Consider the following 127720-nt stretch of genomic DNA (forward strand, 5'->3'; position numbering starts at 1 on the left):
ACATTTCCCATGGGAGGCCCAGGGGAGGCTCCTGGGAGGGAACATCTGATAGGGCTTTGAAGGATGGGAAGGGACAGTGTGTTTGATAGTATGTCTGGTATTTCCGCTGCAAACATTTTCACCACATAACTAATTGGCCTTAAGGCAATGTCGCTGTAAAAGATGAAATAATGAAAACCAAAAGAGGGGCATTAAAGAGGACATAATGAAACATGAGAAATGAATAACAAAATTCAAAAGACTTTACGGCCAAATGCAAAAATATTGAGTACATTTCAAATGTGTGTCAATTTATGGCAATACTGCACAGATAATTGATTTTATTTTGTAAGTTGTACCTGAGCAATTGTCTTTCAAGTCTTTTGTTTATAGTATTTTAGAGATGCTTTGCTTTTGGCTCATCTCCCCATTCAGCTTTGCACTTTTTCTTTCTCTCTAAAATTTCTTCCATCCTTAAGAGGGGCTTCAGCTTCCAAATACATATTTGCACCTGAGTTTAGTATCGAGTTGGGAAAACTGTTTTTGGCAGGTTGTCACATGTCTACTGATAGACGTTCCAAAGTTCTATGAAAGGTGTAGGTTCAACTCTGTGCCTTCAAATCACTGAAGGATTTGCAAACTGATATGTTATCATTTTCTGGTACACTATGTGCTCTGGCATACTGTCTTACTTCACACTTCCAGTAACTTTTATCAACATATTTTCTATCAAGTTCACATATGTAGTTGTTACCATCCTCTATTTAAGACTGGCACGTCTACTCATCACTGTACAAACCATCATGAGGGCTGAGATTGATGGAATATAAAAATGAGAGTTCTATGTCAGTGGAGAAATGAAACCAAACTGTCAACCAATTGAAAGCAGACTGTCAAACCAAACTGTCATCCAGTTATTTTATCTTTTACAGCAAAATTGTCTCATGACCAATTAGTTACGCAGTGAAAATGCTTGTGGAAATGTTGTCTATGCAAAGATGCTTGAGGCGTGAGTCCCAGGAGCCCTTTGATAAATACCGTGTGCCTCCTGGACGTGGCTCTTCCCCTGTGGTGTCTCCTGAAATGCTCAGAACCAGCCCAGGGAGGGAGGTGCTGCTATCAATGCCATTCTACATATGGGCAAAGTGAGGCAGAGAGAGGGCAAGAAACTTACTCAGAGTCACACAGCTGGCAAGGCTGACTCCAGGGCTGGACTCTGAACCCCTCTGCTTCACTCCTTTTCACATTGTAAAGGGTTTTATAGGCACATCTCGTTTTATGGCACTTCGCTTTACTGTGCTTCATGGATATTGCGTTTATAACAAACTGAAGGTTTGTGGTCACCCTGTGAGCAAGTCTGTCGGCACCATTTTTTCCAACAGCATTTGCTCACTTCGTGTCTCTGTCACATTTTGGTAATTATCACAATATTTCAAGTGTTTTTAAAGTTTATTTATTTATTTATTCTTGGCTGCGTTGGGTCTTCATTGCTGCGCGCGGGCTTTCTCTAGTGGTGGCGAGCGGGGGCCACTCTTCGTTGCCGTGCATGGGCTTCTCATTGTGGTGGCTTCTCTTGTTGTGGAGCACGGGCTCTAGGCGCGCAGGCTTCAGTAGTTGTGGCTTGTGGGCTCAGTAATTGTGGCTCGTGGGCTCTAGAGCACAGGCTCAGTAGTTGTGGCACACAGGCTTAGTTTCTCTGTATCATTTGAGATCTTCCTGGACTAGGGCTTGAACCCGTGTTCCCCTGCGTTGGCAGGCGGATTCTTAACCACTGTGCCACCAGGGAAGTCCCCAAACCTTTATTATTATTATATTTGTTATGGTGATCTGTGCTCCGTGATCTTTGATGTTACTTCTTTGACTCACTGAAGGCTCGGATGATGATTAGCATTTCTTAGCAATAAAATAATTTTAAATTAAGGTATGTACATTGTTTTTTTAGACATAATGCCATTGCATACTGAATAGACTACAATATCGTGTAAACATAACGTCTATATGCACTGGGAGATCAAAAAATATATATTCGTGTGACTCACTTTATTGGGATATTCGCTTTATTGCAGTGGTCTGGAACTGAACCTGCGGTCTCTCCGGGGTGTGCCCGTATAGGACAGAAAGAGTGCATTCTGGGAAGACAGGTTAATTTATGTTTGTCTCTAGCTCCCTAACCAAGTGATGAGATTCTTGGGGGCAGAGACATATTCATCTTGGTAACCCCATCAGCCAGCATCATGCCTGCTACTTTATAGAGCTTTATGGGAGGAAGGAAAGAAGGAAGGGAGGGGGGAAGGGAGGAGATTTTGACCAGCAGAAATTCAGGGAGGCCATTCCAGGTAATGGAAACAAAATGGGCAAATGCTCGAGGAGCATGTGACAGCTGGGTGAACAGGACGTCAGTGTGTTACGAAGTCTGGTGTTTGTGAATGGACAGTGTGGCATTCACTGACCAGCCATTCCAGCCTTCTTCCAACAAGCCTTCCACAGGCAGCAGTGGGGCCAGAGGCAGCAGCTCCCTTGGTGACCCAGTTCTGCTGTGTAGCTTAGGAATCTTTTCTGGAAGTTGGTCTCAGAGCCCTTTCCTGCAGCTTTCCCAGTGGTTCTGAAAGTATCTGTGATAAATGATCTGTTGCCGTTTTTTAAAACTTTCCTGTGTGTTCTACTGTGCTTGACTATTACACAGCTGGTGTCATGCAACTCAGAATACCCACGCGGGTCTCTCCTGTCTTCAGAGAGATGTGCCCATCAAGCACTTTGGTGAATGTCAAGGCAAGGCCAAGTTGATGCAGATGTGCCTGAACACTTACTATCAAGTGACTGGATCAGGGCGGCCAGTAACAAGGGGACCTGACACCCAGCTTTGCCAACAGTGCCATCCAGTACTTGATGGTGACCAAGTGACTCAAACCTATCTTCTGTCTTGGAAAGTCTGAATGGGACACAGAAGCCGTGAGGAAGCAGAGTTCAGAATTAAGCTGAAGCCATATGTAAGCAGAAGGATGGAACAGGCAGAGGCCTTGAGGAAACAGAAACCATTGCAGGTCAGGGGAGGGTAGGAAGAAACCAGGAGAGTAAGCAGCTGACCTGAGAATGGTGAGTGTCAGAGTTGATATTGGGGCACTACAGCTGCCGGTGCCCAGAGAAAATTCCAGGCCCCCTCCTGTTTGATGAGCAGCTGGCTCAGTTCCTGTAGAGCCTGATAATAATCCCCACTGGGCTCTGAGATCATATGAATGTGTCTCTTCCCTACAGCCCTGACTCAGGGGTGGGGAGGATTTTTAGCCCGGTTCCCTGGAAAACAGAATCTAAGGGTACAGCTTGCATATGACTGTGTTATTAGGGTTGCAAGCCCAAGGCAGCAAGAGTGAGGGCAGAGGGCGAGAGAAGCAGGGAAGGAAGGGGAACACGTACGATATGTTGCATACAGAGCTGGCCATGCATTGCTGCAAACACAACTGGTTCCCCAGTCACCAAAGAGGCTGCACAGAGCCTCTTTATCTCTAAATAGTTAGGGAGGAAAGGGGCAGACAATTGAAGGGATGTCTCCTTCCCATCTCCTGCCCCTCATCTGTCAAAGTATGCCCACGGGGCGCTAACTGACCACACTTCCCCACTGTGTCGTGGGGCTGCTAGAGCAGCCAGGGTCTCTGTGGGTCTAGCCCAGTCTGAGCACCTGCGGGCAGTCTCTCCTTCTCAGTCGGCTCCATGCAAAGGAAGTCCTTGGTCAGTGGCTGTGACAGGAACCGGCTCTTTCCAACTGCAAGAATGGAGTGAGTCGTGGCTAGGGCTGCTCTGGGCAAGAAGCAAGGCCGAGGCGCGCATACGCAGATGGGGCTGAATGGATCTGGGGAAACTGGGTCTGGTAAGAAGGTTCCCTGGGGGGAGTGTCTGCTAAGCTGATTTTGGAGGATGAATTGATTATTGCCTGATAAAGGGATTGAGAAAGCCGACTGTGCAGAAGTCCCTTCATGTATGGAATCCTGGAGAAATGAAAGCATGGTTTCAATTCCAGTAAGTCTGAAGTTTGGGGCTTAGGAGAAAAATGCTGAGAGGTGAGACTGGAGAGCTGGTCACAGCCTCGTGTACCAGGCCATCTGGTTAAAATGCTCTTGGTTATGGTTCACAGAAGACCCCCCAGTTCAGCTGATTTAATTGACAAGGACATGTTACAACCTCACAAACTGAAAGTCTGGAGGTGAGTGGCTCCAGGCTTGCTTAGTTTAATGACTCAACCATGCCATCAGATTCCTTCCATCTTTCTGCTCTACCATCTACAGACTAGCTCTCCTCCTGGTTACAGAATGACTGCCACAGTTCCAAGCAGCACATTCAGACACAGTAACATCCATCAGAAGATGGACCTAACACCCTGCCTGGTACTTTATAGAGGTGGTTATCTCCCTGGGATCTCTATTTTAGAACAAGGAGATATTTCACAGAAATTCCCCAGCAGAACTTTTGGCAATTTTCATGGCCTAGAATTGCATCTTGTCCAGGCCCAAACCAGTCACTGGCAAGAGAAATGGATCGCCCTGATTGGTTTATATTAATGAGGATTTACCTCTGAGCGAGGGATACAGTCACCTTTGTTAAGAGTTGATACTTGCATAAATCTGGGGTTCTTTTAATAAGGAAGAAGGGGACTAGGTGATGGGTAGATGTGTTAATTAGGATAGCAGTCCTGCTGTTGTTACAGAAACCTGAAATTACAGCGCCTGAAACAAAATAGCAGTTTGTGTCTCATGAAACAGTCACAGAGTCAGGAGCCCAGGCTCCCTCCAACTCGATCCACCATGCCTAGGTGGTGCCCTGACAGTTGATACTGCAAGATGGTGTACCAGCCCCCGCATTCCAGCCCATGGAATGGAGTAAAAGGACAAAGAAAGGGCGTTCTCTTCCTTTTAAGAGCATGACATAAAATTGCACATTCTGCTTCTGCGCATTACATTGGCCAGGACTTAGTCACGTGTGTGATATTGTGACTTATAATAAAAAATATATATTTGGTCTTCATCCCTGTTCCTGGCACAGAGCTCCTAAAACCCTGGGAATTTCCTAAGTGATGAGAGCAGCAAAGGTGTCTTGTTTTGTTAGGGAGGTGACTTTTGGAAGCACCTGAGGGTGGGAGCTTGTTGCTAGAACCAACCTCATGATTAGAGGGTTGGAACTTTCGGTCCCACCCCCCGACCTCCAGGGAGAGGAGACGGGCTGGGGATTGGATTCGACCACCAATGGCCAATGATTTAATCAATCGTGTCTGTGTAATGAGGTCTCCGTAAAAACCCAAAATGATGGGGTTCGGAGAATTTCCAGTTGATGAACACATGGAGGTGCCGAGAGCGTGGAGCTCTTGGAGAGGGCATGGAAGCTCCGTGCTCTGTCCCACACACATGGCCCTGTGCATCCCTTGCATCCAGCTGTCCCTGAGTTATAGCCTTTTACAGTAAACTGATTCTAGTGCGTGAAACGTTTCCCTGAGTTCTGTGAGTCGCTCTAGCAAATTAATGGAACCCAAGGTGGGGATGGGGGTTGTTGGAACCTCTGATCTATAGCTGGTTAGTCAGAAACACAGGTGACAACCTGGACTTGCAATTGGCATCTGAATGGGGGACGTGGTGAGGAAACTGAGTCCTTAACCCGTGGGATACGGCACTATCTCCAGGCAGATAATGTCAGAATTGAGTTGAATTGTAGGACACCCAGCTGGTGCCTGAAAATTGCTTGGAGGTATGGGAAAAAAACTCTCCACACATTGAAATTGGTCCCAGCATTGTACATGGCCACATATAACAGCAAAGGAGGCTGGGAAATGTAGTCGTTATCCTAGATAGCAAGCATCCTGCTAAAAATAAGTGCTTTATTACTATGGAAAAGAAAGAGAATAAATGGTAGGAGGCAGTCATCAGCCTTTGCCATAGCAGGCAAACAACAGTATCTGCTCTATGGGCTCCATCCTAATTGTGATTCATTATTCGTGTGGTTACTAATTACATGTTTGTATTTCTAAATATATCCTGAGGGGTTTTTTTGTGAGCAGGTGCTACATCTGTCCAGCGCATGCTCAGTGCTAATTATTAAATGACTGACTGAATTTAAAAAAACGGAATCTATTTCAGGAGTCCAGCGTAATAGTCCCATACTGATAAAGAGCGTTTCACTAGAAAATGTTCTTTCCCGGTCTCCATTTTCACAGCCACTGTTTATAAAAGAGTCATGAATAATGAAACCGACATCCGTCAAAGGGAAGCTTCCGTCTGGCAGAGATGAAGGGCTAGGAGAGAGCTAATGAATCTGTAATGCAATCTGGTGCCAATAAAATGGTGCGATATTAAATTCAAGGCCGTGGGATTTACATTATAAATCCAACACAATTAGAGAGTAAGAACCCGATCTCCCACCTGCTCCGTTCCTCTAGTTTGAGTCATTTTATGGACACAGGCTTCCCACGGACATTGCCTGGTGACGTCATGGTGAGAATTTTGACAGTCTTTACATTTCTGGCTAGAGGGCCAGCGGGGCCAAAGAGACTCAGAACTGAGTGGAACATAAAATCCCCGCGTTCAGAAGGCACAAAGTTAATGTGCCCCTCATCCCTGCCTCCTGCTGTTAGAGCTGGTGATAAGGGTCAGCCTCTCCTGAGCGTTCACCACTCAGCAGGCAATGTTCTAAGCAGGCACTTTACAAGAGGTAAGCCATTCGGCCCTCACCACACAGAACAGCCTTATGAGGGAGGTCTATCTTTACCCACTGTGTAACTGGGGAAACTGAGGCCTAGACGCAGGATACGTGCTTTGCGTGAGGTCTGAGCGCCGGAAAGTGGCGGAGCTGTGATTCAAACCCATGCTTTCTGTGCTGATGTTTTTAACCACGACACAAACTGCCTGTAGTCAGTTCTTTCCAAATGGGCATCTGGTGATGTTTTCCAGGGTCTGGGGCAACAGAGCAAAATAAGACACGTGAAAGGCATTTTTCATAAAGCTCAATTCACAGTGGGAGTTTCGTCTCGCAGGGTAGGGACATTTCAAAGTCAGCACATAGCAAAACAAAATCTAAGTTAGTTCAAATTACCCATGATAGATCGGCATAGGGGTTCGGATCACACATTTGTCAAAACTCATTGAGTGGTGCACTCCAAACTCAGGCATTTCACTGTATCTAAATTTTACCTCAGAAAAATCACAAACACATATTGGATTCTAATGAGTGATATGCATGCTGAAGTGTAAGGCCTCAGCAATTGCCTTTGAAATGTATCAGAAAGTAAGATGGACTGATTGATGGATGGAGAGAGGGATGGCTGAACAGACAGACAAGAGAGAAAGCAGGCAAGTTAAACATTAATGGTAGAATTTAAGAGATGGGTATATTGATGTTCTCTGTACAATTCTTTCGGTTTCTCTGTATATTTGAAAATCTTTTTTTTGAGGAGCACAGGCTCCGGACGCGCAGGCTCAGCAGCCATGGCTCACGGGCCCAGCCGCTCCGCGGCATGTGGGATCCTTCAGGACCGGGGCACGAACCCGCGTACCCTGCATCGGCAGGCAGACTCTCAACCACTGTACCGCCAGGGAAGTCCCAATGGCATATCTTTAAAATGAGACCTTACTTAGCTCTAATTATGGTTCTTGAGACAAGAGCTTTTTCAAAATGTGAGTTGCTTTGTTTACTTTTTTGATGAAATTGAGGAGCAGTATTGCCTAGTGGTCGAGAGCACTGGTTCTAGAGTAGTACAGACCTTGTTTTAAATTCTGGCTCCAAAGCATACAAACTCTGTGCCTTTGGGTTAGCCAGGAAGTAATGCATGTAAAGGTGTTAATTAGATGATGCTTGAATATAGCAAGCAACTCAGTAAGTGTTAGTACTTATTAAGGATCACAATTTTTTTTTTAATTTACTTTATTTATTTATGTATTTTTGTGTGTGGTACGTGGGGCTCTCACCACTGTGGCCTCTCCCTTTGCGGAGCACAGGCTCCGGACGCGCAGGCTCTGCGGCCATGGCTCATGGGCCCAGCCGCTCGGCGGCATGTGGGATCCTCCAGAACCGGGGCACGAACCCATGTCCCCTGCATCAGCAGGCGGACTCTCAACCACTGTGCCACCAGGGAAGCCCGAAAAACGTTTGTAATATAATGTTGAGAGAAAACAAATACCTTTGAAAATCTTTTAGGAAGTTGCTATCGTGGAAACTGATATTCTGTCTCCCATTGGCCATCACAGTCAAAGTATTCTCCAGCATTGAAACCAAAGTTTCAGCAGTTGAGCCCCTGATGAAGGAGTTGGTTTGAGTTCATGGGCCAAATTGTAGGAATAATATGTATCTTTAGCCACCCAGCTTGAAGTAAAGTGATGAACGAGATTGTCCATGCTATTTAAAGAACTCTCTCCCACACCCCAAAGCATGTTTATGTAGCTGTGAACTAAAATTCATATTTTATGGCAAGACAAGAAAAATTTAAACATAAAAAATTGTTCTCTGCCCTTTTGGCCTCCTCTCTCCCCTCTACTGTGCGTTGTTTATCTGCATTAGGCATCAACCAAACCTCCCCATTGGTAGAAATACCTGTTCAGCCATACAGAGCAGCATTCTCCCAGCATCAACAAGACAATTCCTTAGGAGATAACATTCCTTCTTAATCTTGTAAGGGGTCATGATGACCCAAGACCCACTATTCTGCTACTGCTAAATTGTGAAACTGTCAATAATATGCCATTTGAGGTACAGCTCTCTGTCTCAAAAACTTATATAATTGTGCTTTGACCTCTAACCAAGGGAACAGTTCTCAGAGCTTTTTGAGAGGCTGTTCCCAGGTTATAATCTTCAATTTGGTTCAAATAAAATTTTCCATTTCTTTCTTAGAACGACTGATTACATTTTTTCATCAACAACTTAAACTTACGTATGATACGGTTCTAATATAGTCATTTAAAAAGTTTGTCCTTTAAGGGTACGTCCTTCCACTCTGTTGCATGTTAAAGTAGCCATTTTCTTCTAAGGAGAAATTGATAGTAATGATATTCATGGGAAGGTGGTTTCTTTCTTTTTTAAAAAATAAATTTATTTATTTTATTTATTGATTTTTGGCTGTGTTGAGTCTTCGTTGCTGCATACGGGCTTTCCCTGGTTGCAGTTAGCAGGGGCTCCTCTTTGTTTTGGTGCACGGACTCCTCACTGCGGTGGCTTCTTTTGTTGTGGAGCACGGGATTCAATAGTTGTGGCACACGGGCTCAGTAGTTGTGGCGCACGGGCTCAGTTGCTCCACGGCATGTGGGATTTTCCCGGACCAGGGCTCGAACCCGTGTCCCCTGCGTTGGCAGGACGGATCCTTAGCCACTGCACCACCAGGGAAGCCCACGGTTTCTTTCTTTAAGTGCTAACAGAAAAATGAAAAGTTGGCAATCCTAGGCCACTCGAATGTGGGCAGGGCTCTTATCTGCTTCATGCCCCATTATTTCCCCAATGCCTGGCACTAGAGTCACTCACTGAATAAATATTTGTTGAATTCATTTTACAGGCCTGTGAAATCTGAAGGGTTGGGGAGAAGAAAAGCCTGCACCAAGATGCAAGTAGTCAGTACTGAACCCATGGGCTGCTCTGTGGTCGGCCCCATACAGACATCTTGTGATCATCTGTCTGAGGACATTGTCATCAAGGCATTCCAACCGGCAAGAGCAGAATGGTAGCCTGGCCAGGATGCCCCAGTGTAACACACACTCCGTACATTTCACTTGGAATGTCTTTCCCACAAGGAGAGAAAGCATTGCTCTGTGATGCGCCTCGAAAGCCAAGAGAACCCTGTGTGTTTTGACACCCAAAGGAGGGTCACTGGGGATTTGCATCTCTGTTAGATGAGGAGGAAAAGAGACTCCGAAAAGAAACACAGCAGAGAGGAGCCTGGGACTGCCAAGACTGCAGGAATTTTCAAAACAAGGTGCTAAGGGTGTTGTAACATACTAATGTAATGATGAGCGGATCTGGTGGAAACATCTGACCTGGAAAAGGTGCCTGGTTTTGAATATTGGTCACTTTTTTGGTGGTATCTTAATCTCTTCATGGGGATCCAAATCTCTACCATTTACAGTTTTCCTATGAGTGGAACAGAGAAGCCCCATCCCTAAACCGAACCCCACCATGTTTAGAATTTGGCCATTCGTACCTCTAAGGTGGTTCAAAAGAAAGTATTGGGTTGGCCCCAAAATTTGTTCGGGTTTTTCTGTTGACGTCTTACAGAAAACCCCAAATGAACTTTTCTGGCCAACCCAATACTTAGAAACGAAGTTAGAATATATGGCAATGGATGGAAACTGTTAAGGTCTGGAATACAGTCGGAGCACTTTTAATTTACGTGACTTTTGCAGGGGACCCGCCCGTCTACCCTTGAGTCTGGAGCACATGCCTCCCTCTCGGTGAGTGTAAGACAGAAGCTGGAAATCTGCTGTCCCCTCACCCTATCCCATTCCCACCTGCTGGGGGCAACTTTTTTTTTTTTTTTTTTTTTTTTTTTTTTTTTTTTGCGGGCCTCTCACTGTTGTGGCCTCTCCCATTGCGGAGCACAGTCTCCGGACGCCCAGGCTCAGCGGCCATGGCTCTCGGGCCCAGCCGCTCAGCGGCATGTGGGATCTTCCCGGACCGGGGCACGAACCCGTGTCCCCTGCATCGGCAGGCGGATTCTCAACCACTGCGCCACCGGGGAAGCCCCGGCAACTTATATTTAAAGCTTGCTATGTCCCTTCAACATGGTCCCAAGAAACAACCCCTTACAGTGCTCAACCAGAGAAATACAGTGATGGGTTCCAGCCTTGGAAAAAATAAGCTAGGTGTATGGAGGCAGAACCATGCTATGTATTCCAGGAATTTAAGAAACTATTTCAAGGGTATCTTTGCCAATTCGTGCGTTTCGCCACCTCTGCTGATGTTGGACCCTCTCCAACGACATCCCCACGCTGTAAAGGATGGAGAGCATGTTGCCCACTTTCTCTGAAACTGTAATAACTCTCGTCCTTTGGGGCATTTTGGTCAATTGCAACTTGGAATGCTCTCACTCCAGGGTCTTTCTTCATCTGACCCGTGTGAACCCATCGCAGATGTAGATGTGATTTCTAAGTCTCTGAGGGCCGGTATCTCCAATGATCTCCGGAGCAGCCTGCCCAAACCTCTTGCCTGGCTCAGCCTGACGGTGCTGGGGTAAAAGGATGCCCCTGCTGTCAGGCCCTCACCTGCCACACTGGGCTGCCCCAAGCCTGGACAGCACCTAGCATCTAAGGCACATTGCAGAAAACTAGACTCTTCTGAAGGGGCCGTGTGAAGATGGGTGAGCCAAGAACTGCAGAACCTTCCTTCATCCTGTGCTTAGCATGCTGGTCACCCATGCAGGCAAGCAGTGAACACCGTGGTTGGCCTCCAGATAAAGGTAACTCTTGGAGTTAATGAATGACTGAATTGCTGTATTGGGACAGGTGAACTTTTTTTTTTTCACATCTTTATTGGAGTATAATTGCTTTACAATGGTGTGTTAGTTTCTGCTTTATAACAAAGTGAATCATCTATACATACACATATATCCCCATATCTCTTCCCTCTTGTGTCTCCCTCCCACCCTCCCTACCCCACCCCTCTAGGTAGTCACAAAGCACTGAGCTGATATCCCTGTGCCATATGGCTGCTTCCCGCTAGCTATCTATTTTATATTTTGTAGTGTATTATGTCGATGCTACTCTCTCACTTCGTCCCACCTTCCCCTTCCCCGCCGTGTCCTCAAGTCTGTTCTCTACGTCTGTGTCTTTATTCCTGCCCTGACAGTAGGTTCATCAGTACCGTTTTTTTTTTTTTTAATTCCATATATGTGCGTTAGCATACAGTGTTTGTTTTTCTCTTTCTGACTTACTTCACTCTGTATGACAGACTCTAGGTCCATCCACCTCACTACAAATAACTCAGTTTCATTTCTCTTTATGGCTAACAGTCCACTGTATATGTGTGCCACATCTTCTTTATCCATTCATCTGTCAATGGACATTTAGGTTGCTTCCATGTCCTGGCTATTGTAAATAGAGCTGCAATGAACATTTTGGTACATGACTCTTTTTGAATTATGATTTTCTCAGGGTATAGGCCCAGTAGTGGAATTGCTGGGTCATATGATAGTTCTATTTTTAGTTTTTTAAGGAACCTCCATACTGCTCTCCATAGTGGCTGTATCAGTTTACATTCCCACCAACAGTGCAGGAGGGTTCCCTTTTTTCCACACCCTCTCCAGCATTTATTGTTTCTAGATTTTTTGATGGTGGCCATTCTGACTGGTGTGAAGTGATACCTCATTTGCATTTCTCTAATGATTAGTGATGTTGAGCATCTTTTCATGTGTTTGTCTGCCTTCTTGATCTTGGAGTAATTTCTTCACATCTATCCCATTTAAAGCAGAAATCTAAACTGTGAACTTCCTGGGGGCAGAGATTGTCTTAGTCAAATTGATTGACTGATTCATTCATTCATTCATTCACAGATATGTATCAAGCACCCACAATGGATCATATGCTGTGCTAATGCTAGGACTACAGTAATAACAGGAGAGACAAGACCCATTGTCTTGGGTAGGCTAAAGGGTGGTGGAGCTTGGAGACAAGGAAACAGGTAATTACTGTGCAATGTGTAGGGGCTTTGGTATAGGACACATGGGACATACAAGAACCCATAGAAGGGAATTCAGATAGAGGATGGGAGATCAGAGAAGGTCTCCTAGAGAAAATGGAGTCTGCCTAAGACTTGAAGCCATTCACTAAAAGCATCAATTAAGGTTGATACCTTTTGGCTGCTATTAAGAGATACCAAAAATAACAATGGCTTAAACATGATAAGAGTTTCAGGTCAGGAGGTGGGCAGTCCAGAAATGGTGTGGTGGTATCATGGTCACCAGGGATCTGGAACTTTTCTATCTTTCTGGGCTGCCATCCTTAGCATAGGGCTTTCATGCTCAATAATGCCTCATGGTCCACAACAGCTGCTGGAGTTCCAGCCATCACGTCCACATCCCAGGCAGGAAGCAAGAGTTAGGGACAGGCAAAAAGAGCCAGTTCCAGCTGTCTGCTCCATTCCTAAGGGGCTTTCCTGGAAGTCTCACCTAAGAACTTCTTTTTATATTTCATTGACCTGACCATAGTCCCCCTGGGCACATCCAGTTGCATTGTAGAGGCAGACAACATCCTCTGCATTGTGCCCAACGTGGAGACAGTGGCATCAGGTAAGTGATGATGGTGGCCACTACTCGAGAGGTGGTGATGGCAATGCAGAGAAAATGGAATGGTTTTGAGTTTGTAAAAACCTGATAAAACTTCCAAATAATCTCCAGCTTTGCTCAAGTCTACTTAGAAATCAATACCAAATGCAGAGTCTCTTTTACAAAGTGATTTATTCCTTGCCTCATCTCTGTTCAGCCAGAACACAAAGAATGAAATGGGGAAGAGGAAGAAAAGGCTTCTTGCCATTGGATTCTTGCCATGGAGAACAGACAACCCCCCACCCCCTCACCCAAGATGACTTAACAGTCTGAGCGCCTCCCCTGGGCATCCAGGGGTGGATTATCATGATGCTCTATGGAACTCCAAGGAGGTGAGGGTAGTCCACACTGTCCCTTCTTCGTGTGGCTTTCTTTCTTTTTTAAAAAATAAATTTATTTTATTTATTTATTTTTGGCTTCATTGGGTCTTCGTTGCTGCGCATGGCCTTTCTCTAGTTGCGGCGAGCGGGGGCTACTCTTCGTCGCGGTGCGCAGGCTTCTCATTGCGGTGGCTTTTTCTGTTGAGGAGCTCGGGGTCTAGGCTCGTGGGCTTCAGTAGTTGTGGCACACGGGCTCAGTAGTTGTGGCGCACAGGCTTAGTTGCTCCGCAGCATGTGGGATCTTCCCGGACCACGGCTTGAACACGTGTCCCCTGCGTTGGTGGGCGGATTCTTAACTACTGTGCCACCAGGGAAGCCCCTTCGTGTGGCTTTCTTAAGGTCCCCTTCCCTCAGATGGGAATAAAGTATGAGGTATGAAGTGGCTCTCAGGACGACGGACTCTCAGCCTTAGCTGCCACCCAGGACGGGTGTCTTTTTCTCTCTGTCTGAAGAGGTCCTCTCTCCCCCTCCCATCTTTCCTATACTTTAGGCCGGGCTTTAATTGATGGCATTAAATTGAAAAATTGCAGATAATTTTCCTTTGGACAATATCTCATCCCCCCAACAAACACTTAACACAGTTAGTAACATCCTTATCACCTTAAGTAGCTTTTGGAATTGCAAAATTTGCTTTATGACCCTTTACTTTGATCAATACCAATAACTCTCTATTTCTTAATTTCACAGACAGTAACTCTTCAAATACCTCAAATATTTCCACGGTCCTCCTGAACCTTAAGTGAAATCATTACTAAATGTTGTGGCTCTTAAAGGGTGGGGGATGGTGATTTCACTGAGAGCCCTTTCTCTGCCAAGGAAATGGAGTTGAGAGAAATTCGAGGAGATGAAATTATAGATCTTAAGAATTATTCCGTGTTGAGGGTGAGGCTAAAGAGAGAGGCAAGGATGGACTTGGCCTCTAGTTTAGGCAACTGGTAGATCTTTTAATCTCCCACAACTGGCACTTTATCTGGCCCAGGGCAGATGTTAAATAAGTATTTGTGAAGGAAAAAGACTCCCCAAACCAGTCACTTCCTTGATTTGATTCCCTTATTTCTGTCCTACATTCTGATTGTTTTCTTAGTCATTCAGCCTGAAACTCACCATTGACTCGTCTTTCTTTTAGGTTCTGTATTAGTCAGGGTTCTCCAGAGAAGCAGAACCGAGAGGAAGTGTAGAGAGAAAAGAAGAGACCCATGTGATGAGGGAGGCTGACAAGGGCCAGGATCTGCAGTCAGCAAGTCAGAGGCCTGGGAGAGCAGATGGTTTGGTTCCCGTGTAGAAGTCGGTGGCTTCAGACCCAAGAAGCTCCAGTGTTTCGAGTCCAAAGGCAGGAAAACGTTGTTGTCTCAGCTCAGCAACCAGGCAGGAGGAGTTTTCACTCAGGAGAGTCAGACTTTTGTTCTATTCAGGCCTTCAGCTGATTGGATGAGGCTCACCCACCTTGGGGAGGGCACCTGCTTCACTCAGTCCACGGATTCAAATGTTAATCTCAACAAACAACACCCTCACAGAAACCCCCAGAATCATGTTTGACCAAATGTCTGGGCACCCCAAGACCCAATCAAGTGGACACATAAAATTGACCAGCAGGAGTCCTTTCCGATTAGCCAACAAGTCCAGCTCTTTTTCTGGAGAGGAGCTTTCTATGCAGTCGGTATCCTGGCAGGAGAGAGAGGGACACGCGGTAGGGGGTAACGGAAGGGGGGTGAATGATGAGATTCTTCAGAACTCAAGATGGTGAAGCTCCAGGGACCTGGGAAAGTCAGAAGCGCCAGGCACTGCTCAAAGCACTGGACACATACTACCTTTAAAAACCTCCATGGTTTAATTCACATACCATAGAATTCAGATATAAAGTGTACAATTCAATGGCTTTTGGTATATTCACAGTTGTGCAACTATCCCCATGGTCAGTTTTAGAACATTTTCATTACCCCCCCATCCTCCCAGCCCCAGGCAATCACTAATCTACCCTCTGTCTCTATAGATGTGCCTATTCTGGACATCTCATGTAACTGGGTCATACGTTATGTGGCCTTTGCGATCGGCTCCTTCCACTTGGCTTATTATTTTCGGGTTCATCCATGACACCCCTGGTGCCATCTTTTTACAAATGGGAAAATTAAGGCACAGAGAGGTTAGGTAACACCTGGTAAGTGGCAGAGCAAGAATTCAGACCCAGGTGGTGTAGACCATCTTGTTATGCTGCCTGTCATCCCAGAGTCCCCATCCAGGTCGTCATCCAACATCAGGGGAGGCTACAGTAATGTCCCCCCTGGTCTCAGCCTTCCAGCCCATCTGGAACCCACTGCCCCACTTGCATCCACTCGTCTTGTCCCATCACGACTTCCTGGGCTCAGGGGATATCAGGCCTTTTGATCTGCCCGACATCTGTTCTCCCTTCTGGTAAGAGGACTCTGGCTTCCTTTGGGGGAACCACCTTACCCCACTCTTGACCCAAGTGGCTTGGGTGGAGTTGTCCCCTCTCCACCCACTTCAGGAGCAACCATGTAACCAGGCCTGGCCAATGAAATTAGCCTCAATCCTCCAGGCCAGGGTGAGGGCGAGGAATGTGATCCGATTGGAGGAAAATGAAGCTAGAGGTGGGGGAGGGCTGTATTTTGGATTCTGGGAAAACAACATTTTCTCTTTCTTCTGCAGAAGCTAGAGGAAAAGACCCTCATCCTTCTTTTGGATGGAGGAATGTTAGGAGGTGATGTATGGAAATGCTGCATAACAATAATTATGTGGCCATACTTGAAGAGGGCCTTGGGGGCCACCATGAGCCTAATATCAACCCTGTGGAAAGCAAAGAGAGGAGAGAGAGAAGCCAAGTGTTTGGTTTGAGCTCCTGGATCAAACCATACCTGAAGAACACCCTATGGATTTTTCATTTAGCAGAACTAACTACTTCCTATTAAAGCAAAGGTGAGATGTTGCGTTGTGTCTCTTCTAAATAATATAAAAAGAGGAGTGTGAATTTCATGTCCTAAAATTCCTTTATTCCACAGTACTTAGAATAATATGCTACCTTAAAGCACCCAGATAACCGAGATAATTATTCTTTTTAATGCCCATGTTGTCTAATTTAAGCACACATACAGGAAGTAAGTGCAACAGGTGGCATCTCCACGCAATTTTTGTTTGTTTGTTTCAATAAAGCCAGTTGGAAGTTAGGCATGGAAAATACCGCACAAAGGCTGCTCACCCAGCAGTACAGGGAGCACTGCTGTTCACAGCTGTTCCCACCTGCTGAAGACAACTTGGTCTGGTCATGGCACTGAATGGGCTGGGGAGAAAACTGGAACTACAAGTCACATCTTAGCAGAAGGCAGTGCAGGAGAAGTGCTACAGCATGGAAATCTTAAATCAGCCCAGAAAAATAGGATGTAAAGCAGGGGGAAAGCATGCATTTGGAGGCAGGTTTAAAATAAAGTCCTTGTGGAATTATACTGTTGATTCTTAACCATGGCTGCACATCAGAGCCCCTGTATGAGTTTTAAAATTATATTCATACCTTAGGCCCAGCCCAGAAGCTTCTGCTTCACTAGGACTGGGTGGAGCAGGGGCATTTGTAGATTTTTTTTTTTAATCTCAAGAGTTTATTCAGATGTGCATGCCCAGTTAAGAACTCCAGGATTAAGAAGTAGGAACTTCTGTATAACCTTGGAAATGCTGAGGTTAACAAAAAAAAAAAAAAAAAAAAAAAAGGAAGAAAGCATCATGAAAAGAAATTCTCAACAAAACACAGCAGCAATGAATACAAAGCATTTCAAAGGACGAGTAGAGACATGGTCATGTGTTAAATGTTTGCCAGGCTTTGGGGTGCAGATGGACAAGAGGACTGAAGGGCACTCACAAGGTTGACCCTCCCTCCCCACTTCATACTTACGTCCAGAAGTTTCTAGGTGTGCTCATATTGAGATCAGGAGGATCGTTTGTTACTACTTGTAATTACTTTTGCTTCATTCTATGAGTCCACGTGATTTTTTTTTTAGCGTAGGTTAGTTTATCAAACGTTGGCTGAGGGCCTGCTAAGCTCCAGGTATGGGGACAGCCCTTGACTTTGAGAAGCTCGCTGCCAGCTTGGAGAGATGGTAGGAAAGCAGGTAATGACGGGATGCAATACAAATGCAAGAAGCTGAAGGATGGGGGATGGGAGATGCGGTGTGGGATGACTTCCCCTATGAGCTGGGGGTTTAGAAGGGCAAATAACCTTCATCAGGCAAAACGCTGAGCACGTGGGTGGGAGGAAGGCGTGTGTCCGGGGAGCAACACGACCTAATGAATAAATATTCAGTGAGACGCCTTGGACACTGCTTGACGCTTGAAGCCGGTTTCATCGTGTGGCATCCCTGGAGGGAGACGTATCGACCTCCCCGGTGTTTTCCTCTCCCTTTTCTGAAAAAGAAATTTCATCCTCCCAGGTAAGGACGCCAAAGTCAGTGGGCCCGCGCAGACAGGAGCAGCCAGGCGAGGCCGCCGCATCTCGCAGTGTGTGAACGAGACGTTCCACTCCCGTCCTAAGGTGGAGATCAGGAGGCCGGATTATCAGCACTCCTAGCCAGGACCTGGCCTCGCCCGCTGGGCGTGTCCCCGTGACGTCGGGCAGGGCCTGGCGGGTCGGCGGCCGGCCGCGGACTCGGAACGCCGGCGCGAGGGCGCCCTCTGGTGATGGCGGCGGGTGGGCGCCGGGAAGCCCGAGACCTTCCTCGCCCTTGGCGCGCCCGGGAGCAGATCTACCTATACGATCCGCATCAAAGGCCCGTGGGGTTCAGTCACAGCCCTGCCGGGCTGCTGTTTCGGGAGCGGGAGTGGGAGGAAGCACGTCCCCGAAGGCAGAAGGAGCCTTTTAAACCTTTGAAAACATATTCAGTGGAAAAGTGCTTTGTGCTCCTGCAGAGCCAGAGAGAGAGATTTTGAGGAAACGTTTCTTTTGTTCCTCGCGGTTGGGAAAGGTCACGTTTTCTTCTCCTCAAATCACCCGGATCAAGAGACCTTAAGGAGGCCCAGGGGTGACGGTCCAGAGCTTTTATTATATGGTCAAAGAAGTCTGGGATCTCCAGAAAGGTGAAAGACCCCAAGGGGTCCCTCCTCTGGAAATTCCATAGAGACTGTGTTCAGAGGTGGTCCCTGAAGCATTAGAGGTCCCCCAGTTCTGTGTTAATAACCCCAAATGCCCACCGCTGGGGGTCGAGAGTACGTAAGAGGCGGAGGGGCTTCGTGGTTAAGTTCCAGCCTCTCCAGCACCTAGCGTTTCCTCCTCTGCGGCGCGCGGGTCGGGAGAGCAGTGCTGGGTGGGGCGGTGTGGGAGCCGCCGGGTGCAGCTGTAGGACAGTGCCGGTGGGCCTGTGGGTAGCGCTGGCGCAGGGCCGCGTGCTGGAGGTGGATCCGCAGTCACTGACTTGGAAAGGTGGCCAATACCGGTCACGAAGTGGAAAACGCACGTGTCAGAGCAAGATGCCCAGTATTACTCCGTTTGGGGAACAATACAACCCCCAAACTGTATGCGTATGGATAGACTTTTTGAGTCCGGAAATGAACAGTGACTATTAATAGTGGTTACTTTTAGGGAATAAGTTTGAAAGGGGTGCTTTTTTTTCTTTTTCTTTTTAATGTACACGCAGTTTATACTGTTGGTTTTGGGAGTTTTTTGTTTGTTTTTAGTTTATATTGTTTTTGAGGCAAGTGCTACTTTTGGAAGTGAGGGGAAAAAGGGAATGTGGCAGATTGCTAATAGTTAAACACAGGGTAAAGCAAGTGGTAACAGTTTCCTGGTAATCAACAAACAGGGAGATTTGCTTATCACTGTAAATACCCTTTAACTCTTGGAATATTTCACCAGGTGCATACAACCACTATTTATTACAAAAAGAGTTTTAATTTTTTTTAAAAAACAGGGCAATTTAACCTTGTATTTAGCCCAACAAAAATTCACTGAGTGTCAGGCACTTTGCTAATAAGCCCTAAAGATAAGGAAATGGCTAAGTGGTCTCTACCTTCCTGGAGTTCATGGTCTAGTTCGGTGCTTCTCAAACTGTAATGTGCTTCCAAATCACCTGGAAGTGTTGTGTATTGGTTATTTCTGTATAACAAATCACCTCAAAGCCCAGCAGCTGAAAACAATGAACATTTATCATCTAACCTAGTTGCTGAGAGTCAGGAGCTCAGGAGTGACTCAGCTGGGCGGGTCTGGCTCCGGGTCTTCATGAGGTTGCAGGCTGGATGTTGGCTGCAGTTATGTCATCTGAAGCCTTGACCAAGGCTGAGGATTCACTTCCGAGATGTTGTGCAACATGATTGCTGGCAGGGGGCCTCAGTTCTTGGCCATGTGACTCTCTCCACATATTAACTGCTTGAGTGTTCTTACCACATGACAACTCTGGCTTCCCCAAGAGGGAGGGATCCTAGAGAGAAAGGTCTTTTATGACTTAGCTGCCTGGGAGGTTGCACTCCACCATCTCTGCCTCTAGATTTGTTTATAACAAACCACTTTAAAACCACTGCGATTGGTCTGTGGGCCACTTCTTTTTTAAAATTTAATTTATTTTTGGCTGCGTTGGGCCTTTGTTGCTGCACGTGGGCTTTCTCTGGTTGCAACAAGCCGGGGCTGCTCTTTGTTGCGGTGCACGGGCTTCTCATTGCAGTGGCCTCTCTTGTTGCGGAGCACGGGCTCTAGGTGCATGGGCTTCAGTAGTTGTGGCACACGGGCTCAGTAGTTGTGGCTCCTGGGCTCTAGAGCGCAGGCTCGGTAGCTGTGGCGCACGGGCTTCGTTGCTCTGCGGCATGTGGGATCTTCCCGGACCAGGGCTCAAACCCATGTCCCCTGCATTGGCAGGTGGATTCTTAACCACTGCGTCACCAGGGAAGCCCTGTGGACCACTTCTGAGTAGAGAGGGAATCAAAAACATACAAAGAACTATAGCTCAGATCACATCTTTGGAATTGCACTGCTTGCATGAATAATATCCTTTGTCATCTTGGCATGATCTTTGGATGGTGTCCAATTTTAAAATCACATTTCCTCTGAAAGGTCAGAGCAGTAAAGTAAGAGAAAGACAAGATAACCTTGTTAATACACGAGGACAAGCTGTAATGGAATTAAAAACAATCAAAGGGGGATTCAGAAAATCTCTCTGGCCTTGTTCTAGAAGATTTCAGAAGCATAAAACATCAGCCATCAATTCTGAAGGGGATGCCAAGCAAAGAGCAGCAAATCTGGGCTTTTAATAAGGGTTGAACAAAGTCCCTTCATAGGACTAAGACTCCTGACTGCAATACTTACAAAATGAGCTTTGATACAGGAAGGCAAGAAACAGCACCAGCACCTCAGAAGATCAAGGCTTCCACATGCTCTGCTGGCTTGAAGGCTGTATGTTAAAGAAATTGTTTCCCCATTCAACAGCCTGGACTGAATTTCCTTTCAAATATAGCATGAAACTACAAATCCTGTATTTTTTTATTGCTATGATTCATACCATAAAATTCACCATTTAAAAGCCTACGTTTCAGTGGTTTTTAGTATATTCACAGGTCCATCACCACCATCTAATTCTAGAACATTCATCACCCCAAAAAGAAACCCGAAATCCATTAGCAGTTCCTCCCCATTCCCATCTCTTGCAGTCCTAGGCCACCACTAGTTTATTTTCTGTCTCTGGATTTGCCTGTTCTGGGCATTTCATATAAATGGACTCATACAATATATGGCCTTTTGTGTCCAGCTCCCTTCACTTAGCATGTTTTAAAAAAATTATTACTGTAAAATATACATAACATTTACTGTCTTACCATTTTCATGTGTAGAGTTCAGTGGCATTAAGCACATTCACATTGTTGCATAACTATGGCCACCATCCATCTCCAGAACTATTTTCATCTTCCATACTGAAACTTTGCAACCAAACATCATGTTTTTAAGGTTCCTCAATGTTACAGCATGTATCAGTACTCTCTTCCTTCTTATGGATGAATAATATACCATTGTATGGATACACCCCATTTAGTTTATTGATTCATCAGCTAATGGACATTTGGGTTGTTTCTACTTTCTGGCTATTATGAACAATGTTACTATGAATATTCATGTACCATTACCTATTTGAACACGTTTTCATTTCTTTTGAGTTTATACCTAGGAGAGGAGTTAACTGTACTATGGTAATTCTATGTATCACTGTCTGAGGAAATGCTGGACTGTTTTCCAGAGGGGCTGCACCATTTTACATTCCCATCAGCAGTGTATGAGAGCTCCAATTTCTCCACATCCTCACCAACACTTGTTACTTTCCATCTTTTTGACTGTAGCCATCCTAGTGGGTGTAAAGTGGTATCTCATTGTGGTTTTCTGTAATGATGTTGAGCATTTTTTTCAAACGCTTATTGGCCATCTGTGTATCTTCTTTGGAGACATGTCCATTTGCCTATTTTTAATTAGGCAATTTGTCTTACTGTTGAGTTGTAAGAGTTCTTTATATATTCTAGATACAAATCCCTTATCAGATATATGATTTGCAAATATCCTCTCCTGTTCTGTTGGTGGTCTTCTCACTTTCATGATAGTGTTCTTCCAAAAACAAAAGTTTTTATTTTGATGAAGTCCAGTTTATTTTTTCCTTTCATTGCCTGTGCTTTTGGTGTCATATCTAGAGAACTGTTGCCTAATCCAAGGTCACAAAGATTTACCCTTATGTTTTCATTTAAGAGCTTTAGAGGTCCATTTTGAGTTAATTTTTCTATATGCTGTGAAGTACAGCTCTAAATTCATTCTTTTGCATGTGGATTCACATGCAAAAATCCAGCCTCTAATTTTTAAATCAGCAGCAAGAAACGTAGAGAATGGCCTTCCTTTGGTTTCCTGGTAGCATTTTCCCCTAACCCCTGGCCCCACCACCCCGCTGAAAGATTTTGTTTTACAGCAAAACAATTTGTACAGACCAGGGGGCCAGGGGCCCAGCTCAGCATCTTCTCAATAAATCTCCACTGAATTTTGCTGACATGCACACAGGAGTAGTTCTGAATTACTAGTTATCTAAAAATGACTTCTAGGGCTTCCCTGGTGGCGCAGTGGTTGAGAATCCGCCTGCCGATGCAGGAGACACGGGTTCGTGCCCTGGTCCGGGAAGATCCCACATGCCACGGAGCAACTAAGCCCGTGAGCCATGGCCGCTAGGCCTGCGCGTCCGGAGCCTGTGCTCCGCAACGGGAGAGGCCACAACAGTGAGAGGCCCGCATACCACAAAAAAAAAAAAAAAAAGACTTCTAGTAAGGGAGAGCAATTTCTTCATTCAATCCCATCAACAACTAGTTATCGAGTGCCCGTTATGTGTCAGTGATCAAAACAGAGATTTCTGCCCTACAGAGCTTACATTCTTGCGGGGAGAAAGAGACAAGAAACATAGGAAGTACATATATCATATGCTAGAAGGCAGGAAGTGCTGTCGGGGGGGGGGTGCAGAGCAGAGCAAGGGGGATGAGGCACGTGGCGGGGTGGGATCTGCAATTTTGAAAAAGGGGTCCTTTCAAAAGTGACATCTGAACAAAATCTTAGGAGCTAGTGAGGGATCTGCCCACGCAGATATCTGGGGGAAAGGATTCCAGGCAGAGGGAAGAGCCATTGCAAAGGCCACAAGGCAGAAGCATGCCTTGGCATTTCAAGGAATAGGAAGGGGGCCGGCGTGACTAGGGCAGATTGAGGAAGGGAAGTGGTCACAGAAGGCCAGATCACGTAGGTCTTGGAAACCATTTTAGGGACTGTGACTTTTATTCTGTGGTAACTGGGGAAAGCCACTGGGAGGTTCTAAGCTGAGCAGTATTGTGATCTGACTTACGGTTTAAAGGGTCATTCCGGCTGCTGGGTTGAGAATGGATTGTGCGAGGACAAGGGTACGCAGGAAGAACAGTTAGAATGCTTCTAAAATAATCTAGGTAAGGGATGGGGTTGGGGGGACCTGAGTGGCAGCAGTTGAGACAGTGAAGAGGATTTGGTAGAACCTGGAGAATGTCCTGGTTGATGGGACTGTAATAGAGGCAGGTGTCAAAGGTGACGGTAGAGCTTTTGGCCTGAGGACCAGAAGGATGGAGTTGCCATTCCCTGTGATGGGGGGGCCCCTGGGGAAGCAGGACTGTGGGAGGGGAGGCAGGGAGCTCAGCTTGGGGCGTGTGGAGCTTGGGATTCTCCTGACTTCCAAGTGGAGAGATCTTGTGGGCAGATGGATATCTGAAAATGAGAAACCTGGACTGGAGATACAACTGTGAAGGAGTCAGCCACAGGCAGGATGAGAAACCAAGAAAAAGATGATGGACAGAACAGGGCCGGGGACCACACTCTGGGAACCTCTGGCACTGAGATCCAGAGGAGAAGAGGAACAGCCATGGAGGCCATTTTCCTACCAGTTTGGTAGCTACTTAAGTACGTTTTGTCCCTCCCTCCCTTTAAATGGGTACCTACTATGTACCAGGAACCAGAAAAAGATGTTTAACCCTCAATAAACTCATAGTCTTTACAGGAAAGACATAAAATGCACATTTATAAAATAACGGAGATACAGGCAATAACTGAGTAGGAAACTTGGCTTTTCAGTTGTTAACCAGCTACACTAACTATACTCCAGACATCTGTTTGTAACCTAGCACAAGAGTTGGGAATTCAGTTGTCTTCAACCCTTCTCTCCCATGTTTAATTATTATCAGAAGACTGATTCACTTGATCCCATAAGATTAAATTCCTGTTCGGTTTAGGAAAAAACAGAGGTTGTAGGGGACTAATCCACACTATCCCGGTGTCACAGTCCTTCAAAACAGGACCCATTGCGGTGAGTCGGCCCATCACAAGGTACTGATTAAACACAGGGCGCTGGGTGGGAGGCAAAGACCTAGTGACGTGATTCTTCGCCACGAGAAGCTGACAATCTAGCCCAGGGGTCCCCAGCCCTGACCCACCCCAGAATCGCCTGGGAGCTTTCGAAACCATTCTGATCCTGGGCCCCACCCTAATTCAGTCAGAATTTTTTCTTCACAACCTGAAAAATTCTAAAATGCTCTTCAGGACATTCTAGTGTGCAGCCAGAGAAAAGAATACCACTGATCTAGGTTTTTTCATAAATTATTTAACAATTTGCAAATCATAAAAGATTTCAACAAAGTATGAAAATTATAGTCCGTTTTGGCCCATTCTTTTGGGAACAGACCTAAAGGAAATGATTATAATTCAGCTTTACAAATAATCCGCAATTTAGTATATTCTCTGATGGAAGTAACCTGCCCTAAACCCACAATTCACAATAAAAACAATGTCAGTCAGTCTTCCGCATACCTGATGGGCTCAGCAGTCTTGCTTGGTCAATCTTAAACATCATCGTGTTTTAAATTACCTTGTGTTACCAGTAAACTCATTTTTTTTTCTCTTGAAGATTTCTGTTACTTTCTTAATGATTCATTCTTAATGCTTTAGGAAAAAATTAACTACAGACCAAACAAGGACCAGCTTCATTTGCTGTAATCTAAACGCACCTGGTGAACTGTCAGCCTTATGGCCATAAAGCAGCACAGAGAAAAATCAACACTGGAGAATTTTATTAACAAAAAAACCTCTCTCAGTTTATTAACAAATTCACAGAACGGTAACTGTACGTTTCCTTTTCTGCCATTGTCACTTGTTAAATTACTATCATCGTTTATACACAAGGAAAAGTGGACATACTTTACAGTCTTTCTGATAAATATATTGCCACGCTGCATCCAGCCTGGATAACTCTCTTCAGAACAGCGTACGCTGGAGCCTGTTAAAAACAACAACAATAAGCAAACCAAAGAAACCTGCTCTACGTTCACCTTCAGTTGTAAGGTACAGGCCTGGCATGGCAGGGTTGGGACTTCTCTGGATAAGTAATAAGATCTAAGAAACAATTTATTTTAATTGGGGGGAAAAAAAGCCTATTCAAAAGATTGGAATGCCTCTGCTGCAGCCAAAACGTTTGACCCAACCGGTTTCTCACCCGAAAGGGAGGAAGTGCTGGGTAAAAGGATAAGGAAGAGAAGCAAGAAATAAGATTCCCAGTTGGGAGCAAGGCATTTGCTGGCTTTCTGTCAAGCAATGTATTGGTTCTCTTTGCCTGACAGCCACTTTGTATCTTTCTGGGAACAGAAACCTTCCCATCCCCCATCCTTCCAAATCAGGTGCCACCACAAGCAAACAGTAAAGGGGGGTCCCCACCAGTTCTGCGTCATGTTCGAGGCCTATGTCATGGTGCTCAAGCTCTTCATCCCGAAATTTCCTTATCACCTGATTAAGGAAAAAGAAATGGAAGCAAGTCAGCCTACCAGCTCCCTGCTGTTCTGACTTATTTTGGAGGCTAAAGCCTCACAGTATCATCTAAGACACAAGTAGGCAAACTTTTCCTACAAAGGGCCAGAGTCAGTACTTCAAGCTTTTGGGGCTGGGCTGTAAGGTCCCTGTCCCAACAACTCAACTCTTCCATCGTAGAGGGGACAACAACCACGGACATGTAGACAGATGGGTGCAGCTGTGTTCCAACAAAACTTTAGTTACAGAAACAGGTGGTTGGCCACTGACTTAGCTTCAAAAAAAATTAAACAGTTCCCTTATTTGCTGTAGAAACTTTCTGAGGATATTTATTTATTTATTTATTATTCTGAGGATATTCATTTATTTAATCTGAAGGGTTTGTACTCATGGCATTTGCTCAGAATCTATCAATGATCCTCAAGCAGAGAGAATACAGGTCTGGGCTCAGGAAACACGGGTTTCAGTCCTAGCTCTGCCCAAGCACGTGACAGGGCACACGGCTTCAGCTGCCTCAGTTTGCTTGCTTTTAAAATGAGGTGCTGCCCTAGGTTTCTGAGGCATAGCTATTCCCTAACACTCTATTTTGTTCCTCTTCCCAAACTGCCTATGTGCCCTTCCCCACCTAGCAGCCCCTTCCAGAGCACAGTCAAATACCTGAAGAAGCTCTTCATATTTTTCAGGCTCCTTCTCCATCAGCATCCTGATCTGGTTGTTGTAGTGGTGTGCTATGGACTCTTCCACGGCAACTGTGCAGGCCATTGCGCCCTCCTTCCCAAGCAGGGCAGTTCCCGCACCTGGAATTGTCGGATCCAGAAGGCAAAGGATGGGGCTGATACCACTGGGGATGGAGATCAGCTGAGCTCGGGGTTTGTCACCTTGGCACCCTGGACTCTGGGGCTGGATAACTCCTTGCTGTGGGGGAATGTCCTGAACACTGCGGGCCGTTTAGCAGCATCCCTGGCCTTTACCCACCAGGTGCCAGTGGCATCCCCGGTTGTGACAACCAAAAATGTCTTCAGATGTTGCCCAGCATCCTCAGGAGCAACTTGCCACCCTTGAAAACCATGGTTTTAGGTGGCACCAGATCACACTGTTAAACCCTGAATCACATAGTAAGAATGTTCTTTTTTCAATGCTTTTTCTAACCTTCCGATTATGGCAGGACCGAGTCTTCACTGAGGGTGAGTGTGTTTTGGGCTCCTCTATACCACTGATTCCCCTCGCCACCCTTCTTTTTTTGGCCGTGCCTCGTGGCTTGCGGGATCTTAGTCCCCCGACCAGGGATTGAACCCAGGCAGTGAAAGCGCCGAGTCCTAATCACTGGACCGCCAGGGAATTCCCTGACTCTCCCTTTCTAAGAGTGAGCAGATCTCAGGTTTAGAACCTTCATCGGGGAACATCATCCGGCTACAACTGAATTGCTCTAGCTTTTTTCCTCTCTGTTGTATTTATTTTCACTGTACCTTCTATTTATAAAGGTACTGATTTTAAGATTCTATCTTAAATAAATGTAAGCAAAAAAAAAGTCAATTTAACTTCAGAAAAATATTAAGTAAATTAAAAGGTTGTAAGAGGACACAGCAAGAATTGTAGAAGTGGTTATTTAACGATTCAATCATCCCAGATCCCTAAGCTCACACAGGCTCTTCTGGACAGACACATACCCAGTGCAAAGCCCATCACATTCCAAAAGGGCATCAGAATGGTTGGCCGCACCCTGAATGCGACCATCAACTCATTGAACTTTTTCAAATGGTCCTTTTCTTGATCCCACATTTTCTGTAAGAAACATAAAAACAAAGACATGCAAGCATTCCACAGAGACCGCCTGCTATATACCAAGGAAACTTATGCCCTGTCCATGTGGGGTAAAGGAAGCAAAACGGAGAAAAGGATGAGAACTGCTATATCTCCCATTCCCCTTGAATCATCGAAGAAAAACCCTAAACATCAGACTACGGAGAAGAGAGTGACAGCAAACCAAGAGAAGCATCTGTTATCTTAATTCCAGACAAGTGGATCCCGAACCACGATGCCAGAAGAAGCTCCCCAGACCCACAATGCTCCTATTCAAGGACAAGAGTGCACACCCCAAATAAATGAGATGTTTAGCCCATTTCAAAATTAGAAGGGCAGAATATTACCTTTTATATAAGTTCCTCTCAGACAGCCAGAAATGTATCATTTACATAAAAGAAAAAAGGGAGAATGACTGTAAGAGCTAACACTTAAAAGAGTATGTCCTATAGCCAAGTACTGTCAAATAGCTTTACATACGTAATTAACCTAATCTGCACAACTGCTTTGTGAAGACAAACTATTATTATCCTCATTTTACAGATGAAGAAAGTGAGGCACAGAGAGGTTAAGTAATTTGCCCAAGGGCTCAGAGCAGGCAATTTAACATGTGCTAAGTGTCTATTACATGCCAGGCATGGTATTAGCTGCTCTACACCAGCTCATTTATTCTTCACCAAAACCTAATGAGGTGTTATCAGCTCATTTTGAAGATACAGAAATGGAGAGGTCATATGACTTCCCCCAGGTCACACCCGGAGAGAGCTGGAATGTGAACCTTGGTCTGTGTGACTATAAAGCGCAGGCCCATCTGTCTGCCTCTCAGTATAAAATATAAAATATCTCCACTGGCCTCCACTATGGGCGGGACCACAGCGTCTCACAACTGGCGCTTTTACTTAACGCTATGACTCTCAGCCCTTTTTTACTGCCCGCGCCTCCCCCCACCAAGACATTTTAATACTACAGATATACTGTATGTGTTTATGTACTAAATGTATGTGCTTGATAAAAAAAGAATAATATGCTTTTTACTCCTCCACCCCCACCCGCACAACCAATTCTTGCTTGCCTGGGGACAACAGTATCTCCCTTGAGAAGGCATGACCCAATGTGATTCATTGCTCAGAGATAAAGAGGCGCCCACCTGAATGACTGGCCCGATGCTCGATCGACCCAGGACGGCCATCTGCCCTGCGTAGATGCGGTTCGCTCCATATTCACCTGCATGATCCACCCGGATTATTCGATCCACAGCTGCACGACTGATATTGTCTAAGGTCATTCCCGAACTGCAAAATCTGACACTGATTCTTCTTCCATAAGCTGCAATGCAAGTGTTTATTCTCCATTACTCTCGGGTAAAACTGAGATGCTTCCTTCATAGACAGAAGAAAGAGGCACCTTAGAGCAAAGGTCACAAATAAGCTCCCCAGAGGTTGGGTACGCCCACAGGTGTATTCTGTTTCACCTGCAATGGTTTTTGTTTTGTTTTTTAGAGTAAATTAGTTACCAGTATTTAAAACATAGAAGATGTTAACTAAAGATCTGGACTCTGGCTTCAATCGAAGTGTATAATGATCTAGAAATACCAATCCTGTCTTCTCACCAGGCAGTTAACATGGTAGCTGCCTCTAGATGGGCATGGTTCTCCAGTTCACCCACTCATCCCGCCCTGCTCCCTTCCCAACCCGGGCTGCACAGAACCCCTAGGGAGCTCTCAGAAGCATGGATGCTCCTCCCCAGTTGATCTCTGGGAGGGGGACACTGATGTTTTTTAAAAGTTCTGTGCACAAATCCTCTCTGCAGCCAAGGTTACGAACCATAGATTTAATTTCTCTTAAAAATATCTGCAACCGTGGGCATCTGACTTTGAGAATTTAGCCTTAGAGCTTAGGTTTCATTTCATTATGGTACTTAATTCAACTGAACTCTTCTTGCTTTCAAAATGTAAATTCTTCAAGATAGATTAGATTTTGTCTTTTAAAAAAATCTCCAAACAGTAACACCTTGACTGTAATCTCTGAGGCTTACAATAGGGCATTCCCAAAGTTCTCTCCCCTAAGAGAAGAGTTTGTAACATGTTTAGATGTATAAGGTGTTATCAACTCATTTTGTAGATATGGAAATAGAGACTCAGAGAGACCATTTAGTTTGGAATGTGAACTTTGACCTGTATTGATATCGTCTTGAGATGTGTTTCAAGGCTCTTATGTATGACTACTGTGTTTAATAGATACTTCTTTTCATTTAACTTGAACACCCACACAATGTGCAGAAAGTTTCATTTTGGATACAGCTATAGTTTGTTTGTTTTTCCATTAAAAAAGGCTTGAGGGCTTCCCTGGTGGCGCAGTGGTTGAGAGTCCGCCTGCTGATGCAGGCGACAGGGGTTTGTTCCCGGGTCTGGGAAGATCCCACATGCCGCAGAGCGGCCGGGGCCGTGAGCCGCTGAGCCCTGCGCGTCCGGAGCCACAGCAGTGACAGGCCCGCGTACGGGGTGGGGGTGGGGGGGGCCTCCTTGAGTGCTTTGGACACAGTGACTGGGTAGGCCTGATGAAATTTGAGGGGGTTCTGCATTTGAACTTTTCAGGCAGGGGATTTTAAATGACTAACTCTGAACAAAAGAGCAGTGGATATTTGGGGTCCGAAGCATGGTGACCCAGCTGTGATCCAGTCTTCCACATATAACCTGCTCCATCTCACTGAGCATATTTGACTCAAGAAACTGGATGGAGTCCAAGTTCTGCCAGGTGTAAGGTACCACTCAGTCAGATCTGTGCTATCAGACAGTGGGTCACTGTGGTCTGTGGCCATGTTTTTATGCGGAGAACAATTTGAGACATTTGACAAAGTCAAGGTAACCTGTCTCAAGTTTTTGCCTCCAAGTCCAAGGACTGGTGCTTCCATCGGTCTGGCCTCCTTATAGAAAGATGGGGCCCAATTAAAATTGAAAACGATGAGATGACTCTATTTTTTAAAGTAATCTTGTTTGCTTGTTCTTTTATTTTGTTAATCCCATCCAGAAATGTGTTAATGGGAAAGAACTTCAAAGACAACTCAATACTCTTTTTTTTTTGGCCACTCCCCATGGCTTGTGGGATCTTAGTTCCCCGACCAGGGATTAAACCCAGGCCCTCGGCAGTGAAAGCGCCAAGTCCTAACCATTGGACCACTGGGAAATCCCTCAATACTCATTTTTAAGAAACCACTTACTGAGAAATAGCAAGGGGCTGAGTGCATAGGATGAGGGTGAGTTCAAACACACAGCTGACTTCTGATGGGTAGAGTTATATTTCTATTAAAAACATACTTGAATTTTCCCTAGCACTGCAACACCCTTCCAGATTCAGGCACCTAATAAATGCTTTTTGGGAGTATGTGTGGAGGGTGGGGTATTGTAATATTTGCTATGTCTATCTTTTCATAATCTCTGCAAGGTCTCTTTAAAAAGTATGGGATGGGGCTTCCCTGGTGGCGCAGTGGTTGCGAGTCCGCCTGCCGATGCAGGGGACACGGGTTCGTGCCCCGGTCCGGGAAGATCCCACATGCCACGGAGCGGCTGGGCCTGTGAGCCATGGCCTCTGAGCCTGCGCGTCCGGAGCCTGTGCTCCGCAACGGGAGAGGCCACAACAGTGAGACGCCCGAATACGGCAAAAAAAAAAAAAAAAAAGTATGGGATGGATACTCTTGGATTGGAAAAATTAATATTATTTAAATGGCCAAACTACCCAGAACAATCTACAAACTTAATGTGATCCCTATCAAATTACCCATGACAATTTTCACAGAACTAGAACGAATAATCCTAAAATTTATATGGAACCATAAATGACCCAGAATTGCCAAAGCAATCCTGAGGAAGAAAAAGAACAAAGCTGGTGGCATAACCCTCCCAGACTTCAGACAATATTACAAGGCTACAGTAATCAAAACAGTGTGGTATCAGCACAAAAACAGACATATGGACCAATGGAATAAAGAGCCCAGAAATAAACCCACTCACCTATGGCCAATTAATCTTTGCCAATTAATATACAATGGAGAAAAGACAGTCTCTTCAGCAAGTGGTGTTGGGAAAGCTGGACAGCCAAATGTAAATCAATGCAGTTAGAACACACCCTCACACCATACACAAAAACCAACTCAAACTGGCTTAAAAACTTACATATTAAGACATGACACCATAAAACTCCTAGAAGAGAACACAGGCAAAACATTCTCAGACATAAATCACACCAATGTTTTCTTAGGTCAGTCTCCCAAGGCAATAGAAATAAAAACAAAAATAAACAATGGGACCTAATCAAACTTATAAGCTATTGCACAGCAAAGGAAACCATAAACAAAGTGAAAAGACAACCTGTGGACTGGGAGAAAATATTTGCAAATGATGCAAACAATAAGGTCTTAATTTCCAAAATACACAAACAGCTCATACAGCTCAATAACAAAAAAACAAACAACCCAATCAAAAAATGGGCGGAAGACTTAAACAGACATTTCTCCAAAGAAGACAAACAGATGGCCAACAGACACATGAAAAGATGCTCAACATTGCTAATTAGAAAAATGCAAATCAAAACTACAATGAGGTACCACCTTACACCTGTCAGAATGGTCATTAAAAAGTCTACAAATAACAAATGCTGGAGAGGGTGTGGAGAAAAGGGAACCCTCCTACACTGTTGGTGGGAATGTAAACTGGTGCAGCCACTATGGAGAACAATATGGAGGTTCCTCAAAAAACTAAAAACAGAGTTGCCATATGATCCAGCAATCCCACTCCTGGGCATATATCCAGACAAAACTCTAATTCGAAAAGATACATGCACCCCAATGTTCACAGCAGCACTATTTACAATAGCCAAGATATGGAAGCAACCTAAATGCCCATTGACATATGAATGGATAAAGAAGATGTGGTCTATCTACCTACACACACACACACACACACACACACACACACACACACACAGGAATACTCTTCAGCCATAAAAAAAGAGTGAAATAATACCATTTGTAGCAACATGGATGGACCTAGAGATTATCATACTAAGTGATGTAAGACAGAGAAAGACAAATACCATATGATATCACTTATATGTGGAATCTAAAATGGGAAATTATTAAGAAATTAACAAATGAACTTATTTAAGAAACAGACTCACAGATATAGAAAACAAACTTATGGTGACCAAAGGAGAAATGGGGTGGGGGAGGGATAAATTAGGAGTTTGGGATTAGCAGATACAAACTACTATATATAAAATAAACAACAAGGTCCTACTATATAGCACAAGGAACTATATTCAATATCCTGTAATAAACCATAATGGAAAAGGAAAAAAAAAAGTACAGTATGGATCACAGATGGGGCACAGAGCTAGAGCCAGAAAACACGTATCCTGTCTCTAACACAGACCTTAGACAATTCAGAACTGCCATTTCTTACATATAAAATTGGGAATGATCAGGTTATTTCCTTTTCAAGGGAAAACATGCAATAATAAACCTTTTTTACTGAGTTATCATGAAGGTAAATTGAGATACAGGAAGCAAAGTAACTCTTTAAATGAAAAAGAATGTTTCTTATTCTGGTATTGGCTCAACTAAGGAGCATTAAAAAGCATGTTCAACAGTCCTCCGAGTTTTGCCTGCATTGTCACACACTTTATTTATTTATTTATTTTTGTGGCACGCGGGCCTCTCACTGTTGTGGCGTCTTCCGTTGCGGAGCACAGGCTCCGGACGCGCAGGCCCAGCGGCCATGGCTCACGGGCCCAGCCGCTCTGCGGCATGTGGGATCTTCCCGGACCGGGGCACGAACCCGTGTTCCCTGCATCGGCAGGCGGATTCTCAACCACTGCGCCACCAGTGAAGCCCTATCACACACTTTAAAATAAAACTGAGAAATAATAAAATTGAGGCCCAGTGCTAGAAGCTCTCAAATGCATCATTTTATATTCATGTTTTCCCCAAATGTGAAACACATACCTATGGTGGTACCTAGATTTCATGTGGTTTATGGGAAGACCTTAAGTGGCTATGAACATGCATTAAATAACACCCATGTTTTTTAGCAAGAGTTATTCTCTTCCAATTTTTTTGTCTTCATCAAGGAGATGGTCTCAGTTTACAGCTGACACATCTTAAACATCTTCCTAACACTTGCTAACCTCCCTTTCTTACCATAAAGAAAGATGATCTTGGGTTTAAGCCTTGGTAGGCAACAGTATCTAGTACAATAACTTCTTGTTTTCAGCGTATTTATTTTTTATTACTTTTCTTGGGACAGGCGATACTGGTTTTCCGTTTACCATAAGGATCCAGTTTTCCGTGAAATTACTTAATTTTAAAAAGGGGGCACGGTTTAGGGGAAAAAAACCTTTAGTAATCAAAATACAAGTGGTATTGCTATAAGGCAAAAGTCGTGAAGGTGGTACACGAATGATACAACTTTGAGAAAATGACCTCACAATTTTCTGAGGCAGCTCGGATGAAATGCGGAAAGGAGGAGCCAGGATCCAAGCCCAAGTCTCCCTACTCCCAATTCGATGCTCTTTCCAATACCCTGGTGCCTCTCCAACTTGCAAATGCACACGAATCATTCGAAGGTCTTGTTAAAATACTGGCATAGCGATCCAGTAGGTCAGGGGATGGACCTGAGAATCCGCGTTTCTAACAAGCTCCGGGGTGAGGGGTGGAGGTGTCGGGGGTAAGCGGACGCTGCTGGTCATAGGACTACCTACGAGGCCCTGAGCAAAGGCTACGAGGAGGACACCCCCCACCCCCGGGACACTAAACTTTTAAGGTCGCCAACTGTCCTCAGTCCGGAACGCCGACCACACCTGCAGTGACGTCACGTAACAGGTGTGCAATTAGGTCATCCCCAATGCACCGACCCGGAACCGCCGCTCCCGACAGTTACTGCGTTAAACCACCCCACTTCCCGCTCGGCGGACCCGCGGCGCACTACTGGCCTAGCCCCGCTTTTCCAGCCGCTCAGTCGCGCTCCGTCGCAGCCCTGTGACGTATGAACGTCTCCCCCGTGACCTCTCCGACCCAAGCATTAGGAGAAAATTCCCTGGCTCGCGGGCACGGGGCAGGGCCACGGTCATGTTCCCCCTTTACCTGAGAGAGACCTCGGGGCGTCCTTGCGCAGCTGCCACAGACAGCAAGCCGCCACCGCGGCCCGGGCGCAGCTCATTGCCGCGGCAACAGAGGAACCACTCCTTGAACGGAGCAAACGTGCCCTCGGCGCAGACTGATGACGCACGGCCGACGTAAGGCAGATAAGACCCGCTCTTGCCTCGGTGGAAACGCCCTGGGCCACCTGCTTCCACTCGATTGGTTGGAAACGTCAAATAAAAAGAATCTATTGGATGGGATCACTATCAATCACTCAGGAGACCGACCGGGTAAAGGGTTGCCATGGAGATGAGAATGCTATATTGTTCTTTCAAAGATCCCGACGGGGTAAAGATTACTCACCCCAGTTCCTGGGAAAGAGGACCATGAAGGAATTGTTTACTGGCATAGCCATTGTATTTTATGCTTTACCAATATAGGAGATTTTTCTCTATTTGTAACCACTTTAAAATAGTAGAAATTACATTCTGAAATTCACCACATGGTCATTAGTGTTATCTCTAGGTATTGGGGTTGACATACGAAATTTCTTCCTACTCCTTTTCTCTATTTTTAGTTTTTCTACAGAGAACATTTATTATTGCTATTATTATTTCCACTTTACTGTTAGTGAGAACGTACATTGGCGCAAATTGGTTTCTTAAGGGGAGGGTTGGGAAAGGAAGATTTAGCAACATATTTCTTACTTTTAAGTCTATATCTAATCTGTCAATGTACACTCATCAATCGTAACAAATGGATCGCTCTGGTGGGGGAGTCGATGCATGTGTGGAGGCAGGCAGTATATGGGAAATCTCTGTACCTTCCTCAATTTTGCTGTGAACCTAAAACGGCTGTAAAAAAAAAGTCTTAAGAAAAAAAATTTGGACACTTTAAAAAATGCATATCCACTGATAACAACAATCCTACTTCTAGGGTTCTATGGAACAGAAATAATTTTTCGAATGTGTAATGTATATGAGGGCAAAAAATCAAAAGTGCATACCTGAAAGGCTGTAGAGCAAAACGTTTAATAATGGTAACTTCAAGGGCTTGGGATAGTGAGAAGGGGGCTTTCATTTTTTACTTTACACCCTTGGATTATACATCTTTATACATATATATGTATATATATATATATACTTCTTTATTGGAGTATAATTGTTTCACAATGCTGTGTTAGTTTCTGTTGTAAAACAAAGTGAATCAGCCATGTGCATACATATAATCCCCATATCCCCTCCCTCCCACCTTCCCTATTCCACCCCTCTAGGTCGTCGCAAAGCACTGAGCTGATGTCCCTGTGCTATGCGGCTGCTTCCCACTAGCTATCTTATGTCTGTAAGTGTATGTGTCGACGCTACTCTCACTTCATCCCAGCTTCCCCCTCCCCCAGCCCCCCGTCCTCAAGTCCATTCTCTATGTCTGCGTCTTTATTCCTGCCCTGCCACTAGGTTCATCATTACCATTTTAAAAATTCCATACATATGCGTTAGCATACGGTATTTGTTTTTCTTTCTAACTTACTTCACTCTGTATGACAGACTCTAGGTCCATCTACCTCACTACAAATAACTCAATTTTGTTTCTTTTTAAGGCTGAGTAATATATGTGCCACATCTTTATCCATTCATCTGTTGATGGACATTTAGATTACTTCCATGTCCTGGCTATTGTAAATAGTGCTGCAGTGAACATTGTGGTACATGACTCTTTTGGATTTATGGTTTTCTCAGGGTACATGCTCAATAGTGGGATTGCTAGGTCATATGGTAGTTCTATTTTCAGTTTTTTAAGGAACTGAGTGTAAATCTAGCTCTCAAAAGCCTTAAAATCTTGGCTGTAATCCCATTTCCAGGTCTCTGTCTCAAAAAAAAAAAAAAAAACGAAAAAATATTGACAAAGATTTGTGTGTCTCTCTTTTTTTTTTTTTTTGGCGATACGCGGGCCTCTCACTGTTGCGGCCTCTCCTGTCGCGGAGCACAGGCTCCGGACGCGCAGGCTCAGCGGCCATGGCTCAACGGGCCCAACCACTCGGCAGCATGTGGGATCTTCCCGGACCGGGGTTACGAACCGTGTCCCCTGCATCGGCAGGCGGATTCTCAACCACTGCGCCACCAGGGAAGCCCAGTGTGTCTCATTTATTATCAGGGACATTTGAAACAAAATGTTAAGCAGCAAGGGAATGTTAAAAAAAATTGTGGGAACTTCCCCGGCGGTCCAGTGCTAAGACTCTGCCTTCCAGTGCAGGAGGTGGGGGTGGATCCCTGGTCGGGGAACTAAGATCCCACATGGCCGTGGGGTGCTACCAAAAACTTAAAACAAAAAAAAATTGTGATCCATCTGTATGATGTTATGTAACCTACTGAAATGCTTATAAAGAACTTGGGGGCTTCGCTGGTGGCACAGTGGTTGAGAGTCTGCCTGCCGATGCAGAGGACACAGGTTCGTGCCCCGGTCCAAGAAGATCCCAAATGCCGCAGAGCGGCTGGGCCCGTGAGCCATGGCCGCTGAGCCTGCGCCTCTGGAGCCTGTGCTCCACAACAGGAGAGACCACAACAGTGAGAGGCCCGCGTACCGCAAAAAAAAAAAAAAAAAAAAAAAAAAGAACTTTGGATAAAATGAGAAAACACTTACGAAAAAGAAATGAGAATACCAATTTTTTTTCCTTCTCTTCTTTTCATCCTCCCTCCCTCACTCTGTTCTTTCTACCTTAAAGGGAATTTGTCGAGATTAACAGTGGATGTCCACAAATATTGCTCATACATGATGTTTACCTTTTTTTCTCTGCAGCTTTCAATGTTCCCTTTATTTTCTATAATAAGTATTTTTGTAATGAGAATACAAAATTTCATAAAGGCTTATTATTCCCTAATTCAATCCTCAAAAATAGAAGTGAATGTCTATATTATTTTTCCATTTTAAAGATAAGGGATCTTTATCTCACAGTGGTAAAGACACCTGTACAAAATTACACAATTAAGCAAGTACAAAGCCATTCTATGTCCGAAGCACATCCCATGCATTGGAAAGACAATACACCAAATGGAATTTACTAATAAAGCAACATCCTATATAAAGAAGACACATTCAGAAGTTCTATCTTCCTAGGGATCAGACCTTGCAGTGCCATCCCAGGAAATTAATTCCTTTCTTCTCCAACACTTACTCAAGTGGGTATCTACAATCAGATATGTAACTGCAGGAATTTACTTTGCTAACTTAAGAGTTAATGCAGACTAAAGACTTGCCAAACTGGATTCTTCTCTTTGCTGGAAATAGAGTATTTTGTGATTGTAAGAAAGTGCAAGGCCATCTTGATAAATAACAAGAACCTGAAGCCAATGGGATAGAACAGAGAAAAGAGAAATGTTTGCATGGACTTTCAAAATTCCAGCTCCGAGTACTTGTAATGAGGTGTGTGTGGGGTCCGGGGTAGCGACTGAAAACTAAGTATCCAGCACTGGTGAATGGTTATGAAAGTATACGCTGACACAATGGAAGAATACCATGTAGTCATTAAAAAGAATGAGTAGCTACTCTCCATATAAAGATCTTCAAGATGTTAGTAAGGAGAAAAAATGGAAAAGCTCATAAATAAATAAATATCACACATACAACTACAGACACATATCTGTTTGAATATATAATTTTCTGGGAGAATAAAATAAGCATTATTAGCAGTGTTTCCCTCTGGGAGGTGGGATGGGGAGTCCTGAAATAACTTTATGTCTTTTAAGTTTAAAACACACACACACACACACACATCCCTCCTTGGCTTAAAAGCAAGTCTTAAAAGCACTCATTTGATGATTTTCTACAATTAAGCACTTCTTTCTTCTCTCTGATTCTAGGAAAAGGTAAAGAGCAACTTTACAAACTGTTACAGCTTTCATGATCACTTGACTGCTAACAAGACGCCTCCAAGAATTCAAATACACACAATCACATTTTAAAACCTTCAAGACATAGTTTAATCAGTAGTTGTAATGCACATTTGTTAGCGAGAGCTGCACTTTAACAATTATACAGGCATCACCTGCAGTTATTAAAGTTATCAAAATATATAAAAACATTCAAGTAAGAAGTATGCAAATTAGCAGCATTTAACTAAAATGAATATTATTAGCATATTTCAGTATAATAATAGGGAAAGAAAACAGAGCTTCCATCACACACACACACACCACAGAAAACTTGACTGTTCTCAGAAGCATGGTGAAGGCAAGAATGTTATACATATAAATTCTCTAGGCAAAAATGCCAACAATTTAGAATTTTTTAAAAGTGAGGATGGACTGAACTTTCGTTTGCTCAAAATTCCATGATACTAGTTATTAGACTTAAAAATTCATAAACCTTAACAAGATAAGAAAAGCTTGAAAAGCTCATCAGTTTTATAGGTATAAAAATATCTTGTGTGTACAGGCTTCCCTGGTGGCAAGGGAATCCGCCTGCTGATGCAGGGTACATGGGTTCGTGCCCCGGTCCGGGAAGATCCCACATGCCGCGGAGTGGCTGGGCCCGTGAGCCATGGCCGCTGAGCCTGCGCGTCCAGAGCCTGTGCCCTGCGAGGGGAGAGGCCACAACAGTGAGAGGCCCGCGTACCACACACACACAAAAATCTTGTGTTAATACTACCTGTAGAAGAGAAGAAAAAAAATTGTTTGGCAAAGGGACAATTATACAGAAATATGTTAACTATGGTGAGCTTGTTTTGCTTCTCAGAGCAAGGAATCAATCATTTTTGAATAATGGGGGGAGGGTGGGAAACAGTCTTCACAGCAGCAGCTTTCTAAAACCTGCACCCACCTTTAAATTCCAGGCTACCTCCAGGAAAGGTTTAGAGCCAGTTGAAAGGAAGGAAAACAATAGAAGGAGGGCACAAACAGTCCGTTACAAAACTAGAGTACTTTGAAAAAGATTCTGAAGGTATTAGAATGAAAACTGCTTACATTAAAGCAGTTACATAGTCTAGGCTTATATTAAAAGGTTTAAAGCTATCAATTTCAGGTAAGCTTATGATGAGGTATTTATTGCATACGGTTTTTATGGTAACGGAAATCCGAAGAGATACTCTGCATGTTTTTGTAAAATAAAATTAAAAATTTTAAGCACAAGAGAAACAATAGCCCTTAAAAATATGAATATGTACATTTAAGACGCCAGCATTCAGTCTAGTTTGGTACCCTGGCACAGGCTGGTCTGATGCTGCAACTCACATGCCAAAACACTCAAAGACTCAACAGTCCTTTCCAGCCTGGCTCCGAACCATGAAGTGTCATTCAGAGACCTCAGTGCAGGAAGGGAAACGGCCTTTGGAAGACTGAGAGACAAACTTTGCCTCTCAATCTTGATAGCACTCTGCCAAGTCTCCAAACCCAGGGCTAGAGGGACGGAAGTTTTGTGGATATCCAGGCCCTTAAAGGCAGTTTGCCCTGCGTAACAAAGCTGTAGCAAAATGCCCAGGAAGCTACGAAATCCAGGTTGCCATCCTGCCGCTGGAGGGCTCAATCCAGGGTACACAGGGCCTTGCTTATTCACACAGCAGGAAGGGCTTTTCTCTCCTATAATATTATTCTCATATTACATATTATCATGTAGCTGAAATTACATAACCATCCTCTTCATGCTCCCACCATCTGGTCCAAACATCACAATTCAAGGGTTTCTCCACTTTAAAAAAATCGAGTCTCCATTTTAAGTCTACGGAACCATCCTAGAGAGTCACTACTTCTCAAGGAACACTTCTCAGCCTAAACCCCCAGAACCTGGCTCAAAAGAACTAACCCAGGCTCATGAATAGATGACCTCTACAATTAACTTTAAAAGACAATACAAATATGCTTGTAAAATGGTCTCTCCGCAATTTTGGCTGAAAAGCTTCAATGGCTTCAGTGTTTTGGTTGAGCCTGAGCTGCTAGGCCTCAGGCAAACCTACTTTTCTAAGTCCCTAAAGCATTAAACAGGGGCTGGGTTATGTAAACACAGGCACTGGAGCTGCACGTAAGGAGCCACTTTCAGGAAAGGCCCAAACTCCAGAAAATTATATTTAAAAATTTCTGCTAAAATCTCAGGTGGATGGTGTAGGTTGGCAGGTCACCAGGCCAGCCTGCAAACTGCACGCTGCAGCATCTCCCCGTCAGTCTAGCCGGTTCCTCATATCCCTCTGGGCTTCTGTTAGTTTCTGGATTAGATAACGCTTGTCACGACTTTCCTAAAAACACAGACAAGTTCAAGAGCACATTCAATATATTTGGAAACAAATATCATTATTTCGACCTAAGAAATTACCTATCAGACTTGGTAGGTAATAACCACTGGACCATGGCAATGGCCTCCAAATCGCCTCTCACTCTTCCTCCCTCCCCAGCCCCTGGTCCACAAAGCGGCCTTGTAAAACTGTTCCTTTAAAAATGAACATCAGGCTTTTACTTACCACCCTCCAATGGCTTCCCATCACACTCAGAATTAAACCCAAACTTCCCACCGGAGCCCTCAGGTGATGCCGTGACCCCAGCTATGCTGTGACTCTAGCATCGCCTTGCCTCTCCCCATCATCCTGCACCCTCCAGCCACACCGCCCTTCCCCCTGGGCCCAGGAGTGCCCGGCTCACTCCTCGATGTACCCTCTGCCTGTTACTCTCATGCCCAAGACCTCCCATAATTGGCTCCTTCTCATCATTCGAGTCTCAGCTCCACCGTCGCCGCCTCCAAAGAGGCCTTCCGTGGCCACCATCTCAGCAGCAGACGGTCCACCCGCCCCTCTAACTACCTCTCTGTATCATCTTCATACCAGTTATCACAACTGGAATTTATCTTTTTTCTTTAACTACTAAGCAGCCTGTCTCTCCTCTTCACCTGTGTATCCCAGCACAGTATGAGGATACAAATGTTGAGGGAACGGATGAGTCAGGGAATGAATGGAGCTGGAGGAGGCCGAGCCTGAAGGCAGGGTTCTGCGGGAGTGGTGATGGGAAATCCCACCTTCTCCCTGGGAAAAGCTTCCCATTCCTTTCAGTGTCCTGGGTAAATGTCCCAGCCTTGCCCCTGGGACCGGTGCTTCCTTACCAGGCACAGCTGCTCTCGAAGCTGGACAACCACCCGCTTGTGTGCTCCTGCGAGGGCGATGAGGTAGAACATAACGAGACTGCAACAAAAGGCAAGAGGTCACTAGGGGGTTGGTACCATCTCAAGGCCACTGGAAAACAACCCGACACACTTTGCCTGGAATGGTTTTACTTTTGTTAGTAAAAAAGAAAGAAAACCCTCATGTCTCCCAAGCAGAGGGCATGGGAAACAACCAGAGGTGTACATCTGCAACTAACACAACATTGTAAATCAACTATACTCCAATAAAAAGAAAAGAAAAAAACAAAAAAGAAACAGCCAGAGGGGTTTTGTTTGGCAGTGGCAGCAGAGACTGATTCCTGCCTTGCTCTCTAGAGTTAATATTAAAAGCTCCTGATGCTCCCCTTGCACACACACGAGAGGGGAGAGAGGAGGACATGGGCCAGAAGGTCAGCTCAGCACAGAAAGAACTGGCTGTGGATGATCATTGTGGAACCTCCCTGGCCTCAGTTTCCTCATCTATAAAATGGGGATAACAGAGGAAAATCCAGTGGTAACAAGCCTAAGATAATACAATTTTGAATAAAAGCAACTGGCAATTGGTTCCCGTTTTCTGTGCAGGGGAGGTGGCTGCCTGTCCAGTCTCCCCAGAGAGGGCTGAGGGTCACTGGAATCAGTGATGTCAGTCTTCTTTTCTGGAAGTCCTCATGGCCAAGGACAAGAATGACCCCCAAAGATGTGGAAGCCAGATCAGGTAACCACCACCAGATGGTGCCAGCCAAACCACAGCTGGGGTGAATCGATTAGGATGGAACCGCTGGACTCTGGGATCCTTGCAATTCCAGGCTAACTGGCTGCATTTTATTAATATCAAAGGTATCCTGCCTTTAACAGATGAATTTTTTAACCCCTTTCTTGCATTATGGTGGGGTTTTCCTCTACTAATATCTATATCGTAGGATAATTGTGATGATTGCATGAGTTAATACATGTAAGCTACAATCAATTCCAGTGATTTGTGGTAGTTCTTTTCTGTTCTATAGTCTCCAGGAACACTGAACCAGTGTGCTGAGGGGAAATACAGAATAGGTTCCTTTATGCCCCTGGTCACAACATCTTTGTCAACTGATCAATACTGTGTTTTACGTTTCTTGAGAGAGAAGGTTATTGATACATAACCCTGTTTCTGTTTCAAGACACCTTATTTAATACCACTGAACTCACAGCCAACAGCACCATGACATGTGCTTGAATGAAGCTTATCTAACACACATATTTTCTTCATAAACCCCATCCCAGCCTTCTTGCACTTAGGAACCCTGGACGGCACTTCAGCTCTACGCATCAACAGTGAAATCACCAACCAAAAACACAAAATGCAAGAAACATCGCACTAAATGGATCACAAAAAGGACACTTAAGTTACAGTCTGAGCTACGGTTTGAATATTTGTGTCCCCCTCAAATTCATATGTTGCGAAATCCTAATCCCAAGGTGATGGTATTAGAACGTGGGGCCTTTGGGAGGTGATTAGTTCATGAGGAGCCCTCACAAATGGGATTAGTCCCCTTATAAAAGGGACTCCAGAGAGCACCTAGTCCCTTCTGCCATATGAGAATACAAGAAGTCTGTAAGCCGGAAGAGGATCTTCACCCGACCATGCTGGCACTTTGATCTTGGACTTCCAGCCTCCAGAACAGTAAGAAATAAATTTCTGTTGTTTAGCCACCCAGTCTATGATATTTCACTATAGCAGCCCAAATGCACTGAGACATTGTGCATCAGGCAACTCAAATTTTTTGCTACTCTACACATGTCTACAAATCATCACCAAAAAAACCACCATTAGTACTGATTTTTGGGTTACAAAAATACTTTAGCTAGTAAGCACATTTGCAGTACAGAAAAAAAATACGGAATTTATGAATAATGAGAATGGGCTATAATTAGAACAATGCCTAGTACAAAGTAAGTCCTCAACAGATATTTGTGATTAGAATTACACTCAAAATGAATCACTGCACAAAAACCCTCGTTGCCCCTGCACCCAACACTTGTCATTTACCGAGCCTTCACTAAAGGCCAGGTCCTCTGCTAAGCGCTTCACCATGTGTCCTTCTTCTCACAGCCCTATGAGGTATGTGCCATTCTTATTCCCATTTTCCAGGTGAGGAAATCGAGGCTCAGAGAGGGTATGTGATGACCTGAGGCCACACAGCTTGTAAGTGGTAAAGCCAAGGTTCAAGTGCATGCTTCTAGTCTGGTGCTCTTCTCTCAGCCCAGTTATCAGTTCCTTTTCCAAAGAACAACTAATTTTGTGAATAATCAGTAATATAATAATAGGCAACATTTACTGGGTTATATTTTATAAGTCAGGCTTCTGGCTAAGTACAGATCCCCATTACAAGTGGGATCTCCCTGAACCTCCTCAGTGACCCTCTGAAAGAATTACTACTGGTATTATTTTGACATCTTAGAGAAAGGGCAGCTCAGAGAGGTTTGGTACCATATCAAGAGTCGCGGGTGAGCTCCATTTTCCAGCGGAGAGGAGCCCACCAGCCACAGTGGAAAATACCCGCAGAATCCAGGTGGTTCTCACTCACCAGATGATCATGAAGAAAGGCACTGCGAAGGCTTCCGACGTGATGCCATGGACCAGAGACTGCAGCGAGCTGGGGAAGGTGCTCACCGTCTTGGGGACCACCTCCCAGGTGGTGTTGAAGTTGGTGAAGGGCCCACAGGCTTTGGAGGAAGGGATGCTACCAGGACACAGAGCACGGGGCTCAGGGCCAGGCCTGCAGCACAGGCTGAGCATCCCTCCTCTGCGTACCCACAAAACTTTGTTAACAGTGACCCACGAGGATCCGCCCGACCCCATGGGCCTTCTGGAATATTCCAGTCAAAAATGCTTACCCTGAAATCTCATCAAGTCTCTAGACCTGACTTCCAGTTTATAGGAAATTCAGGACAGAAGGTCAAGTTTAAAAATAAGAGTTACCATATGATCCTGCAATCCCACTTCTTGGCATATACCTGGAGAAAACTCTAATTCAAAAAGATACATGCACACCCATGTTCATAGCAGTACTATTTACAGTAGCCAGGACATGGAAGCAATCTAAGTATACATCAACAGATGAATGGATAGGAAGATGTGTGTGTGTGTGTGTGTGTGTGTACACACACACACACACACACACACATACACACACACACATACAAAACACAATGGAATATTACTCAGCTGTAAAAAAGAATGAAATAATGCCATTTGCAGCAACATGGAAGGACCTAGAGATTATCATACTAAGTAAGCCAGACAGAGAAAGACAAATATCATATGATATTGCTTATATGTGGAATCTAAAAAAAAAGATACAAATGAACTTACTTACAAAACAGAAATAGACCCACAGACACAGAAAACTAACTTATGGTTACCAAAGGGGAAGGCCGGGAGGCAGAGATAAATTAGGAGTTTGGGATACATACTACTATATATAAAACAGATAACCAACAAGGACCTACTGTATAGCACAGGGAACTATACTCAATATTTTGTAATAACCTAAAAGGGAAAAGAATGTGAAAAAGAAAAAGCCATACATATACGGCTGAATCACTTTGCTGTACACCTGAAACTAACACAACATTGTAAATCAACTATACTTCAAAAAGAAAAAAGAACCTGTTAGTTGAAGATAGCCACTCTGGTGATATTTTAGAACAACAATAAATTGAGCACCAGAAATTTAAAAAAGAAGAAGGTCAAGTTAAATGACACTGTGAGAAAGCAATCAGACAACTCCAGAATGTGGGGAGTCTGCCCTTCAGTCTCTTAATTTAGTGGTGAGGAAACTGTATGAAGAATCAAAGACTAGGGAGACATCGCAACCAAAAGTAATGAGTAAAACTTGAAAGATCTTCATTTAAAAAATAAAGCTATAGGGCTTCCCTGGTGGCGCAGTGGTTGAGAGTCCGCCTGCCGATGCAGGGGACACGGGTTCGTGCCCCGGTCTGGGAAGATCCCACGTGCCGTGGAGTGGCTGGGCCCGTGAGCCATGGCCGCTGAGCCTGCGCGTCCGGAGCCTGTGCTCCGCAATGGGAGAGGCCACAACAGTGAGAGGCCCGCCTAGCACCAAAAAAAAAATAAAATAATAAAATAAAATAAAGCTATAAAAGACTATCTTGGGACTGGAGAAATTTGAAAATGGCAGGAATATGCTATTGGCATTAATTTTCTTAGGTGTGATAATGTTACTGTGAATATATAGAAGGGAGAATGTCCTTATTTTTAGGAACTGCACGTTCAAGTATTTAGGAATGAAATGTCATGATGCCTACAACCTAATTTCAAATGGTTCATCATCACACACACAAAAAACGTATGTATATACAGAGAGAAAACAAACGTAGCAGAATGTTAACAGCTGGGACAGCCAGGTAAAGGGTATATAAATTTTCATTGTTGCTTTTTTCAACTTTTCTATAGATTTAAAATTTTTCAAAATAAAAAGTAGGGAAAAATAAAATTACAATGGAAAAAATTAAATTAAGGCTTACAAGAATTGCCTACATTCTTATCATCAAGTTCTGTGTAGGAAGTTTTCCACTGCAGCTCTATTTTAGGGATAAAACTATATTCCTGGAAACAACCTAAATGTTGTTTAAGGAAATGGATGAACAATTTATGATCCATTCATACAACAGAATAAAGAACCACTGAGAGAGAGACAAACACATACAGATATGACTGTCTTAGACAGAAACTAAGTAGTTAGGAAATAGAATTGGAGAATGAACTTCCACCATATACTCGTTTATACTTTTTGAGTTCTGTTCCATGTGAATGTATTTCTTATTAAAAAAATCAAAGCTAAAAATTACTTTAAAAGAATGAGAGCTCTCTATGTGCTGGCCTGGAAAAGGGCACAATATAAACTGAAAAAAAAAAATTAAGCTGCCAACAGTATTATTCCATATCCATTAAAAATACATTTTTCTAAAAAAAAAAAAAAAAAAAAAAAAATACATTTTTCTGGCTTCCCTGGTGGCACTGTGGTTGAGAGTCCGCCTGCCGATGCAGGGGACGCGGGTTCGTGCCCCGGTCCGGGAAGATCCCACATGACATGGAGCGGCTGGGCCCGTGAGCCATGGCCGCTGAGCCTGCGCGTCTGGAGCCTGTGCTCCGCAACGGGAGAGGCCACGACAGCGAGAGGCCCGCGAACCGCAAAAAAAAAAAAAAAAAAAATTTTTCATAATAACCTTCTGGAAGGGTTCATAATATGTTAACAGTGGTTATTACCTCTTAGAGTAGCACTAAGAGGTGAGAATGGGGAGCAAAATTTTCTCTTTAATTTATACCCTTTTCTGTACTGCTTGAATTTTTCAATATATGTAACATACCACTATTACAATAAAAATATGTAGACTCAATTTAGTTTAAAAAATAATAAAACCTGAGAGAGGAATTCAAAGTTCTAGACTTTTCATTTAAAGATTAAGAAATGGAAAAAAAATAAGATAAAATAAAATAAAGATGAAGAAATGGAATTCCACGAGACTGTAAGTCAAGGGTTGGCAAACTATAGCCCACAGGCCAAATCTGGCCCACAGCCTATTTATTTTTTAAAATATGTATTTAGTTGCACCCGGTCTTTGCTGCCACACATGGGCTCCTTAGCTGAGACAAGCACGTGGGATGATCAGGTAGTTCCCTGACCAGGGATTGCACCTGGGCCCCCTGCATTGGGAGCGCAGTCTGACCCACTGCACCACCAGGGAAATCCCAAGCCTAATTTTTATAAATGAAGTTCTACTGGAACACAGTCATGCCTGTTAGTTTATATATCATCTATGGCTGCAACATAGATGATATATAAACAGTTGAGCTGAATAGTTGCTATAGAAACCATATGGCCCAGAAAACCTAAATCATTTACTCTCTTTCCAGCCTCCAGTATAAATGGTTAGAACACTAGGGAGAGGCATCACTGGGATTTGAACCCTCAACTTCCCATCCTCAGGACTGAGCATTTCTGCTTTTTCCAAATCCCACACTAGACACTACATTCCTTGTGCCATGTCTGAATTGTCTTTATACCCCTAGCAGCTAGCACAGTGCTTGGCAATAGAAGAAAATCCAAGTCTTCTCAATGACCATGTATTACCTTCATAATCAGAAACAATGAAACAATCCCAAAGGGGACCAGAAGAGAGATACTAGGAAAAAGGATCTGGGTAGAATAGAGCCAAATGACACTCAAACACAGTGAGAACCCTGCAAGCCCAAGTTCAGAAGTGACCCAAGATATTCCAGCATCCAGAGGGAGATTCTGAAACAAAGGTGGGCCTGGCGGAGCCAAGAGTGACTTACTGACCTCTGCGGGTGGAGCACTGTGAGGAAAGCCAATCAAGAATGCAATGAAGCCTTTAACATAAAAGACGGACATGTCAAGAAGGGAATGTTCTAGAAGACAAAGTCATATTTACCGTGCCATGCTGATTGTCAGAGGTATTATTGCCAAGCACAGCCCAATCAGCAACACCAACAGGAAGAAGAAATTAGAATTAGATGCTCTGAACTGCCTCGGAGAGGGTCTGCAGGTGTAAAGAAGACTTATCTAAGGGGAGAGGAAGAAAGAGGAAAAATTAAGAGCACAGCTTCCTTGAGGATAAATGAGCACAGTCATGTATTATAGAATGTAAATCGGTATAATCTTTCTAGAGGAGTCAGCAGTATAGACCAAAATTTAAAAAATGGGTCAAAAAATAAGTAGATGGTTATTTATAATAAATAAATAACATATTTATTATGTTAATAACAGGGAATAACTGAAAGCAACCTAAGTAGCTACCCAAGGGGTTCCTTAAAGGTTCAAGTGCATCTACACAATGGAAAACCACAGAGCCCTTAGAAAAGCTTTATATCCTACACGGCACTGTGAAATGAAAAGGGTAGATTCCAAAACGCTGTACTGTATGATCTTGTTTAAGTTTTTTTTAAGTATTTTTTAACATTTTACTGTAAATTTCTTTCTTTTTTTAGCTTTATGAGGTATAATTGACACATAAAATGGTAAGATACTTAAGAGCGTACAATGTGATGATTTGAAAGAATATGAAAAGTATTTATTCTCTACAGGGGTTTAAATATGTACTAAATATATACACACCACAACAGGAGGTACTTGCTCGAATTTTACAAGCATATGTATTTTTCCTATATATTAAAAATAAATATTTCCATTGAGGGAAAAAAGACGTGAAGGAGAAATCAGGTGGGGGTGGGGAGAGGGGTACAGTAACAGGCATCCAATTCCTCCTTAATATTCTAGAAAGCTACAGCCTCGGGAAGGGGCATCAAGCTCCTGTGACTGCAGCAACTGGAACATCTTGTGAGCCGAGGGCACTGAGCACCAGGGACACTTGGTGTCCTGTTAGGGTGTCTGGGGCAGGTGGCCAGTCCGACTGGGGTGTCAGAACTCAGTCCAGTGCCTGTGACCCATTCCATTACCCCTACGCTGTCTTTACGGGGCTACATGCTAGGAAACCACTGCCTAACATATTTTCTGGAAGAAGAACAAGTTCCTCTCAGCTTTCTCGCATCCATCTGTCCTTTGGTGACTTCAGCCAATTTAAGTTTCCAAATGAAAGCATCAGAACATTCTTCAAAGGTCAAAACACCCAGGTAGGAAGTATGACCCAATTCAAGGCCCTGCCTACTGGATTAAGAGCTTAGGCTCTGGAGTGAGGTAAACCTGGGTTCAAATTCCAGGAGTCATTTATAAGCTGTGTGAGCTTGGACCAGTTATTTAACCTCTCTAAACTTCAGCTTCCTAATTTATAAAATATGGTTACTAGCAGTGCCTACTCAAAGGGTGTGTGTAAGCATTACATGATAATCTACGTAAAGTGTTCAGCAGAGCAGAGGTACACAGTATTGTTATCACCTGTTATTATCGTTGTCATTGTTATTACTACTATTATTACTTCCATTTATGAATCCTCAGGGCTTGGCATAATAGGTGATCAATAATGTCAGGGGTTATTACCAGGGGCTACCTCTGGAAGAAGGGATGGAATACATATTTGTACTATTTAAATGTTTCATAGTGAGCATATATTGCCTCTACAATAAAGAAAAAGTTTGGGGCTTCCCTGGTGGTGCAGTGGTTGAGAATCCGCCTGCCGATGCAGGGGACACGGGTTCGTGCCCCGGTCTGGGAAGATCCCACATGCCGCAGAGCAGCTGGGCCCATGAGCCATGGCCACTGAGCCTGCGTGTCCGGAGCCTGGGCTCCGCAACGGGAGAGGCCACAGCAGTGAGAGGCCCATATACCGGGAAAAAAAAAAGGAAAAGTTTGGTTAATAAGCCCGGATAAGTTAGTCCTCTATAGAGCTACTTCACCCATTAAGCACTTAGTTAGGATACAATGCCTAGGGCCTGTGAGCTGTTTGAGGATCTACACAAATAATTGAGAACTGAAAATAAATGCACCAGATCCAAAATCCAAACAGAAAACTACAGAACTTTAGTTAATAAACCTTTTGTTAAACATCACCAAAATGAACCACTGTCAACTGATCGATCAACTGCAATGCAACTCTTAGTTACATACAAAAAATATTTAAATCACAGGAGCAAAATCATTCTTAACAAAACTCTCAAAATGATAAAAAGGAGAAAATCCAAAGTCTTTTTTCCAGAATAAAAATATGTATCAAATAAGGGATGCAATTTTTTTTTTTTTTTTTTTTTTTTTTTTTTTTTGCGGTACGCGGGCCTCTCACTGTTGTGGCCTCTCTCCCGTTGCGGAGCACAGGCTCTGGACGCGCAGGCTCAGCGGCCATGGCTCACGGGCCCAGCCACTCCGTGGCATGTGGGATCTTCCCGGACCGGGGCACGAACCCGTGTCCCCTGCGTCGGCAGGTGGACTCTCAACCACTGTGCCACCAGGGAAGCCCAAGGGATGCAATTTTGATACATCTAATGGGATGTGGGTGGGCTCCAAGCATGTGTGCCGAATGTCTTGCAAGGTCAAGGATGGTCTCAGTTACTGACCCCTCGACCCCACCTCTCCTTACCTCTTTCACGTAAAAGATGATAATTAACTTCAAGGTTGCAACTGCAGGAAGAAGGGGTGAGAAGAATGCTCCAATCCAGCAAATGGTTTGCCCATAAACGATCCCTAGAACGTTATCAGGGATAGCAAACTCCTGCTGTCCCCAGCACTGAAACAGCTTCCAAGAGGAACAGTAGGTCACCAGGATCCTGGAAACAAACAGGACCATTTATCAGCTGGACTGAAGTGTTTGCCAAGGCCACGGAACCACATCCACAAAATTAGGGCTGTTTCCACCCAAACTTCTTATGGAAACTGATTAGTCATATGTCTAGAAGATGCAGAATACAGTGAACTCTGCAGTCACCAACACCAGTGTCTCAGATCTACAGTTTATCAGCCAAATAATGTTAGATAAGGCTCATTTTTCTCATCTGGAATGTGAGGGGATTATAATACAGCCTACTTCACTGCGTTGTAGTTGACAGTCAATGACACGGGCAGTCTCTGTGCTCTAGTTTGCCACTCAATCCAAAACGTATTGAGCTATTGTGCATCTACACAGAAAACGGCTTATGAGGACCCTACCACCCTGCATGCTACTCCCTGGAATCCTAGAAGCTTTCTACAAAAACCCTAGGGCCAGGGGCCTGAGATAAACACACATAGTTGTTCACTGTAGCATTACCACATATTAGCAAAAATACTGGAAACAACCTAAACCCCCATCAGTAGGGGCTGCATCGATAAATCAGAAGCCATGGGTACAGTGGAATAACATACAGTCCTTAAAACGAGAGAGGAAAATCCACGTGCCTTGACAGGGAAAGTTGTTCATGGTAGTTTGTTTGTATGGGGGAGAAAAAGCAAGCTGCGGACCCATGTGGATGTACCATGATCCCATTTGTGGGGTAAAAAAGAACACTTCCAGCAAGACTGTGTGTTTACTTACACATGTATTTATGCATATGTGTGTTTTTATTTTTAAGGACTGCTGGATCTACCCCAAAGTGTTAACAATGGTCACCTCCGTGGAGTGGAGTGGGATTGGGAAGTAGGGGTAAGGTAACAAAAGACAACTCTCACTATACTCCGGATTTCTGTATTTATTTAAGTTTAAATATTAAAAAACTTTAATACGCACATATTCACATCATATTTGTGTAATTTTTTAAAAGGACAGTTTCTTTTTCAATGTTTACCTTTAAGGGCTTACTGGACTTCTGGCATATACCAGGAGAATTTGTACATGTGGGTAGAAAAGTCATTAAGTGAACAGGGTTTCACTTAAGGCTCAAGGAGATGCTGAGAATAATTTTTTTTTTTAATGACAGCATAGTAATGATAATCCTGATGGTGACAGTTAATGTTTTGTTGAGTTCTGTGGCATGGAGTGTTCTTAGTACTTTTATCTGCATTTTGTCATTTAATCCTCACAACAGTGCTATGAGGTGGGCACTGCTACTATTCCCATTTCACAGGTAGGAAAACAGGCACAGAGCTTAAATAACTTGCCCTCAGTCACACGTCTAGGAAGTGGCAGTGCTGGGTCTTGAACCCAGACTAGGAAATGGGTTATCCACTGCAGCCCGGGGGGGCTGGCAAGATGTCACCCCACGGCAGCCCCGTGGAAAGCAGTACCATTTCTGCTTCGTGCTGCCTTTCAATGGGGCACATCATGGACCGGGGGGGGAGGTGATGCCCTGGAGCTTTTTCAAAGTCACCAATGGCTGTCAGTGGTTCCCAGGATGTGGAATCATCCAGCACTTCGTGAAGAGCAGCTGTGATGGGAACCTGTGCTGGGGATGAGGGAAAGGGTGAGGGGGTAGGGGGAGATAAGAGGGGTACCCCTCACACTTACTTTCTAGGAAAATCCACAAAAAGTGTCACAGCCAAGATGATGATGAGGTCAAAGATCATCAGCTTGTACATTTCCTGCCCAACTTGGGTCTCCCAGCACTGAAACCCAGAGAGAAATGAGCCTGACTTGGAGCAGAAAAAGCCAGGTTCTCCCAATGCCATTTCCAGCCCCCGATCCTGCTGCCTCTGAGCTCCAGCACAGACTTTGGTTTTCAAGCCCTTAGAATTAGAAGTGCCTGGTGTGCCAGACTGTGCTACACAGCAAGAATAAGGAGCAACTGGGATTCAAACCCTTGGCTTCATGGGCTGTTCTCTCGACCCTGATGCTCCTACCCCCAAATGACCCACCGAGCAGGATGCCCATCCCCGCAGCCTCACCGGGTAGAGTTTCTGGTTGTAGCCACAGAGCTCACACGAGTAGTTATCGCAGGATGTAATCTTGGAGCCCAGAGTGAACACCAACACGCAGATGGTGGCCAGCCGCATAAAAACACACCTGCAGGGAAGAGGGTAGGAGAGAAGATGGGAAGAGGAGGGCTCAGGGCAGGCGGGCCCCTTGGAACAGGGCTGGGGTGCAGAGAAGCTGCCTTTCTTTTTTTTTTTTTTTTTTTTTTTTTTTTGTGATATGCGGGCCTCTCACTGTTGTGGCCTCTCCCGTTGTGGAGCACAGGCTCCGGACACGCAGGCTCAGCGGCCATGGCTCACGGGCCCAGCTGCTCCGCGGCATGTGGGATCTTCCCGGACCGGGGCACAAACCCGTGTCCCCTGCATCGGCAGGCGGATTCTCAACCACTGCGCCACCAGGGAAGCCCCGAGAAGCTGCCTTTCTTAACAGCAAACCTACAAATGGGCACAGAGTTTCTGTTTGGGGTGACGAGCAAGTTCTGGAACCAAACAGTGGCAATGGTGGCACAACACCGAGCATGTGAATTGTACACTTAAAAGTGACTAAGATGGTAAATTTCACGTTATATGTATTTTACCACAATATTTTTTAAATGGCAGAGAAAAAAACAGATCAGAAAGCTGAGAACTCCTGAATCCATGATGACGTAGTCACGCTGAGAACAATTCCCAGAAAGAACTAATTGAATCTTCTAAGTATCAGCTTTGAGAGATGGCTGATATACTGAGAAGTGAAAAAAATACACTACAGAGTTTCAAGTAGATACAATCCTATTTTTAAAAGAAAACAAAACGTGTGAACGTTGGCGTGAACAACAGGAACCGTGCGGATGAGGGCTGCTGGGGGAAAATGGATTCAAGAGAGGAGGGCGGAGGGCTAATTTTTTTTTTAAAACAAGATGCTTCATCTATTGTTTGGTTTGTAATAAAAAAAAAATAAATGATATAGAAACATTGAAAAGTGTGTGGGTAGGGGAGCTAACCCACACCATCCACCTGACACGCTGTGCCTCCCTCGGGGCGGACATGAGTACCCAGCACCACCGAAGAGGTTTCCATAACTAAAAACTGGAACGGAATCTAATAAAAAGTCTGAATCTACATTTGCGGAGGGATACAGGAAAACAAAAGACACCATGACCAAACAATGAACTAAATCCAAAGTAGAGAACACTGCATAGGACAAACACCTCAGCTTCTCCCACAAATCAATAGCATAATACAATGGGGGAATTCTTGAAAGAATAAAGGGGACTTAAGAGACGTAACAACCCAACACAGCATGCGGCCTTTCTTTGGATCTTGGTTTGAATAAAGCAAGCATAGAAAGCCCTCTGCGACTCCATCAGGGGACTGATTTAATTCTGTGAGGTGTGATGACGATTATGTTTAAAAAGAAAAGTTCTTGTCACTTAGAGATATACTGAGCTGTTTACAAGTGAAATGACATGTTGCCTGAGATATGCTGAAAATAATCCAGCAGAGTGGGGGGACCGCATGAAACAAGACTAGCAAAACGTTGGTAGATAGTTGAAACTAAGTGATGGGCACACATGAGGGTTCATTATACTGTCCTGTTTGAAAATTTCCAAAATAAAAAGATTTGTTTGAACAAAGATGCAAATGCCATCTGAGGCATTTGAGAAGCAGACAGAAAACATTCCAGTGTCACACAGTCCCCCCCTGGTCCTCCTTAACTCATGTGTGTTAATTTAACTCCTTGGGCCCAGCTTTACACCTCCCATTTCTTTATTTTTTATTTTATTTTTTTAGGAAACTGAATATTTGTTTAGTATGAGAAGAGACATTACAACAAATTATAAAGAGTCAGCGGTAGCCCGCTGCGGGCCTCTCAGGCCGGTGATTTGCCCACGCGCCTCCATGAGCTTGGCCCACGGCCTCTGACAGCGCCCACCCGAGCGCCCCGGGAGCCGGCGGGCAGCGGTCCTCGCCGGGGACCCTCCAGCGGGCCCAGGGGAACAAACGTGGCTCTAAATCCAGCACGTGCATATTGAAGCAAGTGAAAGGATTTAATATGAAGCACAGAAGCAGATAATGCCAAAAAGCAAGCAGTAGTTGGTACACATTTAGTGAGTGGGGCAGCATTTCCTCGCCCACTGTGCTGAGATGGCGGAAATCAGTCAAGCTCAGTATGAAAAGGAATACACCAAAGGTATTATTAGTCAGAGAATGAGGGTCTCGGAAAAATTAAAGGTAACACCACCAAATGCTGACCTGGAACAAGGATTCCAAGGAGTTTCAAATGTTAGTGTGATTATGCAGGTTCCAGAGAGAATTGTTGTAGCAGGAAATAATGAAGACATTCCATTTTCAAGACTAGCAGATCTTGACCTTATACAGTCAATTCCCTTCAAACCTCTGGCACTAAAAACACCACCTCGTGTGCTTATGCTAAGTGAAAGACCACTAGATTTTCTGGATTTAGAAAGACCTCCTCCAACCCTTCAAAATGAAGAAATCCATGCAGTTGGCAGGCTAAAAAGAGAGCACTCTATGAGTGAAAATGCTGTTCGCCAAAACGGACAGCTGGTCAGGACTGACTCCATGCATGGCATTTCAAATACAGATGCAACGATTGGAGGAACCTCAGATGACATGACTGTTGTAGATGCAGCTTCATTCAGATGAAAGACAATCAAACTAAACAGACGTCTACAACTTCTGGAAGAGGAGAACAAAGAACGTGCTAAAAGAGAAATGGTCATGTATTCAATTACTCTAGCATTCTGGCTGCTTAATAGCTGGCTCTGGTTTCACCGCTAGAGGTAACCCCAACTCCCAAAAATACTGTCTCAACAGCTGGAAATATAAAGAATTTGCAAACTTCTTTGTTTCTGTCTTTGCATTGTATGTCGTTTTACAGTCCACACCCTGAAAATGTATTTCTCCCAGAAAGGAGGTGGGGAAAGACTCATATTTGCAGAAGTAAAGGTATATTCTGTCACTTGACTGTATATAGTTTTAACCAGTTTTGCCATAACACCTACTTAAAATTCTCCCTTTGCATGCTTTGTGAATAGGATCTAGTTTGTTTCGGTTTTTTTTAAGGAATTTTTTTGCCTCATCAATCTGCACAGCTAATTCTATGAATGGGAGAGAAAAAAAGTGTATAGGAAATGGATTTAGAGAAGTGTCTGTAAAGGAAAAATAATACTTTATTTTGCCCTGTTTCTCAAACACTGTTAGATTAAACAGTTTAGTTAATAGACATTTTTGCATCCACATTTCAACATTAACACTACTGAAGTCATGGTCTGGTGTCAGATTTAATAAACTCAAGCCACCTCATGTTTCATGATCACCTTCAATAAAATAATTCCTAACATTTTCACCAGTTTATCTAAGATGTGGGCAAAATGTGCATTTTTATTTTTATTTTAGTTTTGCAGATGGTTTTCTGTAAAGTAAATGTTTACTAAATCCATGCGTGAATGATTTAAAAAACTACAGAATAAGGTACTAATGTAGTGTATTTAATAAACTGTCAACCAAAAAAGAAAGAGTCAATGGGAGCACACACAGTCGGTGACTGGGCCACATTTTTCTCAGCCCTCACTCCAGCGAAAGTCTCAGTTCCTGCAAGTTCCTACTGTAACTCTCCTCCCAAGGCCATGCATGGGCCTAGTGGGGTAGAAGTGTGAGGGAGTTAATGCCCCTGGGAGCCAGCCACCCTTAGGCAGGGGAGGACAAATACTTGTTGGAGGGCAAACAATCCTGCATAGGAAAAGTCTAAGATATTTTCCACGCAAACTCCCAGGGGTGTCCCATAGGACTGAGCCCCAGTTGCAACTCGCCAAAGAACATACCCTTTATAAGGTGCCTTCCCTTCTCTCTCTCACTTCCTCACTCTTCTGCTGGTATACACCTGTCTTTCTAACATCTTCAGAGCAACATTTCTTCCAAGGGCCCAACCCTATGCCCTCAGCTGTCGATGTGCTAATACATGAAAAAAATATAGACACTCAAGTCAAAGAGATTTCCCTGCATGTGCAAACTCTGATTCATTCATGGGGGTTGTCTGAAGGCTGAAGAGGATTCTTGGCTCAGCAGGGAAAGGTACCACAATGGATTAGCAATGTCTGCCGTGGGCAGGGGAGGGGACAAGTGGTGACTTGCTTGGCACGTCTAGGCATTACCTAAGGATTGTCAGCCGGATCTCAAAGCCTGGGGAATAATCCTCATAGTGGATGATCTTGGCAAAGATTATTGGGGTGATAAAATTGGCCAGCGTGATCACAATAGAAGGCAGGTACAATATCAAGAGGTTCTCTCCAAAAACCATCTTGTCAATTTCCTATGAAGATAACAAAACTGGTCAGGAGTATAGTAATTTGCATCACAAATGAACTGACCTTAAAAGAACTCAACTATATGTATGTCAAGTCATATGCTGAACACCTGAAACTTATACAGTATTGTATGTCAATTATATTTCATTAGAACTGTAAGGGAGAAAAAAACCCCAAACATGTTTAGCAAACAAAACAAGACATTTGTTTCATTCAACACGGCACCTAAAACTAAGCCATCTCCTTCCTTGGGTGTTCAAACAGAGGAACCATGATCTAGTACCATACTAGAAGAAAACTGAGCTCTACTGGAGTTATTAAGGTGAAATATAAAAAATCCATGTATTCTGTATCAATGGAAAATTTAAAGCATTTTCAAGGCTGTACTAATTGACTTGGAACAGTCATTCTCTCCTTCTTTCATAATAATAGACTATTTAGTCACATATATGACTATCTGAGATAAAACTAAATTTCCTAGGTAATTTGACTGTCTTCCTAGGTAAATGGCTCTCTGACTAAATTCTGGCCAAAGGGATATAAGAGGCAGTGTTAAGTGCAACCTTCAGGTCCTGCCCTTGAAGGGAAGAGGTGTGCTCTCATCTCCTTCACTTCCCTCCCATTGGCTAGAATGTGAATGTGGTGAGCTACCCGGTGCCATACAGAAGAACACCACATTCTAAGGATGGCAGAGCTACAAGATGGAAGGAACTTGGGCCCCTGATGATTGATTTCATGAAGCAGAGCCACTAGACCAACCTGGATTTTTATTTATTCTTTTTAAAATTTGTTTTGGCTGTGCTGCAGGACACGGGATCTTAATTCCCCAACCAGGGACTGAATCCGTGCCCTCCGCAGTGGAAGCGTGGAATCTCAACCACTGGACTGCCAGGGAAGTCCCCAACTTGGAATTTTAAAACCATTGTTATTTTAGGTAAACTGAGGCCCCAGATAGTAAGCTGTGCAGCTGGGGATTAAATCCAGGCAGTCTAGCCTGGATTTGAACATTGTAAACTCCAGGAGGAGGAGGTACCCCAAACACTCTATTTTGTTTGTTTGTTTTTTTGTTTTTTTTTTGCGGTATGCGGGCCTCTCACTGCTGTGGCCTCTCCCATTGCGGAGCACAGGCTCCGGACGCGCAGGCCTAGCGGCCATGGCTCACGGGCTTAGTTGCTCCGCGGCATGTGGGATCTTCCCGGACCAGGGCACGAACCCGTGTCTCCTGCATCGGCAGGCGGACTCTCAACCACTGCACCACGAGGGAAGCCCCAAACACTCTATTTTGGATGCTTTTTTTTTTTTCTATTGAAAGTGGAAACTAGTCACTCTGATTTTAGGTTCTCTGTCATATCAGCCAAACTTATATCCCCATATGTAAAACAGAATGATGATAGTATCTACCTGAGAGGTTTGCAATACACTTAGCATACATAACGTCCAATGGAACTAAAAGTTAAATTGACTTTCACCGAGCACTTACTTTTTTCATGTGTTCTTGAGAGAATATAGTCGCTCTATAGATTGCATAAAAGCATGCCGCTAAAACGGCCAGCACGATACAGTTCAAAAACAGTCTCAAAGAGTAAATCCGTATCGTTTCTTCTGAGGTCCTTTCTGCTATTTTCTGCCGTATTCTTTCTTCCTCCAGATCTGCCTGAGAACAAAAGAAAGCTCATTTGTGAGCTCTGGGATGAAGGGATATTTAGGGGTGGAAACTGTGACTCACCGTCATACTCTCCCTCTCCATCTTTAAAGTTTCCTCAATATTCATCTCCCCCAGGATACCCTCCTGGACCAAGCCCAACCAGTTTCCATGTCTCCTAAAGGCCTAAATGAAGGCATACCTTGTATTTAAGATTGAAATTAGACTCCACAATAAATGTGAAAACAGAACTATAACCTATTCAGGACATTACCTATATGTTACTATTATCTACATGTTATTTCTTTAAACAAATAATACACTTCATTTGATTCCTTCCATCTCACTTCATTAAGCTTTTGATATCGTCTCCTCCTTTTTTGCATAGGTTTGATCAAGATGCTATTTGTTACTCCTTTTCTCCTGATTAATTTGGAAATTCCACTTTTTCATATTCTCTCCACTCCTTATTATCCTTATTATCTCCACCTTATTATCACAGCATTCTTAGTCCTATTTCTCCTGGTTTAAGACATGTTTATGACAGGTTTTCATCAAGCAGAAAAATAACAGTACAAATCAACAAGGACCTACTGTATAGGACAGGGAACTCTACGCAATATTCTGTGATAACCTGTATGAGAAAAGAATCTAAAAATGAATGAATATATGTATAACTGAATCACTTTGCCACACCTGAAACTAACACAATATAGTAAATCAACTATACTCTAGTAAAATTTAAAAAAAAAGGAATAACAGTTTTCTTCAACTAGGATTAAAATAAGTTTTCTAAATTAAAACAAAAACAGGGGCTTCCGCGGTGGCGCAGTGGTTGAGAGTCCGCCTGACGATGCAGGGGACACGGGTTCGTGCCCAGGTCTGGGAAGATCCCACATGCCGCGGAGCGGCTGGGCCCGTGAGCCATGGCCGCTGAGCCTGCGCGTCCGGAGCCTGTGCTCCGCCACAGGAGAGGCCGCAACAGTGAGAGGCCCGCGTACCGCAAAAACAAAAACAAAAAATAGTACAAGGTGATGGGGGAGAAGGGAAGATACCACCTCTTTTCCCAGCTCCAGTTCACCAGCTTCATGCTTGGGGCTAAGGTGATCAACGCCAGGAAGTGGTTCTCTGCAAAAAGCTCTTGAAAACTACATAGGGCTACACAGCTAAGCACTGGGGACAGCCTGGACCCCCACCAGCTCCTTTGCAAGCTGTAACCCCGCCTCCCGCCAAGAGAACACTGAGGGGCACTCACTCGGAGCTCGTAGCGCAGGCTGCTGTGCTTCAGGTCCGCCATGCTGCGGTTGGTGATGCAGAAGTCCCAGCCCGCAAAGATCTTGTTGCAGTAACTCTGGAAGTGCTCCTCGCTCCGGATCAGATTACTTTTGAACCCTGCCACCGACCTGACCCCAAAACACGTTTATCACTCTTATAAGAACAACAAAATACAGGCCCATGGATATGCTTTGTCTAAAATTAAAAAGTTAACACACAGCTGCATCTTCCACCCATTTTGACATGCTTGGTCAAGTTTTGGATCGTTCTAAATATGTGGCAGCTAACCAGGCATCTCATTGTTGAAAATCACTTCCTTTCATCCGTTCAATGGCTTCTTTCACAGCTGGAATAAAATCCAAACTCTTTTAATACACCCTAGAGGTCCTGCATGACCGTGCATGGTGCCGTCTTTCCTCCCATAGGGCCACTCTGCTGTAATGACAAAGGCTTTTTCCTGTCTATAAACACACAAACCTCTCCTCCAGCCTCAGGGTGCTTGCACTTGCAGTTCCCTCTGTCATCTCCTCCTCCCATGGCTGCCTCCTTCTTATCCCTCAGGTTTCGCTCAAATATCCCCTCCACAGATTCCCCACCATCCCGTCTAAAGTTGGGACTCCTACTTCAAGTCAGTCTCTTTAATTTCCTTCACAGCAATCACCTAACCTCCAATCATCTCATTTATGTGTTTACTGCTTGTAGCCCCTTACCCTAAATTTTAAACTCCTTGAGGGCAGGTACCCTGGCTGTCTTCCCACCTTTATATTTGGAATGCCTGGATATAAATATGGCCACTAGACAACTGATGGATAAATGCATGAATAAATGACTTAAATAGTAAAATAACCAAATATTTAGCAAGCACCTGTTTTGGTCAGATGCCACTCTGTTGCACAAGTTCATAATCATTACTCATTCAAATGCTTTCCTGGGGCTTCCCTGGTGGCGCAGTGGTTGAGAATCCGCCTGCCGATGCAGGAGACACGGGTTCGTGCCCTGGTCCGGGAAGATCCCACATGCCGCGGAGCAACTAAGCCCGTGAGCCATGGCCGCTAGGCCTGCGCGTCCGGAGCCTGCGCTCCGCATCGGGAGAGGCCACAACAGTGAGAGGCCCACGTACCGCAAAAAAAATAAAAAATAAAAAAAAATAAAAACAAATGCTTTCCTGGAAAAAAATACACTCTGGCACTTGACATAAAAATGTCAAATGCACACACACACACAAAAAAAGTCAAATGCCACACACTCCGTAGACAAACCAGGGTATTTTTAGGATTTGCTACTGAGTTGTGAAGACAATAGAAATGAAAGGAATTAGAGCAATCAGTTGTTCTGGCAAAGGTTCACAGCAAAGAATTTACGTCAGAACCAGCTGGGGTGCTTTTCCAAAATGCAGACTCCCGGGTGATTTCATATCCTGAGATTTTTAATTCAGTCGGTCTCATGGGGGGGGGGCAAATATATGCTATTTATAAAGCTCCATGGTGATTCTGAGGTCCCAGCCCAATTGAACGGTCTGATTTAGACCAAACCTCCATTTTACAGGTGAGAAAGCTAAGATCTAGAGAAGGGAAAAAGTATTTCCCTAGATCCAAAGAGCTAGTGGCAGAACTGGGGCTAGTACAGTGATGATGACGATGATGATGATGATTTTAATTTAATAAATGTCTAAGTGCCAGGCCCAGTACCAAGTTCTTCACCTGCCTTGTTTCAGTTAATCCTCCCAAGAACCCTTCTAGGTGTGTGCATTTCACAGACAAAGAAAATGAGGTTCGACGAGGTGAAGCCACATTTGAACCTTGGTCTCTTGACCCCTAAGTCCACCCTCATTGCCACCCTGTAGCACTTCCTCCTCCCTGGGTAGGCCGCTCCCCATTACTTCACAGCCACCCTCCCTGCAGGCTTCCCCACAAAGCAGTCAAGGCCCGGAGGTGCAGGAGCTCAAGCAAGACCCGGAGGTGGCTTCACTGTTCAGCTGATAAAGCTTCTTCTTCAGGCCCCCTTCCAAGGCCCCAGGAGCGCCTCTAGCAATGTGTTCATACGGTCTTGTTTTGATGTTTTATCATTTACAAAAGATACTTTCATGTTCTTTGTCTTACAGAGGGCCCCTCCATACGGTCTACACTGCCGGTCCATAAAACTTGGATCTGCCCTTGCCATGAGCACACAACAGCAAAGCCAGAACCCCAATCAACCAACATTTCTTTACCAAGCATCTCTCGGCCCTCAAAATGAGCCACTGCTGCCCGTTTCTGTGGGGGATAGACACACACCAGTTCATTTTCATCTCATAGATTCTGACTCAGGATACGAGTGCCCCCCTGGGCTCTAGGGTTTTCTCTGTGGTGGTGAACACTGGTCTCCATGGAGGACAAACTCAGACGCCAAAACCCTGGTCTCTTCTACACCTGTGATACGGAGCTTCACAGCCCCATGGCTTATAGCACTGCCCAGCTCTCACAGGCACAATGAAGTGGGTAAGAGAGGTGCCCATCCAAGCATTCCCCTCGGGGCAGAGACAGTAAGCTGTCCATCAGGAATGGGTGGTTCTCCTTTCATAGTGTAGCGCTAGTGCTGGGAAGTGGCTGGCAGCCAAGGACATTTCCCAGCCTCCTTTTCAGTGAGCCGTGGTCACGTGACTAAGCTATAGCTGACGGAATGTGAGTGACGTTCACTCACATTCTCACGTTCTCAGGCTGAGCCCAGAACGTTTTCCCTTCCAGCCCTCAAGAGGAACATCTGAAAGCCACATGCTGATGATGGCTGAGCTTCAGTCAACTTGAGTCGCAGCGGGGCTGAGAAGGAGCCTTCCACACTAACCTGTGGCCCGCTAAGAACTTCATGGGAGAAAGATATACAACTTCTATTGTGTTGGGCCATTGTACTTTTGGGGGATAGTAGTTTGTTAAAGTAATTTAAAGTAATTAATATTCCTCACTTTTCTTGGGAATTGGCACCTCCCACTAAAATGCCTGTCTACCACGTGAAATGCCACGTTTGCATACGATCTTAACCCACTGGCCACAACTTAAGGGTCAGAATTGGGTATCTGAATGAAGCAGAGCCAGCAAGTCTCTTCAAAGGATTTCTGAGCCTGTGACCCTGGGAGTAGACATAAGGAAGCTGCCACCAGAAGAATCAGAGATGCAGGAGCCCTTGCTTTGGTTGTTCTGAATCCATTCCTATATCCTTGTCCTTCCTGTAATTTGGAGTTTCCTCCCTTCCTTGGTTCTCTCAGCCACTCAATTCCCCTTTAGCCCATTTAGTCAGAGTTGGGTTTCTGCCACTTGCAACCCAGTAGAGACCTGGTTAGCGTATATACCGGATCAAAGATAAGGTTGGTGGGACTTCCCTGGTGGTGCAGTGGTTAAGAATTCACCTGCCAATGCAGGAGACACAGGTTCGAGCCCTGGTCCGGGAAGATCCCACATGCTGTGGAGCAGCTGGGCCCGTGTGCCACAACTACTGAGCCTGTGGTCTAGAGTCCACGAGCCACAACTACTGAAGCCCACGTGCCACAACTACTGAAGCCCACACACCCAGAGCCCCTGCTCCACAACAGGAGAAGTCACCGCAATGGGAAGCTCACGCACTGCAACGAAGAGTAACCCCCGCTCGCCACAACTAGAGAAAGCCTGTGCGCAGCAATGAAGACCCAATGCAGGAAAATATAAATAAATAAATAAATAATAAATTTTTTTAAAAAGGGCTTAGGCTTGATAGGTTTTTTTAAAAAAAAAACACAGATAAGGTCGGCAGGATGGTACTGGCAAATGTGTTCACTGATGATTGACTGAAGACTCTGGGCTGCTACTCCAGCTCCCAGATGCTGCCTCCATCCTCCAGGTGTCCACAGCCTCCAACACACTCACAAACCTTTTTCCACAAAGCTCAGCTCTGCACTCTGCTCATCCTTTGGGCAATGGCTCTCGGAGTCCACGGACCTCCACAAGACTCCAGCCATCAAGAATAATTCAAAGAGAACACAATGACAAGATAAACTTTACCTTTTCACTATCCAAAGAAGGCTCAGGGCCAGGTAGGCAACTGTGCTTAACACATAAGCCAGAGGCAGATCATAGATGAAGTTCTGAAATTTCACCCCATCAATGGTGTAATGTCCATAAAAGAGGCAGGTACCCTCCAGGAAACCCTGAAACAAAGCCAAGGGCATGAGGTCAGATTAGTGAGTTGACTGCAGGGAACCAGGAAACCAGTCTCTGCCTCAAGAAACTCACATTGCAGTGTCACTGTTTATCCCTGAATTCCCCAGAGACTGGAAAAATTCCAGATTTGCAGCAACATGGATACAACTAGAGATTATCATGCTAAGTGAAGTCAGACAGAGAAAGATAAATACCATATGATATCACATATGTGACATCTAAAATATGACACAAATGAACCTATTTATGAAACAGAAATAGAATCGTGGACATAGAGAACAGACTGGTGGTTGTCAAGGAGCAGGTTGGGAGAGGGATGGAGTAGAAGGTTGGGTTATTACATATAGAATAGATAAACAACAAGGTCCTACTATATAGCACAGAGAACTATATTCAACATCCTATGAAAAACCATAATGGAAAAGAATATTAAAAAAGGGTGCATATATGTGTGTGTATATATATCTGAATCACTTTGCTCTACAGCAGTAATTAACACAACACTGTAAATCAACTATACTTCAATTTTAAAAAATTAATTAATTTAAAAAATAATTTAGACCAATTTAAAAAAAAGAAAAAGAAATCCAGAGATATATGGGGTGCTCAATTAGAGTTTGGGGAATAAAGCACAGATAAAGCCTGAGCATTAAAAATACACAGGGGTACAATCCAAAAATGAAATTAAGGAAAGAATTCCATGTGCAATAACAGCAAAAATAATAACATAATTAGGAACAGATTTTAAAAATGAAGTATAAGTATATAAATCTTATATTCTTAAAACTATAAAACATGTTTAAAAAATTAAAGAAGATCTAAATAATGGAAAAAGATCCCCTGTTCATGGATCAGGAGATCCAGGGCAACACTCCCCAAACTGATCCACAGAATCAACACATCCCTATCAGAATCCCGACTGGCTGCTTTGTAGTAAATGATAAGATAATCCTAATATTCATATGGAATTGCAAGGGTCTCAGAATAGCCGAAATAATCTTGAAGAAAACAAACAAAGTTGTAGGACTCACACATCCTAATTTCAAAACTTACTACAAAACAACAGTAATCAAGACAGTGTGGTACTAGCATAAGAATAGACATATAGATCTATGGAATAGAATTCAGTCCAAAAATGAACCCATACATCTATGGTCAACTGATTTTTGATAAGGGGAAAAAAGAGTCTTTTCAAGAAATGGTGCTGAGACAACTAGATAGCCACATGCAAAAAATAAAATAAAGTTGCGCCCCTACCTTAAACCTTTTAAAAATTTTAACTTAAAATGGATCAAAGGCCTAAACGTAAGAGCTAAAACTATAAAACTCTTAGAATAGGAAAGAGAGTTAAATTTGCATGACTTTGGATTTGGCAACGAATGCTTAGATATGACACCAAAAGCACAAGCAATAAAACAAAAAATAAATTGGACTTCATAAAAATTAAAAACTTTTGTGCTTCAAAGGACATTATCAAGAAAGTGAAAAGACAATCCAGACAATGGGAGAAATACGTGTAAATCATATACGTTATAAAGTACTTGTATCTAGAATATTTTTAAAAAACCCCTCATAACTCAACAATAAAAAGATAGATAGGGCTTCCCTGGTGGTACAGTGGTTAAGAATCTGCCTGCCAATGCAGGGGACACGGGTTCGAGCCCTGGTCCAGGAAGGTCCCATATAATGCAGAGCAACTAAGCCCGTGCACCACAACTACTGAGACTGCGCTCTAGAGCCCGCGAGCCACTACTACTGAAGCCCGTGTGCCTGGAGCCCATGCTCCACAACAAGAGAAGCCACCACAATGAGAAGCCAGTGCACCACAATGAAGAGTAGCCCTCGCTGGCCGCAACTAGAGAAAGCCTGCACACAGCAATGAAGACCCAACACAGCCAAAAATTTAAAAAATAAATTAAATAAACTAAAAAGAAAAGACTGATAATCCAATTAAAAATGTAAAAAGGATCCAAACAGACATTTATTCAAAGAAGATATACAAAAGGCCAATAAACGCATGAAAAGATGATCAACATCATTAGTCAGTAGAGAAATGCAAATGACAAAACCACAAAGAAATTCCACTGCACACAAACTAGGGTGGCTATAATAAAAAAGTCAGGAAATAGCAAGCGCTGACAAGGATGTGGAGACATCGGAAACCTTATGCACTGCTGGTGAGAATGTAAGTGGTACAGCCACTTTGGAAAAGTCTGGCAGTTCTTCAAAAAGTTAAACATCTGGTTACCATCTGACCCAGTGATTTCCGCTCCCCAAAGAAGTGAAAAGATATATCCACACAAAATCTTGAACACGAATGTTCTTAGCAGCATTATTCATAACAGCCAAAAGGTGAAAACAACCCAAATGTCCATAATGAATGTATAAACAAAATGCGGTATATCCACAGAATGTAATCTTATTTGGCCACACAAGGAATCAAAGACGGATAGATGCTCCAACATGGATGAACGTTAAAAAACATGCCAAGTGAAAGAAGCTACAGACAAAAGATCATGGATTAAATGATTCCACTTACATGAAAATGTCATGAATAAGCATTCATGAGACACAAAGTAGATTAACGGTTGCTTAGCACTGATTAGAGGAATTGGTAGGTGATAAAGGGTACAGGGTTTCTTTTTGAGGTGATGAAAATGTTCTAAAATTGATTGTGGTAATGGCTGTATAACTTTGTGAATATACTAAAAACCAGTGAATTGTACATTTTAAATGGATGAATTGTATGATATGTGAATTGTACCTCAATAAAGCTATTACCAGAGAAAAAAACAAAACAAAACAAAAACCCCTAAAACCCAAAGGTGCCCTATGTGAAAATACAGCAGAGAAAAGTCCGTGACTTCTTATGGTGGGAATAACCAAACACCTCAAACTCCTCCTTGAATAGCAAGGACAGAACATTCTAGGAGAGTGAGGAAGAAAATATACACAGAGAACAGAAATAGTATAAGTAGTACCTAGATGTTCACTACAGTATTGTTTAGAAAGGGGAAAATGGAAGCAATATGAATGATCATCAATAGGGGACTGGCTAGATCATGAAAAATCCATACTATAAAATATTAAGAAGCCCATATAAGTGCATGAGAAAGGTTGAGAAAGATATGAACCATGGTGTTAAAGGATTGGTGGTCTCTGGGAAGAGGTAATTTTACTTTTTACTCTGTAAGTCTTATATTTTTATGATAACCATGTATTGAGTACTTAAGTAAATTTTTAATAGAAAAACAAAGATGTAGAAACAGAAGACTCCATCTTTTCTTTAACTCTCCTCAAGCTGGGGCACACAGGCCATAAAACTTGCCCAACTGTACAAAACCTGTTTTTATCGCCCCAGGTTGGTGTCAGGACTGTCATCAATCTCTCCCACAAAATAAAGTTACAGGGCTTCCCTGGTGGCGCAGTGGTTGAGAGTCCGCCTGCCGATGCAGGGGACGCGCGTTCGTGCCGCGGTCCAGGAAGGTCCCACATGCCGCGGAGCGGCTGGGCCCGTGAGCTATGGCCGCTGAGCCTGCGCATCTGGAGCCTGTGCTCCGCAACGGGAGAGACCACAACAGTGAGAGGCCCGCGTACCGCAAAAAAAATAAATAAATAAAGTTACATTAGAGGACAAAGGTCCACTGGGCCTGGAAAATTATTTCTCTGATATGATCATGAGCTTGCCTCAATTGTTTTCAGCAAAGACAAGCCACTGCTTAATCTCTCTGGCCAGCTCCCTCTTGGGCCTATAATTAAAATGTATATGTGACATGATAAAGGTTATTAGCTAAAACTACTGTAGTAATCATATTACAATATATAAAGGTATCAAACCAACATGTACATCCTCAAATGTATACAGTGTTCTATGTCAATCATATCTCCATTAAAAAAAAACACACATGTAAAAGATGTAAGAATGCTACTTACTTGCTATGCTGAGAACCGTTTTTCAGTGAATAAATGTGATACGCATACTATAATGCATTAGTGAAGATTTTTAAAACAGGAAAAAAGATGGTTGTAAAAGTGCTACTTGCTCAATATGTTCAGAATACTTTTATTTTAGTCAATGCATGGGATGTCGATTCTGTAATGTGTGTAGAAAAGTTTTAAAAATTCAGTGTGAGAGAGAAGTTTGGAAGACTGCTACAGACTTGCAACCCACATGGAGAACAGAACACTGCTATTTCCATGAATGGATGTGACAGTTATTTTGTAATACACATAGAAATGTTTAAAAACACTTGTAAAAAATATGTTGAAGTGGTATTTGCTTGCTACATAGAAAACCCTGTTCAGCGAGTGGCTGTTCTGTTCATTCTATAAACATGAACAGCAGTGTTTAAAAACACATGAAAAATATGTGTAAGGCTGCTACTTGCTTGCATGGGTGAGAACAGTGATATTACAGGGAATGTACAAGATGGCCATTCTGTAATGCATGTAGAATGGTTTTAAAAACATATTGAAAACAAATAAATTGAAATTAACAACAATAAAATTAAATTAAATTCAGTTTCTTGGTCACATTAGCCACATTTCAAGTGCTTAAGAGTTAGTGGCTGTCGAATTTCACAGCACAGATCCAGAACATTTTTATCACTGTAGAAAATTCATTCTTTGGGGCAGGGCTGTTTTTTATCATGCATAGTTTATTGAACATTTATGATCAAGTGCATCTAAGTCTCCTGTGAAATCTTTCCTATACGAAGAAGATCATGGTGTGTGGTGATCTACAACGAGGAACTTCTCTCATGGGATGTGACTTAAAGAAATGGGGCTAACAGCAGTTCTGGGATTTGATCTCACTAGCATGTGACCTTGGGTGAGTCACTGACTTTCTTTTCTCCTTGCGTAGTTTGCAAGCTTCAGTTTTCTCATTTGTATAGTGGACATTTTAACTCCTACCTGACGATTCCTCTCAGTTGTTCTGAGGAAAACATGAGATCAGAGATGTAAAATCCACTTTTTCAGAACCAAGTGCTGTGGAAAAATTCGAAACTTTCTATTTATTGATTCAGAAATGTTCAGTGGATGGCATTTTAATACCAGTAACTTTCAGAAAGATATTTTTATATACTTATATTTTTAAAACATCTAAAGGAGGGGGTTCTCAACCTGGGATAATTTTGTTCCCCAGGAAACATCTGGCATGTCTGGAGACATGTTTGCTTGTCACAGCAGTGGGGCTGCTACTGGCATCTAGTGGATGGAGGCCAGGGATGCTGTAAACACCCTCCAGTGCACAGGACAGGCCCACAGCAAAGGAGTGTCAGGTCCAAGGTTGAGAAACCCTAGTCTAGAAGGCAGAGACAGCCACTTTTCATAGCTGCAATCTTATTTGCTGAAAAACAGTAGGATAAACAAAAATGAAAGCACACACACAAAAACATTTTTTAGAACAAAGAAGAATTAAAAACTTTTGGAACGACTGCAGGAAGGATGAGATTAATTCTACTTTAGAGCAGCAGGGTTAACCTGGGATTAATAGACTTTTAAGGTATTTCAGGGACTGCGTACGTGTGTGCACAAGTGCTGTGTGTGCATGTGCACATGTAAGGGCATGTATGCACGTGTGTACCACGCACACCTGCGTGTGTAATTGCTGGGAAGAGGAGTCACAGCTTTCATCCAGGTGGTCTAGGATCACAATATGTTAAGGTCTTTCAATGTCAGAGAAGTTAAATAAACTCTATCTGGGTTTATTTTCACTGAAACTTCTTTCTACAGGGGAACTCAGATCTTGTCGCAGGTCAATCCGAAGGTGGCAGGAATCAGGAAAAGGCCAAGGGCTGAAAATGACAAAATACATTTCCTGTATATCTTAGCAGGGGGTGAATGAACACTATCCTTGCCGATAAGGTCACTGCAAATCCTGTTTCTTTCACTGGTACTTGTGTCAACACTCGTTTTTGATTCTCACTGCAGACATTCAGGAACCTGCTCTTTAAATTAACCTATTTCAGTACTGAGGGTCCAAATCCAGAATTATGTTAAATACTTACAGTGCCAGAAAGCAAGTCTATGATATAACTGTAAAAGTAAATGAGTCCAGAACTACTTATTGGATACACTGTGCATTGAATATCTGTAAAAAACAAAAACAAAAACATCAGTGGAAATAGCTTCAGTCTCTATAACTTGTCTATCATAATTTGTGTATATATGCATGTATATGTATATACATTTAGATGTCATATACAATTATATATGGATACGTTTGTGAATCTGTGATTTTCTATTTGCAATCTAAATGCCAGTGCACCAACTACAGTACCATTTTCCCCTTTCACTATTCTCTAAATACCTGGGGATATATGTTTTTTCTATACGTTTCATATATGGGTCTACTAACAGCACAGGCTTTCTGACTGTATTGGTATTTTACGTTTTGGGGTTCATGTTTGCACATGTTTTGGAAGATGTGGTCGATATAATTATTATTCCATTTTAAGCGCATCCAGTTTTAAAAGATCTCTACATGTGTGTAAATTAACAAGCAGTTTCACTTAAAAAAAACATATATTTACCTACATATAATTGACCAAGAAATTTTTTGAACAGCAATTTTAGTGACACTACATTATGCTTGAACAACTAATTCACTTCCTTTATATCAGTCAGCTATTGCTGTGTAACAACCTTAAAGTCTCAAATGATTTAACCTCCAAACATTTACTTTCTCCTTCACGGATCTAGTTTGAGTTCACTCTGCTGACTCAGGCTAAGCCACGATGGACACCAGGCTCCCAGTTGGGCTGAGGTCTGCTCTACATGATTTCACTCTGGGGCCAGACTGGAGAGGCAATGGCTACCTGGGGCGGGTGTTCTCCTCATGGTTCTTCTCATAAGGCCGGCCAACCACATAAAGCCATTTCAAACTAATATTCCACTAGACAAAAGAAGTCACATGGCTAAGAGCAGTATCAATGGGGGCAGAAAGTATTCTCTGCTCACAGTGGGAAGCTTTGCAAAGTTACAATTATAGGGGAGTGACAAACTGGGGAAAATAATCCAATATACTACCCCTTCTCTGGACCTTAGTTTTCTCTTTGTTAAAATAAGAGAGCTGAACCAGTTCCTCCAAGGTCAATTCCAGCTCTTCCATTTTATAATTCTAACGTGTGTGTTCATTTATTCATTCAACAAACACTTCTTAATTACTATGCACCAGGTACATGCTGGAGATAAAATGATGAGTAAGAAATAGTTCCTGCCTTTGAAAAGCTCACCATCAAGTGGTAGAAAAGAGTTAGGTGTATATAAGGTGCTCAAATGGTTGTATGAACACAGTATTAGAGGCAAAGAGGTGGAAGACAGTCACTATTTGGAACAGAGTCAGGAAGATGGAAAGAGACAGCTGCCACTCTGCTCCTCACTCACTGTCCTCAAGCCTAGAGGTCAGCAAACTCTGGCCCTTGTGCCAAATCTGGCCAGCTGCCTTTTTTTGTTAATACCGTGTTATCGGAACACAGCTATGCCCATTTGGGACGTTTCTCCGTGGTCACTTTTGTGCCACAACGGCAGTACTGAATAGTTGCAACAGAGACCATATGGTCTGCCAAGCCTAAAATATTGACTATCTGGCCCTTTCCAGGAAATGTGTCCACCAGCCACACCTGGCTTCATTTCTCTAATATGCTGAGTTATTCCCAGCTCTGAACCTTTGCAGATTCTGTTCCTCTGCATGAAGAAGCTTCCCCGCACTCTCCAACAGCTGCCTTCTCCTTGTCCTCCTGGGTTCGCCTTACATATCCCTGCCTTCACAGAGGGCTTGGGGGACCCCTCAGCCTCCAGTGTCCTGGTGTCTGACCTCTCAGCACCTTATCCTTTCCCCTCCCCCAGAGGCAAATTCATAGCTTATATACCTCTTCGTGTGGTCCCTTCCTAACGCCCATCCTCTGCTATAGTGCAGTACCCTGTGGTGGTCCCTGCTGTAGCCCCAGGGCCTCACTCAGGGCCCAGCACACAGCAGGTGCTCAATAAACACTTGTTGAAGGAATGGAGAAGGGAAGTGAGAAGAGGAAGAAAGGGACTTCTGACCCTTACCTTAAGGGACAAAGTTTACTAGGTAAGTCAAAAAAAAAAAGCATGCACAGGAGGATGACACAGTCAGAGGAAATAATGAGGAAAAGGAAGAGATGCGTGGTGTCCACGCTCAGAGTCCAGCTTCATTTCCTCCAAGAGTGTGGCCTCCCTCCACCCAAGGCCCTGCTCACGGCTAAAGGGAGAACTGAACAGGCACTGGTGTCTAGTGAGACAGAATAGCATTCAGTTCTTCTAGAAAGAAATAATACTAAAAAAAAAAAAATAAGCTGCATTTATTGAGCACTTTCCATGGGCAAAGCACTGTATTATCTTATTTAATATTCATTTTAAAATTATGAGTATTGCTTAATCATTACTAATACTTAAGTTTTCTGTCTTAAATAATATAGAATTTATATTATTGTTTTCAATTATTTATACTTTAAATAATAAGTATTTATTATCTTTTAATGAGCTAAGTATTAAATAGTGTAGTACAACATTATTTGAATAATGAAACAATTGTCTCACTAGTTAAGTCATCACCTTCATTCTACGGATAAGGAAAATGAGGCTCACAAAATCTAATCAACTAACAGAGCTGGGCCTTGAAACTGAACCCAGAGTTTTCACACAGCAGCAGGAGATATTTATCTGTGAAATGGACATATTAGAAAATGAGAATGCAGCATCGGGCATGCAGTAGGCACTCAAAGTCAGCGTTTCCACATTATTCTTATTTGATTTTTAAGTGTAATAGAATTAAAACAAAAACAAATATGATGAGGAGGAATGTATAGGGCCACAGAAGTGACTGCAGAAGGGGCGTTCTTCTGGGGAAAGGAGTCATGTGATAGAAGCAGGTTTCCACTTCCAGCTCCTAGCACAGAGCCTGGTACTAGAGGGTGGTAAATAAACATCTCTGGAATGACAGAAATTATCCCCATTTGAAGAAACAGGATGCCCAGACCTGACTTATGCTGAGAATTCCGTAAGAAAACACAGGTCCATTACCTGTCATAGCATCTGGCAGACAACTGATGTTTAATAATCAGCAGCCTGAGCATCACCATTATCAGAGATAAAAGCCTCGAAATAAAAGCTTGAAATAAAGTCACTGGAGTCGACTGTATTATGTTTACTAAATAGTCCACTTCCCCACCCTCCATTGCTTCTCCCAAATGCCTTGCTGAACCCAGGAGTGGCAAGTGACTTGCACTGGCTAGTAATATGTGGCAAAAAGGATGTGTGTCATCCCCAGGCAGAAGCATTAGAAGCCAGCACATGTTTGCCATGGCTCTTTTTCCTTTGGACATCGTGACTGTCAATGGTGCAGAGAGAGGCTGCTCCCTCAGCTTGGGCTCCAGAGTGAAGACAACATGGAACAAAACCACCACCAAACAGTGATGGACATACAGTGAGAGCAAGAAACCTTTGTGGTTACTGGGTGCTGAGCTATGGGGTCATTTGTTTCTGCAGCATAACCTAGCCTATCCTGACTAATACAGTCACCCAAGACTTAGATTATAAAGATTGCTAGAGAAAGAAGCATTGTAGCTAGGTACACAATGAAAAGAACCCTCCTCATGGCAAACCAGGCCTTACACTCACCCGCGCCTTTGGATGGAATGAGCACAAAGCTGCTGTTGGTAATCTTGTATCTGGTGAGCAAGACTGGGAGCAAAACCAGCATAAAGATAATCAGAAATATCACCAAATTCAGCAATACCAGAAACCGTAAGAAGGAGAAGTAGGACTGAATTCCAGTGCCAAATTTCCCTGGAAAAAAGAAATCCAGACATCACTGACCAGGACTATTGATCCAGTACCCACTGTAGGTTCAATCAGCCACAGAGGGCTGAACTGAAATTGAAGGATCTTAGTGGGGGAGGAAAGAAGAATAATTTCAAGGCTCTACTTGAAATTATTAAGTTTAAACTTTCACATGTAAATCTACAATCACTCTTAAATCATTAATTTGAGATGGTGTGAGAGAGGGCTCAATATACTTCTCATAGGAATAGCTAATTGACTCAGCACCATTTATTGAAAAGGCTATCCTTTCCCTAGTTAATTGCAGTAGTGCTTTTGTAACTGACTATATATTTATGGACCTGTTTCTGAATTCTCTCTCTGTTCTATGTGTCTATTTGTCTATCTCTGTACCAATACCAGAACTGTCTCATTATTGCAGATACAATAATACTTGATATATGGTGCTCTAAGTCTTTAGGCTTTCTTCTTCCTCAGGCATCCTTGGTACTCTGCATTTCTATATAAATTTTAGAATCAGCATATTCATTTTCACACATGCACGCGTGTGCAAAATATGCTGAGATTCTGACTGGGATTACATGGAATATATAGGTCAGTTTGAGAACAAGTGACATCTTTACAATATTGAGTCTCTGATCCATGAACATGGTATATTTAGGTTCTTTAATTTCTCTCAACAATATTTTATAGTTTTCTGTGCAGAATTATTTCACATAGTTCTTTAGCTGTATTCCTAGGTGCAATGATACTACTGTATAACTTATTTTTTTAATGTTTGTTGCTGGTATATAGAAATACAGTTGGTTTTATATATAGATCTTATATGTAGCAACCTTGCCAAATTTACCTGAATTCTAATAGTTTGTCTTTTTTGTTTTCTACAAATAAATCATGTCATCTGCAAAAAAAAAGAGACAACTTATTTCTTCCTTTCTGGTTGCTGACCCTTTTTTCCCCCATCATTGTACATTGGCTAGGACTTCCAGGACAATGTTGAATAGAATCTGTGGTAATTAGAAGCCTTTTCCTCATTTGCAATCTTAGAAGAAAAGCTTTCAATATTTCACCATTAAGTATGATGTGTGCTATAGAATGTTTATAGACACTTTTTGCCAGATTAAGAAAGCTCCTGGGGGGCTTCCCTGGTGGTGCAGTGGTTGAGAATCCGCCTGCAGATGCAGGGGATGTGGGTTCGTGCCCCGGTCCGGGAAGATCCCACATGCCATGGAGTGGCTGGGCCCGTGAGCCATGGCCGCTGAGCCTGAGCGTCCGGAGCCTGTGCTCCGCAACGAGAGAGGCCACAACAGTGAGAGGCCCGCGTAACACACAAAAAAAAAAAAAAAAAAAAAGAAGGCTCCTGGGAATTCCCTGGCGGTCCAGTGGTTAGGACGTAGGTCTTTCACATTGTGGTGACCTGGGTTCAATCCCTGGTTGGGGAACAAAGATCCCATAAGCCACACAGTGCGGCAAAAAAAAAGAAAGCTCCCATCTGTTTCTTATTTGCTGAGAATGAGAACTGAATTTTACCAATGCTTTTTCTGTGTCTGTTGGGTTAATCATATAATTTTTTTCCTTTATTCTGTTGAGGTAGTGAATTACATTCATTGATTTTTCAAATAGAAAACAAACCTTCCACCAAATAATGATTAAATTACTAAATTGCTGTAATTTCAAAGTCATGATGAGCATAGATGCTATTTCCAGACTACAACAACTGGAAGGGACAGGAAGACATCTGTGATGTTCCTGGTGATGAAGACACGGGCTCTATTAATCCTAACTGTGGCTAGTTGCTCGCATTCATCACGGAAGGAAATGCTACGTTTCAGCTGGGGGTGGGTGAAAACAAAGCTGTACTTTCCTCAGGCACAGGAGACTTCTACGGAGGGGCACGTGCAGTGTGGGGTGTGGTACCTTCTATGCTGCGAATGTCCTCCCGCCACAGCTCCAGGTGGGTTGTCATCTCGCAAGCCTTCTCTATGAACCTCTCCCAAGACTTGCTGCTATGCCGCTTCCACTGGTCCCACTCAGATAAGTACTTCATTTGGGTCTCCTGAATGTCCCTGCATTGAAAAACAAGCATGACAACGACAATGCAGTGTCATCAACCTCAGCACCAAATAAAACCCCAGCCAAGAGGATGTGGAAAACCTGGAGCCCTCATACACTCCTGGTGGGAATGTAAAATGGTGTGGCCACTAGGAAAAAGTTCAGCAGTTCCTCAGAAAGTTAAACGCAGAATTATCATATGACCTGGCAATTCCACTCCTAGGTAGATACTCCAAAAGAATTGAAAACAGGGTCTCAAACAAAAACTCGTACACAAATGTTCAATGCAGCATTAATCACAATAGCTAATATGTGTCAACAACCCAAATCTCCATCAAAGGATAAATGGATAAACAAACTGTGTTATATTCACACAGTAGAATATTATTCAGCCCTTAAAAGGAAGGAAGTACTGATACAGTCTACAACTTACATGAACCTTGAAAACATGATATTAAGTGAAAGAAGTCAGACACAAAAGGTCACATGTCACATGATTCCATGTATATGAAATGTCCAGAATGGCAAATCTATAGAGACGGAGAGTAGATTAATGGTTGGCAGGTGCTGGGGGGAAGGGGAACAGAGTGACTACAGACAACGATGAGGCTTTGGGGGTTGCAGAGCCACAAGATGGAAGGAGCCTAGGTCCCTGAGTGACTGCAAAGTCCCCCCTTGACCTCAACCAGGACTTTTATATGAGCAAGAAATAAACTTCTAATACACTGAGATTTTACCTGTATGGGTATTTTGTCACAGCAGCTTACTATCCTAAGTAATAAATTTTAATTATGTGAACTCTTCAGGAAATGCATTCCATGCATAAAAAGCACTTCTTCCCAAAACATACATCATATGCCTTCCAGATGGCTGCTGGACAAACCTTAGTCTCCGCTTCTCAGAGATGTTCAGTGCGTATTTCCGAATGGATAAGTTGTCAAGGTTTTCAGTGATTTCTCCCTCCAACTGGGAGCTGTAAGAGTCTGTTGGCTTCAGCAAAGTGCCACTTTGCTTGTCCCGGGAAAGGATGGTCATCCTCTTACGAGCAATAGACCGGTAACTTGGCAATTCTTGAAGGAAATTCACAGGTGGAGAAGAAAAGCAACTGGAGTCCAAAGAGAGGCTCTCTGGGTAAGAAAGAAGAAAACCACAATTCACCCCAGTGAACTTGGCAACCAAAAACCAAAACTTATGTAGGAGACTTGGATCTCAGAGACCCTAACTAAACCTCACTGTCAGGAGCCTGGGCCACTGACAAAAGTATTTGTATCTTAATTATTTTATTTACCAGGACGGTGCTCAGGACAATGAAATCATATGCAAAAGGGTTCACTTTCAGCAGATGTGTTTTAAGTTACGTGATACCTGCATTCTAGTGTCTGGCTGCAGCCACTTGCTAGGCATGTGGCTTTGAGTAATCTAATCTCTGTTTTTCATTTGGCAAATGGGGCTAGTGACATTTGCCCCACCTATCCTCACACAGTGTAGGGTATCCACTGTATGGGATAAAGCTCTGAAAAGCATAAACTGCTTTGCAAATGCATAGCGATAACATCATCATCAACAACAATAATAATAATGGCGTTTATGGAGCACTTCCTTTGTACCAGGCACTATGTTAAGAGCTTCATGACCACTCATGGGATGTGGGCTGGCCTTATGATCTGCTTGGACCAACAGAATGCAACAGAAGGGATGCTGTGCCAGTTCTAAGCCTAGCCTCAGGAGGCCTTGCCAGCTTCTGCTGTTCTTTGGACACCAGCTGCTGCCTTGTGAACAAGCCCGAGCTAACCTGCTGGAGGATGAGATCAGGTAGAGCAGGGATGATCACCCCAACCGAGACCATCCCAGGCCAGCCTACAGCCAGCTGTTACCCAACTGACCACAGATGCTCACACATACTGACGTAGGTACTATTATCATCCCCATTTTACAGATGAGAAAATAAAGTCATTCATGGGTTCTCCAACCCCTTGCCCAAACCCTCAAAGCCCTGCATGATCTGACTCCTGCCCGCCTCTCCAGCTCCTCAGGCTCTCTGACCTCCAACCTACCTTTCTTGGGATCCTTCATATACTAAAATGGGCCTGTGTTCCCTCCTCTTCAGAGCCTTTGCGTATGCTGTTCCCTCTGCCTGGAGTGAACTTCTTAGCTCCTACTCGAATGCCACTTCCTCAAGGAAACCAACCCTGCCTCACTGCCCTATTGTAGGTGTCTTGTTACACATTTTCCCACACACAGTAAGTCCTTCACAGCAGTTATCACAATCTATAACCTTATATTTCTTTGTGTGACCATGTGAGTATGTCTGTCTTACCCAGTGGACTGTAAGTTCTCGGAGGGCAGGGACTGTGAAGGTTTCCTCACCATTGCAACCCAGGACCAAGCAGCATCCCTGGCTCAGAGCAGTTCAATAAATACTTACTGGATAGATGGATGAGTGGATGACATTCGTAATTTCCCTGTGCTTAGAGAGCCTGGGGGGGGGCGGGGATTGGAAACAGAGCCAGGTCTGCCTACTCAAGAATCTCTATCAACTATACTTCAATAAAAATAAAAATAAAAAAAAGGAATATTCACTCTGCTACATCAGACCACACAGCTAGAGGACAAGTTTTGCTGTGCCTTGTGCAGAGGTCCAAGGAAGGAGAGCTTTCTGTTGAAGGTGAGGAATGAATGCCACTTTCAAGATGGATTTTAAACTTTTTTTTTCCTTGTGGTACGTGGGACTCTCACTGTTGTGGCCTCTCCCGTTGCGGTGCACAAGCTCGGGACGCGCAGGCTCAGCAGCCATGGCTCAGGGCCCAGCCGCTCTGCGGCATGTGGGATCTTCCCGGACCGGGGCACGAACCCGTGTCCCCTGCATCAGCAGGCGGACTCTCAACCACTGCGCCACCAGGGAAGCCCTCAAGATGGATTTTATACCTGATCCGATTTTAGTTTGGGAAGACCTTCCTGAGTGGAGACAGGACATGGAAGGAGGAGGTAGGAGGCAGCTGTGATAACCTAAGCAATTACCCCTCCAGGCAGCAAAGCTTACTTGGGTTTGAATCTGGGGTCTGTCGATTACTAGCTGTGTGTATTTGGAGAAATTACTTAACCTCTCTGAGCTTCAGTTTCCTCATCTCAAAAACTCATTCATTCACCAAATATACCTACCATGTGTCAGATCTGGAGCTAGGGATACCACAGTGAACAAAGTAAACACCCTACTCACATGGCACTGAGGCTAAACAGAGGGGGTGTGTGAGCCCTGTGGATATTTGGGGAAGGGCATCCTGGGAGACAGAAACAGCAAGTGCAAAGGTCCTGAGGCAGGGGCATGCACAGCATGGCTGAAGAAGAGCATGGAGGCCTAGATGGGTGGGGAAGAGTGAATGAATGGGAGCCTCGAAGGCTCTTTTGTTGGTGGCCCCCAAAGAGCCACACCAGCCCTCTGCGGTCTCCTCCCCTTGAATCCGGGCTGGACCCATGACTTGTTTTTAACCAAAGGTCGCGAGAGAACTGATACTCTGCCAGTTCTAGATCCAAGCCTTAAAAGGGCCAGGAAGCTTCTACTTTGCGCTTTTGGGACCCTGGGGCTGCTGTGTTAGAAGTCCATCGATGCTGCTGACACAACCACGTGGAGAGAAAGAGGTCCCAAGGCTCCAAGGAGGATGACCAAGGAACTGGCTGACAGTAAGAATCAAGGTTCCGGCTTATGACCCCAACAGGCCACTGCAGCCGGTCCCCAGCCACCCTGGTCACCCTCGCCAGGCCCCATCATGGGCATGAAAAGGCCACTGGATGCTCAGACCCAGCAGATAGGGCACAGAGCTGAGCAAACTGTCTCCTCTGTAGCCTGCTCATTTCCTGATGCACAGAATCAGCAGAAACTATAAAACGGCTTCAGCCATCACATTTGGAGCAATCTACTAAGCAACAATAGGGAGCTGGGACAGGAAGAATGGAAAGCAGGGATCAGGGAGGTGGCCAGGACAAACCAGGTCAGACTGTGGGCTGTGCTATGACCCTTCAATGTGGCAGACGGGCAGCCACGCGGGGCTATGGGCCAAAGCATGTCGTGATCTGACCACGTTTCAAAGGATCACTCTGTAGGCTTCAGGCCTAAGGACGAGATCCATCACAGGAGTGCCAGCTTGTGAGAATCAAAGGCGATCATGCAGGCAGAAACACGGAGCACAGCCCTGCACGCAGTCGGCTCTGTAAGTGTACTTATAGCTAAAGGAGAGGGAGCGCTGGGCGGAGAGGACCAGCCAAGGCCTTGATCCGAGCTGGAGTCTGACGGTGCAGAACTGTAATCTTGCCTCTCTGATGGGCAAGTTCACATAGCAGAACAGCTGTCCCACTGCTGATGACACGGACATGCGTCTGGAGCCCTGCCGGTCACCAAGTGCAAGCCGGCAAATCCAGCTCAACCTTTACTCCGGGCCCCAGCCCCCACTGAGGGCATGACGCACTTCCATTAGTTTGCTCCCTAAGCAAACATGGGGGTCCCGGGTTGGGGTGGAGGCTGAAGGCTAGAGGCTCAAAGCCCGAGGATCCTCCCTCTGGCCAGCAACAAAGGGCTGTTATTAACCAGAACAAAGGCCTTTGAATATGGAGCAGCACTGAGCCACTGAATATTCAGCAACTGCGGGGTCAGGGACCCAGGGCTGGAGCTGGCAACGGGCTGGCTTGTCACCCACTAGCCAGGCCACCCCAGGAGAAACAAAGACCGCCCCTGAGTCACATGTTTCTCATCTCAGGAATGGGGGATATAATACCATGACCTCAGCAGCGTGATCATGAGGACAAATGTACCAACATAAATAATACTGGCTGGGAATTTGTGAGCACTTACCTTGTGCCAGGCTATTTGAAGTACGCGATATGTATCACCACACTCAATTCTCTGAGCTACTCATTGAACAGAATTATCCCATTTTACAGACGAAGAAAGTGAGGCTCGGAGAGGTTAGGTGCTTTGCCCACCCACACAGCTAAGAAGTGCTGGAACTAGGAACCTATCACAGGTCTGTCAAATGCCAAAGCTGTAGTCTTTACTATGAGACCACTCGGGTGGGCCATGGATTTGCAAGTGCTTTGTAAACAATAAAATGCCACACAAACTAATCATCGGATTGTTCTTGCAGCCACACCACAGGAAGGATACACCCTATTCACATTTCCCAGCAACAGTCTCTGATGGAAAACTCTATTTTCAAAATGGCCATCACTGAAGAGGAATGCTTTTTCCTTTTCAGACATCCTTGGGAAGTTCTCCATCTTCAAGTTAAAAAAAAAAAAAAAAATCACAACTATACCCTTGAACACAAGCATCATTATTTGTACAGCTGGTACACCTCCAACCCTTCGCATATAGGACCACACACTTTTCAAAGCATGACACCACCGAATTTCTCACGCCAACCTTCAGGGAAGGCTTTGCTGCCCTGGCTTTTCAACGGGGAACCTGAGGCCTGGAGGGATGGTGGCTTGCCCAAGGCTTTGATGTCAAGACAGACTCCTGGTTCTACCGATTCTTAGAAAGGCAGGTGGCATCACCTCTCCCAGCCTTGGTTTTCTCATCCTGAGACGATAAGAATGGCTCATTGGAGTTACTGTCTGATGTTCTCCTGAGTTGATCATTTAGGCCTGTGGTGTGTAGGCTGCTTGATGACCATTTGCACGGGAGACGGGAGCATGTCTCAGATACTGGGCTGCCTCCATCTAGGAAGGCCTAGAATCTGTTGGCCACTGGAGTCAGATTTCAGCAAGCAGGAGGTTACTTAGGTGGGAGGATGACTGGGTAATTATTACAGGAGAAATGGGGACTGGGGCAGGGGTAACTACTTTTTCTGGCATCTGCTGTTCTTCCAGGTTAAGGACAAAGTTAGTCTCTCTGAGGCTTGGAGCATTGTCTTGCTCTCAGAAACCTCTCCATCTGGAGAATGAATGAATGGATGGATGAATGCGCAGAGGCGGGCACATCTGGAGAGCATCCTTAGGTCCCAACTTTCTTGGCAGCTCTTTCCACAGGACACCAAATCCTACCAACGAGCACAAACATTCCCAGAATGTGGGCACAGGTCAACGGTGATCTAAACGGCACCAAAACCGCCACCAGCCTCCCTCAAGAGCTTGCCAAGACGAGAACCTAGCCTGACCGTATTTGGCGCTGGCTTCACTTCAGGGTTTTTCTTCCCACTCACAGAATCATGGAAACTCTGGGGAAGAAGGGACCTTCTGGGTCATCTGGTCCAGGCAACTGGCCAGCTGCTGTGGGAATTAGTTCTGTTTGATACCTTGCATGGAGTCCCTCTCTGTGCGGGACTCTGGGCGGGGGGGGGCGGGGGCTCTGGAGACAATGAAGGTTTGCAGACTTGCTTCCTGCCTCTGCCTCGAAGAGTCTTCCCTCCCCTCCTCCAACCAGCACTTATCTCCCAAGTGCCCAGCCCACAGTAGCCCTGTCATTATCCCATCCTCCTCCCTATGTGTTTACCTGCATATTGACTCTGACCATCTCCCTCCCCCATTAGACTGTGACCTCCATGAGGAAAGGAACCCCATCTCTCTCCTTCACCACTGAGTCCTCAGGCTCTAAGACAGAGCCTGACACATGCTGGAGGCTTAATAAAAACCTGTTAAATGAATGAATGCATGCATGAATGAATTGTGAATAAATGAATTTGGTGCTGAGGATACAGGCAACATTGGCTCACCCACCAGGTAGACCAAAGTATATGTTTAGCACACCAGCAAAAGAGGGGCACCAAAAAAATGAGAAGAAGATGTAAGGAATTTAAGCATTTAACATTATTCTTTTCTTTAGGGGTGACTTTTTATTTCACAATTGAAAAAGCTGGCAAAAAAATATTGATTGGGATGTTGACTGTATATCACAGCCTTTCTATTTCAGGTACTTTACACAAGCCAGCCCTATTAGACTCTACATGCATGTATACCCAGTTTGATGTTACCAATAAGACAAAGTAGACATCGATTTCAGAGCTTCTTAGACTTCTTTCCACTCATGTCTATGTGTGTGACATTGCTTTGATTTTGGATGCTAACTGGAGCTGGGGCACCTGAATAATTTGTGCTCACAGCCGCCAAAGGGTCTTAACCAAGGATCTTACAGTGCAGGGGATCTGGTTAAAGCTTCTATGACATTTCTACCAAGTGCTCAAAAACCTCTGAGGCCAGGGACTCATCAAGGCCCTACTCCTGGCAGGACCACCCAACCACCCATCCATTCATTCATTCATTCACTTGAAAAGATTTACTGAGGAACTGCTACGTGCCATGTACTGCTCTAGGACTGGGACACAGCCTTGAATATGACACACAAACTCCCCCTGCCTCTGGAGGAGACAGACAATAGACAAGTAAGAATAATATATTTCAAATGGTGATAGATGCCTGGAGAAAAATAAAGCAGGGGTGTATTAGAGCAAAGCCTGAAGGGAGGGAGGGAAAGAGCCACATGGTTATCTGGAGGAAGAGCATCCAACAGAAGATAGAGATGAGCAAGGTAGAGACAGAGAAGAGCAAGTGCAAAGGCCCTGAGGCAGAACTGTGCCTAGTCAGTTCGAGGAACAAGAAGGCCAGTGTGGCTGAAGGAGAGTCAGTAGGGAAGAGAGTAATGGGGTAGGAGGTCGGGGAGAAATAGGCCAGGCCACATGGGGCCTGTGGGCCATGTTGTTACCTTACTTGGGTAAGGCGGGAACCAAGGGGGGTTCTCAGCAGAGAACAATCTGACTCAGATTTAACAGGATCTCTCTGGGCAGCCACGTGGCAACTTCTGTCCTTGAGCTACACAGGTCGGCATGGCTACAGCCCATGGCAGGGCATCATGTGTCAAGTGGCACCATCCTGCAGTGATGGAAATGTTCTACAATTGTACTATTTAACATGGTGACCACTAGCCACTTGTGGCTACTGGGTTACTGAGATGTGGCTGGTAAGACTAAGGAAATGAATTTTTAATTTTATCAGACTTCATTCAATTTACATCTTACAGCCACGTGTGGCTAGTGGCTACTGTACTGGACAACACAGAGGGGCCTTTTTCACAGGAACCCAGAACCTAGTCTGAGAGGGGAGGAGCCAGGGCCTTGGGAGCCTCCTCCATTTGCCAGACTTCAGAATTGCAGGGCTGGGGGGACCTGCATGAGTCACACCACCTGGCACCTGGGTGGGGCCTGGGGAATGACTGGGTCCCAAGGCCTTATGACCAGACAAGCAAACAGCCGTCAGGAGCAGTGACTAACTGAGCAATCAGATCCATGCTGAGCCCAGAATGCAGGTCTCCTGGTTTCTAAGCCAGTAGAGCATCCGGTGGACTGTCCATGGAGCTGTTACTGTGACTCTGTCTGTCTGAGGAGGTGACATGACACGTGGTTAAGAGCACTGGCTCCAAAGCCCGCTGCCTGGATCCTAACCCCGGCTCCACTTGCTACCCGTGTGACCTGGCAAGTTTCTTGACCATTCTGTGCCTCAGTTTTCCCACCTGTAAAATAGGGGTAGCAGTTCCCACCTCGCACAGCCATCCTAAGGCTATTAGACGGCTATTGTATGTCAAGCGCTTAGAAAAGAGGGCAGGAAACCTTTTCTGTAAACAGCCAGATAGTAAATACTATTTACCACACGGTCTCTGTCACAACTATTCAACCTGCCATTGACGTAGGAAAGCAGCCATAATGCATGACTGTTTCCTAATGAAACTTTATAAAAATATGTGGTTTGGCCCATGGGCTGTAGTTTGCAGATCCCTGGCTTAGAGCAGTGCCTGGCACATCGTGCTACCTACCTGAAGCCAGGACTCTGGTTATTTATTGATGAACTTAATGTACATGAAGATTTAAATCTGCAGTGGCGAGGGGGAGGAGGGGGTGTCCTCTTGCTAAGGACCAAGCTACTCCCTATGTGGAGTGTTTATCTTCCTTGGCTTGGACCTCTCCAAAAAATATTTCCAACTTTCCTGGAAGTGACAATAACAAAAAATTCGCCTTTACTGAGCGTTTACCACGTGCCATGATGATGTCAAATCCTGTACCTAGCTATCTCCCGTGATCCTCAGGATGGGCCCTTCTTATGTATTACCCTTATTTTCCAATATGCAAAGTTCAGAGAAGACAGGACCTTTTTCCAAGGTCAAGTTAAGGTCTGAACCATGAGGGCAATGACCTCAGCATGTCTTACTCACTTACACCCCTAGTGATTAGCATGGGGCTGGCACATAACAGGGACTCAAAAAACATGTCAAATTAATACACGGACACGGTAGCTCTAGTCACAACATTAACATCCTTCTCTTTCAGCAGCTTGTCTAGTAACATCTCAGGGCCTCAGTTTCCAGGGGGATAAAATGGGCAAACAACACCTACTACACTGAGTTGCTCTGAGGAATTAAAGAAAGTTACCCACTTGAGTCCCAAATCAAATTGCTGACGGAGCCTACTGACCCTCAGGGACCGGCTCCTGCTAGCTGACCTTGTCCCATCTCCTCTCCAAGCTCCAGCCCAAGGCCTCCTCAGATACATGGAGGCCATTCGCACCTCTGCCCTTTGCTCTTCCTGTAGCCCCTCCGAACACTCTTCCCACCGGGGCTTCCCATTCACCTGCGCTGGCTCCTCTACATCCCTGGGCCTCGGCTCAGCGGTCCCCTCCTGGCAGAGCTGTCCAGGCGGGCTGCTCCCCCTCTCTATCTCATCACCTGCTTATTTCCTTCTCAGCACCTATGCTTAGCTGTCTCTGACCCATTTCCCTCCACCTGTTTAGGGTCTCCCCTGCTGGATTAGAAGCTTCGTGAAAGCACGTCCCTTGCCTGCCTCTTTCAACCCTAGGCCCCTGGCCGGGTGCATGCTTTTGGCTCAGGATCAGTTCCCCACCTTCTGCTGGTGGGAGCGGGAAAACACAGAAGGGCTGGGTGGTCCCACAGCCAAACAATGCTCCTTTAAAAAGCAGCCAGGGCTTCCCTGGTGGCGCAGTGGTTGAGAGTCCGCCTGCCGATGCAGGGGATGCGGGTTCGTGCCCCGGTCCCGGAGGATCCCACGGCTGGGCCCGTGAGCCATGGCCGCTGAGCCTGCGCGTCCGGAGCCTGTGGTCTGCGACGGGAGAGGCCACAGCAGTGAGAGGCCCGCATACCGCAAAAAAAAAAAAAAAAAAAGCAGCCAGATTGCAACAAAGTTAGCATCACTGAAAAGTCATTTCCCCCCTTTATCCCTTAAATTCTTCACTTCCTGAAGAAAAAAACAAACAAAAAAAGCCACGGAGGGCCTCTGGCCTTTGGGCTTAATCCGGGCCTGAATTGCTGGGCAGACAGAGCTCGGCCTCTTCCAGACAGAGGGGGAAAAAAAAACTCAGGTCAGAAGGCAGGCTCGGCTTCCCTGGTGGCGCAGTGGTTGAGAATCCGCCTGCCGATGCAGGGGACACGGGTTCGTGCCCCGGTCCGGGAAGATCCCACATGTCGCGGAGCGGCTGGGTCGGTGAGCCATGGTCGCTGAGCCTGCGTGTCCGGAGCCTGTGCTCCGCAATGGGAGAGACCACAACAGTGAGAGGCCCACATACCAAAAAAAATAAATAAATAATAATAATAATAAGAGAAGGCAGGCTCACTGTGGCCTGTGTCCAGGCCTGCACAACAGCCCTCCCTCACAGGACACCTGTGATGAGTAACCTGGATGAACAGACTTAGCAGATAAAGTAAAAAACAAAAACCACTGCAGGTCAAACGGTTACTTGTCTTCAAATTTCCTAAAATCGGTCAGACTAAAATAGCCCATGGAATAGTTGTTTAACTACGTAAGTATCTAACAGATACCTCCAGAGCTATAGGCACAGAGCACATGCAGTCATCAAACCTGATAATACTGGGGCTAGAAAAGGCCCTAATAATCATAATCATAATAATACCAAGAGCTACCATTCAAGTGCACACCACAAGGTGCTAGATTCTTGACATGCTTATCTCATTAAATCCTTTCAGTGACCCTAGCAGATGGGGGTATATGAAAATATTTTGGAACTAGATAGAGGTGATGGTTGTACCATATTGTGAATATACTAAATGCTGTACACTTTTATTTTTATTTATTTATTTATTTATTTTTTGCGGTACGCGGGCCTCTCACTGTCATGGCCTCTCCCGTTGCGGATCACAGGCTCCAGACGCACAGGCTCAGCGGCCATGGCTCACGGGCCCAGCCGCTCCGCGGCATGTGGGATCTTCCCGAACCGGGGCACGAACCCGTGTCCCCTGCATCGGCAGGCGGACTCTCAACCACTGCGCCACCAGGGAAGCCTTGTACACTTTTAAATGCTTGATTTTGTTATGTGAATTATGCCTCGATCCCCGCCCCAAAAAAGTCACTGCATGCATGCTAGCCGAAGGACTCCTGACTGGAGTTATACTACATGTAGTTATACTACACATACTGTACACGTACATTTACTGACCGGTATGAAGTACTGACAGACTGGAATATGGTAAATATTTGACAAAGGGAGAAAAACCATGCAGAGTCACTCCATTCAATAAACACAGAACATGCCAGGTACGATGGGGCTGAGGGGCAAAAAGCCCCGGGAGAGGGCAAAATGTCTCAAGGTCAGGGGGTGGGGAGGCATTGCCTCTTGGGAGGAGGGGACATTCCAGCTGAGAGCAGAAGTGTGACGAGCTGGCCGTGGGAAGAACAGGGGGAAGGGTGTGCCGGCTAGAGGGAACAGAAGCTGCAAAGACCTGGAGGGAAGCACTGGGGCCTGGGAGGGGTGGGGAGCAGGTGGACAGGTAGGCCTCTCTCGAGGCCCTGGAACAAGGCGGTCCTCCGGCTTTCACTCCTATCAGAATCTCTACTTTATAGATGGGGAAATGGAAGCTCAGAAAAGGCAGTAACTTGCTCAAGACTACACAGCTTATAAGAGGCCAAGTCGGTGTCTGAACCTGGGTCTGCTTAATTCCAAAATCCCTGCTCTTAAAAATGATACAACTCAAGAGAAGTGAGAATACAGTTCAAGGGATACTTTGACAGGGAGAGGCTAGTGGGCTCTGTGGGTACAGAGACGGGACACGGTCTAGCCTGTGGGAGAGGAGGTAGTCAGGGAAGGCTTCCAGGAGGAAGTGACACCAGACTGAAAGATGATAAAAATAGTATGCCTTAAAAGGAAGTAAATAGCATTATGGTAGAGGGAACAGCAGGAGCTTCTCAGGCTCAAAAAGTAACATGGGAACCGTCAGGCAGGGGTGGGGGCGTGTGTGGAGATGGGAGCTAAGACGGGGACCAAATCACTAAGGGCATCCTTTCAAATCGTGTTCATTGAAGGCCTCCTACACACCAAGCACTGGGCTAAGCAGGGGGATGCCATGGTGAGCCAAACAGGCCCAGGCCCTGCCCTGCTGGAGCTTACCATCTAGTAGGAGAGCAGAGACATCATAACAACAGTTAACACTTACATGGGCCATGGCAGCCAGTCGCCAGGATGGCCCCCTGTGATCCTCCCCTCCTAATATTCACACCTCTATACAGGCCCCATCCACACTGAACAGGGCTGACCCATGTGAACAATAAAAACAACACAGTGTGATTTCTAAGACCAGCTCATAAAAGACACTACAGCTTCTGCCTTGCTCTCTCTTGGATCATCTGCTCTGAGAGGAGCCAGCCACCATGTCTCGAGGACACTTAAGCAGCCCTCTGGGAGGTCCACATGGAGAGGAACTGAGGCTTCCTGTCAACAGCCAGTGTCAACTCGCCATCCATGTGAGCGAGTCATCTTGGAAGGGATCCTCCAGCTCCAGGCAAGCCTTTGGATGACTGCATGGCTGGATGACACCATGATTGAAATTTTGTAAGACAGACTGAGCCAGAAAAGCCTAGATCGGTCACTCTCCAATTCCGGACCCACAGAAACCGTGAGGTAAGTGGGTTCTAAGCCTCTAAATTTTTGGATAATTTGTTCCAAGGCATAGATAATTAATTTAAGCACTTACTAAGTTATTTATATAAATTATCTGAATCCACATAATGACCTCCTGAAGTAGGTACTTTCGTTATTTAATACATAAGGAAACTGAGGCACCAGGCACTTAACTGCCTTTCCCAAAGACAAAACCAGTGAATGGGAAAAAGAGGATTTGCATCTGAGAATCCAGAGTCTAGACTTGAAACCACTACACTACAGCTGCCAGCATGGCTGTGGGTATACTCCATCATTCATTCATTCATCACAGGTTTAGTACCTACCACATGCTGGACACTGTTCTAGGTCCTAGGGGAACAAGAAAAAGCCCCTGATTTTCATTGCACCCACATTCTAGAAGGAGAGATAGCTAATAAACCAGGAAATGATCAAACCACATGACTTCAGATGGTGCTAAGTGCTTTGAAGGAATAAGCAAGGTTAGGGTAAGAGATATGGGGGCACTTCTCCAGACAAGATGACTCCAGAGGTCTGCCTCTCTGAAGTGACATTTGAGCAGAGATCTGACAGGCAACGAGAACAGCATATGCAAAGGCCCTGAGGCAGAAATGACCTTGATATGTTGGAGGAATGAGAAGGCAGTCAGTGTAGCTGGAGCAGCATGGGCTAAGGTAAGGCTGTAGGTGATGAGAGCCTGCAGAGGTGGGCTGGGGTCCTTGTTGGCCTTGTGAGAGGCCTGGAGCTTGTTCTCAGAGCAGTGGGAAGCCACTGAAGTGTTTTAATTAAGAAGGCAAGTATTGTCTACTCAGCCATAAAAACGAATGAAATAGTGCCATTTGCAGCAACATGTATGAACCTTGAGATTATCATACTAAGTGAAGTGTCAGAAAGAGAAAGACAAATACCATACAATGTCACTTACCTGTGGAATCTAAAATATGACACAAGTGAACTTATCTGCGAAACAGAAACAGAGTCACAGATACAGAGAACAGACTTGTGGTTTCCAAGAGGAAGGGAGGTTGGGGGAGGGATGGATTGGGAGTTTGGGACTAGCAGATGCAAACCATTATATATAGAATGGATAAACAACAAGGTCCTACTGTATAGCACAGGGAACTATATTCAGTATCTTGTAATAAACCATCATGGAAAAGAAAAACAGAAAAGTAGGCAAATGTGATCTGTTTTATCATTAAGGATACACATTTCCCATTTCTATAAACTAGAAGCCCTGTGTCTCCTGACCCCCTCCAACTGTCTTCCCAAGATGCTCATACAGTGTGTCATGGTTTAAAAACTGCTGCAAAGTTATAAACACAGTCCTTCTGAGCCTCCCACTCATGCTGCTGGGTACAAGGTCATAAAATATCATCTGTCCAAGGGACAGGGAGAACCTTTTGATTAGAGGTGCTAGTTACACAATACTCATAAAAAGATGCTTAGAGATCCCCTTGAACACCCAGCAAAGATCCAAGGAAGAGGAATCTCCTTGCCTTCTGTATGGGAAACCAGGGTTGGCATCTTAAATGTGATGAACTGTGATAAAATAAGAGAAAGATAAATAAAAAATCATGTGGAAAATACTTGAATAGCTATTACTGAAAGGCTGAAATTGAGCTGATACCAGCACTAGTAATAATGCATTAGAAAATAATTAGCATCAAACCCAGTCTTTTTTCTGATTCCCAAGCAAGTTCCCAGAGTTTGAGTCTCTCTAGATGTTTTTCTCTTTTTCTTCTTCTAGATGTTGAGATCAGTCCAATCAGAAGGGCCCAATGCCCAAATCTACACTCATGCTTTACTGTAGATCCTTGTAACAAAATCTCTATTCTCAAACTGAAATAGAGAAAACGCTGCACATAAAACTCACAGTGGGGAAGCTGAAGCCAAGGTACTAAGTATTGGAAGCATTGTACACACACACACACACACACACACACACACACACACACACACACACAACCTCACAGTGGGGTCTTGTGTTTTGTTAAGGGCAACTATAAGATATGAATGCTGCAAGGAAGCCTGCCTGGGTACTGGCAACTTTTCTGTGTTGACTGAGTAGCGGGTGTCCACATTTATGTTAAAATTCACAGAGCTATACACTTCACTCTTAAGTTTTACCCAATAAAAAAAGGGAAAAGCATATACTTGGCTGGCTACCACTGATAGTGCCTTTCCTGTATCAAGCACTGTGCTAGGCACTTCACACATTTTTCTGTCATCTAATCCCACCAACATCGTATTCCCATTTTACTGCTGAAGAACCTAAGGTTCAGAGAGGGCAAGTCACTCACAAAGATCACACAGCAATAAACAGCCGAGGCAGAATTCAGTTCTAAGTCCATCTAACTGTAAATCCTCATATGTTTGGGAGGCAGGCACCTGGTATCAGAATGTTAGGGCTGACAGGGATCTCACAATCTTTTCATTTAACATCTAAGATTATTTTGAGACCAGCCCGGGTCCCTCGACCAGCTTTGGGAAGGCAAACTCACCACTGTCGAGACTCCCATTCTAGTGCTCCTTTTGGTAATGCGTTCTCTGAATTGGGTGAGGATGGGTTGGAGGAGGGAGACCAGCAATAAGAAAGATCCGCTTTCCCCCAAGCCGGGAGGTGAGGAGGGGGCCGGGCCCGCGCCGAGCTCCCAGCACCTCGCGGCCGCCTGCACCCGCCGGCCGCCTGGAGCTGGGTCCGCGCCGCCCTACCTTGGTGGATGAAGGCCTGCCTGTTGGGCCTGCCGGGCGGGAGCGCACTGGCACTGGACTCGCTCATGGCTGCGCCCCGCGCCCCCGAAATGCCGCCAGAGACCCTCTCCGACCGCCGCCGCCGCCGCCTCCCGGCCTTCCCTCGCGGAGCCGGGATTCCAGATTCCGGGGACGACGTCACAGAGGCGGGGGCGGGAGCGGGAGCGGGGGCGGGGCTCCCGGCGGCCCTTCCCACGCTGGACCACCCGAGCCGCCCTGCTCTGGGAGGCGAGGTGCAGCCAGGGGGCCGTGGGAGGGTGAGGCTCAGCCGCGTCGGGGACCTGGGATGGGAGACGCGGTTGGAGAGCCGGAGAGACCCGGGACAGCTCCGTCCAGCGGCCGCGAGGAGGGGAGACCGCCCAGATTTTTTAAAGTGTATTAAAAATAACCAAGACGCGGAACAAGTGTATCTAGTAAGTTACCATTTGGGTACAAAAAGGGAAAGAAAAGCGTGAGGGGGGATATATTTGTACATGTTTGTAAATGCATAAGATATCTCTCGAGTGGGGGAGCTGGGAGGCCTGGATGAGAAAGGTACGAGGGAGGGTTTTTCACTACGTGCCGTGTTTGTCTTTTAAAATTTGCACCGTATCCACGTTTCATCTCTGCCTCTATCCAGGTACAGCTTAAAAGATAGAATGAAAAGGAATTAGCAAATATAAATAAGTGCCAAATAATTAAAGAAATGTAATTGTATATACATTTGTATACAAGTAACTTCCAAATTAAATAAATGGGAAGTGTAGATAAATCGCCTATGCAGAAAAATTCTAAATAATTTATACAGCTACTTCAAGGAGGTGGAGAGTGACTCTCCAGTCTTTAAGTGTGGGCTGCACACAGTGACTTCCCTCCGAAGAGGACAGTATGGAAAGGGAGGGCGGGGCACGGCAAGTAACTACCTGAATAATACCTGACAAACACTTTCTCAGACCAGTGATCAAACTCAACATCAACAGTGATGTCATGTTGATGGTATGCACCCTTGATATGATGTGATGGGAATGACATTCTACCTGCGTGGGTCTTTCTCCCCCAAACCCATAACTTCAGCCAAATCATAAGAAAAACATCAGATAAACCCCAATCAAGGGACGTCCTACAGAATACCTGAATAGCTACACAAGACTGTCAAGGTCATCAGAAACAGGGAAAGTCAGAAACTGTCACAGTGAAGAGGAGCCTAAGGGGACATGACCGCTTCAATGACCACCTAAGTGTAATATGGTCATCAGGATGGGAATGTGGAACAGGAAAAGTAACAACTAAGCAAATCCGAATAAAGTATGGACTTTAGATAATAATACTGTGTCAATATTGGCTCATCTACTACTGATGTAAGGTAGTAATAATCACAGAAACTGAGTCTAAGGTATATGGAAATTCTCTGTGATATTCTCAAATTTTTCTGTAACTCTAAAACTATTCCAAGATAGAAAGTTAATTTTTTTAAGAAGTAATTGCCTGGATCAAAATAAATGCTATTTTTGGGCTTCCCTGGTGGCGCAGTGGTTGAGAATCCGCCTTCCGATGCAGGGGACACGGGTTCGTGCCCCGGTCCGGGAAGATCCCACATACCGCGGAGCGGCTGGGCCCGTGAGCCATGACCACTGAGCCTGCGCATTCGGAGACTGTGCTCCGCAATGGGAGAGGCCACAACAGTGAGAGGCCCGTGTACCACAAAAAAAAAAAAAAATGCTATTTTTATTGTAGTTAAGGGTTGGGTCACTGAGTTTCCAATTGGAAACTGGTTTCTAATTATGCCCTGAGTGAGCTTGGCCATGTGACTCAACCTCTCTGAGCCTCTGTTTTCTTACCTGTAGAAAGGGTTGTAGTGAGAATAATCCCCTGAAGTGCCTGGCAGAGCATCTGGGGAAAAAAAGCCAAACAAACCTAATCTGATGCCAACCTCACACAAAAGAAAATCCAAAGATATAAATGTAAAAAATAAAACCATGAAAGTGCTTTTTAAAAAAGTATTTTTGTTTTGTTTTGGGTTCAGTTTTGTTCATTTATTAAAACTACATAAAATTTTAAAATTCTGCATGACAAGCAATGACATTTCTATGAGGCTGTTCCTTGCAATGTTGTTTATACTAGCAAAAGAAAGAAGCGGCCTAAATCAATACAGATACGAGGCTGGTTAAATACATTTTGACACATACATCCAGCAATCAAATAGCTGTATATGTAGACATATAGAAAGTTCAACATATAGAAAGTTCTATGTGTGGAAATAAACAATGAAGTGAAAAAAGCAAGGTGCAGAAGAAGTGTATTAGGTAAGCTACCATTTGGGTAAAGAAAATACAAGAATATGTATGTGCTTGGAAATGCATAGTAAATTTCAGGACAAGTTGGGAGTATTTACTGACTATCCATTTTTTCTGTATTGCACAGATATATTACCTATATATGCTTGAAGTTTTAAAAAAATTACCCCTCTTGGGCTTCCTGGTGGCTCAGTGGTTGAGAGTCCGCCTGCCGATGCAGGGGACACAGGTTCGTGCCCCGGTCCAGGAAGATCCCACATGCCGCGGAGCGGCTGGGCCCATGAGCCATGGCCGCTGAGCCTGCGCGTCAGGAGCCTGTGCTCCGCAACGGGAGAGGCCACAACTGTGAGAGGCCCGCGTACCGAAAAAAAAAAAAAAAAAATTACCTTTCAAGTCTGTGGCACAAAGCAGTGTCAACAAATGATGGCTATTTCTGTCCAGAGGCTACCTCCCAGCCCTGATTCCAGCCCACAGATCTGGAAGGAGATGGATGCAGCCTGCCAATGCTCATCTCCCTTCTCCTGGTCTCACCCGGCACCTGGCCCTGGCTTGGTCTGCATCCCGAGCCAGGAGAGGCCTCGGGTTCTCTCGGGGGGCAGGGGAATGAGGCCAGTATCCTGAAGGAAACTCCTTCCTCCCAGGAGATGACTAATTTTACAGGAATAGAAATAGGGTAGTTCTTTGGGAAAAGGTCTCAAAAATCTCCTGTTGGAAGGAAATAGAAGTGGGAAGAAGGCTGGTAGCAGACAAACAGAAATTCAGACAGGAGGATGGCAAGTAGGACAGAAAGCAGAATCAAACATGCAATTCTTGATTTCATTTACGTATTGCTTTATTTCAAGGGGAGGCGCATGTCTTTCCACAGCGCCCCCTATCAGCTTTATCTGTCCTAGCACTTTATTTTTACTACTTGATTTGTCCGTTTCCCACTCTGGAATACAGGATGAGGAAAGCTATGGTGGGGTCTCTCTTTTATTATTAGGATAATAATAATAACTGCCACTTATTGACGACTTACTCTGTACCAAATCCATATCGTGCATTACCTCGTTTAACTTTCATCATCCCTAAGAAGACAGTAGGAACCGTCAATCCCCATTTTAGAGAAAAAAGAACCAGGGTGCAGAGGAGCAGGGTGGAATCAGCCCTCTGCTCTCCTTCGCCACCAGCGATCACCTAACCCAAATCACCACCACCTCTGCCAAGGCGAGGACTGCCTCCTGACTGTCTCCCTGCCTTGTCCAAACCTTGTGCACCAGTGGAACCAGCTTCTCAGAAAGGAAATTGATCTTGTAATTTTCCTGCTAAACATCCCCTCCTCCTCTGGTTTCCTCTTGCCACTTAGAATACACCCTCGCTCTCCTTATCATGTGTGGAGCAGGCTTTGGGGGATCTGTCCAGCCCCATCTCCTACCATCACCACTGTGGCTGGCTTCCTTTCTCCTCCTATCTGAACATACCTATCTGTTCCTGCCTACGAGTTCATGTTTGCTGTTTCCCTCTTCCCAGAGCCTGCACCTCACACTTGCCCCTGATTTTGTCCGCTTCTCCCTTCACATGGCAAAATATGGCCACATTGCAGCCCCAAGTTGATATAAACTCTGAAAAGACTTTTTAGAGGTCTGAGTCACAATTCCCAAATCCTGGGAGGGAGAGTCTGATGTATTGTATTTGACTTAAATAAAGAGTAAAGGACCCTGGTGGTGCAGCGGTTAAAAATCTGCCTGCCAATGCAGGGAACATGGGTTTGATCCCTGGTCAGGGAAGGTCCCACATGCTGCTGAGCAACAAACCCATGTGCCACACTACTGAGCCTGCGCTCTAGAGCGCCGGTGAGCCACAGCTACTGAGCCCACATGCCACAACTACTGAAGCCCACGTGCCGCAACTACTGAAGCCCACGTGCCTAGATCCCGAGCTCTGCAACAAGAGAAGCCACTGCAATGAGGAGCCTGCGCACCACAACAAAGAGTAGTGCCCGCTCGCCACAACTAGAGAAAGCCTGTGCACAGCAATAAAGACCCAATGCAGCCAAAAAAAAAAAAAAAAAGTAAATTCCTGGCCCCATTGACTATGTTCTTAATGTAGGTTGTCCTGGTGCCTCCTATTGCCTTTCCCCTTCTTTCCACCCCCAACTACTGTCATTCTACAAGTGATCTACAACAGAAATGCTTTGTAAACTGCAAATGTCTAAACAAATGTTAATATAGTAGCTGTGGCTGTGTAAGACATAACTATGGGGTTGCAAAATGGGACAAAAAAGAGGGCATTTTATATACCACAGATGCATGCAAATAAAGCTCATCATTTTAGTTCATTTATAGCAAAAGAATTAGCCAATGCCTTTGCTACTCTGAATTTTCATGGAGAATTTGAGTTTGCTGTTGGTTTGTTTGCATTTTTTTACTCACTTGGCTGATTTGCCTTAAAAAAAGCCTTTAGCAAAATATTTCCTCACCTTTTGACATGTTCCCTGACTTGCACCAAAGCTCTGGCACCTGCTGATTGATGAAAGGTTGTTGTAAAGATCACAGCTCTTTTATTTGTCAGCAGTGATAACCCAGTCTGATTCTCTTAAGGGATAATGAGAATTTATTGGAAGGATGCTGGGTTAAGACACGGCTGAGCCTCAGAAAGGATGGAAACCGAGGACTGGAGGGAAACCAGGAAGATGATTCTCTCTCCCCTTTTCTCGTTTTGGCTCGTCTCTGAGGCTGCTTGTTCCTTCTCACACTATGTCCCAGCTTTCCACCAGTACAGGTGGCAGCAAATGACCGGCGGTAGCTGATGCAGCCAACAGATCTTCGTTGTTGCTCTGTCTCTTTCTGTCTCTCTACCTGTACTTTTCTGAGTAATTTCCAAACCTGAGTAATTTCTGAGTAATTTCCAAATTAAGTGTGACACCAGCCTCATTTAAAATCAAGTTTGGGAGACATTTTCATGCAGGACTGTAGAATTTTCCCACATATATCACCTCATGAGGAGGAGACAGCTGTGGATGCAAGTATTACCATGGACAGAAGAGGGAAGCATTTGCTGTGGGTTGCTGAGCCTTGGTCCTACCAGGTGTCTTCCTCTAAGAGAGGCCGGAACAGAGCAGTAAGTTTTGAAGTGTTGTTGCATAGGTTTGAGTCAGGGATTTGTTTTTTTCTTCTTTGTAAGAAAAGAGTGTTCAGTAATTGCAAAAAAAAAAAATTTTAATAAAAAAATTAAAATGGGTATAAATTATTCTAAGGTGCTTGTATCAGGAATGCTTTCATTTGTAAGCAACAGAATGCCCAGCTTAACCCTTAAGGGCATTTTTATTTATCTAGTAAGATATCTCAAGATGAGTTTGGCAGCTCATCAATGCCATCAAGGACTTAGGTTCTATCTTTCTGCTTTGCCATCCATAGCATGTTGGCTTTTGTCTTCATGGCCACAAGATGGCGGCCACATCTCCAGACATTACATCCATGTTGAAGGTAGTAAAGAGTGATAAAAGACAAAGCCAGCAGAATTTGGCATTATGACCACCCTTAGCTGCTAGGAGGGTTGGGGAAGTGAGGATCTGGTTCTCTAGCTTATAGAATAGGGTTAGGAATGAGTACTGGGTGGTCCAGCCAACATTGTCTGCTCTAGCTCTTCTTCAATAACAAATAATACAAATGTTCATAAAAGAGGGGCGATTGCATTAAACCAGTTCTGCCTTGACTCCTCTTTTCACTCCCCTCGCCTCCTTCTCTTAGAGGAGATGGGAAATCCTGGCATGGAGCAGAGAAGTTTCCCTGGGCTGCAGGCCCTCTCACGCTGACCGTGCTTTCATCTGAGGTCACTCTCTCTAGGACATGCTGGGAACAGAACTTCCACAATTCCACTGCCATTTGCATTGCTCCTTCTTTTCCTTCCTGTGGGATCTTGAAGATGTTCTGGGGGTGGTGAATGTAGAATTCAGAGTGAACAACCTTGGTACTGTTCATGAACCTCCGTGTCTAGTAAAACAGATGCCAGGCTAACGTGGAACAACATGATCTCAAAAATGTGTCTCCAGAACCCACAGGTCACTCACAGGGGTCCCTGCAGGAAAAATCAACTCACTAGCTTGTAATACTTAGAATAATGAATCTCCATTGCTGATCAGATTATCATAGAATATCAAAAATCCTATCTGGGGACTTCCCTGGTGGCGCAGTGGTTGAGAATCCGCCTGCCAGTGCAGGGGACACGGGTTCGAGGCCTGGTCGGGGAAGATCCCACGTGCCTTGGAGTAGCTAAGCCCCTGCGCCACGACTACTGAGCCTGCGCTCTAGAGCCCGTGATTCACAACTTCTGAGCCCGCGTGCCACAACTACTGAAGCCTGCGTGCCTAGAGCCCGTGCTCCGCAACGGGAGAAGCCACCGCAATGAGAAGCCCGCGCACTGCAACAAGGAGTAGCCCCGCTTGCCGCAATTGGAGAAAGCCCGCGCGCAGCAGCGAAGACCCAACGCAGCCAAAAAATAAATAAATTAATTAATTTTTTAAAAAATCCTATTTGTTAGCCTGGTCACTTTATTTTTAGGAATTTACCTTAGGAAAAAGTAACACATATGCACAAAGAGTTACAGTGAAACTGATGATGGTGGCAATGATGACAGTGAAGCCACATTGAGTGACTACTTTCTGAAGCCCGGACACCGTTGTATGTACTTTATGTGGATTAATCCATTTAATCCTCACAGTAGTCCAGTGAGGTAGGGACGACCATAACCCCGTTTCACAGATGAGAAAAATGAGCTCCAGAGAGTTAAATATCCTCTCCAAGGTCCTGTAGGGAAGTGAAAGAGTTGAGCTTGGATCTCAGGAAGTCTGAACCCACAGTGCACATAGTCAACCACTGTGGGGTTTTTTTTTGTTTGTTTTGTTTTCAGTACGCGGGCCCCTCACTGTTGTGGCCTCTCCCGCTGCAGAGCACAGGCTCCGGACGCGCAGGCTCAGCGGCCATGGCTCACGGGCCCAGCCGCTCCGCGGCACGTGGGATCTTCCTGGACCGGGTCACGAACTCGTGTCCCCTGCATCGGCAGGCGGACTCTCAACCACTGCGCCACCAGGGAAGCCCAACCACTGTGTTTTCAAGATGATCCTATTTCAAATATAAAACAAGGAATTCCCTGGCAGTCCAGTGGTTAGGACTCTGTGCTTTCACAGACCAGGGCCCAGCAGTGAATCTGGTTGGGGAACTAAGAACCCAAAGCCACGCAGTGCAGCCAATATGTGTGTGTGTGTGTGTGTGTGTGTGTGTGTGTGTAAAAAACAAACCAACAAAAAAGAATGTCCAACAATAAGAGGTCAGTTGGATAAATTATCCATTGAATGGAATACTAACTAATCCTTAACAACGATGTTTTAAAAGAATTCACATAATGACGTGAAAAAAAGTTTCACATTTGTTAAGTGAAAAAAAATTGAAACAGAATACGAAAAATATAAAGAATATATAGGATATAATCCTATTTTAGTAAAAATGTAGGGGCTTCCCTGGTGGAGCAGTGGTTGCGAATCTGCCTGTCGATGCAGGGGACGCTGGTTCGTGTCCCGGTCCAGGAAGATCCCACGTGCTGCGGAGCTGCTGGGCCCGTGAGCCATGGCCGCTGAGCCTGTGCATCCGGAGCCTGTGCTCCGCAACGGGAGAGGCCACAATAGTGAAAGGCCCAGGTACCAAAAAAATAAATAAATAAATAAAGTATGTGTGTACATATGTGTATATAAATTAAAACAACCACCCAAGACATTAGCAGTTATTTTCAGTAGAAGTCATTTTTTTCGTATTGCTTTTCTAACTTTCCTACAAAATTTGCATTCATAAGTAAGAAATGAAAGTTATTATTTTGAAACATATTATAGGACACCTGTACTTTACCCCTGTGTTTCCTCTTGGGTCAAACTCTTAATAGAAAAACACGAAAATACTGAACATGTAATTTTCTCCTTACAGTTTTATTGAGATATAATTGACATACAGCACTGTATAAGTTTAAGGTGTACAGCATAATGATTTGACTTATATACCTCATGAAATTATGACCACAATAAGTTTGGGGAACATCTGTCATCTCATATAGATACAAAATTAAAGAAATTTTTTAAAAAGTATCTTTCCCCTGTGATGAGAACTCGGGATTTACTATCTCAACTTTCATATATAACATACAGCAGCGTTAATTACATGTATCATGTTGTACATTGCGTCCCTAGTGCTTATTTATCTATGACTGGATCTCTGTACCTTTGACAGCCTTCGTCCAGTTCCCTCTCCCCCCATATGCCCCTGCCTTTGGTAACCACAAATCTGATCTATTTTCCTATGAGTTTGTTTGTTTTTGAAGTAGAATTGACCTACAACACAACATAGTGATTTGATATTTCTATACATTTCAAAATGATCCCCAATTCTGCAAAGAATTGCTCATTATTTCAGAAAATCGAAGCCTTTCAGAGTATTTGGATCATCACCACCACACTCCTGTAGCCATCTGCTTTAGTAGCTGAAGTCTTTTCAATGCTGCTTCTAGAAGCCATCCACAACTTCATTACTATTGTCTGGTTATAAAATACTTTTCTGGGCTTCCCTGGTGGCGCAGTGGTTGAGAGTCCGCCTGCCGATGCAGGGGATGCGGGTTCGTGCCCCGGTCCGGGAGGATTCCACATGCCGCGGAGCGGCTGGGCCCGTGAGCCATGGCTGCTGAGCCTGCGCGTCCGGAGCCTGTGCTCCGCAACGGGAGAGGCCACAGCAGTGAGAGGCCCGCGTACCGCAAAAAAAAAAAAGAAAAAAAAAGAAACTGGGGCCTGGGGGTAGTGTGACTCTTCAGTTCCCTAATATCCCTCTCATGGGGTTGTGTAGGTATCAAATGTGATAAACAGTGTGAAAGTGCTTTGCAAACTGTAAAGCAATGTACACACATGTAAGGGGAATGCTGACAAAGTTGAAGATGATGACGGTGAGGAAACAGCCATGGGCTGCAGGGTCCTCATTGAATTTGTGGGCTTGTTTATTTCCTTCTCCTGTCTTACTCTAAGCTCCAGTGACTGTATTCATTCAGTGAATACCAAGTGCCTACGACATGCCAGGCTCTATCCTGGGTACTGGGGACTCATCAGAGAACAAAGCAGATGAAAGTTCCTGCCCTCAAGAAGCTTACATTCTAGTGGAGGGAGGCAGACCAGATACACACGTCCCTAAAATGTGCCAGGAGGAGACGAGTGCTTTGGGAAGAAATAATCAGGAAAGGATAAGGTGGTAGGTCCTGTTATTGTCCCTGTTTTACAGATAAGGAAACCGAGGCACAGAGATTAAGTAACTTGCCCAAGGTTATGAAACTAGTAAGGATACAGCAGAGCTGGAATTTAAACCCAAGTAGTCTGGTTCAGAATCCCTGCGCTTAACATTTACTTTAATTAAGTGATTAACTAAGGGAATTAATTTTCAGTACATGTTGGCTGTTATTGTTGTCTTTATCATTGATTCTTTCACCAAGCAAGAAAGTTCGACAGAAATGCACTATATAAAATAAATTCAGACTCATCATGTGACCTGTTGCCTGGGGTCTTTACAAGGGCTGCTCCCCTGCTCCCCATTTAACTCTGACTCCAAGTTAACTAACTGAACCATCACTTTCTTATGGAAGTCTTCCCTGACACCCAGTAAACCCCTCCAATTATAAATTCTTACAGCACCAGCCTTGCTTGCAATAATCACAGCTGCATTTACATCCTCGTATAGTTTTTTAGGTTGTGGTAAAACACAACATTAAATTTGCCATCTTAACCATTTTAAAGTGTATAGTTCAGTAATGTTAAGTATATTCACATTGTTTTGCAACAGATTTCTGGAACTTTTTCATCTTGTGAAACTGAAAGTCTATACCTGCCAAACCCTAATTCCCCCTCTCCCCTCCCCCCTCCTCCCAGCCCTTTCTACTTTGTTTCTATGATTTTGACTATTTCAGATACTTCATGTGAGTGGAATGACACACTATTTGCCCTTTTGTAACTGGTTTATTTCACTCAGCATAATGTCCTCCAGGTTCATCTATGTTGTAGCATGTATGATATTGAATACAGTTCCCTCCTTTTTTAAGGTTGCATAATACTCCATTGTGTGTATATACCACATTTTCTTTATCCATTCATCTGCTGGTGGACATTTGGGTTGCTTCTACCTCTTGGCTATTGTGAATAATGCTGCAGTGAACATGGGTATGCAAGTACCTTTTTGACATCCTGCCTTGAATTCTTTTATTTTTATTTTTTTGTTTGTTTTTTTTTTTTTTTTTTTTTTTGAATTCTTTTAGATGTATACCCAGAAGTGAGATTGCTGGATCATATATGGTAGTTGTACTTTTAATTTTTTAAGGAACTTCCATACTGGTTTCCATAATGGCTGCACCATTTTACATTCTCACTAACAGTACACAAGGGTTTTTTGATTTCTCTACATCCTCACCAACACTTGTTATTTTCTTTTTCTTCTTCTTTTTTCTTTTGATAGTGGCCAATGGATATGAGGTGATATCTCATGGTGGTTTTGATGTGCATTTTTTTTTTTTTTTTTGTGGTACGTGGGCCTCTCACTGTTGTGGCCCCTCCCATTGCGGAGCACAGGCTCCGGACGCGCAGCCTCAGCGGCCATGGCTCATGGGCCCAGTTGTTCCGCGGCTGTGGGATCTTCCCGGACCGGGGCACGAACCCATGTCCCCTGCATCGGCAGGCGGATTCTCAACCACTGCGCCACCAGGGAAGCCCTGATGTGCATTTCTTAATGATTAGTGATGTTGAGCATCTTTTCATGTGATCGTTGGCCACTTGTATATCTTCTTCAAAGAAATGTCCATTCAATCCTTTGCCCATTTTAAATCTGGTTGTTCGTTTTTTGTTGTGGTGGTGATGGTTGAGTTGTAGGAGTTCTTTATATGTTCTGGATATTAACTCTTTATCACAGATTTGATTTGCAGATATTTCCCCCACTTCCTTAGGTTACCTTTTCTAGTCATTGTGCATTTTGTTTAACAGACCTCTCTCACCTGACCTGGCCTGTCATAACATGTTTGTGAACCAACACAAGCTTCATGCTTGGTACATAGTAGGTTTTCCCCAAATGTTTCCCAGAGGAAATAAGAAAGGGCTGAATAAATTCTAGAACGGAGAACTGGGAGAGGTTATTTGGGAACACCCTATGGGCTCCGGCCCAAGATCAGCACTATCCCATAGAAATATAATAGGAGACACATCATTTTAAATGTTCTAGTAGCTGTGTTTTAGAAAAGGAGAAACAGGTGAGATTAATAATAATTTCATTTAAAAAACTATATCCAAAATATTATCATTTTTAACATTCAACTTAACACTTGTGTTTTTTAAAAACTCTCTTTGGTTCTACTTCTTAAACACATCTCAGTCTTTGGAGCCACAATTTCAAGTCCTCAATAACCACATGTGGCTAGTGGCCAACGTTCTGGAGAGCGCAGCCCTAGGCCGCGCGCCCTCCGGGTCCCCTGGGTGCCCGCAGCACCCAAGCCGTTGTGCAGCATCTGGTGGGCGCTCTGTAAGGTTTGATCAATGGAAGCAAAGAATGAATGCAGACTCGAGGTTAATGAATAGAGGTCTCGGATGCCAACAGGTGTGCTAACGCAGCACTCACGAGAGCCTGGCTCGATTCCACGAAGAACGCAATCGGCCCACCAGGCAGGAAGTCCGGTGCGGGTGCAGGGACGCGCAGTCTACCTGCTGCCAGGCCCAGTGTCGCCGACGCTCCTCGCGGGTGAGCCAACCGGGCGGCGGCCGGAGCGCCAGGCGCAGGGGACGCGAACTTCGGTGGGAGGTGAGGCGGCCTCGCCAGGACGCGGGGCGGGCTCTGGGGCTGCCTTGCCAGGCATCCGCCGAGTTGGGCGACGTGGAGGACCCTCGCTGACTCCGAGAGGGGGCCGATGGGCAGAACTAGGCACCCCAGCGGGGCGTGTCCCCAACTCAGGTCTGCAGCGGGATGGCCCCGGGTGGCAGCCTTGGCGGGGAGCGGGGGGCGGGGAGCGGGCTGGGGTGGGGTACGAGAAATGGCGGGGAGAAGCATTCGGGGGCGGGAATCGGGGGGTGGGGGGAACGAGACAGTGGCTCCAGCTCCAGGCAGCCGCGCGCGGACCTCCGCGGTAGGAAAGTTTCCCAGGTGTGCGCGCCAGCTGCCGCCTCGGGCAGCCCTCCCCCGCGGCTGAAGGAAGGAAAGGATAATCGCATCCAGTTATCTGGCTCTCACTCAACCTTGCGGGACCGGAGAGCTTCTCTCCCCGCCGCGATGGGGGTCAGAGAGCGGGCTATGGAATCACACCGTTGATGCGCTGTGCTCCTTTAGTTAACTTACTTACCCTCTCTGAGCGCCAGTTTCCACCTCTGTTAAAAATAGGACGTCCCTCCTACGGTTTCTGTGAGCCTTTTGCGTGCTAGGAACCCAAGAAGTGCTTCCTAAATGTTAGACTTGGTTTATTTCCCCTTGGGATAATCTCGTGAGATAGGGTCTCCTGGTCCCATTTTCCCATGTGGAGATTCGGGCTCAGACAGATTTAGTAACTTGCCCACAGCAATTAGATGGAAATAGCTGGATTTGAAACCAGGAAGTCGAACTCCAGAGACTGGACTTTAACGTCTAATCCAGGTTCCACTACTTCCTAGAAGGATGAAGAGGGGGTGGGGATAAACTGCTTCTGAGACTCCTTCTCCCTATCTGGGAAATGGGTATAATATTGATAGTACCTAACCTATGGGGTTATTGTGAGGATTAACTGAGCTAACATGTAAGTGCCTCCCTGCTAAAGTGTGCATGCCACAGTGTAGGATTTTTCCCCCCCTGTTTTGTTTGCAGATACATCCTTAGTGCCTGGCACATAGTAGATGCTAAATAAATATTTGTCAAATGAGTAAGGAACACATATTTCTTTTTATCCTTTACAACAATCCTTGCTACTCCCATACTACTGATGAGGAGACTGAGGTTCAGAGAGGTTAGGTAACTTGGGGGATGTCACACTGGTGGCTGGTAGAGGAGTCAATATTTGAACCCAGGTCTGTTTGATCATAAAGTCTGTGTAGTTCTGATGCCTGATCCAGGTTCCATCACTTTCCAATAGGAGGAGTTATTTAACTCTTCTGTGTCTCAGTTTCCTTATTCATAAAATAGGGACAATGACAGTACCTACCCCATACAGCTTTTGTCTGGATTGAATAAAGATAAAGCTCTCAGAGCAGTGCCTGACACTTAGCAGGTACTCAATAAACCTCAGCTACAGTAAATGCTATGTCTGCCCACTAGAGAGTGGAGGGGATGGCACAGAAGGTGTGTCTGATTATGGAGAGGGGAAGTGGGGGAAGGGGGGAGGAGGTGACCAAGGAGCTTTCCTGCCTTCTGTACAGTCCACAGAACCAAGCCTCTGTTTGCCCTCTGGAATATTCCTGAGAAGCCCCCATGCTCAGCGCAGAGGGAGGGTCGTCTCTTGACATCCTGCTCTCCATGTAGCGTACAAGGAGGCTGTCTTGAGGACCTGCTACCCTTTTGTTATACAGAGGAGGCCCTGAGTCCTCTCTGCTTCAGTTGATTACCCATTGCAGCAGATGGGCTTTTGGGAGGAGGATTTCAGGAAGCAAGAACAGTTATGTGGTGGTTATTCTAATTAGACCTGCATTCAAATATCATCTTGAGGGGCTTCCCTGGTGGCACAGTAGTTAAGAATCAGCTTGCCAATGCAGGGGACATGGGTTCGAGCCCTGGTCTGGGAAGATCCCACATGCCGCAGAGCAACTAAGCCTGTGCACCACAACTACTGAGCTTGCACTCTAGAGCCTGCAAGCCACAACTACTGAAGCCTGCACGTCTAGAGCTCATGCTCTGCAACAAGAGAAGCCACCGCAATGAGAAGCCCTTGGACCAAAACGAAGAGTAGCCCCCGCTCTCCGCGACTAGAGAAAGCCCATGTGCAGCAACAAAGACCCAACGCAGCCAAAAATAAATAAATTTATTTTAAAAAAATCATCTTGAAAGTAATTCCCAGCTCTGGGACTTTGGCAAATCGCTTTGCGAGCCTCAGTTCCCTCATCTGTGGAATGGGCACAATGATAGGACCTCACAAGTGTTGTTAGAAGGATAATCTGAACTGTCTTGAAAGCATTTGGCACAGTGTCTGGCACATGATAAATGGCAGCCCTTGTTCGTATTATGGATGTGTGATGCTCTTTTCTATTCCTGGCCTCAGGATCCCTTGATGTGCAGGTAAAACTCTCCAAGGAGGATTAAATAAAGTGTCCTTTCCTCAAACCCATTCTCATGTACAGTCTCATTCTGGGATCTCCACCTGTCAAATTCTTGAAGAGTTTTTGTATTCTGATAGGGCAAATGCTACCCTTAAGTGTTCCAGGGCAGTTTCTGGGGACAATAAAGCTGGCATGTGATGGGAAGAACACCGTGCTCTCTGCTTGGGGAACTCCATCCTTTGATGTGTGCACTTGGTGGGGGTAGGGATCCTAGCCTTTTGGTATAATGAGTCGTTAACACTTGTTCTGCTTGTTCTGTGCCAGGCATTGTGCTAAGCCCCAGCTCTGGTCATCTATGGAACCTGGGCTCCGAAGCCAGATTGCCTGGGTTCCAGTCCTACCTCTGCCACTTCCTAGCTCCGTGAACTTGGGTCAAGTTACTTAACCTCTCTGTACTTCAAATGATTGATCTGTAAAATGGGATGATTGTAATATACGTAACTCACAGGGCTGCCATGAGGATTAAATATAATCAACGTATATATGATGATAAGAACAGTGTAATAATAAACATTAGTTACTTATATAGTTATAATTATCTCCATTTTATAGCCAAGGAAACTGAGGGAGATTAATAAACAGCCCGATGGGGCTTCCCTGGTGGCGCAGTGGTTGAGAGTCCGCCTGCCGATGCAGGGGACGCGGGTTCGTGCCCTGGTCCGGGAGGATCCCACATGCCGCGGAGCGGCTGGGTCCGTGAGCCATGGCCGCTGGGCCTGCGCGTCCGGAGCCTGTGCTCTGCAAGGGGAGAGGCCACAACAGTGAGAGGCCCGCATACCGCAAAAAAAATAAATAAATAAAAAATAAACAGCCCGATGACACAGAGCTATCCTTTCTTCTCAAAACTGTCCATTTATTTCCATTTCCACTGCCATCATCTTAATTCATGCCTCCCTCTTTCCATGTCCAATTCCCTCATCTGCCCCTTTCTGGAATCCCTGCTTCCTGTGGCTTGGGTCCCAGTACCTGCTCCTTCCAGAAGGTTCTCCCTCTCTCTCTCTCTCTTACAAAACTCTAGGTGTTTCCTAGAGGCTTTGGAAATAGTTCTTTTTCTTTTACTCTTCCTGTCATTTTATCTGATAACAAATGTAATACATAACAAAAATACATAATTTCAAAAATTTGTGCCTCCTAAAAATATTTGCATAGGAGGTGAGAAACTCTCTGTGATTTCATCCCCTAGTGGTAATCATTGTTTAGAGTTTCATGTATGTTTCTCTAGGTTTCTCTCCCTCCCACTGCATATGCTAAATTCATATAGGTCATTTTTACTGGTCTTAAAAAAAAAAAGGGGGGCTTCCCTGCTGGCGCAGTGGTTGGGAGTCCACCAGCCGATGCAGGGGACACGGGTTCGTGCCCCGGTCCGGGAAGATCCCACATGCCACGGAGCCACTAGGCCCGTGAGCCATGGCCGCTGAGCCTGCGCATCCGGAGCCTGTGCTCCGCGACGGGAGAGGCCACAGCAGTGAGAGGCCCGCGTACCACACACACACACACAAAAAATGGGATCGTACCTTACAAACTGTGTGCAATTCACAGCAGAAAATTTTAATATATTTTTTGAATGTTGTACTTCCATATGGTATATAATCCAAAAGACATCTAAGCAAATATTGAAAAATCTCTCCCTCCATATCTATCCCCAGCCACCCAGTTCCTCACTCCAGAAGCAACCACGAGGGCAATTTACAGTCTGCCTGCAGACAAAGCAAGAAACATATAATTACATTTTATAGGGCAGAATATGTGTTATAAACCACAAGATGTAAAAACATGGTAGAGTTTCTAGAAGTGAGGAAACTGAGGAGGAGAAAAGTTTCTTAGAGGAAGATGATGAGACACTCTTTCCTTGTCTTATGCAGTGAAGAATTGGGAGATGCCATCCCCAGTCCATGCAGCGTCACAGCCTTCACAGCAGCGTCTCTCAACCAGGGGCAGTTTTGCACCCCCGGGGACATTTACTCATTCTCAGCTTGCAGGGGTAGTGATGAGGAGTGTCCTACTGGCATTCACTGAATAGAAGCCAGGGCAGCTGCTAAACATCCTACAATACCCAGGAAAGACCCCACGACAGAGAATGATCTGACCCAAATGTCCATAGCGCTGGGATTGAGACACCCTGACTTATACTTACAAAAGAATTACTCATCTGTCCTTTTGCCTTGGACTCCAATTTGGCTCAGCTCCCTCCTGCCTGGCAGGCAGGATCCCTGATCCACATGCTGCCGGGTACTGGCATCTCACCCCAGGAGTGACATCTTCCTGGGGATCACCACCTACCTCCTCTCTTTTTCCTCGATCAGACAATTTGTAAAGCAAGTCTCTGTCTAAACAGGAGAAAAGGGACTTCCCTGGTGGCACAGCGGTTAAGGATCCACCTGCCAATGCAGGGAACACGGGTTTGATCCCTGCTCCAGGAAGATCCCACATGCCGCGGAGCAACTAAGCCCGTGCACCACAACTACTGAGCCTGTGCTCTAGAGTCTGTGAGCCACAACTACTGAGCCCACGTGCTGCAACTACTGAAGCCCACGCGCCTAGAGCCCGTGCTCCGCAACAAAGAGTAGGCCCTGCTCACCACAACTAGAGAAAGCCTGTGTGCAGCAAAGAAAACCCAACGCAGCCAAAAATTTAAAAAAAAAAAAAAAAAACAGGAAAAAATTTTCCTTGCCTTTGGAGAGCCACTATTTTGTATTTACTGGGGGGCCATTAATAACATCAAATGTTGGGACCAGTAACTATGGTCCCCCAATTCTTCTTGTGAATTATAGAATAGGACTTTTTTTTTTTTCTTTTCAATGCTATCCACCCAGAGTCAGATGCCATAGGAAACTTGTTTGTTTGGGCATTTGTAAAAATTCCAGCCCTGGATCATCTACTTCTGTCTTTTTTTCCATATGAATACTCTCGCTCCTAGACATGGCCATTTCCTGGGGGATTAGCATTCCTGTGGCTAGGGTTTCTCTCTGGGAACTTCTGGTAACCTTAGGTAGCTGTTAATAACCTGACCATTAAAATGCTCCAAACTTTCTCAGAGGTTAACCCATTTAGGTCTAACCAGCACTTTTCAGGAGGTTGAGTATATTGTCCCCATTTTGCAGGTAAGACGGGGGAAATTGAGGTTCAGAGGGATAGACTTGGTTCAGGGGGGTAGAGTCATAAAGTGCTGGAGTCAAGATTTGATTCAAGTCAGCCTTGAGTGTGGGCTGGTTCCGCACTATCCTTTGTCCCAGCAAGACAGGCCATCATTTATGAAGTTAAACCTGTAAAGTCTGAATATTGCCCCAGGGGCTGAATCTGCAGGACAAAGTGGCCAGTGCCTGAGGGTATCTAGTGGAGCATTCCATTCCAGAACGGCTTTGTTGTAAAAATGAAAAGCTAAGCTTTCTGGGGTAGGGGAAAACCCCAACCTTATTAACTTCCTTATGGTGTCCAAGAAGTAAAATGACCTTTAGCAAGAACTTTGATCTTTTTATTACACTAATACTGAAAGAACATTGATGAGAGGGTGGGGCTGAGGTTCAGGAAGAAATAAACACACGATGTGGGCCCTGAGTTAGGGCTTTTTCTCCCCCTCAAACCCAGCACACAGAGGCCATGGTGCAGCCATGAAGTTGTGGGTCAAGGACTGATCTGCATTTAATGGGTGAGACCCAGTTATTCATTGGCCGACAAGGGGAGAGATGATAACCAGGGTGGCATAAAACTGCCACAAGCTGATAAACATCCCCTCCCTGGGAGCCCAGAGGCATGACCAAGAGAGCAAGCAGGGCTGTGTTTAAGTCAGAAAAAGATGGGCCTTATGGCTTAGTAAGAAAAGAGGACCCACTGTCTCTGCAGAGTGGAGAGGAAATGCCAGCACATTCCTACAGGATGGGGAGCAGGTAAGAGAGGACGCTTTGAAGGAGGGTTGGGGGGGGGTCACACAATGATGGGGAACCCTTGGGAATGAGTCATGGGAGGAGGCCAAAACTGGGGCTGTCCTGTTGCTTAGCACCAGATGCTATGTACAGAATAAATGCACAATAAATATTTGTTAGAGGAAAGAATGACTATGGGGAAGTGGGAGGCGAATGAGTATTAGCTGTAAGAGAAGGCTCTGGAACTGTCTGCTTGAGCTGGAATCTGGGCTTCCCAGGTCCTCACCGTGAGACTCTGGGTGAGTTGGACCTTTCTGGCTTCAGATTGCTTGTCTGTAGAATGAGTAGTGTGCTAAGAGCTCCCAAACCCACGAGAGGCTATCAGGGGTAATCAGAAAATATGGTGCACTGTCAGCACTCAATAAATGTTACCTCTTTCTCCTCTTCCTTCTCATCCTTCTCTTCTTCCTCTGATAGCAATGATGGTGATGATGATGATGATGATGATGATGATTAAAGTTCAGGCAGAGAGGGAAGAGTTTGAATTCCATTCTGTCTAACTGTGTGACCTTGGGCAAATTACTTAACCTCTCTGGGCCTCAATGTAATCATCATAAAGTAGAGATAATAATACCTCTCCATAAATTTGCTTGAGGATTCAATTGCTAATGCATGTGAAGGGTATATCTGGTGCCTGGTGCTCAGTTAAAGCTCTCAACAAACGGTGCTGTCTTTATGCTTATCGTTAGTTACTGTTGTTGTTTGACTAGATTCCTTCTGCACTGAAAAGGCGAAAAGGAGCTTGGATGTCAAGCAGTGGGGTTTAGAGTCCTATTTTGCCAGGAAGAGTCCTCTCCTCAGAGGCTGGGTGAGGTCATCACATGATGTATCACGTTTGACAAGAGCTCCTGGAATGGAGTAAGGGGAGATTGGACTATATTACTGCTTAGGTTATTTCCAGCAGCCTAAGGTTCAATGTTCCCAGAGATAAACTCATGCTGATGAAATGCTAATCATTAGGCAGGGTCATTTCTAGGAAAGACACTCTATTCGTAGGGAAAGAAATAAGAGACTGGGTAACATTTCTGGATTTTTACAAGCCCAAACAAACAAGTTCTGCTTTCTATGGCATTTGAATCTGGGGGAGTGGCATTTAATAAAAGAGAAGAAAGTCCTATTTCTATAATTCACAGGAAGAACTGGGGACAATAACTACTGCTACCAACATTTCCTGTATTTGCATCCCCAATAAATGAAAAATAGTGGCTTTCCGAAGGACAGGCAGAATTTCTCCTGTGGTAGAGACTTGACTTATAAATTGTCTGATCAGAGGAAAGGTCTTAAAATGAGAGGAGAGGGACTTCCCTGGTGATGCAGTGGTTGGTAATCTGCCTGCCAATACAGGGGCCACGGGTTCGATCCCTGGTCCGGGAGGATCCCACATACCGCAGCACAACTAAGCCCCATGCCACAACTACTGAGCCCGTGCTCCACAGCAAGAAAAGCCACCTCAATGAGAAGCCCGTGCACCACAACGAAGAGTAGCCCCCGTCGCTGCAACTAGAGAAAAACCCACGCAAGGCAGAGAAAAACCCAACGCAGCCAAAAATAAATAAAAATAAATAAATTTATTTTTTAAAAATGAGAGGAGAGAGGCAGTGATCTCCAGGAAGATGGCTTTCTTTGCCCCCAGAACTGTCACTCCTGGGGTGAGATGATGGTACCTGGCAGCATGTGACTCAGGGAACACCTAGATTTTGGGTCCTGCCTGCCAGGCAGTATGGAGCTGAGCCAAACTGGAGCTAGAGGACAAGTTAGTAATCCCGACCTGTCTTTATTGAAAATGTTGATATTTGGTTCATCATGGATTTTTGCATTTTTACTTAAAAAATATTGCATTAAAATATTATTGATCTTGGGACTTCCCTGGTGGCACAGTGGTTACGAATCCGCCTGCCAGTGCATTGGACACAGGTTGGAGCCCTGGTCTGAGAAGATCCCACATGCCACAGAACAACTAAGCCCATGCGCCACAACTACTGAGCCTGCGTTCTAGAGCCTCCGAGCCAAAGCGACTGAGCCTGTGTGCCACAACCACTGAAGCCCGCTTACCTAGAGCCCGTGTTCCACAACAAGAGAAGCCACCACAATGAGAAACCCGGGCACCACAACGAAGAGTAGCCCCCGCTCGCCGCAACTAGAGAAAGCCGCGCGCGGCAACGAAAGGCCCAACGCAGCCAAAAAAATAAAAATAAAAAATGCATATTAAAAAAATTACTGATCTTGATTACTAGGATTTTTGGCACCCCTTGAGTTTGCATCCCAGGCCAGAACCCTACTCTTGGACCTGCTGCAAATAGCACCGAATCTAGAAACTTCCCACACTTAATTTCGTACTTACCCAGCATGGACAAAAAGATGATTGTATTCAAGATGTGAATGTTGGACAAGCAAGCTGAAAAAGAGAGAATTCTCTTCCCTGAGAGGAAGGGGCATTTATGATACTGTACTCCACTCCTTATTGGCTGTGTTTCCTGGCCACGTTACTCAGCCTCTCTGTGCTTTCATGTCCTTCTCTGTAGAATAAGGATAATAATAACACCTATTACTAAGGCTATGATAGGGATTTAATGGGTTAACACCTGTCAAGTTCTCATAATAGCGTCTGGCATATATATATTTGTTGTTTTGTTATCATTGGTTTCAGTTTCTCTTTTCCTGTCTGCAAATCTGGGATAATAATAATAATGTTATATAATGTTTGTTTAAATAGGCATTATAATAGGACTGTTATATTACAGGGATCTGAATTAGTCTGATGAAGAACTAAGCTTCTAGTCCCAAAGGTTGTTCCAGAAAGGGCGTTGTTTTTCTTCTAAACAAGGGAGGCTTGACACAGACCCAGAATCACAGAATGTATATAAAGCTCAACCTGGCTTTACTGGCCAGTCCTGCCTTTCTGAGACCCAGTAGTAAAGAAAGGGGAGGATCCCCAGCCCCGGGGGGAGGTGGGGGCACTAGGGTTTATCATTTTTCCCTGCTCTGGGCAGGATTCTGAGCACATGGACAGTGGGGAAGGGAAAGAGGAGGGATCTCCAGGAAGTGGGGTCCTTCTTTGGGTAGCAGAGTCACCCACCCCTCCTAGCAGGTCTCAGCAGGTACAGGAGCTGTGATGTGCACTTCGTGTTGGGTCCGGTTCTCCCAGAAAGGGGTCCTTGCTCTTCTGGGATGGGCTGGGGTGCTCCAGCCGGGCAGGAAGGCACAGAGCCACCAAGGCACAAGCAACCCTCACCTCTCCTCTTCTCCTCCCACCTCTCTGCCTGCTCCTTGCTGATCAGTTCCCTGGCTGATCCACAGTGATTCTCAAACCTTGGTACACAGAAGAATCACCTGGGAAACCCGATAAAAAGGCAGATTCCGGCTTCCCTGGTGGCGCAGTGGTTGAGAGTCCGCCTGCTGATGCAGGAGACGCGGGTTCGTGCCCCGGTCCGCGAGGATCCCACATGCCGCGGAGCGGCTGGGCCCGTGAGCCATGGCCTCTGAGCCTGCGCGTCGGGAGCCTGTGCTCCGCAATGGGAGGGGCCACAGCAGTGAGAGGCCCGCGTACCGCAAAAAAAAAAAAAAAAAAAGGCAGATTCCCAGGTCCCACCCCAGACGCACTGAATCAAAAATTCTGGGGATGGGACCTGAGTTAGGGTGGTTTTCCTGGGAATGGCAGGTTCCCAGCACACGGAACTTCCAGTGCTAAAACTGAGAACATTCTGGGCAAACTGGCACAAGTTGGTCACCTGACGATGCACGGGTCCCCCATCTCCCTTAAGCTCCTGGATAATTCTCCTGGGCACCCAGCTTGATGCTCCCCGATACACACAGGTCAGCGATGCTTTAAATGTTGGAGTTCCTTTACACTCTATGCTTCACTCTCTTTTCCTTCCCTAGACTGGTGGCCCTATAGCCACTTATGGTTATTTACATTAAAGTTAATGAAAACTAAATAAAATTAAAAATTCAGTTCTTCAATTGCACTAGCCACATTTTAAGTGCTCAATGGATACATGTGGCTAGTGGTGGCTGTATTTGACAGTACAGTATAGAACAATTCCATCATCATAAAAAGTTCTACCTCATTTTATTGTGCTTCGCACATACTGCGTTTCTTACAAATTGAAGGTTTATGGCAACCCTGTGTCGAGCAAGTCTATTGGTGCCATTTTTCCAACAGCATTTGCTCCCTTTGTGTCTCTGTGTCACATTTTGGTAATTCTTGCTATATTTAAAACTTTTTCATTGTTATTTTGTTATGGTGATCTGTGATCAGTGATCTTTGATGTTACGATTGCAAAAAGATTGAGACTTGCTGGAGGCTCAGATAACGGTTAGCATTTTTAGCAATAAAGTATTTTTAAATTAAGGTATGTACATTTTTTTTAGACATAATACTATTGCACACTTAATAGACTACAGTATATGCAAACATAACATTTATATGCACTGGGAAACCAAAAAATTCACATGACTTACTTTATATTACTTTATATATATATTATATTCACTTGGTTGCAGTGGTCTGGAACCAAACTCACAGTATCTCCAATGTCTGCCGTATTGGACGGCATTGCCCTAGATGATCTCCTCAAGGTCAGGGTTTCTCAACCCGGAAACTCCTGACATTTTGCGTCAGATAATTCTCTGTTGTGAGGGGCTATCCTGTACACCGTAGGATTTTTTTTTTTTTTTGGAGTATAATTGCTTTACAAATTTGTGTTAGTTTCGGCTGTACAGTGAAGTGAATCAGCTATATGTATACATATATCCCCTCCCTACTGGACCTCCCTCTCCCCCATACCACCCATCTAGGTTGACACAGAGCACCGAGCTGAGCTCCCTGTGCTATATAGCAGGTTCCCACTAGCTAGCTATTTTACACATGGTAGTGTATTTATGTCAAACCTATTCTCACAGTTCATCCCACCCTCCTCTCCCCGCACTGTGTCCACACGTCCGTTCTCTACATCTGCCTTTCTATTCCTGTCCTGCAAATAGGTTCATCTGTACCATTTTTCTAGATCCCACATATATGCGTTAATATACGATAGTTGTTTTTCTCTTTCTGACTTACTTCACTCTGTATGACAGTCTCCAGGTCCATACAAGTCTCTACAAATGACCCAATTTCATTCCTTTTTATGGCTGCGTGGTATTCCATTGTATGTATGTACCACATCTTCTTTATCCATTTGTCTGTCGATGGACAGTTAGGTTGTTTCCATGTCCCAGCTATTGTAAATAGGGCTGCAATGAACATTGGGGTGCATGTGTCTTTTTGAATTACGGTTTTCTCTGGGTATATGCCCAGTAGTGGGATTGCTGGGTCATATGGTAGTTCTATTTCTAGTTTTTTAAGGAACCTCCATACTGTTCTCCACAGTGGCTGTATCAATTTCCATTCCCACCAACAGTGCAAGAGGGTTCCCTTTTCTCCGCACCCTCTCCAGCATTTATTATTTGTAGATTTTTTTGATGATGGCCATTCTGACTGGTGTGAGGTGATACCTCATTGTAGTTTTGATTCGCATTTCTCTAATGATTAGTGACGCTGAGCATCTTTTCATGTGCCTCTGGGCCATCTGTATGCACTGTAGGATGTTTAGCAGCATTTCTGGCCTTTACCTAATAGATGCCAATATCGCACCCCTCGCCGCAAGTTTGACAACTGAAAATGCCTCCAGACTTCGTGAAATGTGCTATGGGAGGGCAAAATTGCTGTGATTGACCATTCCTGCCCTAGACTGTGGCTTCCACCAATCTCTTTCTAATGTAGAATAAAAGGCACTCACACCGTGCACTTGAAACAGAACATTGTCACCTGAATGCAGACGCTACCTGGCAATTCAGTTGCATCAGCCAGCTTCACATCTAAGGCCTGTGGGTTTCATCTGTTTGGGGGGCAATCTTATGTACAAGAAAGAGAGTCTTGATATAAAGTGTCATTCGTGTGAGGAGGGGTTAGGGTTATGGTAAAGATGAGACTGTTGGGAAGGGTTTGGTCCAGAGAATTCCCACCAAGAAAGGAGAGAAGTCAAAGAGGAGGTATCAGCTAGTGTAATGAGATTTGAAGGGCTTCAAAACATCCATATAGGGACTTCCCTGGTGGCATAGTGGTTAAGAATCTGCCTGCTAATGCAGGGGACACGGGTTAGAGCCCTGGTCCCCGAATATCCCACATGCTGCGGAACAGCTAAGCCCGTGTGCCGCAACTACTGAGCCTGTGCTCTAGAGCCCATGTGCCACAACTACTGAAGCCCGCGCACCTAGAGCCCGTGCTCTGCAACAAGAGAAGCCACTGCAGTGAGAAGCCCACGCACCGCAATAAAGAGTAACCCCCCACCCCACTCACCGCAACTAGAGACAGCCCGCGCGCAGCAACAAAAACCCAACGCAGCCAAAAATAAATAAATAAATAAATTTATTTATTTTTAAAAGTATATAAAATCATCCCACTCTTTTTCTTGAAATTTCCTCATGGAGATTAATTGGTGACATTTGCCAAATCTATCCTCCCAAGTTTCCCAAGTCTTATTTTTAAAATATATTAGAACTCATCTTCATTTTCTGTTCTAAGAGGCATCGGCTACCTCACTGCTAAATGCAGCCCCTTAGACCATTCTCTGGATAGATTTTTGCCATATCAAGGCGATGCCCTTCGTTAAGATTAAAATTCACCTTTATTTTCTAGTCTTTGACACTTTCTCATGCGCTTGACGACCTAAAAATCTTACATTCTTTTGGCATTCATAAAATATGATGATCGCTCCTCGGAAATTGTGTCTTGAAAATTTAGTAAATTGTTTGTTGAAGGGAAAACATGAAAAGAGACAAAAGGCACCCATTTTGTTATATTTATATTTCCCCTCCTATTCATAGCAAACCAGACCTTATTTTCTGAGGGATCCAATGCGTGGCATTGAATGTGCCTGAGTCAAGGGCAGAAACGGTCTCTGAGAAGCCTCATGGGACGTGTGCTAACAAATGTTTAATTCTGGGAAGATGTTAAAGTGATTGGGTGATTGAAGGTTTTGCCCTCGCGTGCTTTACAGAGACTGATTTCCTTGTCTTTATTTCCTTGTTCTGCGCTTTCCCCGCAGAAGAAAGGATTCTAAAGCATTTGTTTACAGTGGCTTGATGATGACAGCCGTTAAGCTAACATGACCAGCTCAGAAAGAACAACAAGGCAATTGTGAGCAAACAAAATCTAGGTCTCTGCTGAAACGTGGATGTGTGTGAGTGCATGGCCTGATGCCTGCGCAACGGCTCCCAGACGTGTGGTGGCCTTCGTTCTTTGTGTGGGAATTGCCTTTCCAAGATCAGGTGCCTGAAAGGAATCAAAGCTTCTAGAACTGCAAGTATGAGGGCTTGGCTCAAATGAGATGCCTGGGAATGAGCGCTGTCTTCTTTCTAAATTCCTTTTCCTTCCCTTTCAGGAATTCTTAGAATTACAACTGGTATTGCCTGCGTGTGTTGGGGGGACGGAGAGAATATGTAATTATATTATTGTATAATGTTCACTGTTTCCCCAAATTTAGTCATTTGCATTCCACCTTCATAATTGTTGCCCCTTTTCTTACCGTGAATACTATTATTTATCTGTTCTTTTTAACCTAAAAGACTTATTTTAAAAGGAAACATTATTGTAAATGGAAAACTTCTATCACTTGCTTATAGATATAGGTGACTATATATTTATAGACATATATACATACAGCGAAAACCAAACCATGTTATTAAATTCTAACTAGATTATGAAAGAAGTCAGTCTCAAAGGGCTACATTCTGTGTGATTCCATTTATATGACATTTGGAAAAAGGCAGAACTATAGGAATGGAGAACAGATCCTGTTAGACTAAGGATGGGAGGAAGGGGTGATTACAGGGAGGGGCACAAGGGAGTTTTGGGGGTGATGGAACTGTCCGTATCCTGGTTGCGGTGGTGGTTATGCAAGTGTTCAAATTCATAGAACTATATACCCCAAATATTTTACTGTATGTTAATTTAAAAATGAAATTGTGAAATTCTAGTCATAAGTTGTGGCCTCATGAAGGTTCTGAGCTTGGAGCATTGCTCTCTCCTGGTTGAAAAAGAGACTGTGGCCAATTCAGAGAGGTGTTGAAGAACTATTAGCACTAATTGAGATGACATGGTTGTTACCTTGAATTACTGAACAGGAAATAAAAAGGAAGGAACTATTGCTGGGAGATTTCTTGTTATTTTCCACGAGGGAATTTATCTTTTCAAGAATCCCTGCTCTGGGACTTCCCTGGTGGTCCAGTGGTTAAGACTCCTCACTTCCACTGCAGGGGGTGCTGGTTCCATCCCTGATCAGGGAACTAAGATCCCACGTGCTGTGTAGCACGGGCACCGCCCCCCCCACTCCCCCCAAAAAAAGAATGCCTGTGCAGATCTGAAACCATCCATTTCTAAATGGGATGTGTTTGGGCCCAAAATGATGCAGCTAGGCATAAGAAGTGCTGCTCCGAGTGAAAGCTCCTCCAGGGTGGCCCAGCGGATCACAGTTAGATTTGTTTCCCCTCCCACTGGCTGAGGGTAGCTGCCCCCAAGATGGGCTCCAGGCAACGCATGAGATGAATGAGAACTTTGTGAGACAACATTCATTCATTCATTCGACAAATATTGAGTATCTCCTGTGTGCCAGGCATGGTACTAGATCCTGGGGATATAGTGAGGAAAGCAGAACAACTCCTGCCCTCCCAGAACTTTCAGTCTAATGGAAGACACATTTTGAACAATAAGTGCAGAAAATTAATATACAATTACAAATTGGTAAGTCCTGTGGGAAAAGGGGCAGGATGCTATGAGAGAGACTCAAGGAGAACTATATGGATAAAGTGAAATAAAGGGGGCCTCTCTGGGAAAGCGGCATTTAAGCTGACACCTTAAGGATGAGGAGTTAGCCAGGCCAAGAGTGGGGGGAAAAGCATTCTAGGCAGAGGGAACAGCGTGTACAAAGGTCATGACCCAGGACAGGCCAGCGTGTTTAGTACAGGGCTTGGCAAAATTCGCTCTGCAGTTCAATGCAACCCCTCCAACTGAGAATGGTTTTTATAGTTTTAAATTATAGAAAAAAATCAAAAGAAGAATAATAGTTCATGGCACATGAAGCAATTGGGATTTTGGTGTCCATAAATTGGAACAACAATTTTGTGTTGTCTTGGGCTACTTTTGTGCCACAATGGCAGAGTTGAGTAGTTGCTACAGAGACCATATGGCCTGCAAAGCTTAAAAAATTTACCATCTTGGGCTTCCCTGGTGGCGCAGTGGTTGAGAATCCGCCTGCCGATGCAGGGGACACTGGTTCGTGCCCCGGTCCGGGAAGATCCCACATGCCGCGGAGCGGCTGGGCCCGTGAGCCATGGCCACTGAGCCTGCGCGTCCAGAGCCTGTGCTCCGCAACAGGAGAGGCCACAACAGTGAGGCCCGCATACCACAAAAAGAAAAAAAAAAAAAATTTACCATCTGGTTCTTCACAGAAGAAGGGTCAACCGGATTCAGAGAATGATGGACAAGGGGAGAGGCAGGCAGGGGCCAGTTCATGGAATACTTTTCAGACGGTTGGGGTGGAGGTGGGGGAAGTATTGAGTCTTTTTTTTAAACTGTGCCCTGTGGTCTAGTTTTTCTGGAGCCCCTGGGAGGTGCATTCCTCTGGATAAACGAGGGAATCATCTTTGATTTCTTTTAACCCAGTAGGTTTTGCTTCTCCTTTGCTCCTTGGCACCCTGGTAGAGGAGGTAGGTTGAAAGTATCACATTTGTCATTGTTCTTTGTCAAGTGCAGGTATGATTGGAAGTGCATTTAGGGCTGTCGGTTTTTCAATTTTCTGTTATTGCTTTGATGAATATTATGTTGAATGTTTAATGATTTTATTGTGCTAGTTTTGAGGCTTTAAGTAAGTGGCACAGTTCAAAAATTCAATACACTTTTATTGTAGCTAATTTTGATTTGTTTTACAGCTTCTGTAGCTTACTTGGGGATTAGGAATAAAAACATTCACAGTCAGCTTATTCCAGCTTTTACTCTTCCCCTTGTCCCCAGACACAGTGCTTTAGTGTTTTACTCTTTTTAAAACCTGGTTTTCATTTTGAAATGACTGTGATTTGGAAAAATTCTGTCTCCTTTCTTTGTTTGTTTTTGTATTTACGATTCTTTTAAAAAATTGTGGTAAGATACATGACGTTAAATTTACCATCTTAACCATTTTAGAGTGTACAGTTCAGTAGTGTAAGTACATTCACATTGTTATACAACCAGTCCTAGAACTTTATCATCTTGCAAAACTGAAACTCTATACCCATTAAGCAACAACTAACAAATCGCCATTTCCGTTTCCCCTCGGCCCTTGGCAACCACCATTCTGCTTTCTGTTTGGCTACTCTAGATGCCTCATATAAGTGGAATCAATCATACAACATTTCTCTTTTTGTGACTCGCCTATTTCACTTGGCATAATATTCTTAAGGTTCATCCGTGTTGTAGCAGGTGTCAGGATTTCTCTCCTTTTTAAGGCCGAATGATATTCCATTGTGTGGCTGTATCCCATTTTGTTTATCCATTCATCTATTGATGGACATGGGTTGCTCCCACTTTTGGCTCTTGTGCATAATGCTGCTATGAATATGGGTGTACATATATCTCTTTGAGACCCTGCTTTAATTCTTTTGGGGGTATACTCAGAAGTGTAGCCCATGCGCCTAGAGCCCGTGCTCTGCAACAAGAGAAGCCACCACAATGAGAAGCCCGCACACCGCAACGAAGACCCAACGCAGCCAAAAATAAATTAATTAATTAATAAAAAGAAAAAAAAAGTTGACGAGAGAGAAAACCCATACCCATCCAACACTGGTTCCAACAGCATCTGCAGACCAAGTCAGTTTGTGCAAAGTTTGCATCTGTTTGAGACAAAATGAGAAAAACAAGGATAGAGAGGTAAGTTTTTAAGAAGATTAATCTATTCAGTTAAATGGCCTGCTCTTCCTTTTGAGATTGGGACCCTCTCCTTTTAAAAAATGTCTGTAAAATGTCTTAGGAAATAACTGCGATAGTAGGTCGTGGTAGGGGTTGTTGCTTTTAATGTCCATATTTAGCAAAATAAAATGTACCACCCCCCAAAAAAAGAACAATTAAAAAAAATTGGCTGGTCTAGGGGGTTCCCTGGTGGCGCAGTAGTTAGGAATCCACCTGCCAATGCAGGGGACATGGGTTCGAGCCCTGGTCCAGGAAGTTCCCACATGCTGTGAAGCAACTAAGCCCATGCGCCACAACTACTGAGCCCGCATGCCACAACTACTGAAGCCCGCTCGCCTAGAGCTGGTGCTCTGTAACAGAAGAAGCCACCACAATGAGAAGCCCGCGCACTGCAACGAAGAGTAGCCCCGGCTTGCTGCAGCTAGAGAAAGCCTGCGCGCAGCAACAAAGACCCAAAGCAGTCAAAAATAACAAATTAAAAAAAAAAAAAATTGGCTGGTCTATTTTAAATCAAACGGATGGTGGCTCTTTGGAGCTAGTTAAGAATTTCTGTAGACTGACTTTGATAACGTGGACTGTGAATCTTAACTATGTATATATCTTATACCATTTATAAGCACGTTGATTTCATTTAGGTTGAAAGGTTGTCTTGTGTTGGCACAGCAAAGTTCACCCCTTTACAAGATAAAACATATAGCTGAAATTAGAATTTGTGGCCTCACTTTGCCTCTTATGGGGTGATGTCCTGCATTTGGTGGTGGTTAGGTTAGTTTTTACAAGGCCCTGGCTTCTCTTTCCTTGTCTTTCTGGTAATAACTGGCCTCACTTAGCAAAATTAACCTTGCGTAGTTCACAACTGCCTGGCCACGATTCTTACCTGGGCCTGGGGCAGGGGACGGGAAAAGGAAATTAGAAAGAAGACCCATACAAAGCCGGCCATCGTTTGCTGGTACCTGGAGATCGGGAACATTCTTTTTCATAGCTCCATGATATACCATTATGCAGATGTGCTGTCACTGATTTGGTCCGTCCCTTGTTGATGGGTTTTTGGATTGTTTCCAGTTTTTTCTCATTACACATAAAGCTTGGCCTGACAACCCTTAATGACTCCATGTCACTGTTTTGTGAGGTCATTTTGGTGGCTGCAGAACAAAGCTTGTGGGTGGCTTGCCTTGGATTATGCTGGTTTAAGTCTGGGAAAGCTAAGAGACAGCACAGATCCAGATAAATAGCCTGAACGTGACCTCATCAAGAGTCTAGGATGTAATTTATCCCCTGAACATTCCTGGACTAGCTGAATGACAAATGCAAGGTTGTTTTGATCACCCATTCAAACCAGGAGCCTTGCATGATCAAATAGGGAGTCTACGATTAACAGATTCAGACGGCATATAATGCTTGAGAATGTGATTGAAAACCATTGAAACAGTGAAATGGGAAACGCTACATGGATGTCAAAAGGAGGACTCAGAACAGAGGGTTCAATGACACTTATTGGGAGGCTACTAGAACAATAAAATTTAGAGGCAAAACAATATATAGTATCCTGTATAAACATAGCCAATATTTTATAATAACTATAAATGCAGTATAACCTTTAAAAATTGTGAATCACTATATTGTACACCTGTACCATACAATATTGTATATCAAATATACTTCAATTTTAAAAAGAAAAAATATATAGTATCCTCTTTGTGCACTTTGCAAGGCACAAAGTGGAAATTTTCCTTTGAAAGGGCAAGATATTTGTTCCTCTAATATTTTTTTTTTTTTTTTTTTTTTTTTTTTTTTTTTTTTTTGCCGTATGCGGGCCTCTCACTGTTGTGGCCTCTCCCATTGCGGAGCACAGGCTCCGGACGCGCAGGCCCAGCGGCCATGGCTCACGGGCTCAGTCGCTCCGCGGTATGTGGGATCTTCCCGGACCGGGGCACGAACCCGTGTCTCCTGCATCGGCAGGCGGATTCTCAACCGCTGCGCCACCAGGGAAGCCCTGTTCCTCTAATATTTAATAGGAAACTATGAGTAAGGTTCTCAAAAGACCACTCCCATTTCATCTGACCATCAGCACAAGGCTATTTCCTTGTAGTTATTTCCTCCTCCCTCTCCTCTCCAATCATTTTCTGTGGGCTTAGCTTTTTGTTTGTTTAGGAATTTGTCCCAGTAGATGGTAGTGGTTTAGAGCACCATTTGTGCCTGGTCTGTGAAAAAGACATGCACTAGACAAGCTCCTGTCAAATGATATCAGTAGAACAGAGAACTGTACCAACAGACTTGAAACTCATTGTTGGCTGATCACATATAGGTCTCTTTCAGTCTGGGCTAATAAGAAGCTCACAGCAAAATTTAGTTCTTAGTTACAGTCACTATGTCAACCTCGGAATTCGGTAGAATTACTTCTTCCTCTATTATAAAGCATTTTCTATTTCTTAAATCATGTCCTGGTTGAGTGCCTGACTTTTTAAAAAAAATTGAAGTATAGTTGATTTACAATGTTGTGTTAGTTTCTGGTGTACAGCAAAGTGATTCAGTTTCATATATATATATACATATATATACACACACACACATATATTTTCAGATTCTTTTCCACTATAGTTTATTACAAGATATTAATATAGATCCCTGTGCTATACAGTAGGACCTTGTTGTTTATCTATCTTATATATAGTAGTTTGTCTCTGCTAATACCAAACTCTTAATTTATCCCTCCCCCCCACCTTTTTCCTTTGGTAACCATAAGTTTGTTTATATGTCTGTGAGTCTGTTTCTCTTTTGCAAATAAGTTCATTTGTATCATTTTTTTAGATTCCATATATAAGAGACATCATATTTGTCTTTCTCTGTCTGACTTACTTCACTTAGTATGATAATCTCTAAGTCCATTCATGTTGCTGCAAATGCAGTGCCTGACTTTTATTGTCCACCAACGCTTATCTCTTGTGGAAGCTGCCAAGTTTACGTAATACATAAATTGAGATAGTGGTAAATAATAGTTTCTGTTCAGTGAACGCTTCCTTGGTGACAGCTATTTATGTACCTCATATTTTTCACTCCTTACAACTCTATGAGGCACTATTAGTGTTGGATGGATGAGGAAACAGACTCAGAGAGGTTAAGTGGTTTGCCTGAGTCCACACAGCCAGCAGATGGAAACTAAACCCAGTTATACCCAATGCCAAGGGCTGGATTCCTAACCGTTTCATTTTACAGCATCACATAGACAATTCAATTCAGATAATGTGTCGTGTTCTCACCTAGTTTTTACTTTCATCCACTCAGATTTTCTGTGATATACATGTGAGAAAATTGGCAATGTTTGTCAGCCAGAACCATTAATTTTTTTTCAACTGGTATAACAGAAAGAAATAGAAGGGAAAATAGAAGGTTTCCTGTTATGGCTTCTGGTTTAGGTCTTTTTCATATTCTTTTTCTTTTTAAAGGTAAGAAGTTATATATTTATAGAGAGGTACGTAGTTCTTAAGTGCACTTGATGTATTTTCACATACACCTGTGCACACACACATGCCACCATGTAACCACCACCCGGATCAAGATGAGAACATTTCCAGAACCCCAGAGGCTCGCTCCCCTTGTTTCCCATCTCCTCCCTTCCCCAAGGTAATCTCTGTTCTGACTTCTAGCACCATTAATTAGTTTGCCTGTTCTTGAACTTTGTATAAATGTTATACAATCTGTATCCTTTTGTATTTGCCTTTCAGTCATCACTGCCTCTGTGAGATGCATTCATGTCATTGCATGTCACAGAAGTTCAGTCTTCGTTACTGCTGTGTAGTATTTCATTGTATGAATATGCCACAATTTATTTACTTACTCTGCTGTTGGGTTGCTTCCAATTTCTAGCACTTATATAAGAAAAGCAGCTATGAGCACTCTCATTACCTTTTGGTGGACATACTTATTTCTCTTAGACTGGTATTGTACTAGGTTTCATTTTCTTGCATTTAGTAGGCATCATTTAGCTTGTTAGATGTAATAGCTAAGGTTTTAGTAGGCTATGGAAATCCTAGACCATAAATATATATATATTTCTAGTCTTACAATATAAGTAAATGAACAGGTTCATTTTCCATGTTATGAAAAATAAGTTGCAATAAAGCCCAGCATTCAGTCTTTACAGCACTCAGTTTGTGCAGATGTTTCTTTTTGTAAAACTCAGCATATAAGTTGAAATTCTCTTTCATTTGCCTATGACAGAAAACCAACTCAAACCAGCTTAAGTCGAAAAGGGAATGTAAAGACTCAAGTATCCAGTGGCTGGCTGCCTTCAGGCATGGCTGGATTCAGGTGCTGAAACAGTGTCATAACATTTGATCCTTCTTTCTGTTTATCTCTTGGTTCTGTTCTGTTCCCTGTTGGTACCACTCTCAGGCAGGCCTTCTCCCCTGGTGACCTCTGGCTGCTTCAGGCTTATAACTTCCTAACACCAAGTCCAGCCAAAAGAGAGGACTTCTCACTTTCAACATTTCTGACAAAACTCCCAGAATTGAGTCTCACTGGCTCCGACCCAATCACTGTGGCCAAGAAGCAAATAATTCTGACTGGGTCACCCGTCTACACCTGGCTGACATGGATTGAGAGGAAAATGTTGCCACAAAAGAGAGAAGTGGATGTTGGGTAGGGACAAAATAAAGAAAAGCTGACTTCTGCTCTACCGAGAAATATGGAATTGAGTTGGCAAATAAACATTCTAAGGCTATAGGTCATGGCAGGTTAATTCTTTAACTCCGATTACTCAACAAAAAGTCTAACCCTTTTTGTTCACATAGAGATAAATCTGTAAACATTGGTTGAACTTTCAAAATGGTCTACTTCCTTCTTTCAAAAGCATCACCATTAATCTAATCATGCTGGCTCAAAACTGTGGAGCTATTTTTTGTCTTTTCTTTTCCTTAGCTCTCACCCTTCCCATATCAGGTCAGTCCACTAATCCTATTAATTCTTTCTTTAAATTTTCTCCCCTACTTATTTTCCTTGCTGTTCTGACTGACACTACACCGGAAGCTCCAGGCTTATATTCTATCTCCAAAGCAACTTAGTGAAATAAGAGCACATCTTTCCCAGTTAGTCCGTCAAGGTCCTGGAAGACTGACTTGGGTTATGTGTCCATTCCTGAACCAAACCCTGTGGCCAGGGGTGTGGTGGACACTGATTGGCCAGGCCTGGTCATGTGACCATCCTTGGAGTCAGGAATGCAATCAGCCTTTCCTGAATCTCCCGGACCATGAGGAGATGCCCAGAGGAAGATCAGGGCACTGATGCCAAAAGAAGGCGAAATGGGTAAAAGGCAAGTAAAAACAACAGATAGTCAGTTCACTTAGAAATTAAAACCCCATCACTTCTGATTTGAAAGTATGCTGTGTCTATAGATTACAGCTCATAGAACTCATAAAACCATATTTTCAGACTGGAAGGGATGGTAGTGCTTATCTCCTTACCCAAGCCCTCTGGTTACCATTAACCATTCTACCTTTGTGCGCGCTCATAGTAATTTATTGGGGCTTTGAACCCAAGAACAAGTGCAATCAAAGTGCTCAATAAGTCCTTGTTTCTTCCAGTCTTTTGGTTCATTGCTTCCCTCCCCAGCAGAAGGTATTGGTCAGGATATAAGTTTGGCCAAAAGTATCAGATCAAAAAAACTGTGGTTTACACAAGATAATGGTTTATTTCTTTCTTTACATAAAAGCCCAAGCTGATATTGGGCACTGATCTGTGAAATCATCAACAACCCAGGCTGTTTTGCTGCTCTCCCTAGGGTGGGTGCTGTCTGTGTGTGCATGGCCAAGAAGCGGCCCATCATTTCCACAGTCCAGCTCACGGGAAGTGAGAAGACTGAGAAAGGAAGGAATACCCTTTCCCTTTAACAGCACAACCTGGAAGTTGTGTATATCACTTCTTTTTTAATTTTTTTATTATTTTTTTTTTTTTTTGCGGTACGCGGGCCTCTCACCGCTGCAGCCTCTCCCGTTGCCGAGCACAGGCTCCGGACGCGCAGGCTCAGCGGCCACGGCTCACGGGCCCAGCCGCTCTGCGGCACGTGGGATCTT

General features: G+C 44.5%; 2 protein-coding genes and 1 pseudogene across 4 annotated transcripts; 1 reads left to right on the forward strand and 2 right to left on the reverse strand.

Moving 5' to 3' along the window:
• Positions 1-25192: 25192 nt before the first annotated feature.
• Positions 25193-35016, reverse strand: COQ7 (coenzyme Q7, hydroxylase). 2 transcript variants are annotated; one of them, XM_059038046.2, is made up of 6 exons: positions 34874-35016; positions 28887-29065; positions 27607-27721; positions 26597-26736; positions 25850-25918; positions 25193-25415 (listed from the first exon to the last, which is right to left on the reverse strand). In XM_059038046.2, exons 1-6 carry the CDS (start codon positions 34947-34949, stop codon positions 25338-25340), a joined length of 657 nt encoding a protein of 218 aa, XP_058894029.1. In that variant the 5' UTR covers positions 34950-35016; the 3' UTR covers positions 25193-25337. The 2 variants fall into 2 exon arrangements, with proteins under 2 accessions (XP_058894029.1, XP_058894030.1); XM_059038047.2 differs by lacking the exon at positions 34874-35016 and adding an exon at positions 34591-34716.
• A 2644-nt stretch (positions 35017-37660) lies between these two features.
• On the reverse strand, positions 37661-92459 carry TMC7 (transmembrane channel like 7). Of its 2 annotated transcripts, none has more exons than XM_067011743.1 (16): positions 92139-92459; positions 77407-77650; positions 76389-76537; positions 74310-74477; positions 70676-70758; positions 64506-64651; positions 60479-60626; positions 59062-59235; positions 57429-57586; positions 53245-53362; positions 52868-52965; positions 51029-51215; positions 48434-48564; positions 44545-44700; positions 41942-42020; positions 37661-41087 (listed from the first exon to the last, which is right to left on the reverse strand). In XM_067011743.1, exons 1-16 carry the CDS (start codon positions 92203-92205, stop codon positions 41013-41015), a joined length of 2181 nt encoding a protein of 726 aa, XP_066867844.1. In that variant the 5' UTR covers positions 92206-92459; the 3' UTR covers positions 37661-41012. The 2 variants fall into 2 exon arrangements, with proteins under 2 accessions (XP_066867844.1, XP_058894008.1); XM_059038025.2 differs by having other exon boundaries at positions 38497-41087; positions 91928-92279.
• Positions 55368-56062, forward strand: LOC131741279 (mitochondrial fission factor pseudogene; annotated as a pseudogene).
• Positions 92460-127720: the final 35261 nt, after the last annotated feature.

The sequence above is a fragment of the Kogia breviceps genome, chromosome 14 (genome assembly GCF_026419965.1).
Source record: "Kogia breviceps isolate mKogBre1 chromosome 14, mKogBre1 haplotype 1, whole genome shotgun sequence".
NCBI classification, from domain to species: Eukaryota; Metazoa; Chordata; class Mammalia; order Artiodactyla; family Physeteridae; genus Kogia; species Kogia breviceps.

Bases quoted from the DNA above. Each gene is read 5' to 3' on its own strand.
- COQ7 (XM_059038046.2), bottom strand. From the start codon at position 34,949: ATGAGCTGCGCCCGGGCCGCGGTGGCGGCTTGCTGTCTGTGGCAGCTG. The intron at 29,066-34,873 runs GTAAAGGGGGAA...CTTGCATTGCAG, and splicing joins CGCCCCGAGGTCTCTCTCAG to CTTATGGAAGAAGAATCAGT. The intron at 25,416-25,849 runs GTGGGGACCCCC...TGTTTTTAACAG, and splicing joins TCGAACATGACGCAGAACTG to GCTCCAGCGTACGCTGTTCT.
- TMC7 (XM_067011743.1), bottom strand. From the start codon at position 92,205: ATGAGCGAGTCCAGTGCCAGTGCGCTCCCGCCCGGCAGGCCCAACAGG. The intron at 74,478-76,388 runs GTACCACACCCC...TCTTTTTTCCAG, and splicing joins GGACATTCGCAGCATAGAAG to GGAAATTTGGCACTGGAATT. The intron at 41,088-41,941 runs GTAAGGAAGCAC...CTGTGTTTTTAG, and splicing joins TTCGAGAGCAGCTGTGCCTG to GAAAGTCGTGACAAGCGTTA.